This window comes from Brienomyrus brachyistius, chromosome 4, assembly GCF_023856365.1.
Source record: "Brienomyrus brachyistius isolate T26 chromosome 4, BBRACH_0.4, whole genome shotgun sequence".
NCBI classification, from domain to species: Eukaryota; Metazoa; Chordata; class Actinopteri; order Osteoglossiformes; family Mormyridae; genus Brienomyrus; species Brienomyrus brachyistius.
In genome coordinates, this window is record NC_064536.1 from 29,502,531 (window position 1) to 29,646,709 (window position 144,179).

At 47.0% G+C, this 144,179-nt stretch overlaps 1 protein-coding gene across 3 annotated transcripts; it reads right to left on the reverse strand.

Annotated features, from left to right (window-relative positions):
- Positions 1 to 572: 572 nt before the first annotated feature.
- Positions 573 to 89,918, reverse strand: LOC125740828 (RNA-binding Raly-like protein). Of its 3 annotated transcripts, none has more exons than XM_049012535.1 (9): positions 89,704 to 89,918; positions 47,661 to 47,931; positions 13,221 to 13,296; positions 11,265 to 11,312; positions 8,872 to 9,059; positions 7,532 to 7,645; positions 6,908 to 7,077; positions 5,395 to 5,432; positions 573 to 2,297 (listed from the first exon to the last, which is right to left on the reverse strand). In XM_049012535.1, the coding sequence occupies exons 2-8, from the start codon at positions 47,914 to 47,916 to the stop codon at positions 5,400 to 5,402; spliced, it is 885 nt and encodes a 294-aa protein (XP_048868492.1). In that variant the 5' UTR covers positions 47,917 to 47,931; positions 89,704 to 89,918; the 3' UTR covers positions 573 to 2,297; positions 5,395 to 5,399. The 3 variants fall into 3 exon arrangements, with proteins under 3 accessions (XP_048868492.1, XP_048868493.1, XP_048868490.1); XM_049012536.1 differs by having other exon boundaries at positions 88,983 to 89,918; XM_049012533.1 differs by lacking the exon at positions 89,704 to 89,918 and adding an exon at positions 67,160 to 67,555.
- Positions 89,919 to 144,179: the final 54,261 nt, after the last annotated feature.

Sequence of the window (144,179 nt, forward strand, 5' to 3'; positions counted from 1 at the left end):
TATAATAGAACTTTCTATAAAGTATAAATTCTGAGTCAGTGTAAGGTTCTTAACTCAACAAAGGGCAACATAAATCTGCTGTGTGCCCCTGAGGACCGTAAGGGGGACTTAAATCACCCCCAAGGGAGATTTACTCTTAATTCATACTTTTATGTGGGTAACTTTCAGTAGCATTGCGAATATCAGAGATATTATGCTTGATCTCTGTAAAAACAGCAGAATGTAAGCCCTGGTGTTGGGCATTGGATTAGCGATGCATCTAACTGCTTTAGGAAGCTTAATGTACCATTAGTGTCTTACAGCAGTTTAGCTGGATACATAAAAGAGACATATTGCGAGGTTTGTTACCCGTGTTTGTGCGAAGATTACGACCAGCAGATGACTGTAAAAAGGTGCGGCTATTCCGACAGGCATTCTTACAATAGCAATTATCATAAAACCTGCATGTGCTGCATCTTTGTCTGCATGCTTTCGTTTTCACCAGCGGTTGCAAAGCAGCAGTTAATACTTTCCGGACGTAGCGTGTAAACACAAAGCAAATAGTACAAAGGCAGAAATGAAGGGGACACAACTGTACATCCAGAGATCTTTAATTGTATTTTTTTTCCTATGCAATGGAGCCTACAGCCATACCACAGTTGCAACAATCAAATATAAATAAAATACATCTTAACAGTAAACATGCTCATCATAAAAATAGCTTTACAAAAATGTTTACATTTCTATACAACATTGTTCATATATTGAACTGAACTTTGCTTGGGCATTTTATAAATCACAGTTTTTCATCCACCTGGAAAGTCTAATTCACGTAACTGTTTTGAGTCCTACTGTAATTATGATGTATAAAAAACAAAGTGAACCGTACTGTCTGATTCCCCCAAATCAAAGGGTTTTCATTTTTGAAGTTGTCTCAGTTGCTTAGATCCGTCTTGATACATTTTTATCACAATATCTGGGAGGTACTTTTAAAATCATAATGACAAAAAAAAATCCAGTGAATATATAAGATCATTTTATCCTGGGGCTGGGGGGGGAAAGAGATATTGCCATACAAAAATAGAGAGCTCACTATCCATTAGAGTAATAGGCCTTCAGAAATAAGACTGCTGCTGTACAATGAAACAAATGGTCCGGGAAGGGAGACGGATGCCCCCCCCATCCCCCTCGCCCGCTGGTCTCTCCACCCTTGGAAGTTACAAGGAACATTCGCTGCCATTTACTTGCCATTTTACCTTCTATTCTTCATGAAACATAGAAAAGCAGATGCAACAGACACTTTGGACCGTACCATTATGCTTTTTTGAAGGGGGGCACCACATTGAAATTATGGTTTTTATTCAGTGGAGAGCCCTCCTTGAATACCGGTGACATTTACCTTCTAAGTAAATACTAAAAAGAGGAGCTGGAGAGCTGTAATGAGAAGCCAGTGGCCATGGGGGGCGAAACCCTCAACAGTAAGCGGGGGGGGGAACTACAGGGTGAGGCATCATGCCCCCTATTAGAAAGTTTTGGCACACATCAGGATGAAATAAAGTGTCACAGCAAACACGCGTGGGACGTGCCAGGTCCCGGAAGGGGGTGTCTACAGCCACAGCAGATACGTGAGGGGTGATAAAAAAAGACCCACTTTCTGAATTCCTCAGAACTACGCTCTGTATTTGTTCACTTTAGCTCCTCCTCTTTTATAAAGAATCGTTTATTTATTAATGGGCCCAAAAGTTGACTAAGCAAATTGCGCCTATTGAGATTTTATCTATCAGGGTTACGTGGGGAAAACGAACCAGCCAGGAATATTAACTGGCAGATTTCTAAGGGAGGAGATGTAGGACATTCTTCATCTTCAATTAAAAATACGGAATAAGCAATGACATTCATATAAATGGTTCGTAGAAAGCGCCGACAGGCATCGTGCATGCCTTACACGGATGTACACATTATGTGCTGAAGTGCCTCTTTATAGTCTTTCATTATTCGAACAAATATGATATTCAAACGGGTTTTTAAAGCATCCGTAGGACTGAATGGATTTTAATTACGAATAAATGACATTGATGTGCGAAGTGGACAGTGTCGGAGAAAACTAACGAACATCTTCTAAGGGTGCACACTGGTCAGACCCACGTCTCCCGTGGTCCATGAAACCTTTCTTAAGAAGCAAAAGATTCATTTTCATTTTTTTTCCGGAGAAAGTGTCTTTTCCGAAAACCGTCTATGCGTTTCCTTGGGACCGTTTCCGTACCCTCAGATGCCGCTTGCTTCCTTCTTCCTCCGGCTCTGCTTCACTCTCCTTCTCCCTAAAGAGAAAAAATGAAAGCAATTTGAAGTGAGATGGAGGAGCGGTTCATTTCCCTCCGCTGGATATGCATGCGGTGTAAATTATAACCCCAGAGCGTCTCCATCAAGGTTACGACGACCCGCGAATTAAAATTGTCGCTGCCAAGTGTCGGACTCGTTGTGTAAATCTGTCTGTCTCAATTTGTAGATGCCTGCGATTATTCTGTGTCTAAGATGAGTTCTCAGACCCAGAGAATGTCTAGATGGAAACACACGCACTCATTTTTCTTCCAATTTTCAACAGAAGCAGAATGGCAGACAGGTCTCTGGTCACCAATCCTTTTTATATATATTCATATGCATGTCTGTCTGTCTGTCTGTCTGTCTATGTCTTGTACTCTCGGATTTGCGGTTGCCTTTCTCTCTAAACGGCAGCAGGCTTTAAAGGAGAAATATGTACACAATAGCAGAAGCAGTTGCATGACATATGGCTGGTCTTACCCGTACATTTCTTACTAAGCCACAAAATTTGTCACAGTGCTTGGTGGAGATGATGGGGTGGCGGAGAGGGGGGGGGGGGGGGGGGGGCATGGACACTTTCCTGGATTCTACCTGAGGCGAGGCAGGCCACCCACGAAATTGTGTAATGAAATGCACAGACAAACTGGTGGCTGTGGGGGAAGCTAGAGTGTAGGGGATCGGGGGGGGGGGGGGGGGGGTCACAAAAACCACCAGATGCCCCATTCTCACTCAAAACCTGGAGCAGGGAGGCCAATTAAGTTACTGTGGAAACGAACACGCTCCGTTTGCCGAGCACTTAGATCCCGCGGTAAGTGGATGGGTAATTAGGAACAGCAAATTAAGGATTTCGTTAAATGAATAACCATACAATACTGCAAAATGGTCACTATTGTCAGTATTAAAATGCACCACAGCCAATAATATAATTATTGTTATTATTATTATTGTTGCTCTCTAACATTGACATGCAGACTTGCAGATAATACTGCTCGATCCCATAATTATATTTTTATAATTATACAATTTTTCCCACTCTTAATCAGGTGTGCTATAACCAGTTATATTCCACGCCACAAAGTTTCCATCTATAGGCCTACACCTTCCCCACCTAAGACCATCAGCTTCTCCATCTTCTTCTCATTTTAGTACTTTAATTTTCCTCTCTTTGCAGATGCCGTACATGTCCTCTCTTCAATCAAAATATTTCAGAAAACGTTAGGGTCACAGTAAATCGCACAGCCAGGTGTCAGTATCAGGATGTGATTTAATTAAACACCGATGCCTGTCACAGTGACGTACATGTTCAGCATATAGCTTGTGAGATTATCTTACTTAACTAGCCTACGCCACGCATCGTTCATATATCCTTACATACTGCATGGTAAGCGAATCATTCTTCAGTAAGTGAGAGCATAGCCTGCAGCTGGCGTACCGTGCAATCATAAAATCCTAGCGGGGAAGAGTTCTATTCCCCAACTGCTGCTCTCCACATAACAGCGTAGGTCCAAGGCAATGATTTTTAAGTGAGTTTGGGGGGGGGGGGGGCATTTTTGTTTTCTAGAGGCGATGTGATTGTTTCGGTGAGCGAGACCGTGGTGCAGAATGACGAAGTGGCTATATGCTGGGCTAGCGGTGCCGGGGGCTGCTGCTTTAGGGAGCCTGGGACGCCCAAAGGAGAGGACGCCAGCGAGGATGGGGACCCGCTCTGAATAGAAACACTCATCAGCTTCAGATTCAAGCTTCAGATAAAATCTGCACACGTCTAAGTCACTTCCTACAGCCTAAAGGAGACGGATGCGTTCAAGGACGCAGTAGGTTTAAAAATAATGCACCAGAAACTAAACGTGTAACAACGAACGATAACATTTTATGAGTGTTAAAGCAAGTCAGGTATGTTTTCAGCCTCTAATATTGTCCAATCACAGCCCCGACTCGATTATATAGTCCTCTGAGGGGGCGTAACCTATGAGGAGACCCCAGCACAGTCTACTGTTGGCCTACGATATCTTGCTATGAGGAATGTGGGAATAAAGACAATATTCTGTTCATCATTTTTCATTAGCTACGATTACAATCATATAAAGGCCAGATTACAATCATATACAGGCCAGATTACAATCATATACAGGCCAGATTACAATCATACAGGACTGACACGCTGTCCAGGCTGTCCCCGGCCGGCTACCCTGTGCTTCCCAGTGTGGATAGAATCCAGCCTCCTCAGCCCCCACCCCAATGTGGCTTAAAGCCATTGAAAGCAGTAGTTTCCTACATGAGAAAAACCATTACAGTAACTCCAAACACATGCTTAGCTATACAAACAGCTAGGCAGGTCTACTATAGAGTCTTACATCTTTCAGATTATCATTCGCATGAAATCCCGAACAAGCATGGGTCCGAACTTCAACGAAATCAGAAGCGGCGGGATTTTCCTTTTCCTCTGGAGTAAATCATAGCTGAGTATAGTAGAGACATGTCAGACGAAAAGGGGTTAACTCAGCCCGGGGTAGATATCACGGGGGCGTGGACCTCACGGAGGCTTTGACAGCACGACACGGGGCGATCTCATTAACCCTGACATTTCCATTGCTCTCGCGGCCACGGCGATCCTCCGTCGGTGCTCTCTGAGGGACGTATTCACCCTCTCATGCTACGCAGTCTGGAAGGTAAGGCGGGAACACTGCCAGGTGAGGACTGTCTGACTGTGCATATCAGAGAAGGCAGTGCTACCTTTTAGGAATTTAGTCTGACACTAACTAGTTTCGTGAATCTGACGATTAGGACCCTGCTTGGCCTTAAAGACATCTAACGATTAATGACTACCTGGCCAGCAGGGGGCTTGGTAGTTAAGGAACCTGATCCTCAACCTAAAGTTTGTCGTTTCTAATTCCAGGGGTGTCAGGGTGTCTCCCCCGCACTGCGTGTCTGTACGGCAGTGTCAGGTACATCTTGTCCTCACAGCTGAGTCTCGCTCTGCAGTTGACTAATGTGTGGGAGTGAGTGTGCAGAAAGCAGAGGCCTACGTGTTCAGCTTTTGCATTTATTTTAAAGTATCCCGCAGCCACAGGAGTAACGGCCAAAATGACTTAAATTTACCTTTTTCAGTTGTCTATGTCCGATACATGGTTCTCTATCTGAAACACAGAAAAAAACACAAAAAAAACAAACGACAAAAAAAAACTCATTTGATGAATTTGTTTTAAACGCTGCATGTATAATTTCATTTCCCTGCTTACGGGGTGCTGCATAAGAATTAAAGCCCCCCCCCCCTTTCTTACTAATGGTCATCCCCAGGTACAGTCTCCGTTTCCGATAGCGACATGTGTGGTACATATGATGAGAGACGCGTGTCAGATTGCCACTGACGCCCAGTTATCCATTTCCCAGAACAGTGCCATTTGTCACTGATTCCATGACATTACGTTTTACTTATTTATCAGATGCTTTTATCCAAAGCGATGCACATTCATGAGAAAGCAGGGTGAGACAGTCCTGGGGCATTTGGGGATTAAGGGCCTCGCTTAAGGACGTGCTGGTGACACCAATGACCTTCCGATCACATTCACACCGCCCAAACCCAGGGAGCGACACACCAATTCCCTGCACTCTGCTGCATGTGGCCGGTGTCCTTACCGATCGGCCCCCACGCACCATCACACTCCTGCTCCTCCTCTTCCTGCTTCCCCACCTTCCATGGTCCCCATCCACTTCCCACTGCTCCATCTTTATTTCCCCACACCACCCCCAGCCGGGACCCCAGCAGGATTGCTGGATCCTGGTGACGGTACGTGACTAATTTTGCACGACGCTTATCAGCCCCGCAGCTGAGGACAGCCTGTGCCCGTTGCCATGGGATACGGGCAGGCCTCCCGCAGAACCCCCCCCCCCCCCCCCCCCAGAAACATGCTGTCCGTTGATGGGAAGCGCTACGGCCTCAGTCTCTGCTTAATCTAGATGCCGGCGGGCATGATTTGAAATAAAAGGACACGCAGAGCCCATACCACATGCCATCACTTATTAATGTTCCTAAAAATATCTACAAAAGAGTCTTTTTGTGCCTTGGCTGGATTCTGACTCGCACTTCTGCTGACCCCGATTTTCCAGATTAGTCTCCAAATCTCTGCCTCCATCATCCTCCCACGTCCCTCAGCAGTGAATCCCCAACATTTTTGCAGGGTCTGTCTGGTCAGCATCACCAAGGATGACCAGATGCCCCCCCACCCCACATGCTCCCCTCACCAAACTCCGAAAGCAACATTAAGTTCAGCGCACAGCGGAGTGTGGACCGACTGATTCACCGGTTCCCTCTCTCTTAATGGCTGCGGTACAAGGGCAGGTTGGCGGTTCTAAATCTCACATGGGGCAGGCAAGATACGCAGCCTGCTTTACTGATGGCCTTAATTCAAGGGCGTCAGGCCAAGTGTGTCAGGGTAATGGAGGCTCAAAGGAGACTAGATTAACGCCCCCTGTGTGGTACAGAGGCATAGCTCCGGCTAATTGGATTGGAGATGGGCATCAGCCTGCTGATTAAACACCCAAACGAGGAGGGATGCCACCTGGGCCCGACCCCCTTGGAGGTGTGTGTCTCCCCGCGATCGGCTCTCCTCACCGGGTCGTTGCTGCCTTCCTCGTCATAATCATCCTCGCCCACGTCGGTCATCTCCCCGGCCTCCGTGTCCAGCGCCCCGTCCCCCACCTCCTCCGCCGAGTTCTCCGCTGTCTCTGATATGGACTCCTCTTGCAGTGACTCGCACGTGTCCTCGTACCTCCTCTGCACCTCTGGGCACGTTGGACAAAGAGAGGCGGAGTCGGTTTGGGGGAAATGCATACCGGGCTGGCTGTGAGCACCCCGATAATCGAGTACACGTTAGACATCACGTGACCACGTGGGCGATATCACATGACTATATGCAGGAAATGAAACATGACTACATGCATAAGATGTCACGCGAGTATGACGCTGTGTGTCAGTCTTGTCTGCACTTGCATGAAGTTACAGCAATAAGGAAGTTCCTCTAATACCTTTAATATGATTCAGACCCAAATCGCTCTCGGATGGGCATGACTGACCACACTGCACCCTCTGCCGCAGCGTATCCATTAATCCGGGGGCAGATCCGGGTGGCGTGAGCCTGCTGTTTGATGGACTGCCCCGGCCCTTGGGTCTCCCGTCATTGTCAGGAAGAGTAACGACCCTGTGTGGCTTTAATCACACCCCTGACGGCCCCCTCACCAGCCTCGGAGCGCTGCTGCTTCTCGATCTTCTCCAGCCGGCCCAGCAGCGAGTCGATCTTCGTTTTGATCTGTGTCAGCTCCCGCTTGATGGTCTGCAGCTGATCACTCTTCACTGTAAAAAGACACAGGGGTTATAAATCACTGGCTGCCCCCCCTCTTTTCGGAATCAGCCCCTGCCTCACACTCCCCACCAATAAAAAGGAAAAGCTAACAGATACATCAACAGTCCTTCCAGCAATTAACTTTTTTTGCTATATATCCGCTGTCAACACGAAATCCATTCGCTCTGGAGGCACATATTGCAATTTACCCGTCCGCAGGGGTTTCTCTAAAAATGCTCGGTCCCGCTGCTTTCAATTTCCAGATTTGATAACGCGGAGCTGACCCCACTGTTCTGCAACGGCACCAGACCGGCATGGCGTGGAATCACCACCCTGGACTGCCCGCATGCATCCGACAGCAATTCATCCTGGCGATATTTGGAGGTACGGCTTTTCCAGGACTGCCAGGCCGGGCCAAAATCGGGAACGCTCACTTCAGCGATCCGTTCACATGGCAGCCCCTGACCACATCCCGGAATTCCAGCTGAAAGATCCCCGTTTTTACAGAGCCAAATGTTAATATAGCAGAAGGAGTCTGAGATTGGGCCACACTGGCACGGGAGACAGGAAACCGGCCGATCAGAGGCTCCCCATCACCACGGGCCAGGCTTCCTGTTTACTCTGCCACGTCCCTGGCATTTTCAGCCATTTGAAATGGAGCCTTTCAAAGCCTCTCTGAGCGGCTGCCTCGGGGTCATGAAGCTGTCACTGTCTCCCAGGAAGCCGCTTTCATAGGATAATTCCACTGCATGCACCTTCCGTGACCCCGTACCACTGGATATCGAAAACAGAAAGCCAGTACGACCCCCCTCCCCGGTGATGCCCAAGCTGAATTCTGTGAAATTCCATTAACCTGGCGCCGTGCCGGTTTTACGTGTCTGTCCCATGTGTCCAGAAACACCCGCACGTTATTCTGCCATCGGTTCCCATTCTCCGGAGTAACCCGAGATAAGGAGCGAAGGACGGACACTAGTTTAACAGCACTCCAGGGTCTCGCGACTGCGTTCCCATTCCCAGCGGTGACTCCGGAAGGGGCGCAGATAAAAGCGTAATCCCGGAAAATCCCCGCTGGCCTGGGAAGCCTGACCCCAAAGTCGACATGAAAATGATGTCTGCCTGAGAGAGACGGACTGCTCCTGATCACTGGGGGCACGGAAGCTAAATATGCCTGCCCACCCCCAGGAGACACTGGTCACAGTCCGCGATGATCATGGGTAAAGGTGCTCGGCTGCCTTACATTTCGGTCCAGTGGAAGAGGAAGAGCCGCACGTGGTAGGTCTGGAGGAGGAAGAGGAGGAGGATGACGAGGTCTTGAGGGGGAAGGTGGACTTCCCCCGGCGCGTGGAGGGGACCACCACCCGCGAGCGCTTGATAGGGATCACGGCCCTTGGAGGGGGCGCCACTCGGCTGTGATAGTCAAAGAGCCTGGGGGGGGGAATGGGGTGCTTTTAACAGCTAAATTATAAACTAAGACAGTTCGGCCAACAGTCTGGGGTAACAACGGTCTGAGTTAATAAGTGAGTTAAAAATTTAACTCTGAGTTAACAACTGTCTAAGCTGACGGGAGTCTAAATAAACAACATTCTGACTTAACAATCGTCAAAGCTAATAATCATATAAGTTAACAACAGTCTAAGGTAACAACTGTCTAGCGTAACAGTCTGAGTTAACAACAGTCTAAGGTAACAACTGTCTAGCGTAACAGTCTGAGTTAACAACAGTCTAAGGTAACAACTGTCTAGCGTAACAGTCTGAGTTAACAACAGTCTAAGGTAACAACTGTCTAGCGTAACAGTCTGAGTTAACAACAGTCTAAGTTAACAACTATCTAAGTGAACAACAGGCAAACATAACATTAAAAGGTGCCATTAGAAGCAGACTCATTTCACTGGCATTAAGTCTGCCGTTTAAGCCCTGATTTGGGAGTCACACAGCCCATCTGTTTCCCTGTGAGTTTCCTCGTTAAGGAGCTGTAACCAGCTTCCAGCCCCCCGGAGCAGAGCAAGCAGAGAGCTTTGGCCCTGCTAAGTGCAGGGGCGTGATAAACCTCTGAAAGCAGTGACTTGCGTGACTAAGGGCGCTCCTACTCCTCATTAATCTAAAGCTTTTCATTTAAGGCCACCAACATCCAGCTTTTCTTATAAATGTTTCTTTTCTTTTTTGTTTAGAATAGGCCCCGCTTTCATGAGTCTGGCTGCTACGGAAAACTAAGTGCCAGACAAGCCAAATGTCAGGAAAGTTATGTAACGAGAATTCAGATTAGTTTGTCAGACCAGCTGGCAGTGAAATCTTCACAGAACGGTGTATAATGGCCTCCCAACCCCCGGGGGGGGCGGCCTCATGTTATTGAGTCCACCGGAGTATCAGCATCTTCCTCTGAAGCTTAAAGAAAGGCCAGCCTCCTGGGGTTTGACCCCTCTGACATTCCATCAGAGTCTCGAGAAATTGAAGGAAGGCACACAGTGTCTGTGTTTTAGGGGCTCTGCCCTTACTGCTGAGTCCAGGTATGTTTCAGAGTTGAATCACTGAGAAAAACACCGGCAGGCTTTTGAAAAAGCTCTCCTGACTTTACTTTATTCCCGGGTGACTTTCAGACCAAAACACTAAAATTACTTTCAGCCATATTGTTTCCTCTGAGGAACACAAGAGTTTTTGTAATTATACAGACCTGTGAACCTATGAACTGGACATTTATCCCTGGGGTCTGCATTCTTGTTTAGCGGCATAACTTGTCAGATTTAAAGTAGTCTGGGCTAAAGGTAAGTGAACAAAGATAATGTCCATTTACACTGGGGTACCTTAAATCCGTTATCTGTGTAAGCAAGAAATATGGCCTCATAATACAGGACCCTGGAGATTAAATTAAAATCTGACTGCAACTCATGTGATGGATGAAGACCTGAACTGTGGACTTTGAGTAAAATGACACAAAAACATAAAATCTTACGTAATATTTCACCCGCTGATGTATGTGGGATGTATGCTTGATAAATGTTGTCTGTATTGCACCGGTGTAAATTTCCCGCATTGCGCTATTTAAACTCCCACAAACCTCTGTATGTATAACACACCGTGCATCACTGCCTCTCTGTTGTGTATCTCCTGTCACGTTATGCCCTAATTCTTCGTTGTCTATTGTCATGTCGTCTGTATCAGTAGCAAACTGTGCCCAACGCTAATTTCTACTGCCGCCGGTCATGTGGGAATAATGAATCTGAATCTGATGAGACCAAAGACATGACTAGATGCGATCTGGCTGTACGCCGTATGTGTGAGAGCCTGACATGGGTGACTGGAGATTATGTGGGGGGGGAGGGGGGGTCTCCATGAGGCACTGAGGTCTGTAGTGCCCAGTGGGCCTGACTGACCTGCATTTTTCATTCAGTCTTTGTTGATAGGCTCATGCCAATCAAAGCAGAATAAAGGCAAAAACATGTCACTGGATAAAGGGAATTTGTAACAAGAGAGAGTGGATAAAAGGGGCTGGGACTGAAAGAGGCTTTTGCGGGGGATTGTTTCTGAAATAATGTGCCTTTGTTTTCAATCCACAGAATCCCCCCACCTCTAAAATCCAGCCTATAAATGCAGGGGACACGGAGACTGAGACTGGAAGGGGGGGGGGTAGCTTACCGGCTGTAGAAGTCGTCTCTGTAGTAATCGTAGTCGAACTCGTAACCACTGTGGACAGAAGCAAAGACAGGAGGTAGCGGTGAGAAAAACGTGCCTGAAGTGTCCATCACCAGCCGCCGTAGCCAGGGACCATAATGGTGAGTCACTGAATTACAGCAAGAGAAACTGGTAATACAGACACTGAACAGATAAAGCCTGCTAATATCTATTTTGCGGATGCTTTATTTTTTTGTTGAGGAAACAGTATGAGACCCAGGTGTAACTAGAGTTAAAAGCCTTGCTCAATGGCCCAATGGTGACATCATTCTGCTGAGCCTGGGATTTAAACTTGCGACCTTCTGATCATCGGCAAGGGATCCTAACCCAGGGCCTCACACCACTTCCCACCACTGACCACATCGTTTTCAATTTAGCGTTTAGTTGTTGTTAAACAGTTTGACTGACAGTGTGGGGGGATCAGTGCCCGAGTGTGTGATGATATTTTAAATAAACACTCTACAATGTCTGATGTACCTCTCTGCTACACTTCCGAGCTTTAACTCCCTGACACATTGTGGCCTGGAACCCAGGATGCCTTTGGTCCCCCAGCATCACTCTGGCATCGAAGGCACCATCCCCTGTGGACCGCCCACTCGTTACAGAGTGCCCCTCACTCACGTAGTGCTCGGGCCGTTCGCTGTAAAGGTCTCGTTAATTCATTAGAGCCCATGTGCCCCATTAGTCTGTAGGTAACTGGCCGTGTAATGCTCCTATACCGACTGCATACTGATTGCAGAGTCTCCGTGAGAGTTGCCTGGGGATTATTTAATAGGTGGGTGAAGCTAGAGATGAAGGGTTTCATTGGCTGCAATGCAAAGCACATCTATATCTTATGGTCACCTTGACAACGCCTCCGTCTGAGAATTTTTTGTGACAGAATCAGAAAATGCACTCCGGCACTTTAAGAGACAATAAAGCCCACCTTGGAACACATACAAGCCAATCAAAATCTGGGATGGTAATTAGATGTGTGATATTTAAATGCCGGTTCATAAAGTCTTTCCTTGCTCAACTAATTCCAGCAGTAGGTTATTCCTGATAGCAAAGTCACAGAATGTTCTGTAGCCTTCAACTGTGCCGACCATTTAATCTGAGGTACCACATGAAAAACAAACTCGAGCATCTTATATAAAAGAAAAAGATGGTGTAAAGCACTCGGGGGAGGTGAGGGTGTGTGTTCTAAAGCTTCTTAAAAGAATCCTGATGAGTGGACAGAGAGGCCTTCTATGGAACAGCGACGGGTTTGTCGATAACCTTGTCAGACAGGTGGAACAGAGTCCATTAACATAAACCTCTGGTCCTCATGCTGCAGGAGAGTGTGGTCGATTCTGGCCAAGCAATTTAAAATAAGAGAGGTACAGTATTGACCTTGAATATAATGTCATGTGTTCGTGTCTTTTTACATTATTTTCGTTTTGTGTTTCGTGTATTTCTGCATCATACTCATTCCATGTTTTGTGTTCTTCTGCATTGTGTAAAATTCGTGTTTTGTGTCATTCTGCATTGTTTTGTGCCTTGCGTCTTTCAGCATTACTTTTGTTTAACGTGTTGGGTCTTACTGCATCATGTTTGTTTTGTGTTCTGTGTCTTTATGCATTACTTTTGTTTAACGTGTTGGGTCTTACTGCATCATCTTTGTTTTGCGTTCTGTGTCTTTCTGCATTGTGTATATTTCGTGTTTTGAGTTATTCTGCATTGTTTGTTCCATGTCCTTCAGCACTACACTCGTTTAAAGTTTGTCTTTCTGCATTACTTCTGTTTCATGTTTTGTGTCTTCCTGCATCATGTTTCATCTATCATGTTTTTCTGCATTATGTTCGTTTCCTGCCTCCTTGCACTGTGTTCATTTTGTGTTCTGTGTCTTCCTGTATTTTGTTCGTTTTGTGTTCCTGTCTTGCTGAGCCATCCAGACCTTACCTGTAGACGGCTGATAAGGGTCGCTTGGACCCAGCTTTCGGTCTGTACGGTTTGGGCTCCCCGGCCATGTTGATATCTGCAGCAGAAACATAGGGGGGGGGGTCTGTGTTAATCAACAGCGCACACATTTTAACCTCCTCGAATTGGCTCGTGGGGCTTGTATTTATCTGACTACAAATCACTCAGCACCGTTTCCTGTCTCAGCATCCTGGTCTTGTTCCCCTGCTCTCTCCCCTTCCAGAAGAATTACCCCCCTTCTCCTGGAAAATTTGGCACATCCAGATTCCCCTGTCCCCTGGTGGCTGTCTGACTCTGACTGCAACACTGGAGTGTAAGACCATTAGGACAGTCAGTGCATGGAGTTGGTGAGGTATTATACTGATATGGTGGAACCATGTGGCCTAGAGACAGCAGAGGATTTGCCTGTGAGTATGGAGCATGGAATCCAGTTTTAAATAGATGAACAATCAGTAATGGATATTACAGTGTATATTCCCAAAATGAGGCATGGGACCAATCCTCAGTCTGGCTGCAGCTTTCATAAACCTCCCTCCCCCCAAAATACTGGGAGACGGGCATTTTAAATTGCGTAGGACAGTTAGATACAGCCGAGGGCCTCTTCCGACTGTCACACTGGCCGCAGGCCAGCATGAACTTGACACGATCACTGCATTTATGGGAATACAGTGCATGCCGCTGCATTGTGTTTAATGTGCAGTATACGGGAATACAGTGCATGCCGTTGCATCTCGTTTGATGTGCAGTATATGGAAATACAGTGCATGCTGCTGCATCGTGCATGATATGCAGTGTACAGGAATACAATGCATGCCACTGCATCGTGTTTGATGTGTGGTATATGGAAATACAGTGCATCCCATTGCATTTTGTTTGATGTGTGGTATACGGTTATTAAGTGCATGCTGCTGCATCGCGTTTGATGTGAAGGTATACGGGAATAAAGTGCATGCCTCTGCAACATGTATGATATTCAGTATACTGGAATACAGCGCATGCCACTGCATTGTGTTTGATGTTTGGTATATGGGAATACAGTGCACTCCACTGCATCATGTATGATATGTGGTATACAGGAATATAGTGCATACCACTGCATTGTGTTTGATGTGTGGTATATGGGATTACAGTCTATGCCACTGCATCACGTATGATGTGTGGTATAAGGGAATACAGTGCATGCTGCTGCATGACGTTTGAAATTGTCAGGGTCAGCTCCTGTTCCACGCCGTGTCCCTTCCTCATTTGGCCAGCAGGCGTTGCTGGTAATCCTGTCCCTTGTGTTGTCAGTCTTTGTGTTTTCCCCTGCTCCCAATCAGCTGCATGGCTCAATGCATTGAACACGCGGCTGCCTGTGATCCCCTCTGTCTTATGTTCGAATCCTACCTCCTTTGTTTTTGTAGATTTTGTTCCCTTGTGTTTCAATTGTATCAGTTTTTGAGTCCCTGTGTTTTTCATTTGTATCTGGTTTTGGTTAAATTCTTTGTGCCCATGCTTGTGTTCCTACCTGTCTGTTACTCCCCAGTGTTTCTGTTTCACTGTTGCTTTGGTTAGTTCTTAGTTTCCCTGCTCAGTTCCCAGAGTTAATTAGTTTCACCTGTTGCCCGTTCTTATGCCTGCCATTGTGTGCTTCCTGATTGCTCATTGTCCTGCACCTTCCCCTATTGGTTAATTGTCTGTTTCACTCCTGCTTGTCATTACCCTGTTCAGTTTTTGCATTTAAGTTCCTGCCTGAGTTTCAGTTCCTATTGGTTCATTGTTTGTGATTGTTTGGTGTTTGTTGCTGATCATCTCGCCACTACGATTTCTGCTATTTTTGATTCACCGCCTGTTTCCCTGTGAAGTTAGTTACCCTTTGTAGATTGTTTAGTTTTGTTAGTTGTTTTATACCCATTTACTTTTGACCCCTCGTGGTCCTTTTATTTTGTAGTGTTTTCTTGTGTTTTTTTGTTCGTTTACTAAATCCCCATTTGTCCCGTGAGCTGCCAGTGGGTCGTCCATTTCTGCTCCCCACCTGTATCATGCCACATCCTTGCTCTAAAGCCACCCGAGTCCATGACAGATATGCGGTATACAGGAATACAGTGTATGCCACTGCATCGTGTATGATATGCGGTATACAGGAATACAGTGCATTCCACTGCATCGTGTTTGATATGCGGTATACAGGAATACAGTGCATACGACTCCATGCTGCCTGTTCTTCATAGCCGGCTATGCAACAGATTAACTTGCCAATTAGCGTCATGTGGTGTTTTAAAGGGAAATTCCTTCAGCCGTCACACCTATACTTAGCACAGCGCGCGGTCGACAGTGAGCAGTGCACATTCACAGTTTAATCTGAACATGTCGGGGTTCAAAGGTGAGTTTAAGAGTGAAAAGTGTGGCCCCACGGGCTGCGTGGGATTCTGGCTAAGCAGCTGGCCATTAGCTACCTTGATTCTCTGACATTTCGCTGTCGCTAATCCCCACCCCCCTAAAACGTGACAAAGGCATCCAACCCACTCAAGACAAATTCCCAACGCCCTCAGAGCGAGGAAAAGAGAAGCATGACTTGTTTTTTTCCACCCCTTTTAAAATTCTCCGATCTGCCAGCATAAATAGGACAGCGCCCCCAGTTGTTTACAAGGCAGGCGTCTAAATCCCAGCGCTGCACTGCAGGAACAGGCCTCATTCCTCGACATGTTTTTACTCTTTATTTATTTTTAGCAGATGCTTTTATCAAAAGCAATGTACACATGTAAATCACTATGCCGACACTGGGATTTAAGCCGGCGACCTTCCGGTCCCAGTCACAGTGCCCAAACCTGCTGAGCCACACACCAGCGCCGTGATGCTTTTCCACAGGCCCACTGTAGCTCGGGCTGGTGGCCCGGCTATATGCAGCTGCTTCGCGCCGTGTGTGTGTGTGTGAGTGTGTGTGTGTGAGTGTGTGTGAGTGCCACAGCGGCTTCACAGGAGCTCTCCGAGGTCCTGAAGGCTCGCTGCAGTCATGCCTGAGAGTCCTGTCACGACCTCAGCAAGCACAGCGTCGGACCGGCGGGTGACAGACGCTGCCGGGCCCTTCCAATCACAGCGCCACTCAAATCGTGGAGTGGTTTCAGCCTCGAAAACGAGCTGAGCCTTTGATCCGTAAATAAACAAGGAGGCCAAGTTCTGGGTATCTGACAGACCCTGACTTCTCTGGATATGTGCAGTGCACAACCCCGCTCAGCAGCAAGCAAACACACACTCTTCCTCCCCCCACACGTGAAATGGCAGGCTCTTTCCCAGGAGAACCTGAAATGTCTCCCAGTCAGAATCCATGCATCAGTTTCCTTGTAGTACCCTGAAGGCACTGATCACCTCCCACATGGAATTTCAGATTTGAAAATCACTTCATTAGCCGGTTAATGATCAGTAATAATCAGAATGTGTTCCTGGTGTTTCTAACGTGGAGTGTTTTAAGCGAGGGAGCATGACAGAAAATGAGAAGAGTGGGAGAGAAAGACTGAATTTGAAGTAAGGGAGGAAAAGAGAGGGGGGAGCGTTAGAGAGAGGTGCAGAGACGGAGAGAGAGGAAGTCCAGAGGGCTGACTGTGTCCTCAAGTCCCCCCCCCCCAGCAGAAGCCCTGGGCCACACGCGATGCCCCTCCCACTGCCATCTCCATAGCTACCGGGCACCTGCCTCCGGCACAAAAGCCCTCCCTACCCCCACCCTGTGGAATCTGTGTGACTGGTGTGAATAAGTATGTGCCAGACAGTGGGCAGCAGGGCCCCCAGCCACACCTGTTACACACAGACATCGGCCCTCACAGCGCTAAGGCTCACTTTCGATTTAGAGCTCGGAATAGTGGGGGGGGCTGAAATCATAGCATAACAGGGGGAGCGTGAAGAGACAAAGGGAGGAATGTGAGACCAGGAGAGTTGGGTGCGGCCTGGAACAAAGCAGGATTAATGATGGTGGCTAACAGCCTCAAGGTTGTCGGGTTTGAGTCCCAAGGGGAAGGGCGGAGCAGAGCCAAGGAAGGCGCAGATAACAGCTCCAGAGATTTAACGACCTAATGGAGAGGGTGAACTGGCAGGGGGGGGATTGGTGTAAAGGACAGCGGTGTTAGACCAAATCGGGTTCTTCATCATTCGGCGATGATGGAAGTCGGCAGGACAGCATCATGATGGAGGCACGTACCTCGTTTCAATGTTTATTATTATTACTATTACAATCATTGTTACTCCATCCATAATATTATTATTGTTGTTATTATTATTATTGTTGCTATTGTTATTGTTGTTATTATTGTTGCTACTGTTATTATTGCTGTTGCTATTGTTATTATTGTTGTTATTATTGTTGATTTTGTTATTGTTGTTGTTGTCCCTTGCTCTCTGTTTCATATTGCCACTGTCTCTCTGCACATGGATGGTATGACACTAACTCCCCCCCCCCCCCCCCCGCCCCCCATTTCCCGCTCCCCATTTGCATTACTGCACAATACTACCGCTGTCCGTTCCCAGCAGAAACGCCATCAGACGCTAAAGCGACGTTGTACTGGACCCGGCATGAGAGCAGCGGCCCGCGGTCAGTGCGTTTGGCCCAGGCTGCCCTGCAGTCACAGAGCCACTCCTCAGATGAGGTTCCAGGTAGCCCCTGGGCTCCGACCCCTGTTTTTCAGCCACTACGGAGGCTTTGGGTTTATTTTAAGGTTTTTCATTTTCTTACTGGGGACTAGTTTTCCCGCTTGGATGTTTGACTAGAGCAGGAAAATCTCCACAAACCCCCAGAGAGAATCCTGGTCACAACAGACTGCAAACAGAGTTGATCACACGCCTTTGAGCCCCAAGAATAAACCCTCCCAGCCTTTTTCTTCCTAGCAGAGACAATGTCGCGGGGGTGGGGGAGTGGTGGCCCCTGTTTAGAATGACCACTGCCATCGCACCGATTCATCGGCGATGAATAATTAAACACATCCCTGGCACCCCCCACTGATCCACTTGGTGCTGAGGGGACCCCATTCTGTGGGGGCACCCACTGGCATGAACTTCTCTCCCCTTTGCTGTACAGCAGGAAGGATGGAGAGCAGGCCTCCACTTTTAGTGCCATGAATGTGGCACAGTCTGTACACCATCGGAGTGCCCTTCTCATAATGCAACCAGAGATCTACTCAAGACCAGTGTGCAGATACAAAATTACTAAGCGGGGGTGTTCCAGGCACATTAAGAAGCCAGAAGGCCTATGCATTGGAACCTGCCCCCAGTAGACCCCAGGGCGTTACATGGTAATGAGCTGCTGTAATGGCTGGTAATGATCCTAGCAGGAGGTCCACGGTGTGTTCTTACATGGCCAATGGGGGCAGATATGCAAAAAAAAAAAAAAAAACACCCCGATGAGGATTCCTGGGCTGAGCAGCTGAGCAGTACAGCGTGTCCTGGACCGGAATGCGGAGGCTGCCGTTTCAGAGAGAAGAGACAGGCAAAAAGTGTGCCGGTTTTAACCCGAGGACGCCTACTGTGTTATCTGGAAGAGGCAAGAGGAAGCGAACAGAGCAGGAAACTGAAGGATTATGGCAAAATCAGGGCCACAGCACCATCCAGCTTCTACAGGGAGCTTTGGCCCCCAGCTGAGCCTCTGCTTAACACCACGTGGATGGATTGAGGTGAAGGAGGGGTCTGAAATCTGCCTGTTACGGAGGCAGCTCTGAACACCCACTCGAGTATTCCAGAGTTAGCGCTCCCAGGCACAGTCACTAAATCCTCACATCACCACTCGACCCGTTTACCCTTTACACGCCGCTGGGCCACTTGGGATACAAGCGTTAACCGGGTGGGAGGAATCACAGGAGCAGGGACGTGCTGAACCAGCCAAATTACTCCTCCTTCACATGAGTGATGAGTGACAGTTTGGGGACGGTGGCGCGGGTTGCCGTTATCTCCGAAACTCCGGCCCTGCTCCTGTGTGTCAGGTTTGTCCACAGCCTCTGCGTTTCTGATATGCCGCCGGCCTAATGCTGTGAAGGCACACTGCAAGCTCCCAGGCAGGCAGCAAGGGGGCCATCAGCATCTCTGTGTCTCAAACAGAGGCGGACCATCCTGCAGTGTATCAAGATTACAGCTGTAGTGGGTAAAGATTGCAGTGCATCAAGTTCTGTGTTTACGGTTGCAGTGAATAAAGATTTGCAGTGTACATTGTAAGAAAAATACAATATAGCCTTGGTGCAGTTTTGTTCCCTAAGGTACAAACAACATCAATGTTCTCAATGGTACAAAATGTTCCTCCTTGTCCATTTCTGTATCCCAATAGGTATATTTACCTACAGCTAGGGTACAACTGGCAGACCCATCATGTTACAGCCCCACTGACAAGCAATTATACCGCCAAAGTTACAAATTGGTACTTTTTTTCTGACAGTGTATAAAGCTGCTTTGCAACGTATGAAGTTCTAAGTTAACACTTATAGTGGATAAAGATTTGCAGTGCATGCGGTTGCTCTGCAGGGCATCAAGTTCTATGTTTACAGTTGCAGTGGATAAAGATTTGCAGTGCATGAAGCCACTTTGCAGTGCATTCACAGAAGAGTCACACAGTCGGGCACATTGTGTCTCGCGGCAGCTTTCACAGTGCATCACCCACAGCGCCATGGGAGATCTGCTGGTGTCTAGAGCAGACCGCCAAACCAGAAAGCTGTGCTTTACCCAGCTTTGCCATGGCAACACGTCCCAAAATCCCCAGCTGACGGGAGTCATTCTCATCCCCTCTTCTTTTACAAGACGACTGTAATTACGCTACATTTCCTATGTTACGCTTAATGTTCAGAGTGTTCAAACGATCAAGAGCACTTCCTCTGCGAAAGAATATTATAGCCTGTTATATAGGTTTGGTTCATAACTGTGTGGAGCAGACAAAGAGAGGAATGGAAAGCGCTAGCAGAGCATCATTCTCCAAAACCAGATAAGTCACTCTGTTTTAAGTCAACTTAATTTGACATCATCATTTGACATCATCATTGAAGAGTTTCACAATGCTCCCTCAATGAGCTAGGCTGCATCTATTAAGAAAACTCAGCAGTGTGGTATTCACAGGTTAGCACTTAGCTGACTAACAGCTCTTGGGGGAAGAAAAACAGCCGCCACCCCCCCCCCCCCCCCCCCCAAATAAGTGATCATCCGAAAACACATAATGATGTACCATCTTTACTAACACCCTATTCATCACCCTGTCATCACCATCTTCAACATCATCATACGATCCTGTTTGTGAGGTCAACCTCAACTCCTATGATTCATCCATCACCAAGGTTCTGACATTACAGTAGAAATGGATCATACAATGAAATTACATTTACGGAAGGCTATTCCTATGAATACCACGCTAATACTATGTTAGGGCATTTATTGGGAGTGGATGTCTGCTCAACACCTGCAGGTTATTGGTTCGAGTCCTAGGAGGGCTCTTGCTAAAGTGCCCTTGACCAAATTACTTAAGTGAAATCAATTCAATATAACACATAGCCGTGCAAGTGGATTTAAAATGACGTGATAGACTGGACAAACGCATCAGAGAGTAAATGTTAGGGTTATTGGAACTGCATTTCATTAAAAGCTAGGATAAACACGATTTTGAACAATCAACACTTCTTGAGATAAATCGTTTTCTACATTGAACAGTCAAATTTTTACCGGTCAACCCTGTTAAATGACATAACTGACGCATGCGCACTTTCGAAGTACAAATAAATGAAATGTAGCATCTGACCCGTAAATGTGGTACAACGGAAAAGCAGCGTATATTGTGTGAGTTGGTCGCTTTCATTTTTAAATTCGACTAATTGTCTGTTGTCGCAAATTTTTTTTACAGCGATTATATTTGAGTTCAGAATTTAGCTCCGTTTCAGTCTGTCATTTCCGGACTGGATATATCTACAGACATACTGGGAAGAGCACCAAACAGGTAAGCTGCTCTTTATAGTCAGATCGTCTTCCTCTAGCTGGGAGGTGAAAATGCAAAAGTGGGAAATGACAGCTGGTGAGCAGCACGGCAGCAAACATCTGTCCTCATCTCGCTGCCTGTTTATTAGTGCAGCCTATTAATGTCCAACTGTGGGGGGACGACGGAGTGCGAATGAGCCTTAAGGTACCTGCAAACCCCCGCAGCTCCAGTCTCCAGACAGCACTTCGTGCTGATAGTAACTTACCGATATACCAATAATGAACAACCATTTCATACACGTATAATGGAAATGCATGATTAAACAGGGCAAATAACGTGCGAACTCAACAATATAAGCATTTAAAAAAATTGATTTTTACCGCAATTACAGCATTATTTAGAAGAGTGGAACTCAAGTTCTACTTCTGTGGCAAAACAAAAATGTTAACGCTTAGGAAATGCATTTACTGCAAGCAATTACACTGTATACAGCCGACGCGTAAACATAACAAATATTTGGGGTTTCGGTCCTGCATTACTTACATCTTTGATTGCGACGCTTGCCTTTATACATTGTCATCCTAAAGGAGTCCAGGATTACGGCGTTAAATGCGGAGTGGGAGGATTTGGGGGAAGACCGCTGTTACCCTATCGCTTAGCCCAGGAACAGTGACTCCGGTGACGTGAACTCCGCCGCTCCGGGAGCGCGGACTGTACCATGTCCGCTAATCAGGAGGGGGGATCTCTCCTCATTTTAAGGTCAGGCGGCTTGCATGAACTTTGATTTACAGTAGTATGGAACAGTGAGGGACATGGATTAGAATTATTATAAGAGAGAATGTACAAAACTTAAATACTTGATTTTCTAATCTGAAATCACTCCGAGTAAACAGTATCCATTCATGGGAGGGAGGACTCTGAGCTGGGTGTATGGATGGCTGCTTTATATTTTTATGTGTTTTATATGGATATGCATGTGTTTGTTTCCTCTGTCTGCACGACTGTGTAACTCCAGAATATGTACAGGCAGCGTGTTATAACTAGTTAAACTCATGAAGGTAAACACTATCTAGGAGTAATTCTGGGCAGGTATTGGAGCCGGTGATGGAAATATGCAGCTTGGTCCGAGACTGGATGAGCTTTTCTCGGCTTAGCTGCTGGGCGCAGGTGGCTGAAAGTCCAGGACAACCTCGGCTTGCAAATAGTCATTAGCAGCAATTCCATTAAAGTCGAGCACTTTAGATCATTTTATGTAATTTTCCATTTCCATGTTATAGTATATTAATCTCTTCTCACCAAGTCACATCTCCGAATATTCTGGCGCGGATAAAAGCTGGATCCCACCAAACAATAGAGTAGCCTGTATCCAAGTATCCATTAAGGGGGGCAATCTGATATATAAAATATTCCAACGGAATAGCATAGAATGCTCATGTATCAGATTATTGTAGTATAAGTAGTATTCTTTCCGTCTGAATGAACTGCGCATGCGGTGTTTGAAATTTAATAATAATAATAATAATAATAATAATAATAATAATAAGCACTGCATTTATGTTCTCTGAAAATCGCATGACATTATACGTCAGGAACATAAGTGAGACTTCTCGTCAATTTCATATTGCATAACAATATTTCATGTTATCTTTTTCCATGTGGTGATTCACCCGCGGACTTCACCCAGTCCAGCTTCGGCATTCATATGTCAATATCTGAGAATATTTACATTTTACAATAGTTTCATTTTTACTCAATGCCGTACGTGCCTGTGCAGAATGGTCGATTCACACTGAATGACCTAAGCAGATTAACCGGGTCGCCTTCCATAACGACCCAAGTTTCCTGACTGCCATCTGCGTTACGATTTCCTGTATAATCCAGACACAGATAGATCCGTCTCCCCTTCCCTGAAAACATCAGCATCCTCCCAATAGCAATGGGAGGGGGGAGGGGGGGGCTGGGTTGCTAAGGAGACGGAGGGAACAAAGAAGATACTTTGATATTGTGCTATTAATTCAGGGTTATTTTATACCTGTACGTGGGTTGAATGTTTAATGGTTTAGGGGAAATGATTGCGGGTGAAAATGCAATAAAATCCAGGTTTATTGTACAACAAAAAAATCCAGCCGGTGTTTCTTTAGCATGCAAAATGACTGATAAATCACCTCGAGTATTGCTCCCCTTCTAGTGAGAGCAAGAGTAATATCTTTCAAAATGGATGCTGGTGTCTTTACTGATTTTCCATTCTGCAATTAGCATCCTGCGCTTAATCCAGCAGGGTCAGACCATATACGTCTTCCTGTTGTTTATTTATCCTAAGACTACTAATAAAACCAATAACCCTGCTAGTCGTAACCTTAAATCGCATATATTCGTTTGGCATAAATTTCAGTTTAATCAATACTGGGCTCATGTGGAGAAGAAATTGGATATTCTGGTACAAATACTGGTTTCCTGCTAATATCTGGCATTGATTTGAAAAGTTTGGAAAGTATGCTAGTGGGCACAGCTTAAAAGAGACAAGCGACAGTAACAGGGTTCATAAATCGGCCAAAGTAATTTAAATGTCCAAATGAGCTCCTTCACTTGCATAGTTGGGTTGATTGAAATTCTGACACCGTCCACTTGTTGGGCCTATTTTGGGCTGTTCTTATTAGCCCAGCCATTAAGATTATGCAGACACGTAGCCATGGCGACAGGCTGGATTGTATGCGGTGCTGAATGGGAAACTCCAGATGCATAAATATCCGGAAAAGAAAAACAAGGCGATCCTCAAACGAAGTTAATTCATTTTACTAAATAGCCGATATTGCAATGAGTTTCTTTCGCTGGATTTTTGGGATGCATGTGCATGCACGGATACCCTATTAGATGTTTGTCATGTTTATTTCAAAAGACCTTATTTATAAATATAAAAAATACATTCCAACATATATTTAAAATAAAAATTTCACTTGTTAATGTTGCCATCTACTGGTGACACAAAATTATTATATAGATGATGGTTTCCGAGTCCAATCTGTCCTCATTTTACGTAATATATATGATATGCAGCGGGGGGGAAACATACCAGTTAAACATCCGGTACGAGTGACTGATATGGCCGGGTTTGTAGAATAGTCGGAGTGCCTGGGCTTTGTCATATTCTCGTGCCTTTTTCCGGGGACTCTGAGTATCTTTTGATGGATTCCCTGGCAGACTCGTGCATCTGATATTTGATGCCCATTTTCAGTCTCTCGTCAGTGTAACTAAGCGCCCGTATAGCCATAGACTTTATTTATCGTATGCGTACAGCATTTCCGACGATATCATAAGTAGCATCACACACCTCACACCTGCAGGGCTATGAGATCGAATCGCAGTCCGCCCTGGAGGTTGCATCTTTTAACTCGTTTGGGGTTAGTTTCCTTTCTAGCCCAGAAAGCAGACCATACAGAGGTGACAAGTGCAGGTTCAGAAAGTACAAATCCAGACCATGATTTAGTTTCAACCAAAAAGTTGAATACTTTGTGAATGTGTCTTTTAACTGCTCAACTGGTTGGTTGAAATAAAACTTTGGTCTGGATTTATACTTTCTGAACCTGGACTTGCCACATCTGGACTCTAAATTGACCGAAATGTGTGCATAACGTGTATGCCCTACGATGAACTGTATCTACCACATGAAATCAGCGGGAATCAGTATAATGGTGAATTATAAACAAAGAGGCATTACTTCATGAAACAAATATAACCGTGATATACTTTCATCACTGCCAAAGTACGTAAATATAAATGTGTAACTGCTTTGTGATGGGGGTTGGGTAGGTGTTTGGGGACGCGCCAGTGCGTTGTTTGTCAACACCTTGCAGCTACGCCTTAATATGGGAGGAAAGCAGGTGTTCGTCGGCGCCTGGGTCGTTAGAGCCATTAGCTCTGTGAGAGGAGCGACTCATTCCTGCATATTAATCACGACTGCAGAAAGGAGAAATGTGAGAAAAAAGAAAAAAAAAACAAGATGAAAGGAAATATGACACTATTGTTTTCCCTCCAAGTAATACTGATCTTGAATTTGATGGATTATCCCGCCTTGTAGGGGGGTAAATGAGGTAAGCAGGGCTAACCACATAATGCATTCTTGACCAGAGGGATTAGGGTGACCGTCTCTGTCAATTGGATATTTTTTTCTGCCTGAATGTTTTTTACTGTGTTACGGTGCGACTGCGAACTTGCAATGTCCTTCAGGATTAATAAAGCACATTACCAATCAAAAATCCGGACACACCTGCTTTTAATGCATTTGTATTTATTTAGTTATGTTATTCATCCTATATTTAAAGTCCCTAAATCGCATCTAAAAATATTTTCAAATTTTTGACTCTTCAAAAAGCGAACTTTTGCTTCGCTGGCAGCATCTATCTATCTATCTATCTATCTATCTATCTATCTATCTATCTATCTATCTATCTATCTATCTATCTATCTTTTTGCCCTCTACTTAGAAAGTAATTGAGCCGAACCCTCTGATGGAGAGCAGCAAAACAATGTAGCAGAACCAGCGAACAGGAAAAAAACAAGGGAAATGACCCAGACTGATATGAAGTCAGATCATTTGTCAAGACCTACTGCCACTGTACCTGACCATAGTTGCCTACTACTGCTACTTCGGAAAGATAACTGTACCTGGTTAATCTTACAGTGTATTTTCCTGTAGGAATTTCACTTGGCTTCAAATGGATTTCTTAAGTGGCAATGCCACTTATGTGGCCATAATATGGCCAACTCTACTGGCCCAGTATCTAAACCAATAGACCCATTCACCTGTCTTAAAGCCGTTTGAAATGAGCTTGTACGCTCCCCAGTCTAGAAACAGAATTTCCACAGGATGTATCTTTACCAAATGCTGCAGGGAACACTAATCCAAAGCAATGTATTTTGGCATGTGCAGTACTGATAGAAATACAGTTTATTATCATGACTGGCAGGGCCATAGGTTGTATATTAACAGTTCTGTTTTTATTCGTAAACTATTGCCGTTTAAATATTTAAAGTGTCTTTCCATTTTCACCGATACCCACCTTTACTAACATCACAATTTAAGTCCGGTAATGCCCCGCATTATTTATGTAGAATTTCAGGGAATTATTAAAATTATGCACAAATCGCGAGATTCTGCCACGAACGTCAGACCATTCACTCTGGGAAAATGACGCCACCTCAGGGTCCACTATGATGCCCCTGTCTCTCACAAACACATCCTAACTTTCCGAAAAGAATTATCAGCACAAACATAACACACTCAGCAGCTGAAGATCTATGTAAGTAAATTTGGGGGATTTATTGAATTTCTTACCATAAATGGGACTTTCTGATAGCAATGTTTATGAACTAAATGACTGTAAGTTTCTGGTAACCGAGTAACTTACTTTACGTTTTTGACGGGCTTCTTACTCATTCTTTTGTCCTAACATCAAACACAGTGGAATGAGAATTATGACGGACTGAAATATTACCATGGCGTTATCAGCGCTGCTATTTGTGCTGTGCTGTTAACTAACCAAGCTGGTTGCAGTCTTTCCGTCTTTAGTGTCGTTATATCCTGCTCTGATGGGGAGCGAGTGACATCTGGTGGATAGAGGTAAGCAGTGCGCGGACCTTGAAACCACATCCACAAGTCGCAGTTCACACGCCGAATTAAACCGGCAGTCAGTGTTTATGTAAAACACCAGCACTTGACCTTGCCTTGGTCTGCCTTCGCTTTATAAGGGATCTCCATTGACCCTTTAATTCTTTACTTGTCAGGGTCAGGGCTCTTTACTTCTCTGCTAAGTTTTATTATGCTCAAGTATAATCCTCCACACTTTGGCCCTAATCAAAATTCTGACACCTTTTTCGTGCTGAAATACGAAGGAATATATTACTAAAAACGGCACTATCTGACTAATAGGCTTTTCTTGAGCAACGTCAGAAATGGTCCAGCATGCATTGTCTTCATATATAAGTGCTCCCTCACCTGTCACTCACTAATTCAACACATATCATTGGCTAATCATAAGGTTTCCCCTCCCCTTCTGAATTATGCCCCCACCTTAAAAATATCCTATATTTGCCACTGGGTAAGGCAGTAAGGCCTTATGGACCGGGCTCATACTGTACTGATGGTTCCCACCTCCCTCCCAAACTGGGCAACATGAAAAAGTCACACACACAGTGTGCAACACCTACATCACTGGCCACTTTATTAGGCACACCTCTTCAACTGCTTTTTCAAGCAAATATCTAATCAGTCAGTCATATGTCAGCAGCACTAAGCATAAAACCCTACAGATACAGATCAGGAGCTTCAGTTAATGTTCATCTAAAACACCAGAATGAGGAAAAAAAGGTGATTTAAGTGACTTGATGGCATGGTTGTTGGTGTCAGATGGGCTGGTGTGAGTATTTGAGAAACTGATGATCTGCTACGACTACGATGCATCACAGTCTGTGGGATTAACTGAGAATCAGCCTAAAAACATCCAGCGAGTGGCGGTCATCTGGGCGAAAATGGCTCGTTGATGGCAGAGGTCAGAGGAGAAGGACCAGGCTGGTTCAAGCTGATGGAACGGAAACAGTAACTCAAATGGCCACTTGTTACAACCAAGGTATGCAGAAGAGCATCTCTGAACAGTTGACACATCAAACCTTGAGGCAGATGGGCTACAGCAGCAGAAGATCACGCCAGGCGCCACTCCTGTCAGCTAAGAACAGGACACTTAGGCTACATTGGGTACAGGCCCACCAGAATTGGATGACAGAAGACTGGAAAAATGTTGCCTGGTCCGGCACGGTAGAATCAGAATTTGCTGTAAACAACATGAAAACATGGATCCATCCTGTCTTGTATCAACAGTTCAGGCTAATGGTGGTGTAATGGTGTGGGGATATTTTCTTGGCACTCTTTGGGCTCCTTGGTACCAACTGAGCATCATTGAAATACGACTGCCTACCTGAGAACTGCTGCTGACCGTGTCCCTCCCTTTACGACCACAGTGTACCCAGCTTCTAATGGCTACTTCTAGCAGGATAACGCGCCGTATCATCTCGGATTGATTTCTTGAACATGACAGTGAGTTCGCTGCACTGAAATGTGCTCCACACACGCCAGATCTGAATCAAGTAAAACACCTATGGAACATGGTGGAATTGGAGATTTGCATCATGAAGATGCAGTAGACCAATCTGCAGCAAAGCTATCATGTCAAGACGGACCAAAATCTCAGAGGAATGTTTCATACACCTTTCTGAATCTATGCCATGAAGAATTTAGGCAGTTCTGAAGGCAAAAGGGGGGGTCCAACGCAATGCTAACAAGGTGTACCTAATATGGAGGCCAGTGAGCGTATATAGCTTTTATCAATGTCATAGAACAGATAATAAAAAACAGAAAAACATTAGGGCTGTGAAACGACTTAGAGGGACAAGCGCTCAATCCTCAATCGGGGATGGGGGAGGGGAGGGCACCCGACAGTAAATTTTGCTGCCTGGGGTGTGATTGTTGGTGATCAGTAAAAATTGTGGAGCAAAATTCATGGCAGGGGACCCCAAAGTCCAAGACCGATTTTTAATCCCATTCAAGCCAAAAATTTTGCGTGATCTTTGGTGTTCAGGCAAACCCCCTCCCCCCGCAAATCTCTAAAAGGCATGTGAGATGATTCTGGTTCCCTGTGGAAGTAAATAATGATGAATAATGACCTCTCTAGGATGCTTGACAAGTCCTGAAATGACATTTTGGATAAGAGAGATGGAGAAATCTTCGGCAATTGAGGAAGCTGATTGTTTATACTCCATTGCTGGCGAAATGCCTTTTATCCAGTAAAAGAGCCAATAATGAAAATGCTATTCAGCTTCCCTTGTGCCTAATGCCCGTACACTCTGCTGTCAGCTGTCTGAAATTAATGTGCCACAGAAGATAGATGAGAGATGAGCAGTCAGACTCGCAGAGATACGCGTTCAGCGAAGAATATAAGCCAGGGTGCCCGAGTTTCTTTATAGAGACACTTGAAGAGGATTTCAGATGAAATAAACAGCGAGATCAATGGCATACGGTTTTTTTGCTCTTCCAAAACTCCTCAAAGTGGCTCAATGATATGACCCCTTGACAATCTGGGTTAGTGCCTGGACCTCCCTTCCAGAAAGCTTCCTCTTACACTCACAGTTACTCTTGTTGAACGTGGTTTGTCCTTCGTGGCAGCATGCCGACATTAGCCTGGATACCGTGGCTCTCGATTGCTTAAGATTTTGTCCTATTTAAAAACTCTGATATTGTCTCCCATTATGTTCTGTGTATTGCAGTATTTTATATACAGCTGCTAACTCAACCTCCACACTCTGCTGTTACTGTTGGAACATGCAGTCAGTGAAGACTGGTCACGAGGCCGCCCATCTATAGGCGTGAAACCTCAAACACCGCAGTTTCGCTTTCATCGCCCAACCCCTGTATATCCCACCTTGTCTGCTCTTTGTCCTGACAATGTTACAAATTGAAGGTGTTAAGCGATTCAACAGCACCCCAAATAAAAAATGAGGGGCAGGACCAGACGGCAGAGTGATTTCTCGCCCTGAGTCGCAGGATAAATTAAAAGATAGACTAGCGACGAAAAGTAAAAATGGCTCGTAAGTTTATCTGTATGTTCCAGCAGGGACTGGGGGGAGGTCGCGGAGAGAAGTGAACTTGAACAGGTTCAAACTTTTCGTCTCGCTCAGTATAAACTGAGACATAAATTTTTCTTGACGGGAACATTGTCTGTTTTCCTGTCATTAAAGAGACAAAACCCGTAAAATAACTCGTATATATACGTATCGAGTCGAATCGCTCCCCAACAGCACGTCAGATACCTCAGCGACCAAATCTGAAATAGCGTGGAAATGAAATCCCAGCCCCCCCGTGAAATCAAAATGCTATTCAGGCTATTGGGCTTAATCAGATGAGCACACAGCCAGGGTCACGCTGGAGGAGTAAATCAGAGATATATCGACGTCGCGTCTGAAACGCATGGACACAGTTTCTGAGATGTAATTTGTTCACGCATTCTTCCCCAAGCCAGAGTGGGCATAAGCCAGGGGTGGCCAATCTTATCCGCAAAGGGCCGATCTGTATACGGGTTTTCGCTGCAACTCCCAAATTAGATTGTTAATTAGAGGACTGATTGGCTGAAGAGTCCTCACACCTGGGTTTGAACAGCTGACCTATAGCTCATCCCAAAAACCCGCATATACACCGGCCCTTTGCGGATAAGATTGGTCAACCCTGGCATAGGCTTATTTGTATCATCAGCCTCAAAGATTAGCCCTCTGGAGCCGTAAAGTATTAATTAATATCATGTGAACAGTGAAATCACTGAAACAAATAGCTGAAATGTTTTCCAGTTTAAACTTGACAGGTAGAAAGTCTGCGCATAATTAACACAGCTCTCGTCGCGTTTAATTACTAAGATCGCCCAGATGGAAGTGTCCTCGTCTTATTTTAACGTTGACTGACTTTTATACACCGAGTCTTACACCGCTGAGTTTCTCATTTTTACTCACGGTGAGTTTTTTTTTACTCAGAACTCAGAAAGTGGCAGGTTGACATCGCGCAGCAGGTTCCGTGCTGCATCTGCGGGTTGCTTAAATCAGCTGTATGCGCTGACAGTCGTCTTATATGGGTCGCAATGCAAGCATGATACAGAAAATCGAATAAATAACACCAGGCAGTTAGAAACTGAGCCGAGTACGCCAGTTTCTGAGAAGGGAATTGGTAGAGGTGCTGCATTTTGCATGCATCCGTGCCCACATGGAGTGGGTTTAGAAAGCAGTGTCCAGGATCGCAATCTGACACATTTTAAGTGCTGTACCGTGTGGCTGTTAGTGTTAGACAGTATATGTCTCCCCTATTTTACCGCCTTTACGTTGTTTTTGCTCACACGTTTGCACGCTTTGTCTTCAGCAAGCTGAGAGATCCGCTCCTAGGTGTACTGAACTGGTACAGGAGTGGAGCAGTAGGTACATCTGAACAGAAAATGACGACTATCCTTCAGATGAAATCATGGGACTATAATCTGGAGGACGAGGGTCTTATTTTGTGAGAAAAAAACACACTAATAAACACACGAATAAAACGGAGAAATTATATTCACCACTGGAGGGCGCTCTAATACAACACAAACAGGCACTGCTGCTGGTAAAATCCTCCGCTCTAATAATAATAAAATATAATTAATACTTAATGCGCTTCCACTTAGCATATAACCAGAAACCATCATCCTATTCCGGGCCGAAATTTCATTCGACACAGTCATTCAGTTTAAATGAAAGCCGGCTCCCCGTCTCGCGTTAATAAAGCTGTCAGGCAGATGCGACGCCCGAGATGCGCTCCACAAAGCCCGCATGCATCCTCACACATCCTTTCAGCACCTTTGTCTCAGTTTCTCTTTTTTGCTGAAAGGATGTGCGGGGCCGTATGGGGGAATGCCGATGTCAGCGCTGCTCCTGTTAGAGCCGAGCACGGAGCTAATTAAGCGCCCAAGTCCCTATCGCGACTCGGCTCCGTGTACTCGCACGCATAAACACCCCCTAATACGTTTAAATCGCACTTCCGCTGATAAATAATGGAGACATTATCTGATTGAAACACTGGGCCATTTGTCTGAAAACGCACTCCTTTTCCGATCCCGGGACGTACATTTGCACACCATTTAAATGGCATGGAGAAGGAGCGCGGCGAATAAAATCCGCATCGTGATTAATTGCCTGGGCCCCCCAGGTCCCCCCCAACACTGTTCCAGGTGCAGAAAAATGCGTAGCGTGTTCTGGGTTTGTAATCTGGCTCAGAGTGTCACTGCGTTCTTTCTCTGGGACTATGGGGTGTAAAATGCCGTGTTAAAAAAGGGGGTGCATTCTGGTGCGGAAAGTCGCTCCTAGTGCTTACTTAACCTTTCAACAGCTGAGTACACTGGCAGGTCCTCAGTTGTGTTCCGACTTGAAAAATCCGGATTAAAATTCAGAAGTCTGCCTGGCATAAGGACACACTTGCATTGCCAGAGCACTTTAAACAACAGCAGATATTAGACTGCAGTCTCTCTCTGCCAGACTCCTTCTGCTATACTCCGCAAGCAGGAGTCCCTGACAAAGTCACATGTGTCTTGCTTTTGGGTTCCCACCTTTTCAGACACCAGACAATTAAACCGATTCTTTACGAAAGCTGGGTCGCGCGTATAATGACTGTAGAGTCGGGCGAAGCTGCACGTTTGAGCTCCTGCCCTCAGTGGTGCGTCTGATTGAATGCGGCAAACAGACAAATTCAGAATGCGTGCGTTTTATATTGAGCGCATTTTAAAAATAAAATAGATTCCACACAGCTTATAGCCACTGGACATTTATTTATTATCTTAATAAATGTCCAGTAGCTATAGGCTTAAGTCTGTTAGGCTGTAACATGTTACTCAAATACATTTAATTCCAGGGCATAAAACTAAAGTGTGTGTGTGTGTGTGTGGGGGGGGGGTCCAAACGAATAATTACGAAATTTAATGGCAGCGATGCTCATGTTTACTTCTAAACTCAAGAACAAACCAAGCTCTATAGTCGTGCTGGACTTTGCATCCTGTTTTATTCCCTAAGCTACACAGCGCCCTAACCTCCACCAAGACATACCGGGACACCATGGAGACTTGCTGCTATTTGTATTCATTTATCTAACCACTCTCGTCTCCCGTGATTTAAGCCGTAAATTTAAAATTCATTAGACTTTCTATGCGTAATCTGGCCAGCATTTGTTTACGTTCTTTTCTTCGTTTCTTCTTTTGTAATTTCATAAAATATTTATTGGATAATGCCTTGCCGCAAAATGTAGATTGGGGGATATGGGGGATCTCCGAGAAAGACGTTTATTGTATGATGTAACGAGTCCTGTTTTTTTTATCATTTTCTAATTTATATAAAGAAATCTTAAGTGTTGTAATATAATCAACACTGCGTCATATCGGACCGCTGCATGAGAATGCGTCCGGGCATGACGAGTCGACAGCGACGGCATGAATAAATAGTCAGCACCGCCGGCTGATTAATACTGCCCCAGGAAATAGGTCTGGCTTCCTGTCCTATGGGCCCGCAACAGCCCCACAAGGCTGCGTGACATGGAGAAGGCACTGCCCCGTGAAAGCAAAAGGCAGGCTACTTTCTGCTGCTGTCACGACCTGTTGTTTCCATCCAGAACCGAAGCTCCCCTCCAGTTCTCTTGACAATACATGCTCAGCACCGCCTCCTGCTGACAGGGCCTGGCAATAGCAACCCTGGCCTCCGGCCTACAAGCAGCGGTAATTCAGCGCTCAGATACAAAACATAATAAAAACATTTTTAATCGTCTTTTGCGGTGAGATTTTTCTTCCTGGCACGGCGAAAACGACACCCTGGGAAATGAATCCAGTGGCAGGATGCATACTATGGGAGAATAAAGGTGTGACATTCACAGAGGGACGTCAGCGATGGTGCCACGTTTCCTCCTTCACTGGCCGTCCGCAACAAGCCGAGAAAAGGCAGCGAGATGTCTACGAGCGTCGACATCGGAAGCCGGCTATTGAATTAATTCAATTTGGGCGAGAATAACAGCGGATCCGAATCCGTTTGGCTATTTATGCGCTTACTTATTTATATTGCCACACATGTCTCCTTGCCCGACAAGTGCGATTCCTCCATTAGTTCCTGCTACGCTCTTGAGATAGCACCTTCTGTAGCCCTGTGATAACCGAGCCCATTGTGTCTCGCACAAATGCGCTTCTTTATCTCAAACAGGAGCCTGCCGGCGGGCGAGGAGTCTAAGCCCTCACCTTCCCTGCTCGGCTGTATGAGAAGAATGATATCCCCCCCTCCCGCCCCCCCATTTTTAAAAATTTCTATCCAAACTGTTTGTTTGATCAGCATATCGGACAGGGGACCCGGAGACAGAGGCGGCAGAAACGTCTTCCTTTACGGAAAACCAGCGCGACGATCCTGCAGAACGAGGGCCAGCGCGACGCCCCCACCTCCTCCCGTTTAGAACCCGCTATTCCGTCTATCCAACGTTCTGTGATGCTTTAACTATTCGCATTCAGGGGCAGAAGGCAGCTGCGATCCATCCATTCGAACTCTGGCCTATAGATTAACGTGCCCAAAAAGTAGAAGCAGTTTCACCTGGGATTCCGCAGCTGCTCCCTGATCGCACCATGTCACACCTGTCCCTTTGTACTGGAAATAGTAGCTGGGATCTGTTTATTCTATTCAGCACCGGGATACTTAAGACTGGGGGAGGGGGGGCTTTTCCAGGTGCACAGCAGCCATACGTCTGAATGAAAGGAGATGGATTGGCGGGGTGGGGGGGGGATGTTGGGGGAGGGGGTGGGGATGTTGGGGGAGGGGGTGGAGCTGACTGCTAATTCCCTGATTAAATCTCGGGGCTTGGTGCCTTGCAGCAGCTCATAAACAGACGCCGTCATCTGAGCGCACTGGCATTTTCGCAAAGTAAATCGTGTTTTCTTTCTCTTTTGCTGAGCTGCGTGATTCTCCACTGCATCCCCGAAACAGCCACTGGCTGCTGTCCAGAGACGCGCCGTCTAATGGGACACGGCTCCACTTAACAGGCCTGCTTATTCATGCCGGGTACGCGCTCTGTAGCCTTTACTTGCTGCTGCTGACCATCGGGGACGCGCGTTACTTTATGTCAGGCTGGATCGATGGCTTTTTGTGGCCGCCCGCAGCCACCCCCCAGAGGGGACAGCGATGAGTCAGATGTCCACTTTTAGTTCTGTAACTGTCCCCTTTACCCACTTCCTGTTCTTACTGGTTTATACCGGCTGGGCACATAAATGTAGCCACAAGTGTTTGATTACAGTTGGGTGCCTCACGGGACTTGAATGAGTCTGCAAACTTATGTCCCTAATCACTACGCCACCTGCTGCCTGCAGATATACAGCGCAGGTTCCAAGCGTTGCAAGACTACAAATATGGGGACAGCAACAGAGTGTTTCCAGCCCACTACTGAGGTCGCATTAACAGGATGGTTAACACCAGGCATCAACTAATCAACACTCTCCTAGTGAGGAACTGGGTTGCCCTCCTGGTGGTGTTTGGTCCCAGTGGGGCTGTCCACCTTACGGTCCATGACTGCCTTTGCTGTGCCTCTCTGTTGAATAAATCAGGGTATCCTACCTTTGTAAAACTGAGTGAAAGGGTGTGCATTTAACTCGGAGCCCTCCAACGAAAAATGTCAGGTAAGAGAAACATGAATTACAGCAAGCTTAGCTGCCCAATTCCGGGTCCCGCTGCTGGTCCTTGTGAATCGGTCTGAATTTCCAAGCGTTCAATCAGTCTGCTAATGACACTCAAACGTGCAGCAGACAGTGTTTCGAGATTTCAAGGTTAACACATCATGGCGCTCTCGAACGCACAGAGAGAGTGCGGTGGATGATGTTTCAGTATTTACTCACTTCAAATGTTAAGCTAGAGTGTCTTACAGTTTTTATGGCTTCACACTGATTTTGTATTTAAATGGGTTAAGTGGACTTCCCTGGGTTTGATGTTTTAAAGTTTAATCTTTAAATGTTTTGACTCTCCTGGTTCACATGAAGGGCGGGAAGAATGTCCAACGTAAAAAAAATCACTGAAAAACCCATCATTAGGTTCCTCACTGGCTTGTTGTCAGTCAGATCCCCATTTGTGGATCCTCTTCTGGTACTGCCTCTGCACACAAATGTCTCCAAAGTCCAAAGACGGGGATGATCAGACAGCACCACTCTGACACTCTGAAAGCCTCACGGACGTTTTCTGACCTTCTGTGCTACGGGGCACACTGCTATTAGAGCTGACCCTTGGGGTCTGGGGCATGGAGGAGGGCATTATGTGAGAGGGCAGATGGATCGTTATGCCAGGGTACCTGCAGTGGGGTGGGCCCAGGGGCATGCTGGGATGCCTGATGTCATTTTCAGCCTGTGAAAGTGTGGGCATTGATCTGCATCCACCACCTCCAAGTTGGACTGATCCCCTCCTGGCCAGTCAGAGGATGGCTGCCTTAGGGAGTATTTTTGGGGTGGGGGAAGGGGGGGTCTTACAAACATTTGCTCAGAGGAGAATGTCATGTGTCCCTAAATCGACATCCGGATCTATCCCCATGGCAACCGGCCTCAGGTGAGAACGTGCTTTTGGATGTGGCTGATAGCTCCCAAACACACCATCACATGCACTTGTGCCTTATTCATATTGTCAATTTATATATATATATATATATATATATATATTATATATATATATATATATTATATATATATATATATATATATATATTTACGGCATCACTGGCATCACCGTTTCCTTAGCGACATCACCAGTGCATACAGCCTGTCTCTGACCCCTTACTGTGGACATTCTCCATTTTCATTCATTGCATGGAAGTCGGTTGAAGTTAATTCTCTCTTCTGGGGTGTTCAGAGGCCGCAATGCACCCCCACTCCCCCCACGCCGGTAATCCCCCATGTCCCAGTGGGTAGCGGCAGCGGCGGAGTTAACACCAACGCGAGTCGCTGCCGGCGGAGGGAGATGGATATGGTACCGCTTTTGTGTTCCAGGGCAGATTAATGACCTGACCTTTCTATCCTGGGACAGGGGCAGTGGAGAGAGAGGGAGGGAAGGAGGGACGAAGGCAAGGGAGTGAAAATAGAGTCTTGTGGGCGAGGAAGTCGAATGAATTTGTTTATGAGGCCTGCAGGCTGGATGCTGGCTTGGCTTGCGGGCGCTTTAATCAACACGGTCGACCTCCTGCAGAAAAAAAGCCGCAAAGAATCAGGCAACGGCGATTGATGGCCACCGCCATCCCCCCACAATGGATTTCTGTCTGGAACCTTCCATTATTTACGAGCCCCCACCGTCCCGCGTGTCATCGCGACGCGGTGATTAGTCATTCATATCCCATTATCCCGTCTCCACGGTTACTGACGAGGGCCTGGCCCCTACGGACCCAGCAGGACCGCTGGGCTACTCCTCCTGCACTCTCATCCATACGCAGTGCCGACTTCATTTACAGTGAGGGGTGTGATTTGCAGATTTTTACAGTGAGTCAGCATTTATATGGGGAGGGGGGAGAGGTCTGGATCACATCTTAATTCACACCCCCCATCCCAGGCTGCCCAGCTGCAGTTTGGGTCAATACCCCAATCCATCTCCATAATGGTAAGTGGCAGGCAGAGCCAGACTGCAGCTGCCCTCACCAGAACTTTGGACTCGAGCAGCTCCATGCGGGGGCAAGAGCGCCCCCCACCTGCTCGCTGGGAGTCATGCGCGTCTCGGTGGACTTTGAACGGGCCGGCGATAAGAGCTTCATCAATAACGTGTGATTTTATTAAAGGAAAGCCAGTTTATGGGTGGGTTTAGCGCAGGAGCGCGGTGGGGGTGATCACAGGGCCCCCAGCAGACGGTTTTATCCGGACGTGGAGGCTCCCGCTGGGAATGAGCAGGAGGAATGAGAGGCGGTGTTTCAGAGGTGAGTCTCTCGGGAGGTCGTTAGCATGAGCCACTCCGTCTCCGTGGCGACGGGGCCCCAGTCCCGGGCCACATGTTATCTCGCCCGCCTGCGCCCGATCCGCACGCCCACAATCTCAAACTGTCAGTCACCTCCGCCCCCTTCCCCAATCCTCTGTCATCTGTCCCTGCCCCCGTCGCCTGGGGTGGCCCTCATTACCATGGCGACGAGCATGTATATGTGCATCCTTTCCTGCATACGGTCTCGCCTGGTGACACACCAAACACCGTGCCACTTACACACCTGGTCCACGGTGTCTGCTTCCGGTTCTACTTGTGCAGTTTGACTAGCAGTCAAAATCACTCCCGCCTGGCTGTAAAAGACCCCTCCTCACCAACCACATCCTCCAGAGCACCAGGCTGTGAGGACAAAGCACACCCCAGTAAATCCCCTGACTAATCCTCTCATTTTATATACAAGGACAAATTTAATTTAAGGTGCTAATACAGTGATATTGTACCTGACAGACACTTAGGCCTCTCCAACTCCCCCTAGTGGTGGTTTGTATGAATAGCGGCCGGTGGTCAAAACCTTCCAGCTGGGCTGATACTCTTACGAGGCACCTGTCCATGTCAGAATAATCAGTCTGAGCATTTAGGATACAAAACATGTCTACATCAGGAAAAAGAAAACAGCAAGACTGCAGAGCCATTAGGTAATTTATGCAGAGAAACAACATGAAGCTTTCAGCCAAAAATGTATGCAAACCGCATGAATTTACAACGAAGACTTTTAATGAATAATGGATGTTTTTTTTTGTATTTTTTTGTTTGGCTTTGCTCGCTGCCAAACATCTAGAGCTCATCAATCCCCAAACTTCATACGCCGGACCCTCTGCCAACGGGGTCTGGATGTGCTTCAGCTTCCGGACTCCACCCTCACTCGCCGTCTCCTGGGAAATAAGGGCAGGGAGACGGTCGCCTGGGTAACAACACACCACGTGGTGGAGGCCCCACCTCAGATTGTCTGTCAGCTAGAGAACATACTGCTGGTCTGCTTTACAGGATGCCTGGTTGTTTCTAAGTTTTCAAACTGTAATTACATTTTTTAATTAGTGTTTTTTTTAATTTATTTTAAACTATAAACCCATCCTGTGGATTTTTCCATGAGGAAATAACGCAATTACCACAAAGACGCCAGCACAGAAATGGCTGAAGACATTTAATTGTCTGCATCTCCTCATCAGTACATTGGCAGCGACTGGAGGGAGCAAGTGTGGTTTTATTTAGGAGGAAAACGCGACCGACATTACAGAGGGCCACAGGGACGCCTTCCCAGTGCGAGCGCTCCTGCTGTTAGCTGCGAGCTACACAATGCCTGTCTTGTGTCCGCACTGAGAAACCCTGTGCAGCTCTGGTGTTACCGGGTGCCTCTCACGCCCCCTGCTGTCACATCACCAGACCGCGATGAAGCCACGCCCCCTGCTGTCACATCACCAGACCGCGATGAAGCCACGCCCCCTGCTGTCACATCACCAGACCGCGATGAAGCCACGCCCACCTGCACATTGTTGCTGTCCAATGAAAAACAACTATCTCCAAAAATCCATTATTTCAAGAACGTGAAAAAACACGTTCTCGGAAACTACTTTGCAAAATAAACCCAGATGAGTCACCCTTAGCACCACAAATAGACATTATTTTTACACAGTCGTCGTCGTCAATGAACGGTTTAATGTTTTGAATGGACTGTTTGCAATGAGGCAAATACGTCAGTGTCGACAAGATACAAACAAATCTCACTTTATATTCACAAATAACAATGATGTTAGTTAGTTAGCTATCTAGCTATTAACGTCAAGTTGATAAATTTAGAGATTTAAAATAATCCATACAAACGACAATCACGAAAACAAATGTTAACTTGTACAAACATATCAGATAAATAGATAATATACCTAATAGATAAAATATCTTTTCATTGGTTAAATAAATGTCAAACACTACTGGTAGACAGGGAATCTATATTGAAAACATCAATGATGGTATAAAGGTCTGTGTGAGCTTCGACCAATCAGCAGGCATCTTAATCTGAGTCCAGACGTAGACAACAAAGGCCGTTTGCTTGTCACAACCTCTAAACCTGCACTGCTCACTAGAAACTTGATTTTGGCTCTCTCTGCCAGAGCGGTAGAAGGTCAAGGGGACTGAAATATAATATATAATGTATATAATATTCCTTTATAATATCATATATATTCTATGGCCCTGCATAAATGTCAATCACGGTGGTAAAATGTGCTGAATAATCTAATACGTGAGATATATTTGCCCATAAATTTTTGAACGGGCTCTATTTTCGCCAATATTTTCCTTGATGAAATCGCGTTTTCGCCAGTGCGAATGTGATGTGGAACGGTGATGGTGTGCACAACTTGTTCTAGTTTAATTTTCTCTGTACAGTCTCCCACCTTCATTTATCTATAAACAAGGCTTTTATTTCCCATTTGCAGAAGCAGAGGTGGGATTCTTCAGTTCTGGCATATTCATCGTTCTCCTTTAAAGTGACAGTGAAGATTGGCGGTCAGTCATTCGTCTGGCACCTTGGGAGCATTTTGGGGGATCTGGGGCCTTGCAGTGATGTTTTATTTCTGCTGGGGTGGGGGGATTCGAACCGGCAACCTTCTGAACATAGGTACAGAGGAAAAACTGCTTCAATCACACACCAGCCACATATCAGCTTTGAAAACGAACACTGAAGAATGATTTTTTTATTGTATGATGCTGGATAAGTGGCTGGAAGATGGATGGATGGATGGATGGATGGATGGATGGTTGGTTGGTTTAAGTTTACACATTCAGGTACTAGGATCAGGGAGATGAATTTCTATATGCAGACAGTTTTTGTTCAGTAAGTATTGTAAACACAATGGCCACAAGTACAACGATAGCAGGAACGGCTGGTTCCTTCCGCAATCCGCTGCTCTCCAGCAAACCCAGCCAGCCCGACAGACCCCAGGGTTCATTCAGAGTAGACTGAGAAGCAGCCACCGGAAATGGGAGGATTGTTCAGCCGCAGGAAGGCCCTTATATCAAGCCGCACAGACGCGCGATGACGCTTTCAACCGTGAGCAAAACACAAGCGCTATTTCGGCTGCGAGTATAAACACAGACTGCGGATACAAATCCTCCTTCCCTCACAAGTATAAACAGCAATGCACTTTCAGCCATGAGTACAGAATGCACACGATCATTTGTCCTTAAAGGGAACTCCTGTCCCTTTAAAAAAAATACTACTTCAGCTAGAATATGCTTACCAGATGCCTTAAGCGATAGATTTCTTTGACTTGTACTTCAACAATGTTTTTTAAAATGCTTCTCTGTTTCTTATTTTAATCCAATATTTGAAGGACTTTGATGTATGAAAAGTGCTATATAAACAACCACGGTTAGCGCTGCTGCCTCACTGCAAGAAGTCATGGGTTTGGGTCCCAGGTCTGGCATAGGACCTTTCTGTGTGGGGTTCGCACTCCCTATGTTCATGTAGGTTTCCATTGGCGGCTCTACTATCCTCCCACAGTGCAAAAGTGTGTGCGGTAGGTTGATTGGCATCTCTGTGTGTGTGTGCCCTGTGGTGTGTTGGCGCCTGCCCAGGGTTGGTTCCTGCCTGCACCCATTGTTCCTGGGATAGGCTCCAGTCCCCCCCCACGACCCCAGTTGGGATTGAGCAGTTGCGGTGATGGATTGATGGATGTGTTTATTACAGTATTATTCTGGATTTCTGTTCACAGCAGCCCAGTCCCTGGCTGGGGATCATGTGACCTCAGAGGTCAGTTTAGAGTCTCTTCATTGTCACGTGACCTCAGTCTATACAGCACAGTCTATTATGGCCAACCTACTTCCACGATTGGAGGCACAGGGCTATTAATCGGAAGCCCATATATTTTATCGTTCGCTGGCCTCGCTCTTCCTTCCGCCAGCTGATGGTGTCCGTGCCGTCAATCCACGCAAGTGCCGCCAGCCAGTTAATTTCCCCCCGTGCACAGAAAGTCATTGGCCGTTAGGGGACATTACCGGCAGGCCCACTGCCGTGCTGCTAAGCCGTCCACCGCCCTGACAGGCGCGTCGTAAATGACGCTCCTCTCTGTCAAGATGCTGCTCTTTCTGGGGTTTTTTTCCCGTACATTTTGTCCTGGCAACAAGGAGTGACTGGGAGGTGGAAGTTGGGGGGGGGGGCTGAATTTTAATTTACCCTCTATGAGGGATTACAAGAATACATAGCGTGGAAAAAAAAAAAAAAAAAAAAACACTAACAGAGGATTTATTGTGATGAAAGCAGGAGCTGGTGCCATCGTCATGGTGCTGCGTTATGATTGGCTGAGCGCAGATGTGTGTGTGTGCATAGACCCCACTCAGCTGTTTATCCAGTCCATAGTCACAGAGACCTTGCAGCATATCCCATGATGCACTGGGAAGAAGGCAAAGGGCTCCCTGGGTGAGACACCAGTCCATTACAGAGATATATTTGCGGGTTGCCTGTATATACATGCCGCTATAAGTCTATGTCAGTTTCTCATATAAATCATAGTCTGACAGTGTAATATCGCTTACAGTGGTGGGTGGGTCAGCCATGTTGGTTCTTTACATTAGAAGTTTCGACCCAGCCAAGAGCCTGCAGTGGGTTTCCTGTGTCACTGTATTTCACTATCCACTGCTCCTTAAGGGGACACTTTTAATGGACCTTGTTTTCGAAGCTTGTTAAGTCGCTCACGGTTTCCCCATTGAGGCCCGGCTTCTGGGGCGGCGCAAACCTGGGGCCCTGAGCTTGCCGTGGATCTCCTATCCTCCACCTCCGTTCCCATCGACGGGCAGCTCCCAGGTCATCTAATGCCTGTGGAGCTCAATTGTCTGCTCAAACCACAAACAAGGCCAAGCACTTTGTGTTTACTAAGCACATTCTTCTCCAAAGTGCCTGACATGGGATGCTGTTTACCACTACTTACACTGATGCAGACTAAAACAAGCCTCCTGATCCTATGTTTACTACCTTAACCACCCCGCCACCTACTGCTCAAGCAATGTCACTGCTACTACTGCTCAAGTAATGTCTTCGATATTATACCAGAAGGGCACAGCTTGTTAGTAAATATAGGTATGTGGGGCTTTTACTCAGCTGTACTCTGGTGCTTCAGAATGCAGCTGGGAGGGGATGTCAGGCAAAAAAATACAAGAAATTGGTCTGGAATTTTAAATGTGATCTTATGAACTTCCATTTATATTTAATTGGACGAGGGAACTTCAGCTTTTCCTTTCCTGGGCTGGGAGGAAATAATCAATAAATCATCGGCACGTCCCCCGTTACAGGCTTCACGTCATGGAGGCATGGGAAGGGGCAGGAAATTATTTACCTGCCCCAATGACCCTCCCCCGCAGCTCAGGGGGGATTAATGACTGAGGCTGCCAGGGATACTGGCACACGGATTTCGAGCCCCCAGTCTTCCCCAGGCACCCCACCCGCAGGGGAAACACTAAAAAAATCAGAGTCCATGCAGATGTGACACATTTTCAAACCTAATTTGTTTTAGTATCCTTTGGGGGTGTAGTATTCAGTGAAGACTGTTCCTTGCAGGGCTCATGGGCCATTCCATTTTGGGTCAGCAGATGGCGTAGTGGTGAAGGGCACGGCCCCGTCATCTGAATATTGCGAATTTCGAATCCCCTGAGCGACTCTGCTACTGTACGTAGGGGGACAAATGCACAGGGGTCTAAATAAGTGACTCTGGAAAGCAGCAGCTTCCTGCTATTACGGCACTTTCAGTATCTGCTGGACTCTGGGCCGTTTAGATAGACGCCACATCAACTGTTCCCATGGTCACTACAGTGCAGTTACCAGGTTGCTAATGGCGACGACGTTCAGACCTTGGGACATTACCTTAGAGCTGTGGCCTATTATTTAGACCTCCCCCGCCCCATCGTCACTCTGATCACAGCCTGATCATTCAGAATTGCTGTTCTGAGGCTCGGGGTTCAAACACCTGGAATGATTGAGGTTGCGCTAAACCAGTGTGATCCAGCCCGGTCCTTGGGGATTCACAGTCGCCCCACATTTTTAATCCCACCCAAATCCCTGCCAGGCAATCCATGTGTTTTCTCCCAGCTCCTGGAAGTGTTTGTGGATCCTGGAGGACTGGACTGGAAAACACTGCTTTAGAGTGCTGTTTCCAAGATGATGACCAGAAAAAGGAGTGACATCATTCATACCGCAGGGCCGACCTTATTACTACCCAATGATATGTTTTAATTAGGTGAGTGACAGGTGAAGGGGCCAGTCAGCTTTCGGCAAGAACCATTGCTCGTGTGACCCCGCCCCTGCATACAGCCCTAAGGACAAAAATGATCCTATTTGCCAAGAAAGCAATGATCCACAATGAAATTCAGGTTGTGTGTGAAGGAGACTGTCACCTTATCACGGCGTAGAGCTGTGGCATCTACGACGCAGTGCATCATTAACCTGTGAGGGCCAACGATTAAACCCATTTGCATATCAAAATAATTTGGCACTGTCCGTAGGCTACCCTGAAGTCCACCTGTAAAGCTAACGATCGGTTTCCTCAAATTTCCCCACATATAAACGTTACGATCCCCCCCCCCCCCGGCAATAACTCATAAAAAAAAGATATTTATTCAGCCCACATCTATTACAAATCACCGCCAGAAAAAAAAATTAATTGCCAAAGAAAGATTCATTATTCTGCGTTGCCCCGAACCCTTATTACATTCTTCGTATCAACCTCTCACTACCAATTCAATTCAGGCAATTGAGTTTCCCCCATTGTTAGCAGGCCAGAGAAATCATAAGCAAGCCCTCTACCCGAGCTGGCTCATATAAATGCTATTTGCATGGTTAAAGACCACTGCTCGCCAAAGTACAGCTTGATTTGCTGACTTCTGCACTCGTAGCACTCATACGCAAGTCTGCGGACTGTAATGAGGCTCCAGGTCTCTGCTATTGACAATCAAAAAGATATTTTCTGGAGACAATTACATCTGTCCCTCCCATCACTCAGACACAAATGTGTGTTTGCGGGGACACACCTGAAGGGGGAGCTGCATTTTGGGCCAGGCGGGTGGGATGGCTGTACCCATAAGTTTTTCAAAAACTGGAAAAAAAGGAAGGGGAGGGGGGTACTATACATTTGACATGTTTCAAGTCGAGAAAGGATTTTTCCGGAGAAGAGGTGGATTCCATTAGGAACAACCTGCATCTGTGTGTGCGGAGTGATTCTGAGCAGCCAAGTATAAAGGTGGAGAGTGAGAGAGGGAGACCAAAACAGCCTGGTCCCATCCCACCCATCGGTGCTGGAAAGAAAGGCCTTTGACGCCTTTTCGACTTCTTTTATCCCACACTGTCGGGGTCGTGAGTGTAGAGGGCATGCAATTACCCTGCACGCAGACTTCCAGAATGGCCGTGTAATGAAAGCCCATTGCCTGAACCCCGTACTCCAACGAAGAGTGGTCATTTGCATCACAAAGTCAAAAATAGTTGCTTCTTAAGAGCCTGTCCTGCGCAATGCAAAGCTGGCTGTGAACTAGAGGACTCTTTAGCCTGGTCCTGTCTCGAGCTGTGACAGTAACCCCTGTCTGGTGCCCGTACCCTAATCTCTGAGCTGTGACAGTGACCCCTGACTGGTGCCCGTACCCTAATCTCTGAGCTGTGACAGTGACCCCTGACTGGTGCCCGTACCCTAATCTCTGAGCTGTGACAGTGACCCCTGACTGGTGCCCGGACCCTAATCACTGAGCTGTGACAGTGACCCCTGACTGGTGCCAGTACCCTAATCTATGAGCTGTGACAGTGACCCCTGTCTGGTGCCAGTACCCTAATCTATGAGCTGTGACAGTGACCCCTGACTGGTGCCTGTACCCTAATCTATGAGCTATGACAGTGACCCCTGTCTGGTGCCCGTACCCTAATCTCTGAGCTGTGACAGTGACCCCTGACTGGTGCCCGTACCCTAATCTCTGAGCTGTGACAGTGACCCCTGTCTGGTGCCCGTACCCTAATCTCTGAGCTGTGACAGTGACCCCTGTCTGGTGCCCGTACCCTAATCTCTGAGCTGTGACAGTGACCCCTGACTGGTGCCCGTACCCTAATCTATGAACTGTGACAATGACCCCTGACTGGTGCCCGTACCCTAATCTCTGAGCTGTGACAGTGACCCCTGTCTGGTGCCCGTACCCTAATCTCTGAGCTGTGACAGTGACCCCTGTCTGGTGCCCGTACCCTAATCTCTGAGCTGTGACAGTGACCCCTGTCTGGTGCCCGTACCCTAATCTCTGAGCTGTGACAGTGACCCCTGTCTGGTGCCCGTACCCTAATCTCTGAGCTGTCACAGTGACCCCTGACTGGTGCCCGTACCCTAATCTCTGAGCTGTGACAGTGACCCCTGTCTGGTGCCCGTACCCTAATCTCTGAGCTGTGACAGTGACCCCTGTCTGGTGCCCGTACCCTAATCTCTGAGCTGTCACAGTGACCCCTGACTGGTGCCCGTACCCTAATCTCTGAGCTGTGACAGTGACCCCTGTCTGGTGCCCGTACCCTAATCTCTGAGCTGTGACAGTGACCCCTGTCTGGTGCCCGTACCCTAATCTCTGAGCTGTGACAGTGACCCCTGACTGGTGCCCGTACCCTAATCTCTTAGCTGTCACAGTGACGCCTGACTGGTGCCCGTACCCTAATCTCTGAGCTGTGACAGTGACCCCTGTCTGGTGCCCGTACCATAATCTCTGAGCTGTGACAGTGACCCCTGTCTGGTGCCCGTACCATAATCTCTGAGCTGTGACAGTGACCCCTGTCTGGTGCCCGTACCATAATCTCTGAGCTGTGACAGTGACCCCTGTCTGGTGCCTGTACCCTAATCTCTGAGCTGTGACAGTGACCCCTGACTGGTGCATGTACCCTAATCTTTGAGCTGTGATGGTGGCCCCTATCTGGTACCCATACCTGTATCTCTGAGCTGTGATGGTGGCCCCTATCTGGTACCCATACCTGTATCTCTGAGCTGTGATGGTGGCCCCTATCTGGTACCCATACCTGTATCTCTGAGCTGTGATGGTGGCCCCTATCTGGTACACATACCTGTATCTCTGAGCTGTGATGGTGGCCCCTGACTGGTTCCCGTACCTGTATCCCACAGGAGCAAGCTGTACCAGCCGTTGGATTCTCTAACACATTGAATTGAGCCCAGACAGGTTTACCTAATGCCACCTTGACCTCTAATAATGCGTTTTTTTGTTACAATGTCACCATGAGTACTGTGCAAAAGTCTTAGGCAGTCAATGAAAATGATGTTTAAATGACCTTCATGTTGGTGTAAATCTATGACAGTTAGCCAGCGGTAAAATTTAATGAGTACATGGAATATGGCCGGGAAGAGGTTTGGGAACTGAAGCGGTTTTCTTCAAGCCATCTAATAACACATCAGTAAGTTTTCGGAGAACAGAAGAAATAATAGCATTTTATTGTATTACTCTTTATTTGTACATGTTCTAGTGTTACATTTTCTCCGCAAAAATACTACCCAGATAAACAGTTAAAAAAAAAATTTCTTTGACTGCCTAAGACTTTTGCATAATTCTGAATGTATTAGTTTGGTGATTTTGGTGGAAGTCTAATGAATGGCCGAGAAGCATGAGAGTTTGGGGCAGTGCCATGTAGTGGCTCACAGATTTGTGTATCAGGGAGGGGGGGCAAAGGAATGTACGTTCATACATTCCAGAAAGCAGCTGGGGGGAGCTTAAAGGCCTTGCCCAAAGATTAAATCACAAAGATTTCACCAATTGGCTGACCCTGGGATTTGAACTAATGACTTTCTGATCACACCTACAGCATCTTAACCCACTGATACACACATTACCTGGTGGAGGTAGTCTAAAGAGTGGCCACTAAGTACCAAGATAGGCACCGGGATTCTCCAGGCAGCCAGCAAGTGTGAGATTTTGGCATGATAACGTGGTGTGAGGGTGGCGGGGCTCACCGAGGGGCTGGCCGGCGACGATCCGGGCGTTTTCCCCGGCCACGGCGGCACGGGCATTCCTCTCACTCATGTACTGGACGAACGCGTAGCCCTTGTGCACCGAGCAGCCCACGATCTTGCCGTATTTAGCAAAGATCACCTCGATGTCGGCCTTCTTCACGATGGCCGTGTTGAGGTTGCCGATGAAGACCCGGGAGTTGAGGGAGCGGGGGTCGTTCTTGTTGGTCACGTTGCTGGTCTGCGTCTTGCCAGTCATCCTCCACTGCAGGCCCTGAATGACAGCAGCGAGGGAGGGGGGCAGAGGTGCCTCAGAGCGGGAACGTATGGGAGCCCTGTCCAGACACACGTTATTGTGAAACACGGCAAAGGTCACGGAATGGTCACCAAGTCAACTGAGCCAATACAGACCTCTACAGAAGCACAACCCCAGAAAGTCAACCCCTCCCCCCTGAGAAAAAAGCAAGGGACACAGAGTTGGAAGCCAGGAAAACAGCCTAGTCCCACTACCTGCCATTAGGAAGCTGCTGTTAGCTAGATTCCACCAAAGCCTGGCCCTCCCCACTAACAGCAAGGCTGTTTATATGACACTGGACATCAGCACAGCAGTCATTGTGCCATAAAGCACTCTCTTCAGAGGACCTTGACGCCTTCACTGTTCGCTACCACTATTAACCCCCCCTCCCCCCCCCCCCCACCGTACACCCACGTTCTCTTTCTCACACACGTACGCTGTCCTTGTATATCACATCCTGAATACCTTGTCCTTCAGTCTTACAAAATATCACCTTAAGGGGCACATTGCCTGCAGACAATGTCTCTCAGCAGAAGTCGCAGGAAGAAGAAAAGTGCAGGAATGAGGGAGACGGAGGTCTTATTAAAGGCAGAGTAAACTCTCAAGGTGACAGAGAGCGGCAACATGTTAAGCTTTTGTCATGGGGGAGGAGAGTCAAATAAATATTTCTGTAAGAAGCTCGGAGAGAGACATCATTACCCATAATTCCCTCTTCAGCCTCCAGATGTCAGCTTAACGATTGTGATAGTGATAACAATAACAATAATAATATCAGCAATAATTACAATAATAAGTAGTGAATATTTAAGTGGATCCATTGCCCTGACGTAACCCCTCCCTTGCCGCTTCGCTCCAGAAACGCTTAATTCATCACACACCAACCACGGCGTCAGGACTCTCAGTGTCCTGCTGGTTCCCACAGAGGCGTCTGGACAAACGCTTCGGCCGCTTCGACGAGCGACGGGGGGGGGGGGGACGGCAAAATCTGACCCGTTACCTAGATAACACCCAAAGCGGTATAATGAGTATTTCAAGGTAAAAATAAGGGTATATGCTAAACACTAATGCATTTTCGTGGGTAGCAGAGATGGTCCTCTAAGGGTAAGCTTGGCTAAGAATGCTGGGTAATGGGGACCAGGAGAGGTGAACAACATATTGGCGTTCTTCACTAAAAAACCCACCGGAGCACACACGTTACGTTGTAAGACAGTCAAGTGTATATCCGTGGACATATAAATCTGTTTAATAGTACCGGCTATCTTGTGAAACTACTCTCGTGGCCATTTTGGGAGCCACAAACCCACATTTTCCACCCCAAAGCCGCCTGACGGATTCCACACTACATACGACGTAAAAATAACCATAGAAACCCAAAGCGTAACACTCCTCGCTACCCGGTACAGCATGGCAGGCTTATGGTTTTTAGCCACTCCACTGAGCTGCGGCCCCTTCTATCCAAAGACCTGCCTGCTCGAGTCGATGACACACTCTCACCAACGCCAACGACAGGCCCAGATCCCATAAGGAGGACACGGCTTGGTGACTCAGTCGGACCGTGGCCTGGAAGCTGCCGCTGTCTTTGATAGATAATAGCAGCGTGGCGACTGTCAGGGACATAATTATAATAAAAGGCTTTTACAGATGGAGTGAGAAGGACAGAAAACGTGAAACCGCTCTCGCCCCCCCCCCCCCCCCGATGTGAGGAGGGTGCCCCGCAGGAATCCGGGCCGCGGAGATGTGGGAACAGGCCTACCACCTTGCTGATGTTTATCGCTCTGTGGCCACATGAAAAACAACAATGAATGAAAAAGGCCTAAGGACAGTTATGGCCAAGGACAGGTGTTCATAAAGCGGAAATGAGCCAGTGACCCTTATTCGGGGCTCAGATGTTTGACGGGATGTGGCCGATTCCTGGGAGGCAGAGACCCCTTTTCTCACCCCTGCTGCTATTTGTTTTTCAACTGCTTTATGTGAGAAAGATGACTAAGGGGGTGGGGTGAAAGCACTCGAGGAAATGGGAGTATGCGTGAATGCCATTCGGACTCCAAGCCGCTCCAGTCCAAATGCTCACTGAAAAGCACAATGTTGAGCTCCCCCTAGCGTCTGGACTGCTCCAGTGCATGGACTCCTTTGTTCATATTCAGCAGACAAGCTGTGAGGGGTGAGCGGGTGCCACAGTCCTGTGAGAAAGTTGTTGTTCCAGTATTTTGCTGTTGTTTTTATCTTTAAGCTATAACTGAGCACCTGGGGGGGAAATACTCAAAGAATATTAATAGAAAATGGCTTTGGAGTATTTTTTGGAGTACTGAATGTTCAGGACCCTCCGTAGCACGAAGGACACAGGCGTCTATTTACGAGTTTAGAGAAAAATCATTTCAAAGATTTCCTCCCCTCTGCCAGGAAATAAAGGACATTTTTCAGCCTTAGTTACTGTTAGATATGTAGCCCAAAATAGACACAGTGCTCCTTGCCTGAGCCTTAGAGGGGGGGGGGCGGTGACAGTGAGAAAAGACAAGCTGATGAGCGGTCCCCCCCCCCTCCTCGAGCTCAAGCACAGGTTAGGGAGGGGCAACAGGTTAAGCAACACAATATGTGGCTACAGTGTTCACAGTCCAATTTTCAGAACAGGAATTACTTGACTATAATTCAATAATTCAACACTGCATACATGGGGGTGGGGGGGGGCACATTCGTGGTCAAATTCCTGTGTGATCTGCCTGCCATCTCTATGCTTCTTGGGAAATATTAAGAAAATACTGTGTCCCTCCTCAAGTTAACCTGGATTCCCCTGCCTAAGTACATGTGGACCAGCCAAACCTCTCACATACCCAGTAGCTTCCAGGAAGAAAAAGAGAAAACTAGCAGTCAGCTGACCTCACTGTGTTTGGTGGCCACTGTGCACTTACCCCCCACCTGGGAGACCGTCCCGCCTCGAGCATGGCTCATTTCACAGCTTCCTACCATCCTGTCCCTCTCACGAGAGCCGTTCACTCTGTCTCACTACCCCTGCCAGTCTGAGCTGAGTCCACAAGGGGAGGGGTACCCACAAAACGGTGGGCGTGCCTGGTGGTTCATTTTCATCACCATGATGGGGCACTCCGGGCTCACGCCAGCCTGCTTTCGCAAGACACCGACAGACAGACTTCCCATAAGCTCCTTCAGCACTCGGATTGAGTGGAAGCTCCGGTGTGATATTTGTTCTGGGAATCCCCGGGGGGGGGGGGGGGGGGGAGAGAATAGTATATTAAGCAAGAGGCCCATGAGTCAGGATTTACCGGAATAGAGAAAATGCGAGGAAATGTCACAGTGGGTCAATTTACACGGGCAGCAATCCGGAGCGGAACGGGCGTGTCGGGAGAGAGATGTGACTCACTGTCACTCTCTGAAAGGGCGCGCTGGGATCTGCAGAACGGACCTGTGGCCGGTACCGTTTGCAGTGCGGGCGAATGGCAGACCAAGCAGAGGACGACAAGAAGTCAGTTTCCGGGGTGATTTTGAACCGACTCATGCAGGTTCAGCTCCACGTTAGCAAACAAAAAAGAAAACATTCACACAGACAATAGGGCTTGAAAGAGGACAAGAGCCTATTATCGCAAGATTATCGCAATATCTGCGGACAAGCAAAATGGGATCTCTCCACTCCTCTGTTAAGCTGGCATCCATTGCTATTCGAAGTGGACCGCGAGCGGAACCTGAAATCCCTTCTTGAAGGAGTACGTGTTAGCTCTTCAAGAGCTACCTTGTATGGGATTAGGGACCGTCGACAAATGCAAAATCGATGTTTAAATGAACACACCCGATACCACATAGCAGGGTGCCTTAGGCTGCTGGACTTCACTGTGCATTTGTAAAAGTGACGGGCTATTTGTTTGTGACCTTGCCTATCTAATTCACAGATTTGCCGTTAAAATGCATGCGTGTGATTTTCAGTATCTTATTTGTTCGAAATGGGTTTGGGACTTAGAGTGCCGATTCAACGAAAACCACTGTTGAGAGCGGTGAGCCGTAGCCTGACTAACCAACTGCAGTGTTCCTCTGGAACCCATCATGAACCTGAAATAATTAGAAAAAGAATGTTCTAAATTATCAGGAACATTCTCATGTGAGAGGGTCCTGAGATGTTTTTATTCTGGAGTCTCTAGAAGATTCTCATATGGGAAGCCTAAAATCAGCCACACCACTGCTTTCACAGCTCGGTCACAGTATTCGCCGAGAAGTGAAAATAAGCCTGTTTTCATACAAAGCCATTCACAGGTTTAAATTTTCGTGCGTAGAAGCTTTCCTGTTTGCTACAGGAATTCGAGATGTAGGACGCAGCCTGCAGCTAGAAGCTGCTGGCGTTAAATTAAGATCTGTGCCCACAGCCCTCTGCTTAGAAGAAGAGGAAAACTACGTACCTGTAGCTTTGGATACATGTGACTGAGCTCAGCCCCCAGTGATGGATTAGGGGGCGGCATATTTCCAGGTGAACCATCTCAAGAACCTTGACCCAAGTGCATAACAAAGAAAACTAGTAAACAAACAAACTAGCAAGAGACCCAATTGCAATCGATACATGCAATCATTCAACCCCATTCTCATCCAAACACACAAAGAGTCTATGTGGGTCGAACAAAACTCCATCCTTAAGCTCTGATTTCTGTGCAAGGGGGGTCATCCTCCCGGTGTCAAGGGAATGGTATATCCCGTGGTTGTGATGTCATCACCTGATGCCACATCCCCCTTGGGACATCAAAAGCTGGCCTCAGTCGAAGGTAATTTGAGCCCCATTTGGAGCCCAATTTACCCGAGAGGTAAATTACATATCACCGAGTGGCAAATTATATGTTCGCCTACATTATTTAATTGGCTGACAGAAGAGGCCTTTATATAGAATGGGTAAGTCCTCCCTCAGACACCCTCATTACCCTCCCTCTGTCTTTAATTACCTTGCCTGTGTGGATATAACACAAATTGCAGCGAATAAATGCCCCTCGATATCTCGGGAAATGCAACGGAGCCTAGGATAAATGTTTTAACGATGTCTGAAGCGTGATAAGTGTGGTGGGGAAGGGCTGCACTGTTGGACAGAAGGCATCGACCAGGTGAAGGTCGTGAAAGGGGGGAATGGCGCCGTTATTACGGGAGTTTCAGTTAAACTTTCTTTCTCTGCCCTGAATCCAGAAAATGCCATTGTTTCCTGTTGTCGTTAGTGATGTGTCTAATAACGCGCAGATGGCCCAGGGATAAGTCGCTCTGGATTTACTGTCAGTGACCAGACGAACTGGACACTGGGCTATTAGCAAGGGGGAAGCTGACTGGCTGATTGATTGACCCTCGAAGCACTTGATTGGTCCAATAATAGTGATAAAAGTGCTTCGCGTCCCCAATTAGGCTGTCACTTAGTCTATTACCCTTGCCACCTCACGTAGGGTACTAGTAGTGTGGAATACATGTACGTTGGCTAGCCCCGTGCCTGCTTCCTGGCTAGCCCTGTGCCTTAATTCATACAGAGGAGACATTATCATTAGCCAATGATATGTTTTGAATTGGTGAGTGACAAGGGAGTGATCATTCCAGAGGCCAATTAGCTTTCAGCTGCGGCCAATGCCCCAATGGTCACGCCCCTGTATACACAAAGTCACAGACAGTGGCATCTCTCTGGTGTCTGCTTTTTTTCCCAGCTTTCCCACGCCTCTCTCTTTGCCTCTCTGTGAGAGAGCATGATGGGCGTAGAACACACAGGCTGTCTCTATTCTATCCCTGTGCCTCCATCGCTCTAACGGAACAAGTACCCCCCCGAATTATGCGCAATTGATCACACTGTTTTCCAGTAACATTACCACTACACTCTGAGCATCGAGTCTCCAGTCTCCTTGGTCACTGATGGGGGGAGGGGGGGGTGTTGATATAACCTTGAGAATAATAGATAATGGAGTCTTGTCCTTTTGGAGAGCTAGTGACATCAAAGGACTGCCTCAATCCATCATAAGGTCGAATGACGCAACCTGCCGTCAGGGGGCAATGGCCGACGCGGCCACACATGTCTAACTGTACCAAGGTCAACCTGAAGGTCACCCCCCCCTAAAAGAGGCAAGCAGGTGGCCCATCCCATCTTCATCTACATATGTCTGCTCAGCCTTCTCAACTGAAAGCGAACCCCTGCCCATGAAAGGTCCCAAAAGCAAAAAAAGTACATCTCCTGCATGGTTGTGTGTGAGGGGAGTAGGAGAGAGTTTGATACTGCGGGGGGGGCATTAAAATTAAAATGCAAAGATCTATTTACTGGGGGGATTTGAAAGCCAAATTAAATCTTGGAGGATACATGTCCAGTCGTCCACTCACCCCCCCCCCCCCCCACGACTCCTAAGCCCATGGGTAAGGAGCCACTAAATGGTGTGTTGTATCAGCCAGGGTAGGCGGGTGAGCCCAGGTGAGCCGAGCTTGGGGCTCGAGAGACATCTCAAGCACAGGGCTCAGGTCACAGGGGACACGATCACTTCACGCAGCAGACAGCCATGCTGCTCAAATGTCACTCACATGTTTACCTAATGTTTGTCTAACACGCTGTTTCTCGAGTGCTACAGCAGAGTGAAGCAGGCAAAACAAACTTGTACTATGTTGGTGCATTTTACTGATTTAGCCCTGGCCACCGGGCCAGGGCAACTGTTAGGGCTATCATGGCAAACTGCACTCTGGGAAATTACTGCAGTTGACCAGTGCTAGCCCACTAATGCAGCTTAGGAAATATTCATATAATGTTCCATTAAAGACGGTGGCCCCGTGATCCTCGTTAAAAGGTCGAGAGCTAGACACTGAGATGGGATGAGAGGATGGTCCAGTGGCGACCGATGGTAATCTGTGGGGGCACAATTTCACCACTGGGAAAATGAATAAATAAGCAAGTCTGTAAGACAGTGGACAGGAATCTTATTGCGACAAATCTTATTTATGCTCCTGCATTTGTGAAATGTCATATGTAGGGATGGGCTTTTTTCTATAGAGGCTCCTTTTAATTCCAGGGCTGATACGTAATAATGGTGTGGGGGGGCGCGCTTTTCAACATGAGAGCCAGACTAAAAGACGCATTTAAACAGGCACTTCAGTCCATCCCAACCGTGCTTCAGTTCCTGGAACATTCATTTGGATTTGTGCTGCTTCGTAGGCTTTTCGAGAAGAAAAATTCATTTACTTGTGATTTTTAATGCAAGGATTTATTCGCGTCACAATCAGCCTACATATATATGAATTACGAGCACTTTTTTTTTAGGGCTAGTGTGAGGCAGAGCAGTATGAGTTTGCTCATCAGCCCTGGAGCTGCAGGTAGCATAATTAATGAGCCCCAGGTGGGCCTAATGGAATTAATTGCTGTAAAGGGTTTAAATAGAGGCAGCTGGGTGGTAAGCGATAAGAGTGCGGGAGAGGAACGGGGGGTGCGGGAGAGGAACAGGGGGGCGAGCCGGTCCATGAGAGGTGATCTTTATGGTTCAGCAGGATCTGTTTCTCCTAAAAAGTAGCGCTGACCCTCTTTTATTTCGTGTATTATTATTATATTTTGGCAGTAGTATGCTTTGTTTGAACTGCCCCTGGTTTCCAAAGCCTCTGATCAGACATTGAGGTAGATCTCTACCCCACAATCTAGCACCGTGGCTGATTTCACAAACACACAAAGAAAGCCCCCTATTTAGCTTTAGTGTTTTACTGGTGTTTTTATACGAGTAATTGAACTGAGAGCGAACTGTGGGAGTGATTCTCCGGGGGCATTAATCTCATAGAGCTTGGCTCGCAGCGTCGTGGGCTGTGATTCCTGCAAAGGAATTACCCAAAATCCTTTGCGTGGCATGACTCAGCTCTTCGGGCCGGTTTCAGCACTGGGTTGAGAGCACAGCGGTGTTTTAATTGCTCGTATTTAACCCTTTGTTTTACACGGCAGGTGTCTGCAGGGTTTCAGCTGGATCTTTGTGGGGGATGTGGTCTAACTGGTCAGGGTTCTAGGCTTTGCGATGTTTACAGACTTTAAAATGCTCACTTTGTAGAAAAAGAAGCAGAGAAGTTACAAGGGTTATGTGATCAAAATGGGCATTTAAGCTAAATGATCAGCAGCAGTCTGGATTTTGAGTAGTTAGTGTTGGACAAGAACTTTGCACAACAGAACATGGGCACAGAATATCTTGGGATGCAAATCTATAACATTCTGCTGCCCCAGTCTGCTTTATCACTTTTGGTGTCCCTAAACCTGGTTATGTTTATAACCTTATTAAAAGGGGTACGGCCACTTTACTGCTGATGCTGGGGGGAACAGAGGATAAATTTAATAATATGATGCTTGTCCGTCATTCTCAGTGGCGATACGCAGGACGGTGCCCCTAGCTGTGCTTGCACTTCATCCTATAGGAGCTCGACATCTTGGGAATGTTAATGCGTAGTGTTTGATGATGCTGCGCAAAATTGCACAACTCCAATCACCCGCATTTGTCCCAAATCTGCAATATGGTGTGTGTCTGTGTGTGTGTCTGCTTTGGAATGGAATATAGATGCATCTTTGCAGGATGACAGCACCCTAACCCAGTGCTGTCAGGGGTTTGAGTCGCAGCAGAGCATTAAATTGAATACAGCCCCCCACCCCAGAAGTCTCCCTGTTAGTCTCGAAATCAGTCTGCATCGTTATAGCTATTGCTGTTAGCACAATATATCAGTTAGAATTGCATATGTATGTTCAGTCCATTGGGTCAGACTTAGTTAATATTGCTGCCTGACAATTAGATTTCAGTTGACAATCAAACAGCAGCACCGGAGTTAGACGCAACTACTAAAATGATGGATCGCATTGGATGACTATTTTCCATAGTTGTGGAAGAGGGATTCTATCGTCCATTCATAACTTCAAATTTCTACACTATAGTCTCCCAAATTGGTGCTACTTTGCTGACGTCTCACTGCCTGCATTATATGATGTGATTGCTACACGCATTCATGGGATCTTAAGAAGTAACAGTACTGACATCAGTTTCATTACAGATCTGTGGAGCTCAGAGGTATCAGTTGTCCATCTGTCCGTCCATACATTCTCCATACCTGCTTGTCTTATGCAGGGTTGGAGGGGTCTACAGCCAATCCCACAAGTTACGGGTGCAAAGCAGGGAACAACCCAAAACGGGGCAGTATGGGTAATATTAAAATGTAATATACTTATTAGTACTAGCCCCTACTTATATACGATTAGATTAACATACTAGTAATCTTTGTACCTGTTGAACCAGTATGTGTATTTTACTCCACCAGGGGACCAGGAGGTAGACACAGGGCTAGCCAAGAAGCAGTTAAGGGCCTAGCCAGGAAGAAGGCACGGGCCTAGCCAAGAAGCAGGCACGGGCCTAGCCAGGAAGCAGGCACGGGGATAGCCAGGAAGCAGGCACGGGCCTAGCCAGGAAGCAGGCACGGGGATAGCCAGGAAGCAGGCACGGGCCTAGCCAGGAAGCAGGCACGGGCCTAGCCAGGAAGCAGGCACGGGCATAGTGTGAACACTGGAGTAAGTTTGAAGCTGATCTCCAGCAATGCGTAAATAGGAGAAACTGGACCCCTCTGCAGTAAGTCAGCAGAGCAACATCGGTGTAAATACTGTCACGCGTGACAGATGTAATAAGGGAGTAAAATCCCCGTCAGGAATGAGGAGGGATAGCAACGGCCCATTTTACATGCTGACACCAACACACACGTCATGCACCGGCATGTTTACACTAGGATGTCAGCCATGTCATGCACTATGAAAACACCGATCTTTCAAACGAAAATAAAGCCCCAGTGTCAATGCGATCCCAGAGACGGCGCGGGCGCTGATGACAATGAGAGGCTCAAACACACAGATTTGCATATCTATTCACCCCCGCCGTCTCTGACGAACAGGCCAACGCGAGTGCTGTGCAAATGGGCGTCTCTTGCAAACAGCTGCTGTCTAATCTGACCAACCCAGGCAGGGTCAAAGGTTAGTGTGTCACCCAATGTGTAAGCAAGCCAGAAGGCCATGGGTTCGAATCCCAACGGTGGTTCTGCTGCTGCGGGTGGTAAGTGTCCAAACTGCATGTCTAATCATTCCGCTTTATAGGTCTAATTCATGTAAGCTGATTTGGATAAAAGATCAGGTTAAACCACAAAAATGAAATCACTTTTTTTTTCCCCACACAAGACGCATGAAATTTAATTTTGTCTTAAAATATCACATTACGCCACGCTAAATCAGGTGCCTTTCATTTTCTTCTCTTACCCCCCCATTCCCCCCTGCAAAAAAAGCACCGAGACAAATATATCACCACCTCTGTAGCTCACACCATAGTGTATGTAGTACACAAATACAACATGACCAGGTGAGAACAATCCTGCGATAAACACAATGACGTAATTTTGAGTGTCACTTAAGGATACAGACTGCCTCAGCACCAAGGGCGTACCTAGCAATTCTCTCTCCTTTCTGACCAATTTCACATATCCGAGGGCCCCTGTCAAATGCTGGGCCCCCTGTCGGGTTGCTGTCTTAGCCCCTAGCTTCTATATGTGGCTGCATGCCCGATGTAAGGGGGGGGGGGCAAACCCACCAAAAATGTGAATCTCTCCATCTCCCCTGCCAGCCACTTCTCCTCCATTCCCTCCTTTACAAAATTGTCTCACTCTTCAGCTTGTTTTGCCTCCTGCTGGGTGGTGCCTGACACTCTCCCACAATCCTTTGCTCTCATTAGGATGTAAACAATGGAGAGCGAGAGTGATGCTAATGACCACAGTCCCTCATTTCTTTGCTTTGATTTCCATGGCTGTCCCAGAAGGGGTGCAGAAAAACAATCTGTGGAACCGGTAAATTGTTACGCAGAGTGGACAGTCGGTCCGGCTGTGACAGCTGGCTCAGCAGGTACCGTAGTGCAATCAATTCAGACTCACAGGGCATTTCGTGCAATTGTTCGTTAAGCGATCGTTTTCTACTATTTAAGAAATTTATTTGTGTTAAGCTCCAAGAATTAATGGCTAATGTGTGTCCCACCACTGCTGGCAAGTTTACTGTACTGAAGCCTGCCCAGGAAAATGGGGGTGGGGAGCTCTGACCGTGCATTTAAAGCCAGCCATGCTCCACCAGGGTTGAGCGGATCTATGTTCATTATCCAGATCTCGAGGCCATTCCTGTGCACTGATTAGTTACTTATGACTGAGCTGGGGGCGGATACCTGTCCGTCAAGATCAAACGTGTGTGAGGGAAAGAGTTGCGGACATTTATGCCACTTAATTTCCCTGACACCTCTGCCAGCATAATAGCAGTCTACAACAACAACAACAATGATACATAATTAACAATAATAAACAATAACGATAAACAACATCAATAAAAATAATGATGATACTAAACAATAATCACCAACAGCAACAATAATAAATAAAAGCAGTATACTTGGACACCCGCCCCCCCCCTGCACTGTGTGTTCTATGCCAGCATGGTTCGGCAGCTAAATCCCTTCTAGGGCACTAAGCATTTCAGGAGATATTTTACACCCGAGCTAAAGGAATCCGAGTCATGGGGGCTTGGATTGGACTGTATGTGAGCTCTGAACTCACAGTAACTGAGGGCCCCCCCCCCCCCCCCCCCCCCAAATGCCCAGGGACTCTTTCCGTTGCAGTTCATAGTTCTCCACGAGGAGAAAGTATGCTGGCCCCCTTCAAGAACCGTCGACAAAGTGTGTGTGTGTGGGGCAGCGATGTTTGCAGAACAACAAAGCAAATGAACAATTTTTGAGGAACATTTAAAAGCAAGTTATACCACGTAGAAGTGCAAGAATGGGGAACGAATTCCTACACACATACAGTACAGCTTTCAGCTTCTGTGCCGTTCCAGCTTCAGCCGTCTGAAGTTACCGTACTCTGGCGGTGCAAGGCTCAGTTTTAAAGGTAACGGTAGGTACCTTAACCAGCCATCAGCCTCTGAATACTCTGCTTTTCTGCGGTTTAATGGCACTCTGTAGGTCGGGGAAATTGAAACACGCTTAATGCAGCTCCTTGGCATTGGCTTCAAACTCACGCGCCTTTTATTTTGATTGCTCCACCAAACAAATCAGCTTCGCGGTTAAACCTTTCCGGTGACCTTTCCGATGCTGGGGGCTGATGATCGATTATGGGATATAAATGGGGAAACCCAGCAACAGGGCTGCTGATTCATTGCAGTTAGACATAATCAGGTTAGATTTTTTTTTTTCTTTTTCTTACAGTGTAAACGCCAACACTGACAATAATATGCAGAGTAAGAGTATAATAGCTGATGGCCTTCGGGATGGCAAAAAGCCGTCTTACAGCGGGAACGTGAATCTCCATCGTGGGAGAACAGAAAGGGGAGGCTGCAGAATTAGTGCAATAAGCACAGCATTAGTGGAATAATCCACAGAAGTGCCTCGTTAAAAGAAGCGATGGCTGGTCTCTTTCACCGTGTGACCTTCACTGCACGCCGAAAGCAAAGAGCACTTCTTTTCATTTGCACTTTTCGACATTATTCACTCGGCTGTAAGCTTGCTCCGTTTTACCCCGGTATATGCACTCGGGCTGAATACCTGACTTCAGGGTACAACCTCGCGGGACACTGTAGAGATGACGGGGAAGCCGCATCACGGCGAGGCACCGGTGGGGCAATTAGACCACCGTCCCCATCGCAGACTGAGTGGCTGTGATGAATTCATTAATGGCAAATCTGCACTCTGCTCCATTATTAGGCGCGGAGAAAGACAAGTAATTAACGGCAGTTCCTGTCTCTCAGGCTTATTTATGAGGAGATGTTGTGCGTAACGAGCAGAGCGCAGCAGGGCCAGACAAAAGAAACTCCTTCGAAAGGTACAGTTCTGCGGTGGTATTTAAAAAACAAACAACCAAACAAACAAACAACCAAACAAACAAACAACCAAACAAACAAACAACCAAACAAACAAACGACCAAACAAACAAACGACCAAACAAACAAACGACCAAACAAACAAACAAACAACCAAACAAACAAACAACTAAACAAACAAACAAACAAAAATGCACATCCTGTTGAAACGTAAACGAGATCATGAATATACATCAGGGTTAGGCTGGAGTGCTGGACGAAGGTCAAGCCTCTACTTTACAGGTTATGTGGTATTTAACCTGAATTGTGGGTGTATAAAAGAAAAAATAAAACATAAACCGCGCAGGTCCAGTGTATGAATGGCAATGTGAGATGTAGTGACATGCTGGTACGGTAGGTGGCGCAGTAATTAAGGAGCCAGATTAATAAAAAGAATCAAGTCTGCAAAATGATGTCAACTCCAGATTGAGAGTTCAGATCGACTCTTAAATAAACAACAACGCAGTGAAAGCAAAGCAGAGAGCATTTAGATGAGGAAACGGCTTCGTGTTCCCAGGTAGTGATTCGCAATCAGCAACGCAGCCCCAGCAGGTATCTGTAGTGGGGAGATGCAGCTGGTCCCACCAACGGCTCTGAGACCCTCAAACGCTGAAGCGCGAACAGCTTGACGTGCAGGAGGATCTCCATGGCAACTGCCCCGGCTTCACACCGCGCCGCTCCACGTCCTACCTCCCAATTTGATGGCTCACATCGTTAACACATTGGCTATGGTTTATTACGCCTTTTACGGCCTCGGCCGACACACACGCTCGCCGACATCACTGTCGGCTCCCAGCCTACCTGAACATCTTCATGCAGCTTCTCACATGCAGACACGCCCAGTGTACACAGTTGGTGATATTTTTTTTTCAGATGCAAAATAGGACCCCTCTGTCACGCACGGAGGGGATCAGAATCCAGGCTGCAGTGGTCTGCTTCCTAAGCAGCGGAGGATCCTACAAATCCTCTTCTATCCCTCGAACTGAAAAAGACGCTTTAGCCGCACGGGCTTGGGTTACTCTACAGGGTCCCTGACTTTGCCAACATCCAAAGGACTTAATGCCAGCACACAAGTCTAAGAAAAGTGATCATATATTTCCTTCCCCTATAGGCAAGTTTTATCACAAGTCAGACAGAAGCATCTTGTGTCCGATAGCAAACGCAACAGCCACTTAATTTAAAAATGTAACCCTTAATGTAGATTAATCCTGTGACATCGACAACATGACATTAATTAAAGATACCACAGTCTCTATCTACATTCCTCATCATCTGCTGTTTATCTGGCTGTTGGGGTTGAAGGAGCGTCTTTAATTATCAATAATTACACGGTGGTTGGAGAGGAGGGCAGGATTACAGGCACAGCCAATCAACATCTCTAGATCACTGGGGGGGGGGGGGACTCAGGGGTCACATGGCTAAAGCCAAAGCCGGTAGAAAAGGTGATCTTATTAAGCACAGATTTAGAACAGAACACAGCAGGCAGTTCACTCTGATGCCAGCAGGGGGCAGAACTGCAGTTTGGACTTTAGAGTCAAACCAGAGAGATTCTACCTGCACCCCCTCCTGCAAAAATCTATGTTACTAGCTGAGGGATTGGGGGAGATCAGGGTCTGCGATCACAGGCTGTTATGCGATCAGTAGGCAAACATGCACTTCATTCTGATTCTGCTCACTTAGTCACAGGGACGGTTCCTGCTAGGAAGCCGGCCTGGATCCGGAGTTTCGACTTTTGCACACTGAACATGCCCTAGCCTGAGCCAATTACTTCACTCCATTTTCTGATTCAGAGCTATCAGCCAATCACACAAACCACTCTCTGCAATTATCCAGTTTAAGACTGAACCTCCCCTACAATTTTTCTGTTCCCTTGTGCTGGGGGTGTCTCTCTGGGATTCTGGGGGCCAAACAGGGGTATCCTGGGGACTTGGGACTGTGGCAATTGTGGAGTGGGTGCTGCGACTCACCAAATAGAGCCGAAAAAGCCAATTATTTATCAGAACATGCTTGGAAAACACCATTATAAACGGTACAATTATTTGCCATTCAGGAATCCTAATTTGAACGAGTATCAAAGGGTATGAATTAAATATTTGCTGCCACAGTTTTCTGACGGCAGCCCAGTACGGGAGCAGCTGGGCGGGACTTGCGTGGTGCCGTAAAAGCGTCTGTAATGGCCGGACAGGTGACCCTATGTGGGGGCAACAGCTCTCATTAGCCAGATCGACAGCGGCACAATCAAACACGCACGGCACATTTGTGGGCGTGCTGCGATAATGAAGCCGTTAGCCGTGATGCGGGGGCTTCCGCGTTCGGAAAGGCTGGAGACTCAGGCCATCGATCAGGGTGAAACGAAACAAAACAACCACGCTCCTCGCTGGCTCGCTAACGCAGTAGCTAGCCCAGTTAATTAGATTTAAACGATAACGCTTGCTGTTTAATAATGCTATTAGCGTAGCACAAATAATACCGACGTGCTCGCAAATGCGCACCATCTTGTTTTTCTGAAGACTAAAAAAGAGGCATCTAATGAAGGAATTCTGTTCCCTCGAGGAACGACGTGAATAGCTGACATCTCCCATTTTATCGTTTGTCGGCACTGTGGTATACAGAATGCTGCAACACTATTACTACGGACTAAATAATTTCTCCAATCCTGGGGATAGCGGTGGAAAAGAGAGAACAGTCTGACCATTCCAATACTCGTATGAAAACAGAAAGTGTCTTGAAGGTTTGCTTTTTAGACTGTGCTAGTGTATCCATAGTGCTGGGGTATCCATAGTGCTGGAGTATCCATAGTGCTGGGGTATCCATAGTGCTGGAGTATCCATAGTGCTGGAGTATCCATAGTGCTGGAGTAACCATAGTGCTGGAGTAACCATAGTGCTGGAGTAACCATAGTACATACCACATCACTTTATGGAAAACTCTGCAATTTTACTGCACAATAGATGGAACTGCAGTCGAGTCATAGATGGTTCTAGATCCTGTTTAGGGGGCTTCACCCCACTGTTTCTTCATCTCAACCCCCGCCTAATTAATTTTTTTCATATCTTGTCCTGTATTTTCAAAAACATTCTGTACCCCTGGTTTGGCAAACTTTGGGGCCTGCCCCTCCCCATAGAAATGTTAAGGATGGGGTGGGGTGATGGGGGTTGGTGGGGAGGGGGGTGACAGAGAGCTGGGCCCCCCTAAGGGTCACATCCTGAACCACTGACTGAAGCGATTTGCTTATATTCACTTAATAAATAAAGGGAATTTTGACTAAAAAGGTCTAAATTTGCAAGTCTCCTGAATCCATCAGGTTTTACTGCGGTTTCCGTAGACAATGAGTAATCGCTGGATAGTTAAAGTTGGGTACAAAGACTGTTTCCTTCAGGGACACGTGTTGCTCCGAAAGCTGCTTTTTTTAAAGCTAAATTTATCTTTCTGAGTTTCACGGGAGGCTTCATCTGACTGGAAGAAAGACACCAAAGAAATTCATCATCGTGTTTTTTTTTTTTTGTTTTTATACTGCAATAGAAAAAAAATCATAAATATCTAAAGTAATATTTCTGAAAGTAGGTCATTGCTGCTTTGGGTGACCCTTGCGACGTCAACTCAAAATAATGATGTACAACCCTGAGCAACCAGCTAGGTGGCGTGGTCGAGGTGGCCCCGACAACCCTCCCCTCTTTGGGCCACTTCGGGTTCCTGGAACCCCGATTCCAGCATCCAAAGGAAACTACATGTCTGGCCACGGACCGCTCTCCTCCACTATTGAAAATTCATTTGAGCTTTGCTCTCCTGACACCTAATTTAAGAGCCCCCCCCCCCCCCCCCCACCGTGTGTTATCTGCAAGTAAACAAGGCCAGCCAGGAGGAGTGATTCCCAGGGGCCTCTGATAGACACAGGAGCCGGGATTGCTGGTTTATTTATTTCTGCTTTTCACCGCCTGACCAATTAGAATTTTTCATTGGCACTTTAATTTCACAATAATCCACGGTGCACGCTCCTCTTCCCGCGGTTCCGAATCCCTTTAGCGACGGATCTGTAACGGTTCTGCCCGTCGGCAAGGCAGATCCAGTTAAATCTGTCTTGACGGCATGTCGCTTTGCGCCACCAGGGGCAGAAATTCTGCGACGTGTACGACAATGTTCTCCCCGTCGAAAAAAGAAGCAAAGGGTGTAATTCCCAGTTTTGTGAAGGAAGGGCGGGGGGGGGTAGGATTGGTTGGTGCTAGCCAAGGGTATCTATCACACGGGTATTTTGCAGCTAATTAGAAGCTGGTATGCTTTAGGAAAATAAAAAGGAAAATGACATCATCTCCCGTGGATGAGTACTGGAGCCTTTCAGCTAAAAGAACAACACACAAGCATTTGAATACCCTGAAACACATGGCTGATTTCTGCGTGGGAGCTGCCCTCGTTACTGTCATTAACGGGGCGCTTCTGGTCATTTTAACTGCTGCGGTTTTTGCTCATTACCGTGCGAAAGCATTTCCCTTGAGTCACGGTTGCTTCTCAAACCATGCGCGGTTCGTGTAAACGAACGGTGCCGTTTGTGAACCAGCTTCCGAGTCAATGTGCTTCGTTCTGTTTGCCTTTCGCTGCCTTTTTCCTTTCAACGCGGCTTAGAAAGTCATCAACAATTACACAGACAATATAGGAAACACAGATGCTACACTTCTTGTCATCTGTGGACAGAACCTGTTCCATATGCAGATCACCGGGACGGAATGGTGACTGTCACATGTCAGTCTAGTCATGTGATCTAGCCATACTTCACTCTACAAAGACCCTTTGTTACATCAAAGGTCTTTCAGATTTAAAGGACCACAACTAGAATTCAAATATTTTCCGGCATATTATAAAGATTTGATGTAAAGGTAACCATATTACCAGAACCGCATTTAATCTGAGTTCTAAGGTTCTCATTTCTATGGTTCCTTGACCATTTTTCAGTTCTGGATCATCTGCTACCGGGACATCTAATCAGTCAAAGGACCTATCAGGAGATTGAATTTTTCCATCTAGAGAAACGTTTTTTTTTTTCTCCTTTTGACAGTTAAACTAATCTAGGAAATGTATTAAGGAGATTTTTTTTTGTTTTTTTTTCTATTTAATGTTGAGAAAAGAATGAAAGTGACAGGCACTGACACACGGGGGGGCAGTGAAACAGGAGACAAGTCCCACAATGCCTCTGGAGCACTGAGAAGGGCAGCACCAGCAGGGCACGTGAAATTAGCACGAATCATCTAAATCAGACTAAAATAATGACATTTACATCCAGTAATGGATTTTTTTTCCTACTTTGCTCCAATTGTGTAAAAGATGTTTGTGTGCCATGGTATGGGGTATGGGCGTACCCCAGCCGCGTGGCCCGCCGTGGACTGTCTCGCAGCGTCGAGGGCGTACCCCAGCCACCAGACATATGCTGCCTGGAATAGGCTCCTGCCATGGTCCTGACCAGAATAAGCAGACGGATGGATGGATGGATAGATGGATGGATGGATGCAGAGGCATAGTGACAGGACAGGCAGGGCAAGCTATGGCCAGGGGCCCTGAGCTGTGAGGGGATCCGCTGAAGGCTGCCGATTACATAGTAAAATGAATGACGAATCTGCTTATTTCTGTATCCTATTTGTCACAAAAGTGAAATAAAGGACTTAAGTTTATTACATTCTTTTTGTTTATATTAGTTTGTAAATCACGCTAAAATAAATGTAATACATTTCACCATGTTGGGGGAGGCCCCCAGAGTCACCTGTAGATGGATGGATGCTTAATTGTCAACATTTCCCCAAATGCAACCTTGCAAGGTTACTTCATGTATAAACGTTTGTCTTTATCATACATTTCATTCCGAAACAGGCCTTGGAATTTACACTATTTTATTAAATTATACAGTCTCGTGCTATGAATATCAGGTCCTTCCAGCAGCCAATCTTAAGTTAACAATTACGTTTCACCTGAGATACACGGATGAGGTTCATTTATATCCGCACTGCGATTTCAGACAAATAAAGTGTGCAAGAACAAAACCCGGATTCCCCGAAGAGACCTCGCTGCCGCAGAAGATGTCATGTTACTGTCAGTTTCCCGGCCACGCACCACTCCATTAACGCCTCACCCAGCGTACATTCACCATGCCTGGGAATAAAGGCTCGCTGTCTCCCGCAAAATGCCAGGTGTCCGTCTGCCCGTCGCTGTCTCCTGAGATCACGACGGGCTTTCAGAGTGAGGTAGCCAGACGCCTGCTCTCTCACACGCGGTATAATAACTCCAGGCAGCCGGCCGCGCAGTGCCATCGCTCCCCGAGGCTGCAATTGCGGATCCAGATAACGGGAGCCGACTTACCTGACTTCCCGGCCCCGTCGGGCCGTTTATCATAAACAGGCACCGGCCAGAATAACCATCTCCGGGACGGAGGAGGGGTGAAGATAAATCTTTAAACAGCACCGGCACGGATTCAATTCGCCGGCGCTTTAATACATACGCGCGGAGCCGGGCTATAGCGACACGCTAACGGGGCTGGCTGGGCTGACATTCATTTCATCCTTGACCAGCTTCTCGGTTATGTTTCTGAATAGTATGCACCTTATCTGTCCCCATGAAAGTAAGGAAGAGTCACTCTTTGGATGCCCGCTGATTACTATGGGATGCCCCTTCTGATCCGCATTCATCCAGGCAGCATCTAGGACTCATATTCGTCTTTAATTGCTCCGCCTTCACACAAGCAACCTCTGGGGATTATTTTCATGATATTTAGTTTACCAGCATGCTAAATTCACAACAGATTACCAGGTAACAGTTAATGCAAGGAGAGTCACTACACTAATATTTTCTGGGGAGGGGGGCCTGATTTTAATGTAAATGAATAAGAAAACGTTATAAACTAATTAGTACAGTAAAATCCCGTTATAGTGGACTTGTTTATATGGGAATATCGTCTAAAACGGACGAGGCCTTTAAGAACATGCAGAAAAACCATCGGATATTAGTGGTGGGCGGATCGATTCAAGTATCGATAATGCCGATAATAATGTTGGTATTGATATTTATCAATACCAGTTTAATGAGATCGATGCTTCAGTTTCAATTTCTCTCCTGAATGCGCTACTGCTCTTGATCGCCGCTCCCGGCTGTCACATGACTCAGCGGCGCCAGGCAAGCAGGCAGGCTCACTTGCGCGCGCTCACACGCAGTATAATATTTATAATAAAGTATTGTAATAATGAGTCGCTGAGCCTTGCTCGCAATAATTAAACAGCAGAGATAGTTAGGGGTTTAATTACCAGATGACGTTTATTACACCCATACTACTACATTCCACACACTTGCACTACCCATCGTGCTCCTCTCCCCATTTACTCCTCATACACATGTTTGGCGCGCGCGCGCGCACACACACACACACACACACACACTACGTACAACGATAAACATTAACCACTATGCATGATATAACACACAGCACGTTTATAACAACACGTGGATTACTGGGAACTATTTACAAGCTAGCTATTTACAAACTTTGCCCAAATTCTGTCTTGGGTTTTAACTAATTAATTAAAAAAAAGTCACAAAAAACACTTAAAGGTAATGCAAATTAATTTAGCTTTATCAATTTGATGATGCATCCACCTTAATTATTAAAGATTATTGATATTGGCATCATATCGCTGATACTAGCCCTCTATTTACTTGATATCGGATCGATACCAAATCTTGTAGTATCGCACACCACTATGACTATCGGATATAGCGGACTCGCATATAACGGAATTTCGCTTATAACGGTTAAACGCTTTTACGGTAGTTTTGCTCACTATAATAGACATGCAGGCTCCGCTTACAAGGCGCGTGGCGTGATGGTGATATTCAGCGCCGATACGTAGTCGGGATTATTAATAGTCACGTATCTGGTCAGGTAAAGTTGGATTACTACATCTACAATATAATAATGTATACCACAAGTGTGTCTGCCGGGGTGTGGCATGAGTAAATGGTGTCCTGTAGTTGTGTTCCTGGCATAAAGCAACTCTGGATATTACGGACTTTGGATATAACGGACTGCTTTGTCAGGTCCCTTGAAGTCCGTTATAACGGGATTTTACTGTATACAGTACATTCATTTGGGGGGGGGGGGAGTCCCCTCTTAAAACAGCCCCAGTGATGCCTCTGGTTAGTGCTGGTGGGGGAAGTTGATCCCAAACCAGATGAATAGGGGTGGATAGTAAGGAAAGGAGGGATAAAAGAAGAGTGAGGAGAGGAAAAAAAGAGAAACGAGAAGAAAACTAAGGCTACAAACAGCGCAGAGTGAAAGACGAAGAAAAGCATGCGTCACGTCTGAAAAACAACAATATTCAGCATTGTTCTTTTTGGCTGCGGCTCCTGCCTCGTTGTTCGAGCCGCTAAAATTACCCTGCATTTTCCAAGACGATCAAAATAGACACACAGGGACTTAATTGTAACCCGTAGCTGGGAATTTCATATTATTTCACGTTTTTCTTTGCTCCAGATGGTCGCCAAGCACTCCCTTTTCCCCGCACTGAAAGAAAGAAAAAAAACTCCCATCTGTACTTTGTATCACATAAATAAGCAACAATTAATTTGCAGTTAACAAGCAGCTCTTATTTTATGCAGGTAATTATGGTAGTTAATATGGTAACAGCACCAAAAGCCCCTGGATTCGTCAGGTTGTGTAACCATGCACCGTGTCCTCCCCACCCCCCGGGACACAAAGAAACAGTCCTATTAAAAGTAAAACCAATTACTAGGTAATTTTAAATTGTCCAAAGAAGCTTTCTTTTCTTCATATTGGTCAATAAAAACTACTTAAATTACTGACCTAAATTTCACCAGACTTCTGCGTTACTGTGAACTGCAAAGCCTGTAGTAAGGAAACTGTCCACATCAATATACATACACTGTATCTGTTTTGTGTCATACTGCCACCGTTTCTGTGATGGTTGTACTGTTTATATACTGTAAGTATGGCTCTTCCACATGTTATATTGTGACGCACCAGGGAGGGAGACCCTCATCACAAACTGCCCTGATTGGACAACGGATGGGGGCACAATGTCCTGATTGGCTAAATGGGGGAAGCAGTACTCCGGGTGAGTGTTTGGGTCCCGACATGAAAATTTCAGTCAAACACATTGGTTCCAGTGCAGCGTGATGTTACCCCCCCCCCCCCCCCCCCCCCCCAGCTGTCATTCAAGTCACGTGATGACCGTGACCCTCAGTTAAAATGCGAAGGGGTCTCGTATCCATGAGCACATTGGCCAGTGAAGCTGGCAACTTCAGTCGGTCTGCTTATATGGAAATCGATTGTGTTATTTAGGAAGACCCTCTTTGTCTGTGGTCCATCTGTAGCTGTAGCTGGTGTGCAAAACAGTCAGTCCAAAGATGACCCTCTGCATTTCAATTCTACGGTTAATACGTTGTACGGCACTGTAATGTCACCAAAGTAGACCACTTTCTTAAGACAGAGAGGCAACTGCAGGTGAATTTTCATTTACCGGAAACTTCTATCCACTAGAATGAAGGGAAACAATTTGTGTGTGCCCCCTGGGATCTGAACCCACAACCTTTGCGATGCTGGAGCAATGCTCCAGGATTCTCAAGGTTCCGGCTTCACATCAGGGCCTGATGGACTGAAGTTTTGGACCAGAAGCATATTTTCGGCTCCACTTTTGGTAATAAAGCTTGCAATGGACATTCAAAATGCCACTGTAAATACCATAAACAAGCAACTGGTCAGTGTTTGGTTTTTTTGTCATGCAGTTGGACTGTGATGGTACTCACAGCTGAGGGTGTTACGGTCAGCCACTCAAGGGAAAGCTGGCAATAAGGCAGGCTTTCACATCTCCGAGGAGTGCCAAGGGAATCCCATCTCGCTCGCACCCACCACGGCTATCAGTATTAATTATAAGATCAGATACTGGTGGCCCCAGCAATCCGATCGCGAGGGAATCTTGTATCTTCCAGTCTGAAAACCGGAGGGATAAACCGCGGCTGGCCGTTAAGTCCCATCTCCTCGCCACTGGGAGTGAGACCTTTTCTCCATTTTGCCGTAATGAGAGGAATACTTTTCTGTGCAATTTCTCACTCTCCCCATCTCTCTCTTTTTCATACATGATGCAGCTAAATTGCAAGACTGAAATAAAGCTTGGAAAGCGGGAGGCCGTGAAAGGACAAGGCACTGGAAATGGAGTGATTTCCCATAAGAGGCAGACTTTTTCATGGGCCATGTCAGATGTGCTTTGTCCCTCGTGGAAATGATGATGGCGTGCCCTCACCTGCCTTGGAGATGATGGTGACGCTGGACCTCCTTCACCAACCTTACAGATGATGCCGGACCTCCCTCACCAGCCTTACAGATGATGCCGGATCTCCCTCACCTGCCTTACAGATGATGCTGGACCTCCTTCACCAGCCTTACAGATGATGCCGGACCTCCCTCACCAGCCTTACAGATGATGCCGGATCTCCCTCACCTGCCTTACAGATGATGCTGGACCTCCTTCACCAGCCTTACAGATGATGCTGGACCTCCCTCACCAGCCTTACAGATGATGCCGGATCTCCCTCACCTGCCTTACAGATGATGCTGGACCTCCTTCACCAGCCTTACAGATGATGCTGGACCTCCCTCACGTGCCTTACGGATGGTAATGGACCTCCCTCACCAACCTTACAGATGGTAATGGACCTCCCTCACCAGCCTTACAGATGATGCTGGACCTCCCTCACGTGCCTTACGGATGGTAATGGACCTCCCTCACCAACCTTACAGATGATGCCGGACCTCCCTCACCAGCCTTACAGATGATGCCGGATCTCCCTCACCTGCCTTACAGATGATGCTGGACCTCCCTCACGTGCCTTACGGATGGTAATGGACCTCCCTCACCAACCTTACAGATGGTAATGGACCTCCCTCACCAGCCTTACAGATGATGCCGGACCTCCCTCACCAGCCTTACAGATGATGCCGGATCTCCCTCACCTGCCTTACAGATGATGCTGGACCTCCTTCACCAGCCTTACAGATGATGCTGGACCTCCCTCACGTGCCTTACGGATGGTAATGGACCTCCCTCACCAACCTTACAGATGGTAATGGACCTCCCTCACCAGCCTTACAGATGATGCTGGACCTCCCTCACTAGCCTTACAGATGATGATGGACCTCTCACATCAGCCTTAGAGATGATGATGGACCTCCCTCACCAGCCTTACAGATGATGCTGGACCTCCCTCACCAACCTTACAGATGATGATGGACCTCCCTCACCAGCCTTACAGATGATGATGGACCTCTCACATCAGCCTTAGAGATGATGATGGACCTCCCTCACCAGCCTTACAGATGATGGAGGACCTCCCTCACCAGCCTTACAGATGATGATGGACCTCTCCACCAGCCTTACAGATGATGATGGACCTCCCTCACCAGCCATACAGATGATGATGGACCTCTCAGACCAGCCTTAGAGATGATGATGGACCTCCCTCACCAGCCTTACAGATGATGCTGGACCTCCCTCACCAACCTTACAGATGATGATGGACCTCCCTCACTAGCCTTACAGATGATGCTGGACCTCCCTCACCAGCCTTACAGATGATGATGGACCTCCCTCACCAGCCTTACAGATGATGATGGGCCTCCCTCACTAGCCTTACAGATGATGCTGGACCTCCCTCACCAACCTTACAGATGATGATGGACCTCCCTCACTAGCCTTACAGATGATGCTGGACCTCCTTCACCAGCCTTACAGATGATGATGGACCTCTCACACCAGCCTTACAGATGATGATGGACCTCTCAAACCAGCCTTACAGATGATGCTGAAGATGATGATGGACCTCCGTCACCAACCTTGGAGTTGATGATGGACCTCCCTCACCAACCTTGGAGTTGATGATGGACCTCCCTCACCAACCTTGGAGATGATGATGGACCTCCCTCACCAACCTTGGTGATGATGACAGACCTCCCTCGCCAGCCTTGGAGATGATGCTTAAGATTATGCTGGACCTCCCTGACCAGCCTTACAGATGATGTTGGACCTCCCTGACCAGCCTTACAGATGATGATGGACCTCCCTCACCTGCCTTACAGACGGTAATGGACCTCCCTCACCTGCCTTACAGATGATGTTGGACCTCTTACACCAGCCTTACAGATGGTGATCGACCTCTCTTGCCAGCCTTGGAGATGATGATAGACTTCCCTCACCAGCCTTACAGATGGTGATGGACGTCTCACACCAGCCTTACATATGATGCTGAAGATGATGATGGACCTCCCTCACCAACCTTGGAAATGATGATAGACCTCCCTCGCCAGCCTTGGAGATGATGCTTAAGATGATGCTGGACCTCCCTGACCAGTCTTACAAATGATGCTGGACCTCCCTGACCAGCCTTACAGATGGTAATGGACCTCCCTCACCAGCCTTACAGATGGTAATGGACCTCCCTCACCAGCCTTACAGATGATGCTGAAGATGATGATGGACCTCTCACACCAGTCTTACAGATGATGCTGAAGATGATGATGGATCTCCCTCACCAGCCTTGGAGATGATGATGGACTTCCCTCAGCAGCTGCACCCAGCCTCACAGTACATTAGTTGGGACCTAACTTTCTGCATGTACAGCACCTTCCCAATACAACCTGCTCCCAGTACAGCAGTGGTGGAAACATCACTCATCTAGAAAAGTCTTTAAGCTTAATAATTATGAGGAAATGATCATGATGGAGTGTAAGGGTAGCTTGGGAGCCTATCAATAAATTAGGTAACCCCATGTGTCAAGTTATCCAGTCATATGGACACTTTGGGCCTGGTCTCGCATGAGCAGAAGGCACCGTTAGAGGTTAGGGGATTTCTGCGAGGGCTTGAGGCACACTGCCATTGTACCTTAAGCCGATTAATCGGCTTCTTCCAGATAGGTAAGTGTGTAGTCGCAAATTAAAGTGTGTAAAGGACTCTGCCCAGCAAATCAATAATGCGTAAAAAAAAAATATCCAATTATTTCTTTAAAAAAAATCTTATGTCACTAATCCGAGTATGAACCAGGCTTAGTGCCAAACTGCCCCGGCTCGTCAAAAAGGCCTTTAATTAGGTGCGATAAGCTGCAGAGTTTAATGCGAGGCACAATATAAATTCTCAGACTTTCAGACTAATTAGGATGTAAGAATGGATGTTTTCCTTGGCAAAAAAAAAACAGTGAAAATCCCAGCAAAGTGTGAGGATTTGGTTATTCATACCACGCACGTCTGCTCCTCAGCCATTCTCACTTAGGAATATTTGCATGCGCGTCTAATTCCGCACACGCGCGCAAGCGCGCAATGCACACGCGCAGACCGGCACGCACAAACAGCAAGCATCAAAGCAGCACTGTCTGCGGCGGGAACAGCGGGCCAGGGGGCTTTCAGATTGCCGCAGAAATGCAATTTAATGATGATCTCACCCCGAAGGACCTTCCGTCTGTCAATCAGTCCTTTTTTTTTAATTCCCCCTGCCCTATCCTGGCATGGCACCCAACCCCAAAGCGACAGGAACGTGAAGCTGACACTCGCCGCTCACCAGTGCCTTGAAATGAGAACCGCTACATCCCGATTGGATTATTCTTTTCTTACTCTGCAGCCATGCTTTAAGGCACTAATATATGCAGGTGATAACAGCCAGACACAAAATCATCTATTCTGAGAGTCAAGGGGGTGGGGAGTTTACCGCGGTAGACTTTTTTTTTTTTTTTTTGGGGGGGGGGGGGGGGGTTTCATAATTGTACCATTTATCCCAAATTCTACCTTATATCCACCAGCCATCTGGACATTCACCAACTAGGCCGAAATACCATCTGCAGCCACCAGGGGAGCTGTTCTGTTTTGCAGCCTTAGCTTCTCCTTGGGATTTAACGTGACGAGCCGGCGGTGAAAGTCGGGGGTGGCGTTACTGGTAAGGGCGCGCTAGCAGGAGGCAAAACGGAGCCCCTCCCCTTGATGAATGGAGCTCAACTAAGAAAGGCAAGGGGGCATTTTTCAGCCTTCCTCCTGGCCCCCTTTATCATAGGTCAGCGGTGAAGGATTCAGCCCGCGCGGCTGATTAAGCACTAGGGAGAATAAGATTATTCATGCTGCTGATCGCTTACGGGCCATGCAGGTCCTGGAGGAGGGCAGGGGGAGCATAGGAGGAGGCGCAGGAGAAGCACAGATGCTGTTAATCACTGCTCCTCCACCACCCGCCACCTCCCGGAGAATTCTGGGTCCTTGGCTGATTTGTGTGACTCTGTGACCGGCCAGGATCTACTCAGCGGCTGGAAACCACGCAGAATCCCGCGTAACGACTGCCATGTGAATAATTCAGGTCCCCTGTCGATCTTGAACGTTAGGAGAGAGAAAGGAGTCTGACAGCCGGTCGAGCGTCCGTGCTCAAAATGGCTTTTTAATTTTCCAAACACAAACAGACGAGAGGGAAAAAGGAAAGCACCCCTAACTTATTTACAAACGGAAAACACAAACAACAGACAGTATTTGCACGGAGAGGGAATATAATGAGAATTAATGAGTCGGCAGCATCACGCCCCAGGCACGGACTCCACCCAAGCTGTTCCAGGCGACACCGTGATGGATAGACGACCGGAGAATAAATAAACAAAAAGCCAAGCAAACAGGGGGCAGCAGCAAGTCGTCCAAAAGCTGCGACAGCTTATTTTTTTTCCCATCATGCTTCACGCCTGCGCCACTTGTATCTAAGGTGCTTGTGGAGTTGATTTCTATTACTGTTAATAAACTGCTAAACAAGGTTTATGGTTCTGTTAAGATCAATGCTATTAAGCCGTACTTCCTTACCATGCAAATTGTGAGGGCGACAAGGCTAAATTGAAGAAGGATCCCGCAGCTAGCATATTGACAAACGAAAACGCTCTGACTCAGCACCCAGCAGCACAGAGAAGCTTAAATCCTGAGGATGATGGAGTCATGTGACCTCCGACACCTCACTCTCCTCCACACTCTCTGTTCAACACCGTCGACAAACCTTCAGGTCCCTCGAGGCTTTCAAGCACACAGACTTACATAAACTGTATCCTCGATATTTGTGGGCAGAGGTGGTGGTCAAGAAGTTTGTGTTGTGTTGAAGGAGTGTTGATTATTTGCTAACCTTTTCTTATAACACAGTCACTAACATTCATGCAGCGTGCGTATACAGTGTATGTATCAGATATATAAAATTCCACTCAACTTAACCACATTAGTTAACTGGTCTGCGGTCTGACAGATATTAATGGAACTATAAATCCTTAAATGTTACTGCGATAAGTCAGCGCTGGGGGCCGGAGCTGCAGCCAATCCGACTGGGGAGGTCCTTGCTGGAGGCTGTCCGTTCCGGGTGCCTGCATTACAGCCCTCTTCTGCGCTGTGTTTTGCAGTTGCATGCTGGGAGCCCCAATGCAATTCTCTCAGCTCAACGTTGCCTGGTTTGTTTTAGTGCTGTTTAATTATTCATGAAGTGGCCGGGCCATGATGTTCCCAGTTTAAAAACAGGGTCCAGGTGAGCTTTGGGGCCCATCAAAGAAGTCCTACAGGGAAATAAGTCTGACCCTACTTTCCAGGGGATGGGGGGGCCACACTGCCCATGATGGGAGAGTCACGAGACGCCGAGGAACATGAGTGATATACATATCCCAGACAGCGCTGAACTGAAATGGGCCAGTCACCACAGAAACGATACAGTGTTAATACATTCAGGAACCCCGTATCATATCTTCATTTTAAAATTTGCTTTGGTCAAGCCGAGGGGGGGGGGGGGTATTAGCATGCAGCCGTGTGTCTCACTGGTAAGAAGAAATGTGTGGCCCTTTTTGGAGGGAGACAGACAGAGAGGCACGCACACACCTCCAGTCCAGGGCACTTCGGGAACAGGGCTTGGTGCCATTAGCGGTGTTAGCAGCGTTAGCTTTGACACTGCAGCGGGAGCCCCTGTAGCAAGGGAAATCTCCCCCCGTTCTAGAGGTCAGAAGTAAAAGCCACCTGCTGTACCTGTGCAGATTACAAAGGAGGATTGGCAGAAAAGCTCTGGTCGGAAGGGACTCCACCCCTTCTGGCAGAATGGAACATTCCCAAATGCTGGAACCAGGACGCGGCTGGGTAACACATGTAGCTGCGAGATGATTGGACAGCCCCTCAGGAGCCAGAAGCCCCACGGGCATAACATCTAAACCTGGCTGCCTCGTGTGTCCCGATAGCCTGTGGTCACTCCATTCGCTGGTGGCATTCACAGAAAATTGCCTCCAAGCGCTTGTTTGAATTCTGTGGTCTCATGGAGTAAATTCTATTAAGGGATCTAACCATAACACCAACTGAGTAATTCTGTGCTCAACATCTAATATCACTGGAGAAACACACCTGCCCCTGTCTGGGTCTGAGCCTGTACTTTACCAGTGCCTAATGCGCCACGAGCTGCCACTCCGTGCGACACGCAGCACCGCGATCGCCTAACGCCTGTGGCGTTAACAGATACGCACGTAGGACGGCCGTTCACTTGTTGACAAAAACGGGGGCTATTTTCTACCTCGCATCCATTGCACGTGTCAAATATTTATGAGATTAAGCTCACGCAAGCAGGCATGTGGAAAGCAAAGCAAAAAAACGGCAGCCATTTAAGATGCATTACAAGGGAGCCTCCGTGGCCTTAATTGGGGACCGTCTGGTTTGCTTCCCAGCCAGTCCAAATGTTAAAACAAAGGTCCATTTGGCCTGACCTCATTATAAAAGGACAAACGGCTTCGGAGCACAGACAGCCTCGCTGACACACGGGCTAATTCTTTTGGCTGTTTTAAACCAGTGTCTAAACAGCTGCTACAATTAACTTCATTTAAATACATAATTGGCGTGCTTGATTAGTTAATTACTTGGATATTGTTGTCAAGTTGGGGGAGGGGCACTTTCGGGATCCGTCAGAGCCGAGGCCGGACGGGCTGAATCTAAATGGGTTTTTCATTCAAGGCCCTCGTTGCAAGCGAAACGGAACACTGCAAAATCCCAGTGCCCTTCTCGGCCGATCCGCTGTCCCTCCTTTCGCTCGTAATCAGACGGGCGATTAATTAGTTGCGGATAACGAGCTCTGTCGGCGCACAATCAATTCCGGGCAAGCGGACGCCTTTTGAGAGTGTGGTAGGTAGAGGGGGTGGGGGAGAAGAAGAGCAGACTGGCAGACGAGAAAGGGGGGGGGGGGGGGGCGCGGTGGAGGGTGGGAGATGCTCAGCTGGGCCGGGCGGAACCGGCGAGCATCTTGAATAAATAAAGAGACAAGTCTCCGGAGGAAAAGAAGAGAAGAGGAAAAGAGAAGAGGAAAAGAAGGAGGGGGTTTGAATGGAGGGAGGAGGGATGAAGGAAGAATGGTGGGCCATGAAGGGCTAAGAGGGTATGAAGGGATCAGGAGATTGGAGGGATAAAAATGGAAGAGGGACAGGAAGAGAGAAATGAGGTAACAATGTGCGAAATAGGGAGGAGAAGAAAGAAAAAGACATGCAGGGGGGAGGGATGGCAGTGTAAGGAGGAGGATAATCATGTTTGCCTTATCCGCCCAGTAAAACCAGTATAAGCACGGCACCGTGCTGCCAGTCACAAGCCATAAAACACACACCCCCTCTCTTCCCGTCACCAGTGAAGTGGATGTCATTTCAACGAACCGTGTAACGCTAACCTGTAATTGGAGACGTGCGGCAGCGTGGGAAAAACCCAAGAGACGACCACGATGCGCTGCCGTGGCGATAGGGATGGAGGCGATAGGGACGGAATCGCCAGGGTGGAGCCTGGAAGCTCTGTCCTGGGGCCATGGCGGAATGTTCCACAGGCCGTGGAATAAAGAGCAGGGGCAGGGGATCCCGAAAAGCCCTCTTAAAGAGGCCCTTTGAGGGCCACTGCGCTGTGATCACGTGGAGCCGTCTGCCAGGCTGCCATAATGGACTGCGGGCGACGACACAGGCGCTCTTCAGAAAGAGGCAAATCACCGTATTCATGAGGCAATCTCGCTCCCTATCTGGGCCAGGGGGCTAAGAGACGGAAATGAATCAAATCAAACAGAGACACAAACATAAGTGAGTAACAAAGGCAGAGCGATGGCCTTGGGCGCTGGCAGTGTGTGCGGCTAAGCGCCTTGATTTCCTCCAACGGGAAATCAATAGGGAGACGTTAAGGCGTTAATTAAAGGAGATTCTCGTGGCTGCGTGCTGGGACCGTTAGGGCTCATACATGAAAAACAGATAGGGAGGGCCTCACTGGAACTGCTAAGGGACGTTAGCAAGGATTAGCATCCATGCGGTACCCATGTCACCCGTGACGACGACCTCGATGACGACATCACAGCAACGGCCTTGGTGCCACTGGAAAAGACTGGACGCTACTCCGGCTGGGATCCTCAGGACCAGATGCAGTACGACTGGGTTCATTTACGTCCGTTTACATTTTGAGACACAAAATCCGTACTGAAAACTTCGGTGTTTCCGTGACGATATAAGATGTTTCCTCCTTATTATGGATGAAAGGGCACTAAATAGCATCACAATAACCCTCTATTTCCTGTACCTCTCTCTGTGTCTCCTTCCCTCTCCCTCTCTCTCGTCAGTGCAGCATTAAACGTCTAAAAGCATAATTTTCTGAATTAAGGGAAGGGGCCAAGAACGGTTTTATTCATGGAATAATAATACCCTTGTCCGATGGCAGAACTTGGAATAATTGCAGGTCTAATTATAATTATTGCTACAGATATGCTGAAATTAACAGGGACTGGTAGGCATGGAAATTGCGAGAGAGCAGATGGGCTTCACTCGTACATGCGCAAGATGTTTAAAATCCGGCTCAACCTGGTTTTTAAATGTGCTAGAGCTAGTGGTGTGATGAGAGGGCCCCCGGTCACTGACCCATGAAAGCACCAATGGGAGGCCCTGTCATCTACGCTAATAAATAATAAAAACTTGAATGGCGTTTAAAAGTCAGAAACAGACCTGAAATTGATCTTCTTTAAGAAATCAAGGATCCAGTCATACTCTGGTGATTTTAAGCCCAACACACTAGAGTAGACTCTACAGCAAGTTCAAACAGTATGCTAACCCAAGCAATTTGCTAATATGAAAAAAATGCCACCCCAGTGACACATTAATCCAAGCGATAGGGCAAGCCAATCCATAGGCTAACCGAAGCGATTTATTAATGATACACTAACCAGCAAAACACTGACCAGAGCATGACGCTAACCCAAGGAATATGCTAAGCAGAGCTATACGGCAATCCAAGCAATATGCTAACCCAAGAAATACGCTAACCAGGGCTATATGCTAATCCAAACAAACCAGAGCTACACTAGGGTGACCATATTTTGCTTTGCAAAAAGTAGACAGTGGAGATAGGGCACAAAAAGAGGCATCAACACAGACAGTATTCTGACTGCTGAAAGCAAATGTTAACATGAAACAAAGGGAAATCCTGGACATTTCAGGCAATTTAGATCACAAAAAAGAGGACAAGTCCAAGAAAAAAGGTGAAGTATGGTCACCCTTAGCTGTATACTAATCTAAGTGATACGCTAAGCCAAACAATAAGCTATCTAAACCTGTACACTAACCAGAGCGTCTTGCTAACTCAAGCAATACGCTAACCAGAGTTACACACTAACTCAAGTGATAGGCTAACTCAAGCGCTATGCTAACCTAAGCGCTAGGCTAACCCATGTACTAGGCTAACCCAAGCGCTATGCTAACCCAAAGGACAGCCTGAATATCTCCCTTTAGTCTGCTGGGTTGCACTGGGTATTTTTAGAGCAAATTCAATATCGAATTCCAGCCTTTTGCCACTCGATATCCCCTACATGTCTAGATCCTTCTACTCGCATGAAACAGACCCCCCCCATGCCAAAACATCCCACACCTCCCCCTCACCACTTTGAAGGACCGTGGTTTCTTTACACAGAGCCCGATGGGTCATTTCTCCCTCCGATTTCATGCTTATCACCTCAGTGATGCCTGGCCGTGCGCGGTTCCATGTGTGGCCCTGGCGCGCCTGCCACACAGTGAGGATCCCCCCCCCCCCCCATCGCCATGGATGCCTGCCAAATGAAAGCCACTCGAGTCAATATGACGTAACCCACCCCCCTTCCTTTCACCCTACCAACAAGCAAATATTGAGCCAGGGATGGCTGATTGCATTTAACCACCCCCTCGCCCCCATCCTGCATGAGCCTTCACCTCCCGTCACTGGAGGGGATGAATGAGAGGGAGGATGAGGGGGTGAGAGGGAGTAAGACAGGAGTGAGTAAACATGCCAGCCAGTCTGAAGGTTGGGGGGGGTGGATTGGATGTCACATCCATTCAGGCTGTGTTGGTTCTATGACTAATGATAAACAGCATATATGTATAAATGATGTCGTAATGGATCGCCACACATTCTTGCCAAGTGCCTTGGGGTGACTCCGTAATAAAAGGTGCCATATAAACATTAAACTCATAAACAGGGCATAGATCATCATCAGCAACACATCATCAGCACCTATCATGATCGTTGTCAGAGGTTAGGCTGTTGATTAGAGTGACTTGTAGTCAGTTTGGATACCTAAGTCACATTAGGATTTACACACCAAAACACTCGCTGGATATTAAAGAGGCTTGTTGCTGCCTTACTGTAATTCTCCGTGCATAATTAGCATTGCCAGTCTTGCTCGTCCTTCTCTTCTACAGAAACCTGTGGCTCCATCCTTGAATTTTAAAAAGCGGAGATGAGATTTTCTGCAGCAAATGTAACAAAATGGGGGAGGGGGGACAGTCTCATGGAAATATCTTGTCTATACCCACTGAGATAATTTTTAATTTTTTTTTCGAAAATTGCATTCAGCTGCATTTTATTTATTTTTTGTAGGGGGGAGCATCTTCTGAAACAGGCTGTGAAATTGATTCCAGGAGTGAATCATTATTTGATCGGGGCTGCTTTAGATGGCAAGGTATATGCGTTCGGAGTCAGTGGAAATAAATATGTAGGAGATGATTTACTATCAGCTGACATCTATGTATATATCTTGATATAAATCTCCCGGGCTAATGATGCATCCCTAATTACCACAGAGCCGAATGAGTGAGCGTAGGACACACAGTGTGTGATGCTGTGCGCCATTCAAAGGCTTTGACGTCTGAATGCACGTACATCACACACAGGCGCCTGTAAGAGCACTCTGACAGTGACTGTGAGTGAGGTAGGCGTGTATCAGGAGGCATCTGAACAGGGGGTGTGACCAGGCATCCGGCACACATTGTACGCAAAACAGACAGAAAGATGAGCCATCGATAACTACAGTGGGTAATGCATTCGCTGCTCTATCAGAGCACAGCCCAGGGTGTGATATACAGTTCAAGGGCCCTGAAGCAGGCTCCCCCACTCGATAAGCCTTAATGCCGCTGTCAGTGGTCCTGAAGCAGTCTCCCCTGCCACGTAAGACTCACTGCCGCTGTCAGTGGTCCTGAAGCAGTCTCCCCTGCCACGTAAGACTCAATGCCGCTGTCAGTGGTCCTGAAGCAGTCTCCACTGCCACGTAAGACTCAATGCCGCTGTCAGTGGTCCTGAAGCAGTCGCCACTGCCGCGTAAGACTCACTGCCGCTGTCAGTGGTCCTGAAGCAGTCTCCCCTGCCGCGTAAGACTCACTGCCGCTGTCAGTGGTCCTGAAGCAGTCTCCCCTGCCGCGTAAGACTCAATGCCGCTGTCAGTGGTCCTGAAGCAGTCTCCCCTGCCGCGTAAGACTCACTGCCGCTGTCAGTGGTCCTGAAGCAGTCTCCACTGCCGCGTAAGACTCAATGCCGCTGTCAGTGGTCCTGAAGCAGTCTCCCCTGCCGCGTAAGACTCAATGCCGCTGTCAGTGGTCCTGAAGCAGTCTCCCCTGCCGCGTAAGACTCAATGCCGCTGTCAGTGGTCCTGAAGCAGTCTCCACTGCCGCGTAAGACTCAATGCCGCTGTCAGTGGCCCTGAAGCAGTCTCCCCTGCCGCGTAAGACTCAATGCCGCTGTCAGTGGCCCTGAAGCAGTCTCCCCTGCCGCGTAAGACTCAATGCCGCTGTCAGTGGCCCTGAAGCAGTCTCCCCTGCCGCGTAAGACTCAATGCCGCTGTCAGTGGCCCTGAAGCAGTCTCCACTGCCGCGTAAGACTCAATGGCGCTGTCTGTGATCCTGAAACAGACTCTCCCGCTCTATAAGCCTTAACGACACTGTCCGTGGTGCTGAAGCAGGCTTCCCTACTCTATAGGTTTTAATGGTGTTTCCTATATTGCTAAATTTGCATGGGAGCAGCCTGGCCAGCTGTTTACACGAACGTAGCAGCTGAACAACCTGTAAGCACGTGTTCTACAGGAATACCTGACGCCTGGGCTCACTAAGGGGCCACATTCACCAGAAGCAGAGAAGCATGACCCCTGATCTCATTTCCCTCATGCGCTTTCAGACCTCAGCCTCGCCGCACACCACCATGGCTGACATTTGGAAATTCCCAGCAGCCAAATTCATTTCATTTTGCTGCCAACTGGCCGAGAAGCCCTACAGTCTGCTTTTAATAACCAAACACTGCGGCAATTATCTACTTAAATAAATATATACACCAAAGAAAAAGATATAGCGCAAAAATACCAATCCAGTACACACCTAATTGCCTAACACGGGCACAGAAATGCTCATTAAGTTGACGAGGAGCAATGATTAAGCCGCGAAACTTGGCGGCGGCGATTACAGACGGCTAATCTCAGTAGGACGCCACGTGTTGGCATTCGCCGAATTCCTCCGCTCTCGTCTGTGACTCATTGCTGCTTGTTAATATAGCACTAGAAAATAAAGCTGAAAATACATTTTGCTTCAATGGAATTGTTCTTAATAACGTTCCCCCTACTGGCTCGACACGTAGCGAAGCGCATTGAAATCGCAAAGGCTCTTCCGTCATACGCTTCGCTAAGTTCAACTGTAGAGGAGTTAGTGGTGGCTGGATGCATGGCCCTGGCCGCCGGCACAGCAGAAGACGACTGGGTTCACAGGGGAGGGAGACCCATGATATGGCGCCAAGCAGACCGCTGGGGTCAGTGCATCAGAGGTCCTGGTTTGAGCCGACGCCTCTTCTGGACAGTTGGGTTTTTTTTGTCGCTCAACTTCGGATGTTGTCCTGAGTTTGGCCTTTGAGGTACAAAAAGTGATGCTCTCTAAAATAAATAATTGAATACGCTTTTTCATTTTTGGAGGTGAATTTGTGTTTTTTATGCGACCTGCATGCAGTCCATGTCAGATCAGGCATTATTCTAGGCACTCTCTGGCACTTCAGGACCCCATTGAGTCTTTGGCAATCACTTCAGAGCAACACCGAGCTTTTTCTCCCTGCCGGTCACCCTTCAACCTGCTGCTCTATTGCAGGCCTGGCCTGCTCAGTGAGGACCTGCATCTTCCGGGGGACACGTTTCAGCCAATCCCAGCTTCCCCCCCAAACCTTTGTGGGCGTTTTAACTCTATCTAGGACATTCTGCCCCCCATCCCAAGGAATACAGTCTCCACCAGCTTCTTCTTTATTAATTAATTTGGTTGAGATCATGGAGTTCTGGAGAGAGGCACCTGTACTGGCCCGGCAAAGCACTGCTGGACTGGCTATGTCCTTTTAAGTTATCCGTCATGCTAATTTGCCGAGACGTGACCTTTGGGGAGAGCAGAAATTGTGGAAGGCTTGACAATTTTCTAATTATTCCACATTGGATCATTTTCCTGGGATGAAAAAGCAGGGCTTTAGAATTCCTGTCACAGGCTCAGAAGTGTTACAAAGAACGACTATGATATAAAAAAAAATATATAAAAATCACCAGATTTGAAGCTGTAGGAAAATTAGGGGGAAAATCAGAAGGACTGCTAATGAACAATTCCTGCTAAGCTCAGTAGATCTATCACATTCAGTAAAAAAAAATAACGGTTAACGGAATAAAGCAGCAACTGAGAAGAGGAGGCAGTGGCTGAAGTGTGGCTCATGAACATCACGCCCAGCCTGAACTCCATAGCTTGGACTGGCCTTGATGTCCGTGCCATTTAGGGGAGGTGGAAATATGTGTCCTCTCCCCTGCCACTTTGGGGGCGGGTACTGAGGGTGTGAGTTGGCAGATGCCTCACGGAGACTCATGAGGACTGAGAATCTGCGGGTATTATCCTCGCTTTGGCCAATTTCCCATCTCACGGAGCCGGCAGCATTTTGCAGTTCCCCCTGAGCGTATAAACAGAGCCGCTCTGGATATCACGTCATGAAATCGCTAAACTCGAGCATGCAGCTGCCACATCGATCACCTGACCGCGCCGGGCCACGCTGCGATGACACCCCCGCTGTTTCCATCGATCCGTTATGCCAAGATAATTCTGTAATTACATGTTTCGTCCACAAGATACCCCATTCAACCGCAAGCTTCACGCAGCCTACATGGTCATTAATGGGGGTCCATTTAAGTCAATTATAACTATTATTCAAACAGGTCAACATAATGTCTTGGTGTGAGCGTTTCATTGTCCAGATTATAGTCATTATGTGACAGATCGGGAAGTCGGTGGAATTACGAGCCCAGTGAAAGGTACGCAAAGCACATTAAACTGGATGTGACCTGTTTATGTTCACGTAATGATATATGAGGAAGTGCTTTAACATCTTACTTTTGATATTTCCTGTTGTGGAGTAAGCAGAGTGCGCTAGAAGCTGACCAGTGGGAGAGACCCTGTCTGAATGTGAGGTTTTATTAGGGCGGACTACACACAGAGCGGACTGTGAATAGCAAGGCTTAAGAGCAGGTGTGACATCAAGCACAAACTTGCTTCGGAATGGGGTGCGGTTCACACACATAAGGGTGGGGGGGGGGGGAGGTAGGCATCTAAGACATGCGGGGGTGATCTTAAAAAAGTTATCATGGACTTCTGATGCTGCATCGCTGCTCTGGGCTCACGACGGAAACCCTTTGCGTGAAGATTTTGCAATCAAAACACGATTAGAGGTTTTTCCATGGGGCCGCAGGAGATCAGAGGCGCGGTGGCTGCTGCTTAAAGCACAACAAATTTGCAGCCCGTCTCTTTCGGAACATTCATCGCCTTTTTATTTGTTCTGCCGCATTTTGCCCCTTGCCGCGACTAACCAAGGTAACAACAGCGCTCTTCAAAGGCCTTTGATAGAGGCTCGTTTTTTGCACACTGAGTCGAGGGGGGGGGGTGGGAAAGGGGGGGGGGGGGGGGGGAGGGGCACAGCCCAGCTCTTTACTGTGGAAGCTGGCTTCAGTGACCTTCGGAATGTAGGGAAAGGACATTCCAGAACACAAGTGGAACTTTTAAACATTCCACTGCCAATTTGTAACAGAATGCGGCTCTAGAACTTCATATCCCCATCAGCCTCCTGGGAGTTTATGAAGGTGTATGTAATTTAGACTTCTGCAGTTACGTAACGTTGCGATAGGCAAGTAAGTCTTCAGGACTCACTGTTCAAAGAGTGCGGGTGCCGTATTTATGGAAGAATCACCTGGGCACCTCCACGGATAAGCCGCCAGCGCATGAACACGATAAATACAAGCGGAGAGAGACATTTAATTTATAAGCGTCATAATCTAGTGGCTGCAGTGGAGATTCATGTCGACAGACCGCAGCTTGGTGTGGCCGGGGAAAGGGGGCCGATCACGTGATTAGCGGCATGCGGCAGAAGGGGGCGAGGGAAGCGGGCAAAAAGTGGTGCTGTTTGCGCCAACAGTTCCAGACCACCTGGGGGGGGGGGGGGGGGGTGCCGGGGGAATTTCAGTCTTATTTTGGACTCGTTATTTTCTCACTGTACCTCCCAAACATAGCAGTTACAGCATTGGCGATGGGATGTGAGGGAAGTTTATCCACTTAGCCAAAATGCACCTACCCTGACGTGCGGAGACCTGGCCACCGCAGCCTACCTGCCACAGCCGGAGGGTGGTGGTAATCTAATGAGACCTGCACCTGGATTATCCATGATGCAGGGCACGATTCTCCATATTAAGACTCTGCATTTTTCCTCAGAGGTGCTCCCCGTGGTGCTGGGGTTGTCCTGACGGTGGAATAAGCCCTGAAAGGGGGGGGCGCTGATGTATTGGGTAGGTGGTACTACCACGTGGTCCTACTCAACAACATTTCCAATTATTTTCAAACAATTAATCTAAATTTCACCCTAAAACTGTCAGGCTCTTAGATTACTTCACTTTTTTTATGCATGTCCTCTTAGAACTGGACCCTATATACTACTGTTATTGCTTAAGGGACTTTCTGAACTCTGCTTATTTCTACTGCACTGTCCACTTTGCTGCTGTAAATGCAAATTTCCCACCTGTGGGAATAATAAAGGCTCTTATCTTATCTCATCCTATCTTATCGTATCTTATTCCTCCTTGCTCCTATATGATTGCCTTTACCAGCACCATACATTTCAGGTCACTTCTCAGGGGGTGGCAGGCAGTCGAATAAACACAGGTACTATTGAATATTGCCTCTGTGGTTTTGCGAAACATTCCGAATGGAGCTCAAGAGCTGCTCCACGTTTGGAGCAATTAACACAGTATATCGGTGTCACTGATTCCAAATAGAAATAAACATGTATGAAACAGAACAGAGTAGATTTACAGGCCATGCAAGTTTTGGTAGTTCTTTCTCACACCATTTGAAAACACTTATGCTTAAAACCGTGAGTTAATTCCTAAAATCCTGGCCAGTAGCCATGGCATTGAAATGCTACTAATTATCCTCTAGCATCAAAACCTGCAAATGTTTGAAGCAAGCAATTTGACCAACGGACGATTCGGCAAAACAAACGCGAAATCCACGACTAAAAGATACAATTACACGTTTGCCATTTAATAAGGCATTCTGCTAATACCACAAACCTACAGACAACTGGAAGGGATCAAATTTTTATGACAATGGTTGCACATGAACGGCGATAATGAATAAATAAAGGATTAGTGTCATTAAGCAGAATGTGAGGTAATATGCCGGTAAGTAAATTCCAACATATGGCTGCCATGCTACAGATCAATGACAAAGTAATTAAGCCGTGACTGTTTACCTCCAGTAAACATTCACGCCGTACACAGTCTAAAGGAACTTTAAGCGACGCCACTTTCATGCCAAAACCAACAGGAAGATTGCAAGTATATGATATATAAATGTAGCTGCTTGCAGTGCTTTTTAAAAAAAACGTTTGCCTGTTTAAAAATAACTACCACAGTCTTTCAACAGTCTTTCAATCCGTATTTATATATATATATATATATATATATATATATATATATATATATATATTATATATATATATATATATATATATATATTTAGTACTGTGAGACTAAAAAACTGATCTATCGCATTAGAGCCGCACATGGGTACAGAACCACGTAAATGTCAGATTCACTGTCCATACAGGCCAGGTGGATAAAGGGAATTCGTCACACTCCGGCAATGGCATTAAACGTCGATGTGTCACTAGTAAGCGTTTAATCACCAAATTACAGCACCGGGGTCCAGTCTCCCCAGTTCAGTGGCGCACCGGCTGCCCATCGCACCCGGCGTTTCACGCGATCCTGCCCGGATCATACTTCCGTAAAAGTGTAGGCTTCTTACTCTCCACCTTCATGTCAGACGCTAGAAATAGCACAGTCGCACGATCGGGAGCCCGAACGACTATATATGCAGGGCGAGCCCCCCCACCCCCAAATACGTCTTTATTACGGATGACCAGGACACGCACTTGCAGAGGCTCCCTAATGATTCGGCAGCAGCGCATCATCTGCGATGAAGAGATGAGCGAGACGTCATTTCTCACCCTACCCGATTATCAGCATCCTGTGCCTGCTGCCATAACGATGCAAAAGTAATGGGCCACCCGGTACAGTGCGTGTGCACTGCGATACCAACAAATCCGGCCCCCGAAAGAGGTGACAACTAAAGACATTACGCACCCCCTCCCGCGCTGACAAATGCACCCACTAACGTGTGTCGTGCATATTCCCCCATTCATAAAAATAAAGCAGCCACAGATTAATATTTTGGCACTCGCTCGGTTTTATTGTAATGACATAAGTGTTGTGTTTACGCCGGTAAATTACGCGTCCTTTAAAACATATACCTGCAAAGGGAAACGTGTCGTTCATCTTCTTTGATTAGGACACCAAAAACACAACGATTTTCCCCCAAGATCACTTCTCGGCCACCGACTTGCAACAACTAATTAAAAAAAAAATGATAACATCCAAAAATATTCGATACTCAAATCTGCAAAAGTATAGTCAATAGAAAAATGAAAGGGAAAAGAAAAAACAAAAAAGAAACAACTTTTGGTGCGAATAACCCTGAAGAAAAGTTTCATGTTAAAATATCACCAGGTTTGAAAAGGATTCTCTTAAAGAAAACAAGTAAAATGAAAGCAGGGGCTCGCAAAATCACAAAACTCTGAGAAACAACACTGTAAAATACAAAGCAAAGCACAGCCACAGCAAAAGTCAGAACGACAGAAAACGCAAAAGAAAAATATGTAAAAACCCCACAAGTAGACATGCTTTAAAAATATCAAACTGCCACCCGCTTGCATAAAAACCAGTTGCATTATTCTTTACAAGGCTGCAAACGCGCGTTTTTATTTCCAGCGACGGACGCTACACCGATATCAGCACCCGCGATTCAGCATCACTGCAAGCTAAAAACTTGGAGCCTGGATTAAAAAACGCTAAAAACAACCACTTCAATGTCTCATTTTTCAACACCAGCAAAAGGGGGAGGAAAAACATAAAAAAAATATAATTAAAAAGACAAAAATGTGTGTACAAAAACGCCATCGGAAAGGTACTCACCGAGCGGGAGTAAAATGTTGCGATAAAAATGATATGGTATAAAAGAGAGTATGGCGGTGGCGGCTGGAGCGGAGCGCTTTTCTGTCAGCCTCAGCCTCCGGACGGGTCATGTGACTCGCAGCGATGCGCGCAGGGGAAGCCCAGCGAGGCCGCGCACTCCAGCCGGCGGCTGCCGCTCCACACCATTCCGCAGATCTCACTCACGGGGCTCTCTCTTTCTCTCCACCATTTTTTTTTCTTCTTCTTTTTTTTTCAATGCAGCGCCCTCCCTTTTCTGAATCTACGTAATGACCACCCCACCCACCACCGAAAATAAAATAATAATGTTATTATTAAGAATAAATAAATAAAAAAAAAACACGGAGTTCTCTTTAAATGTCCGTTTCCGCCGCTGGTTGTTTCGAGATATAGAAAAGAGCCGGAGAGTCGTGAAGGTAAAAGATTAAAGCAGACTGAGAGGTATTATTACACGCGTGACAGCAATAAACCAGGCTGCAGTGGTGTGGAACCAGGTGTGGCATGCTCATTATTATCATAATAATAATAATAATAATAATAATAATAATCATTATTATTATTATTATTATTATTATTATTATTATTATTATTATTATTATTATTAGTTCTCTTTTCGGCTTATACACAGAGCCAGTTCATACCCAAATATTTGTGTTTCGCATAAACGGCTCTGACAGACGAAGTTTCAAGTTCAACAGCAAAACCCCTTCCGTGTCGTACGAGAACTTGCAACAATCGTCTTTACCTTTAACGCGATGCTCCCATCTAATATTATTATTATTATTATTATTATTATTATTATTACTATTATTATTATTATTATTATTATTATTGTTGTTGTTGTTGTTGTTGTCGTTGTCGTTGTTGTATTATGGCCTCGTGTTATTATAATACTAAAAGGACAGCATTCTACCTCTCTATGCCATTGTTGCGCACAGTCGCACTTTCCCTGGAGTTCCGTGGACTGAGGTAGCTGCCCCAGGAGAATGCCGGTGTTTAAAGCCGCAAGCTCAAGTCCGGGGCTGCCATGAGCTGGCTGCTTCCGTGTTGGTTTTTCATCACTGGGTCGATTGTGAGGAAAGTTCTGTACGTGTGTGTGCGTGTAGAAGAGTTCCTGATATAATATTGCATTTTCAATTGCTGCCAGAGATGATGACTGCTCTCGATGTACAGTAACGAAAAACATGTTCGCTCTGTCATGGTCACTGAGGATTTAGGGGGAGAAAAATGCAAGACCTTGTAGAAGGTTAATGAAGCTGTATCTCATACCCTGCCTACCAGCCTCACTGATCGCTGCTCCTGCTCCGTCTCTGGCCCTGATTAGCTTCTCAAGTGCCGTCAGCTTCGGCCCCTTTGCTCCCGGTCACTCTTGTACAGTGGCAGGACCGAGGTGCTTGTTCCCTTGTGCTGCCACAAGGGGCAGCATCACCCATCTTTGAATCCGCGCCCCTCCGCCTCCTGAGGCCTGGCCTTTCTTAAAGCTGACAGGGTTACAAAGAGCCCCTGCTCTGATTTTATTTACATTTTATTTTTTAATGACATCAGCAGTTCGGGGTCCTCTAACTGGAAATCCATACTTGCTGTGAACTGAGCGAGTGAACTCCCACTCCTGGTCGATGCTAATCTCGCAGCAAAGCGGTGCCATTCAGGGACTTCTGATTGCATTAATTAGTGGCTGCCGAGAGCAGCACCTTAAGAATTCTGGCATGGAAATGTGGCCTTTATTAATGAGCTGTGACTCTCTTTGGAATGATGCTACAGCTTGATCCAGTGAAGCATTGGTGCCCCTCCAGGGACCCCCCCCACGTTAACCTGAAAGAGGTCTTTCCGATCTCCTTCCACCGGTCCTGGATAGACAGATGTGAAGAACATCTTAAATCATGCAGGCGCATTAAAAAAAAAAAAACTGCCTGCACGTTTTAATTCCACTCCGTTTTCCAGATTGTTTTTTATTCTGCCCTGAAATATTTAAAGGTAAATGTCCATGCATTATTTACCGTCCGTCCTGTCGACACCTGTATCTGCGGAAGGAGCAGGTCGTGCATCTCGTAGGGGGTGTGCAGGTCTTCAGATTGCACCGCTCTGCTCTCTCCATTAGGGGGAGCGCTGGGGTCTGACCTATTATTCCATGATAAGGCCGGTGGAACTGGAAACGCCACCCGTGTATTGTGCATGTCTCCGCTCGTGGCTGCGTTTACAGTCATCCCGCTTCCTGGAAAATGCTGCAGGAGATGATGACTGCTCTCCAGCCTTGCCCAGATGGGAGAGTCAGGGGGTGGGTGGTGTTCGGGCTTTTCTGGGCTCTGGGGGAACTCGCTGCTGGAAACAGGGGTACTGCACTGTAGTACACGTTCATTTGAGTGGCAAGCGACTCGCTGCTCGCCTCTGTTTACCGAGATTAAATGTCACATGCTGCTCGATGGCAGGCGCTCCGCGGGAAACGTCGTTTTGCTGGACGGCTTCTCACTGAAGCTCATTCGGCGGCATCAGGGGCCCCCTTGCCTTTGTAACAGGAATGGTAATGTTTAGCGTGAGCGGCTCGAGGCGTCTGCCGTCGCCTTAAAGGTCAGCTGTTGTTTTTCTTCCCGTAAACAGCGGGGAGACACCAGCCCGCCGAGATCGACGAGCGCGATGACTTCCTAGCCCCCCCACCCCCACGTCCTGTGCTTGGCAGAAGCCATCAGCTGGAAGATTCCACAAAGCCACTCAGTGAGATAAAGTCCCCTAGCTTTTATCTACAAGAGCCCTATCTGATTCCCAGCTGAAATGGCCGGCCGCTTTCAGTGTGGGTTTCTTACTTTTCTAAATTATTATTTTATTTTTCTGCACTAGACACACACATCTGATTGGGGGGAGGGTCACCACTGCTGACATTTCAAGCCAAATCCAGCCTTTGGGAAAAGGTTAATTCCACCACCAGGATGATGTGTGCTCTGGGGATGAGGGTGCCTGCCTTACGGAAATGGTCCGATACTTTCATTTGCGCGCTTTGGCCCCGAGGGGTGCCAGCCTTGACCCTTTTACACCACCAGGCCTGGTTTTATTGGTTTTTGTGGTACAGGGTCTTCTCACCATCAAAATGAAATCTGGTGACTCCAGTTCTGACCTGAGACTGTCATTTTCCACTCCCCCTCTCTCTGAGCAGGACCTACCAGAAGCAGAGTCTCACACAGCACTGATACACACACACTGCTTTAAATTGCCTCCCGTGTCACAATGGGTGATTTCCATTTACAAAATTCGCTTTTTTTCAAATAACAGTGGAAAAAATGTAGAATTGTTGCACAAGTGGTGTTTCACTCCATTTATGAATCAAAGGACTAAAAGGTGCTAAACTGTGACAGTGAACCGCACGTGATTGGTCACTTACCTATCCAGCCCCGCCCCTAATCCAATCATGTGACCACCAGCCCACATACAATAAAAAATGATATATATTTGTTTAGTATTTCTTTTTCAATTGATCAAATGCAATTTATCCTTAAGTCTCTGGTGCCGTATGCATTTGTCAGGTGATGTTAGTTACAGACTCATTCTCATTGGTTGACAATTGACTGTTAAGTCCTGCCTACTCTCTGGGTCATCATTCTGTCTTCCCACCGCCACCCCAAAGACAATCCCTGCCAAGCATTCACTAACCCCCCCCCCCCCCCCCCCCCCCCCCGCCACAGGAGCAGCAGACAACTATTCACAATCTTGCCAATCCTGCCTTCTCTGTGGGCTTGGGATTTTGTGATGTTGTGAGATCACCCCCCCATCACTATGGGCTCTGATCTCTTTGCCTTCGGGCATTTCTGAAACCCTTCTGCCTCTGACTCATCTACGCGGAACGCAAATGTCAAGCAGCACCTGGAATGAGTCACACGACCTGAAAAGGGCTTAGTGCCGTGTTCCCAGACACAGAACACGGGTCGCCAAGTTAACAGTCAATTGTCAACCAATGAGAATGAGTCTGAGACTGACATCACCTGAGAAATACATACGGTACTAGAGACTTAAAGAAAAATCGCATTTTATAAATTGAAAAAAAATGACTATATAAATGTATATACAGTAAAACCTTGGATTGTGAGTAACTTGGTCTGCAAGTATTTTTCAAGACGAGCAAATTTTTTTTATCAATTTTAACTTGATAAACAAGCGAGGTCCTGCAATACGAGTATTACATATACGCTTTGTCTGCCTAGCGTCACGTAATCACAACTGAGCCAATGGTTCTTCTCTCTCGCTACGGATTGTGGGTAATGGTTTCCCATGCTCAGTCTCAGTCGTCGTACCTCACACATATGTTAAAACGTACTAGAAAAGCGCCACCCAAATAAGGGCGTAGTAGTGCGAGCGATGAATCTGTTTAACAACAATGCAATGTCCACATTTCCGGGAAATCAAAAAGAGGTAAAAGTAGCTGTCATTGGATAGGTTCCGTGTTAAAGTCGCACAAAAGAAAAAGATTCCAGTGAGCCAACAGATAGCAGTGATTCTGTTAGTTATAGTGAAAATTGTCCTCCAAAATAACCCTTTTCTTCTCTTCTCTCTCGTATTCCTCACACCAACCATGATTCTTTTCAAAGGTAAAGTGCAGGTTAATTTGTTTTATGTGTTTTTACTTTATATTTTGTATTAATCATTTTTATATGCATATTTTTGGGTTGTGGAACAAATCATCTGAGTTTCCATTATTTTTAATGGGAAAATTCGCTTTGATATAGGAGTGCTTTGGATAACAAGCACGTTTCTGGAACGAATTATGCTCACAAGCCAAGGTACCACTGCATTCTTTTATTGTATGTGTGCTAGTGGTCACATGATAGTATTAGGGGCGGGGCTCTGCAGGTAAGTGACCAATCACGTGCAGTTCACTGACTGTCATATGCATCTCAGTTCAGCATGTTGTATATTTGCATTTACCTGATGCTCTTAGAGTAGAGGGAAAAGGTTATAATTTATGTGAGCTGCCTTTGGATTTGAACCATGACCCTTGCATTGTTAACACAATGGTGTGCTTTTTAGGCTACAGCTATGAGCAAGGAGGGCAGGAAAGGAAGGGAGACCTTTCAGCATCAGGACAATGGGAATCAGATGAGATGTCAGATGGCATGAGGGCATCAGCAGAGAGCTGGGTTAGGGTCATGGCCTACATGCATTTAAGAGAGAGAAAATGGGACCTCACACAGTCACTTGCGATACATCCTGACATGAGGCAGCCAGCCCCACCTCACAATCAGGGAACAAGACGTTTACGGTGCAGTTCTCCTTTGGAGAACTTATTCATATTCATCAGGCAGAGATACAGCAGAATTGCTGGTTACAGTGCAGATAGATGTTTATCTTTTCACTACGGATCCATAAAACAAATGTCAGCACTGGCCAGCACTAGCACGAGACTGAGGGAGCTCTGGCTGTCGGTGTCTAATCACCGTCAGCCGAACAGAAAACAGAAACGGGTTTGGGGGTGTGTTTGGGGACTGTCGGCTGGGAGGTTTCTTGGGAGACAGTGGAACATACGCAGTGATGGATGCATTACCTGGTAGTGTGGGACCACAAATAGGTGCCTCCCACTGTGTCTGCAGTGAAGTGAGGAGGCAGGAAAGATGTGCGGGATGGCGCCCCGCCACTGGGTCTGCAGTGAAGAGAAGAGTCAGGAAAGACGTGCGGGATGATGCCCTCACTGAGTCTGCAGTGAAGAGAGGAAACAGAGTTATTATCACACTTTTTAAATCATTTAGGCTGGATTTGTGAAATTAGCCCTTTTGGCCACAGAGTTCCAGGCCAGCTTTCAATAGGAACAAAGCTACTAGAATGTCTTTGACGTGTGCTTGGTGTTACTTCTTTTTCTACATAGAAACAGGAAGAACTAAAGGACTCCTGGATTCAGTCCCATGGTACTCTTGTACTTAAACTAACTTCAAGAAGGATTTCCAGCATTTTTACTGCCACAGTTAAAGCGGAGTTCCTCACTTCAGGTTTGAACAGCAGTGTGCTGTTGGGACCCAGTGTCCCCTTAACCACAGCGCCATCTGTTTTTTTTTTTAATTTGGCTGCTGCTTCAGAAGAGAGGAGTCAGGAAAGACGTGCGGGATGGCGCCCCGCACTGGGTCTGCAGTGAAGAGAGGAGGCAGGAAAGACGTGCGGGATGGCGCCCCGCACTGGGTCTGCAGTGAAGAGAGGAGGCAGGAAAGACATGCGGGATGGCGCTCTGCACTGGGTCTGCAGTGAAGAGAGGAGGCAGGAAAGACGTGCGGTATGGTGCCTTGCACTGGGTCTGCAGTGAAGAGAGGAGGCAGGAAATTCTGACTGCAGTGGGAGGTTCCTGAGTAAAAATACACGTTCCAGCTTAATACCCATGGCTGAGGTGAAATTCTGAAGTGTTTAATTATGTATTCAATTTGCCTTCATTCCTGCCCTACAGTTCTGTGAGAAAACCGTTAGGGTTTGGGGATCCCCAGAAAACTCAGGAGAGCCATTCCAATGTGATTCAGTGTCATGTCATATGATTCCAGCCACACTTTGTGATTGGCTATTCAGATCGCTACGCCCAGACATTTATAAAATCAGATCTCAGGCTGGCTTCCTGCCAACTGTTAACAAAGCCAACTTTCATCGGAACTGAAGTGTTAATAAGACCTGCTAACTGGACAGCTCCTTACTTCCCAGTTCATTAAGCGTCGCTTGGAGCACTTCAGATCTGGCATGAAGAATGAGCTCATCTACAGACCTTTGAACCCAGAAAGGTCACATCTCTGGAAACGTGGGCACGGGTTCCCTAATGCCAGGCTCCATTCACGCCGGTCAGGGAATGTGAAGCTGCATTACCCAATCAAGCCGCTAAATCAGGCAGAAGGGCGAATGGCGATTAGCGTATCCGTAATTGGCTTAAAGGGCCAGCAAATTCAGAGGTGTGGGAGAAGCAATAAGGAGTGTATTTCTGTAAAAGAGAGAGAGAGAGTCAGTTTGGGCCTCTGTATAAATGGGAGAATTGCACAAAAGGAGCTCTGTGCCACGTCGGTCCAGGGCTGCATGAATCGCTGCGCTTGTGTGGCTCGGAGTGGCTTGCCGTGCCCTTTGATGAATCAATAAGACTGGCCGCGTCCGTCTGCATCCTTCCATAGCGCCTGGCTGCTTACTGGGCTTCCAGAAGACCACGCACCTTTTCCATGGCGACGAGGTTTATTTACTAACCTATAATTTTATTTCCAGCACTTGTGATGCTTAGTCGACACTTGAATGTGCTTTTTTTTTCCCTCAAAGAACATTCCGGATTTGAAGTGAATGTCTAGCACATTGGCAAATGCACAGCGCGTCGCTAATGCTTTTATTTGTGGTTCTTATATTTTATTCATGGCAGTAGACCGGCATCCAACCTGGTATTGAAGGAACCTTGCTGGATTATCAATCCAATGGCCCACAGAGATGGTCAGACCAGGCCCTGCCTTAGCAGAAGAGGGCAATAAGTTTACCTGGCCATTAGAGGGCGACCTCATCCACTTCCGGTTGATATCTCTGCTGGAAAAGAGGATGGGGAAGACTAGCTCCTACAGTACCAAAATATTTACTCACCCATGGGTTAATGCCTAAACAGCAGCGTTTACCACTCAATGTTCTGGCTTCTCTTTGCAGTTGACGCATCACTTCCTGTTTTTTCTATATTTAGTCTTACGGGCTCCATGTTTCCTGTTTGGCTCCAGCCTGCATGTCCCATTTCGCACCTGCCCCCACCAGACTGACCCCTCCACCCCCCGCTGCTCTTCTGCACATCTGCCTGATACCCCGAAGTTCATTCCAGACGGACACGGAACAGACAACCATTGTGGGCTGGATGGCAGAAACCTTGCGATTGAGAGACCGTCAGACTGAGCAGGGAATCATGGGAAAGTTATGTCGGCATCCAGCTGTGACATTTAATCTGGTACAAAGAACATCTTCCCGACACTGTCATCATATACCCGGAGAGACAATATAACATTTATCCAAATCCGAATATTAACTCAAATTGTCTGGATTTCATATTCACTAAAGGTACAACTGCAGATCCCTGTGGGTCTATTGTCACCCTGCTACCTGTTTCTGTAAAGCAACGTAGCTTAAATTCTAAATCAGTAGCGGAGCTGCTGCCTTTATGTAAACGGGGTGTTTTTGTGATACAAATGTGCTGGTGCAGGAATCACAGTGCTTTGATGGCCCCCGCGGTGTAGCAGAGGGCCGGGGGGTGCCCGGATGCCATGTTACCAACCCTATTAAACTCTGGCAGAGAGCCTATTCAGCGCCATTCTCAAACGGTGACTTGAGAATCCATGAAAGGAGCCACTTTTTAAACAGCATTCATGTCCCACGGAAAAATAAACAGATCTGGACATGATGAGTGTGTTTGTTTGGGGGGGACAGGGGGCGTCTTTAGACAAGTGGATCATGAAACAAGCCTGGGAGCCTCACCACATCTATGACAATAAGGGGAGGGGGTCCTTTCAGCGTGAGGGGAGTTAACAGCAGGGGTGGAGGTGTAGAAGGGGGTATCAGCATCCATAGGGGCAATAATAGAGGGAATTACAACAGCATCATCAGGGGCAATAGCAGTAATGAGCATAGCAACAGCATCGTGGGCAATGGCAACAGTGGCTATAGCAACAGCATCAGAGCAGTAGCAACAGTGACTATAGCAACAGTGTCAGGGGCTAAAGCAGCTGTGGTAGGTGTGACAGCAGAGAAGGTACCAAAGGATGGGTGCTAATTCCCGCCCTCAGCACATGACCCACGAGGGGGCCGTGCTTGGCAAGGTGGGGCCCAATACTCGCTGACTGTGCTGCAGAGGAGGAAGTAGAGCGAGGAGAAGAGAGAGGAAGACGTGGATGAGAACCTCACAGGCCCAGGAACTGAGACAACTGAGGAGAGAGGCTATGGCAGCCTACTAAGGTGCGCAATCTCCCCGCGATCCCCCTTCCAGAATGCAGAGGGCGCTCATTATTTCCTACGTACCCATAAAAGCTGACACTGGCCCTGGAACAACCCTGAGTGGAGCTGCTCATTAGTCCCGAGAGAAAAATACGAGAGAAGGAGCGAGAGGATGGCTGAGGATAGAGAGGAAGCAGCAAGCTCGGGTCAGAGGTCAGAGGTCAGAAAAGGGAAACGTGCCCATATGGAGAATCCCAAGTCAGGTCACCTTATGCCCCTGTGTTCTGATGAGGTATGAAGTTTGCAAAAAATGACCCAAATACTCCAACACCAGAGCCGCTTGTGACAGATATTTATATCTAAAAATGCGCATTTTAAAGTGTGTCGCAAGGCACGCCTGGCAGATTCCATGATAAATGTAAGGAAGCGGTCGTATGGAGCGAGCACTGCCTTGTCTCTGAACCTGGAGGTCCTCTCTCCCATCAGCCGATGAAAGTTAATCCCCCCCTCGCCGCTTGGACACAGATAGCATCGAGAATGGGCACTCCCTCCGCCCCCACGCTGGCTCGCCGGAAATGTCACCAGATTGTGGATCTTTGTTTTCCGCTGCTAAACGCCATTCTCCGTCTGCTTCACTGGCCTTGCGGGGGCTGCACCTCTCATTTTGTCCGCTGACCTTGTCAGGTGGCACGTGTAGCGGTCGCGGCGCGGCTTAAATGGACACGCCTGGCCCCAATCTCCAACCGTGATGGCTTCATCCTTCTCCCACTGCCCAGACTTTCCTCTTTGATTTAGATTTAATTTAGGGTTTAATCTTCCAGGCTGAATCTCTAGGAGGGTCTTTTTCTATTTTTGGAAGCTTCCTATCTAGGCAGCCGAGTTAAAAAACAGAATAGCAAAGAGCGACCTTGGGTCTGAAGAGGCAGAAGGCAACACGGCATCCTTCCTGAGTGTAACTAAGCAAATGGTGTCCTTCACACACTGAACTCATGCCACCTAGTCGTTATTGTAATTCATTATCCGGCCGATGCTTTAATCCAGATTATCAGTTTAGGCATCTAGGCAATTTCTAGTGAAATTCCTTACTGAGGGGTACAAGAGCGCAACCCCACAGATGTGTGGTCTACCCAATAATGAAGTCGGGGTGGTGTGTTTCTGCCTGGTAATAAGGTGGGAGGGCGCTTCATCTCTCAGAATAGGAGAGCTGTGTCTCCAGTTTAGGGTCTCCCTGTGATGCTAATCCACTTAGGACAGCAACCAGCACCCCCCCCCACCCTCTCACCCTGGCAGGTCTGTGTTGTGACAGAGAGGAGATGTTCCGTGGCTCTATGTTCTGTATGTGTTCTGTCTATGTTCTGTCTATATTCTGTATGTGTTCTGTCTATGTTCTGTATGTGTTCTGTCTATGTTCTGTCTATGTTCTGGAAATGCTGCCTCCTGAGAATTCTCAGCATCTGTCTATCCCTTCGAGTCAGCAGTGTTTGGATATGGCTTATCTAGTCGGGGTGATCCATGGGGGTTTTGGTTTTCATGGCGACGGGGTGTGGGATTCAGTGCTGGCATTGGATGACCGGATCTGTGCTGACATGACTGGATGTGGCCAAGCTGAGCAGAGCTGATGGTCAATTTGTGCCCTTATCCCCATTGCACCTACTTAATGTCACTCAGTGTTATTGCTGTTTTATCTTGCACTGTCTTGTCCCATACTGCAGTACTGTTTGTCCCCCACTTGCACCTGACCCCTCCCCTACAACTGTGGCATAAGAATTTCACTCTCCAAACACTTGATGATAAAACGTGAAACTTGATCAGATCCATCTGGCGGAGAGAAATTTATCCAGCATGGCTTTTCACCCCAGGAGATACAGAAGGTGCCAGAAGCTTTCGGTCTGCTTCTAAATGTCGCCTGTGTCCATCAGCCAGGCAGCGCCCATCAATCCTCATTCACCCTTCGTTTGCCTCCCTGGCAGCTGTGGACCCCAAACCCCAGGGCTGCAATGTGACATTTTCTCAATGGTTGTCGCAAAAAGACTCTTCCTCTATCATAGGTATGATATGCCGGAGCTTCTAGGCATTCCGCATTCCGCTCCCACTCTCCCATTGTCTTCAATCACCGACCATGCGCTCATCCCCCATATACAAGAAGCAGACGACATTTCTATACCCATAAACCTCACCCCTTCTCAGGACTGTGAAAATTCAGCTGCATAATAAAGATATTCCTACCGCCAGAGTTCGGCGCTCAGTCAATTACCTTATTAGGTGAAAGTTGAGCAAAGGCCTCACACTCTCTACCAGATGAGGGAACACATTTTAGCCTTGTACTTATTTCTTGCATATTGTCTGTGACCGCCTGCCAAACCATATGGCTCTAAAGGTAATAAACAAACAAACAAATAAGCAATTAAGAAGTCGTTTTTTTTTCGCTCATACTCACAAACTGAGCATCAGCGGACTTGCCAACCACAAAGACAATGTGAGTTCGACGCGCTGTAATACAGTGACATCTGAGAGACTGGTGGGGGGCTGCAGGAGCATGGATATAAATTTGGGCCCCCATGACAATATGACCTTGGATCTGGGAAGTTTCAATGACCTGGAGAGGGTCTCTCAGTAGATATTGCCGAAGCCCTCGACATCAGAAACCTGCAAGCACAGAACATGACAGCAATTCTCATTGGCTGCCCATGATCCGGATGTTATTTATGAGCTGTGCTGCCTCCCCTTGGACAGTTATGACACTGCATGTCACCTCCTTCATCTCTCCCTTTCCCCCCCACATAGCTGCTGGGTCTGTTTTCACATTCATGAGCGCACCAGAAGATGTTCATCCATGATGGATGACTGGCCCCGGAATGATCCGGAAAGTGGTATGCTGGCTCCTCCGGCTGGCTGGGGCGCTCCGGTCCACCCTGTCCGGTTTATTGATTTCCTGCTGCCTTTCTGAAATGTTAAACATTGCGTTTTGTGTACCATCTCATCTATAATCTGTCCTTTCTTTTGGGTGTTTCTGTTGTCCAGAAATTGCTGTTGTCCATGTTCACTCGACATAAAAGTGGGTACTGAGGCGAGAAACGTCTTAGCCCATCTGGGAGACCGAGAATCAGATCTTTACCCTACAGGGGCTGCTGGGAACTAGGGGCCCATCACCTGCATGTGACTCGCGGGAGTCTCTGCATGCATATATCCCAGAATTCCACACTGCACAGAGACAGCCTATCAGAGACTGTGCGAATAAATGAGGGTGCACATGTGAGTCACCTTGAGCACCAACGTCTCCCAGATCCAAATGGGATGTGAATCCGGGCTGCCTTAAGGCATTGGCCCAGGACGGGCAGAGTACAGACCGTAAATAGAACTGCATTAATTCAAAGGGACAGCTTCATAGCCCTGTCTCAGACTGGGGGTTCATCCCACAGTGGCAGTGCCAACACCTGTCGCCGATGACTGGGGTCACCAGCACGTCACCTTCCACTCTTCTCATCTTGAATTTTTTCACAGATACAGAAATTCCCCAGACTTTCCTTTCCGGATCTCGTTCATGGTCAAAAGCAAACCCCACAAGCTTCATCATCCCAAAAACAAAGTCTGAGAACAGCTATGGGTGAGAAAGTAGGACGATTCGTAAGACGTTACGTTGACGATGAGAGTCACGCAAACCTTTCACTGTGACCCGATTTAACAACATAATTGCACTTTTTGAAGGTGCAAACTAAAAAAAACTATTAATTAGTAGATACATTCAGTAAAAAAAATCCTCAAACATAACAAAAGTCTTTTGTGTTCACCTGAAAGTCAAGTAATTTGCAAAACTGCAACGAAAACAGAATTTGGGAATTAGCAGATACGCAGGACACCATGATAAGGTCTTCTGGGCTACTGACTCGTGGAAAGGGCAATCCACGCTGAAGGATGACAAGTAGATCGTAACCCCATGTGATGACGAACGCCGAGTTTCAATCACAAGCATCTATCCATCCATCCATCCATTTTCCAAACCGCTTATCCTATTGGGTCGCAGGGGGTCTGGAGCCTATCCTGGAAGCAATGGGTATGAGGCAGGGAACAACCCAGGATGGGGGGCCAGCCCATCGCAGGGCACACTCACACACCATTCACTCACACATGCACACCTATGGGGAATTTAGCGACTCCAGTTAGCCTCAGCATGTTTTTGGACTGTGGGAGGAAACCGGAGTACCCGGAGGAAACCTCACGACGACATGGGGAGAACATGCAAACTCCACACACATGTGACCCAGGCGGAGACTCGAGCCCAGGTCCCAGAGGTGTGAGGCATCAGTGCTAACCACTGCACCACCATGCCGCCCCCTCACAAGCATCCATTAACAGAAATACACCCTACTTGCAATTTCATGTTGACTTCGCTTATCATTTGAGCAAAACTTTAATAGAAGCACAAGTTATTGACTTTGTGTCGGTCATGTGTTTTTTTTTTTATTCCTCATCCAGCCATTTCTCAGTACATGCAACTGGAATAATTTAAATATGTGACTGGAAAAGACATAAAACCAGTAAAGGCTACTGGTCCTCCCCTGTATCAGCATGTCTAATGTGAAAATCAACACTTTCAAATAGGAATTCCTTGTTCCTATGCCATTATTTAAACAGGCACACATGCATAATATTTACATGTATATGTCGGAACTGTCTCTCCTGTATAGGTAGATAACTATTTACCAGGAAGAAAGTAAGCATTAAGAAGTATGAATGCAGCACATTTACTATAATTAACATTGAATAGCGACAAAACGTTTCTGCAAACTCGCATTGCTGCCCTTTTCAAAGGAGGCTTGCAGAGTCAGGAAAATTTAACTCACTGCTCAGTGCTGTGGTCTTGCTCTCCTCACTGGAATCCAGATTAACTCTGGGATGCACTCAAGCTGTCATGGAAAGACAGAGGCCTTCTCCTATGATGATGCTGAGATTTCTGTGCCTGCAAATGGAGGAATTTCCTGTGTGGGAAATAGGGGGGGGGTGTTCTGACTTGGTGTCTCCAGTGATGGGCACCTCTGTTTACGTTCAGAAAGTTGCAGAATCAAAACAGAGAAACTTGCTCCCACTCATATAAAACTCAGGCTGTTGCATCAGGTCACCAGATGTGTAAGGAGCTGTGCTTTTAAGATATACATCCTCTCCACATGACTGAAACATTCCAATTGCATTTGGCAGATGACAACGTCAGTAAAATGCTCTCACTGACCCACATAAACATGTCTTTTCTTAAATAATGACACCTCACTGGATGCACAAGTGGAAATTTCCTGTTTATATGTAGGAGCCTGGAATGAGTCATTGCCTTAATAACTGTTTACCCCATCAAAATGAACGATCCGTCTCGGAGCGTAGGGGAAAAGTGGGGGGAGATGCGGTATCTCATGGACACTGATGGGACTGGAAGGCGAGATCTTCTGTGCGATGGCGCAGGTACAAATAACTCTGCTACACTTGCTGACACCTGACACCCGTCTGAAGCACCAGATGCATAAACGATGATTATCAGCATCACCCTTCAACACTGAAAGTAGGATACTGTGTTTCCAAAGCTCCCTGATGGCACACTAACTGGCGGCACTCGAGCTTGGGGGCGTGATCCCTTCCCTGGGTTACTGAGACAAGCCCATTGATGGCAGGGTGCAAGCGTCCCGGAAGGTGTCATTTTGATTCAATAGCAGGTTAGGAACTCTCTAAGATCATATCCACCTCTGCGCCACCAGACTGCCCTCACCTCCATGTGATTATCAGGGGGTTAAATCAGAATCTGAGAGGGCGGGGAGCCCTGTGAGCTATACACTATGTGTGTTTTGGGTGATATGCTATCACAGTCTTAAACATGAAGTATATTCATTCATCATCATATTGTGTTACTGCTTTGAAGCAGTATAAATTGCATGAAAAATGTTACCAAACAATTTTTTATTTTATATAGGTATTGTACTTACCTTTTGGTTTAAATCTTTGTAAATTAAATTTAAAAATGCATCAAACTAGCTTCCACTACAAGTGATGTTCTTGGTTATTCAAGATTCAGACATCAAAACATCAAGTGATTCACGGACTGCTTCTCACACTGTGCTTATTTCCTTACTTTATATCTAAATTATGCATCTTTTATTGAATTGCAGGGCATTAAGAGAAAAGGGTTAATGGTAAAGGAGCAATTTGGAGGCGAAGCTGGGGTCCGTATATATCTAAACCCTTGGGGTAATTGTTATCTTGCCTCTGTTTTGACCCTGGAAAAATACCCATGGTGCAGACAACCTGCCCCTCCTTCACAAACCAGCCCCCCTGCCCCCAGTCTAATATCAGGGGCAACAGAAAGCAGAGTGAGACCATGATTTTGTTTGGATCAGTAATTTGTTAATGGGAAAAATACTACCATCCCCAGATAACAAAGCAATACATTGCGTGTGCTTCTGTACCTAAACCAAACAAAAGACAGATATAACAGGCAAGGTGAGGTCAAAGTGGCAGCCGGGGAATGATAAGGTGTTAATCAGCCTCTCAGGAAGCACAGGTGTGGGATGTGATGTGGGCAGAGACAGAAACATATAGACACACCCACTGCCACACCCAGCAAGCAGGGCAGGACAACTCTATGGCCAAGAAATATGCCATAGAGAAATATCTCAGAAATAATAAGACTGTCATCTAAGGGGGTGCATCTGTGTGCTGTAATGAGCTTCTCCTGTATCCTATAGGATCCACGGACTTGCCTGCCCTGTAGCCACGCCCCCTCCTGTCAGCTGACACACCTTCGCCCGACAATCTCACCGCTCTTCTGGCTTTGTGACGCCACCCCCATTCCTCATTTAATTAAGAAAAGCCGAAGCCCCTTGAGCAAATACCACCCCACCCCCCTCCCCACCCTGGCCGGATGTAAGACATTAATTGCTGGGAGGCTGCAATGCGGGTCCCTTTGACAAACACCCCTAAATGTCACATTTGAATGAACTAAATAATTGGCAGCGGAGACGAAAGGTAAACAGGCGCAGAGTGGAAACCTAAACGTCACCATGGAAACGTGTCAGAAGCCAAGAAGGACCCCGTAAAGTTTGGAAGCTTCGGCTCAGGGGGCTGTAAATTTACGCTCCCTCATCACCTGCCTAATTGCCATATTGCTAGAAGAAGACCCCCCCCACTGAAATTCCCATCTTAATCTGTGCTGGAAGGCACTGTTTCAGAACACAGAGCTGCACAGGAAAAAAAAAACAAAACAAAGCTCTTGTTCAGTGTGTCTTCTCATTCCAGTAGTTTAAAATTACTAGGTTGTTCATTTAAATGTAACTTTCTTATTTATATTTCTGCTTGAACACCATTTTTAAAAAATAACACACAGGCAAAGGTTGCACTTTGCATGACTTGCATGACTTTGCATTTTCAAAACATCTCTGCAGCATTTCAACATTTTTTTCAGCGTTCTTCCTGTGTTAAATGACATAGCCGGCTACGGTGCTGTCTACGCTGCGCTTGCTAACGTACGTACATCTGCCCCTCTCTGCTACTCTAGGACAGAGCAGGAGCACCGCTCGCGCAGTTACCACTGATCTGGGATCAGTTTGACGCCATACTTTAGGTCTGGGGGCTCTCAGGAATGGGTTGAGAAACAATGCCTTGTGGTTATTACCCCATTACTGCTGCTAATTATGAATTATTAATCATTTATCATAACTAGGCCTCAACCTACATTGACTGATGGGTGTGTTTCACTCAAAGGTACAACAGCAGGCCCAAGCTGGCAGAGAAGGCCTCACACTAATGCTCCTTAAATTCAGAGAGCTGCAAAATGCACCAGCAGCACTCCAGCCTACCCCACCTCCCACAGCTCTCTGATGAGGTCGTTAATCCACATTAACACACTTTGCCGCTGCACCTTTGAAGGCTGTGATTCTTCTGCAGCCATTTATTGATTAAGCATCAGCTTTTAGCCCCTGTCCCTTAAACCTAACACGCCAGATTTATCCAGAGCCTCCAAGTCGTGGTGGATTTTCCTGCAAGCTCTTGAGTTTCCTTGCTATAGCTTACATATCATCTTTTCTCTCTCCCAGCTTCTGAACTTCTCTATCATCTCCTGAGCTGTGAGATTCTTCATGGTTTGAACACCAGATCAAACAGGCTAAACAGACTTTAGTTGTCCAATCATAGTTTCAGTACTCAGTTGATATTTACACTAATGACCAAGCCTGAACTGCTGGACGCCGGTCCTCCACTAGGGGGCAGTACTGAGCCAGTCTTTCACTCCCATACGAATGGGTCCATATGGTGCCAGGGTGCTCCCCTCTGCTTTATAGAGCCCCTCTGGTTGACGGATGCTCCGTCGAATCCCCCAGCATCTACCAGGTAGGACGAGTCTACACGCTGGCCGTTGAGTGTTTTGTTAGATCAAGGGACCGTGAAATTGTCTCAAGTGAGACAGAATGGGGATTAATTGGGTGTGGCCGAAACAATATTCTCAATTAAAACCCTCCCCATGTGTTATCATGTTAAATAGCCCCCAGTATACTGTAGTACTGATCCCAATAAGCCTTCAATTGACGATAAAGGATTAGCATGGCTAGCTCTTTCTGGCTTTCATTATGGGATGCTTTGTCTGAAGGCATCAGGCTTTCCATCTTGCCTCAGACACTGCTGTTGTACCTTAAGGAGGCTTTCTTAGATTTTATCGACCTAATAAAACTGTCTGATGGAGAAACTTCTAAGGAATATTTCGATTTTACTCGGGGTTTGAAGTTGCCAGGACGTGTTCCTTATCCTCCTGAAGGCTGTGATGTTGAAGGCGTGCTAAATGAAGATAGGATCTGCTCCCAGGTCCATCTGGGACACGTGAGTTGGCTTCTTATTACTACAACTAAGACCACAGACCAGGCCTGGGGTGACCAATCAAGAGCTTGGCTGGTTCTATGGCAACTTGGAAAAATTTGTAAGCAGGTCGTGGATTGGCTAAGGACAGAGACTCTATGGGCTGTGGATTGGCTAAGGGCACAGACTCTTTGGGTCATGGATTGCCTAAGGACACAGACTCCTCGGGCCGTGGATTGGCTAAGGACACAGACTCCTTGGCCAGTGGATTGGCTAAGGACACAGACTCCTCGGGCCGTGGATTGGCTAAGGACACAGACTCCTCGGGCCGTGGATTGGCTAAGGACACAGCTCCATTTGCAGATTTATTTATTCAGAGTTGGAGGTTAAGGTCCCAGGACAGAGTGAGACATATGAGGTCCAGGGCAGAATATCCAGAACCTTCTGAGGTCCACGGGGTTCACACTAAGTCATACTAAACTTCTCCTCGCACTCTTGCTGATGGGAAAAGCCAGGCCGCATGCATTTTTAAACTCAACCACAATTTCTCGCTTTCCCCTATTAGTGGGCCGTCAGTTACCACGGCAACGGGCCCACGAAAGAAGGTGAGGAGAAAATTAAATCATTTGATATGTTTTTTTTTTTTTTTTTGTGCGAGATTCATAGAAATGCAATTTGTGCAAGTGGCTTGACATCATCATTCTCAGGGAGTCATGTGGTGGGGAGTGGGTGGCGTAGGTTTCGTATGAGGTGGGAAAACAAGAATCAGTGAAATTGTCTTTCATATGTGAGTGGTGATGACCTCCTGTGGATGGACACACAGACAACAGACAGACAAAAACACACAGGCAGGGATGTGTAAAAACACACATGCACACACATGTACACGCACACACACGAACCACAGCGGCAGTATACTCTGTCCAGTATGTCAGGGAATTCATTCTTAGTTACCCGTCCAATCCCATTTCACAGTGACCAGTCAATAGTTCGTATTTCCAGGCACGAACAGGAAGTGGAATCCCTCTAGCCCACTGACTACTCACAGTCAGGGTGGTCAGCTGTCTCCATGCCGATACTGCACACTACTGAGCATGTGCTACGCCTACAAATGGGGAGTCACCATACAGCATCACACGATGAAGTTAATGCCGGCCATAGATGCCGTTTATACGCCATGTGCTGATGCAGTATAGCCCAACCCATCCCCCACCACCGATGCAATGCCTGCCCTGTCAATCCATTAAAATTCATGCTTCATAATTGCCCAGGGTGAGGTGCCATTCTGTTGACTAATCATGTTATATGCTTATTGATTCCATATGCATCCATATCATTTCTAAGCATGGATGCGTTACAGAAATCTGATGTTTAATTTAGGTCAGGTTTACACTTGCAAATGAGAACCTCATCTGTAGTGTTTACTTGAATGTAATTAATTATATGATCATTTCCTATATTCAGTCCGGACATATTGGCAAATTTGCAGCTGTTTATTGAAAATGTTCACTCTGTGGTTTCGGTGTCCAATTCGGTATTTCATGTTTTGCAGAATTTAGTGAATGAAACAGCTTATGTTTTTATCAGCAGGTATAAGCACTTCCCTCCAACCGCCCCCCCCCCCCCCCCCACAAAGTTCAGAGTTTAGTTCAGCCCAATTGGGCTGAAGACCTGTCCTGTCAGTGTTCCATGACATCAAAAGAGGGGGGTTTACATACCGATAATACAGCTCAGAGATACAGGGATAATGGTATTGATGGAAATGCTCAGAAACTAGATGCAGGTCAACCACATGTGGTGGTTCTCTTGCAGTCCATGGGAATTTAACCAGATTTAACCAGAAAATGAGGTATATGCAGTGGCGCAAAATGGTGTATGCAGTATATGCAGTGCATATGGGCGCACTGCCAGAGGGGAGCACCAAAACAAGGGAGGGACAAAAAATATATATATATCATTGACATCTATGTTTTAAAACTGTTCTTATGCTTTTAACTCATGACTTTGCTCTAAATATGCTGTTTAAAATATTCAAGAAATGTAAGGCCTGGCCACTGGCAGTGGGTGTTATGGGCAGCAATGTTACTGCGACGGGCACCATCTCCTTTACCTTCCACAGTGCTTCTTCACCCCAGTGGAGGGAGGAGGAGAAGGGGGGGAGAGGGGCTCCAAAAAATGCTGATGCGGGTGAAAGACGGCAACAGGTATGAACTATAATGGAAACAAATGTCACTTATGTGCAAGCTTGTGCCGAGCGTCAGGGATTAGACTATGAACTTCACAGAAAACTAGGCTATAAAGTGCTAATTGTGGTTGCATACCCCCCCCCCACAAACAGTGAGTAGTTGTGCCCCTGGGAATATGGCTCATAAGTCCTCAAGAAACAGGAGTCCAAGAGTAAGACAACCTGGCAGAAAGTTTGGTTACCTGGCAGGGCTTTCACAAGAAAAAGCTGCTTTCATCCTGACAGCTGAAGGACACCAAGAGCTGATCAGGTTCGCTGCTGATTGGTTAAGAGTGTAGACTGAGTGATGGATGGGGCAGCCAATACATTTGCAAATCATGCCAACTGGGTGCAATTATGCAAATGAGGAAGAGGACATGTGCCAATACAAAAGGACTCAATAGTAATCACAAGCATCAGCTAGAGGTCAGCAGGCCTTTGTCTTTGGCTGGGGCTGATCCACCGATCAGACTGGCTTACAACATGGCCTTGGTGTTGGTGCTTTTTAGGAATATAAATATGACAGAATTCAGTTAAATTGTGCCTCCTTTATGAGTCATTTTTCCTTCCGTTATTATATGCAAAGACATATGAATGTTTTGGCACTGTAGCAACAGACCATAATAATCCTTGTTTTGCCAGATGGAGGCACATGTACAGTGCACCACCCCATGGTCTCCGATGATTCTAGGATTTGTGAAGGCGGGGGGCAAATGAGGGGCCATAATTCATACAGAGGGACCAACCTAATCATTAGCCAATGATATGTTTGGAATCGATGAGTGACAAGGCAGAGTTCAGCTGGGGGGGCAGTGCCCTTGCGGTCCCGCCCTTGAATACACCCCAGGTGCAGCGTGACCCGTGGCATGTAAAGGAAGTCATCACCCTGTCGGCCTGCCTTTCGGCTGCAGAGGGATCACAGGGACAATGTGAAGATCAGAGAGTCGGATGGTTGAAAACCGAACTTAGCTGAGAACTGGAATAAAATATATGACAGTGAAAGACTTCATCTGGCAGATAGCGAGCAATGCCATGCCGTCAATGCCATGCTGCCCTGGCAGTTACCGAGAAATGCCATGCTGCCCTGGCAGTTACTGAGCAATGCCATGCTGCCAATGCCATGCCGTCAATGCCATGCTGCCCTGGCAGTTAGCGAGCAATGCCATGCTGCCAATGCCATGCTGCCAATGCCATGCCGTCAATGCCATGCTGCCCTGGCAGTTAGCGAGCAATGCCATGCTGCCAATGCCATGCATTTAATGCCATGCCTTTAATGCCATGCTGCCAATGCCATGCTGCCAATGCCATGCCTTTAATGCCATGCTGCCAATGCCATGCTGCCAATGCCATGCCTTTAATGCCATGCTACCAATGCCATGCTGCCCTGGCAGTTAGCGAGCAATGCCATGCTGCCAATGCCATGCCGTTAATGCCATGCTGCCAATGCAATGCCGCCAGTGCTATGCCATCAATGCCATGCTGCCAATGCCATGCCGTTAATACCATGCTGCCCTGGCAGTTAGCGAGAAATGCCATGCTGCCAATGCCATGCCGTCAATGCCATGCTGTCCTGGCAGTTAGCGAGCAATGCCATGCTGCCAATGCCATGCATTTAATGCCATGCCTTTAATGCCATGCTGCCAATGCCATGCTGCCAATGCCATGCCTTTAATGCCATGCTGCCAATGCCATGCTGCCAATGCCATGACTTTAATGCCATGCTACCAATGCCATGCTGCCCTGGCAGTTAGCGAGCAATGCCATGCTGCCAATGCCATGCCGTTAATGCCATGCTGCCAATGCAATGCCGCCAGTGCTATGCCATCAATGCCATACTGCCAATGCCATGCCGTTAATACCATGCTGCCCTGGCAGTTAGCGAGAAATGCCATGCTGCCAATGCCATGCCGTCAATGCCATGCTGCCCTGGCAGTTAGCGAGAAATGCCATGCTGCCAATGCCATGCCATTAATGCCATGCTGCCAATTCAATGCCGCCAGTGCTATGCCATCAATGCCATGCTGCCAATGCCATGCCGTCAATGCCATGCTGCCCTGGCAGTTAGCGAGAAATGCCATGCTGCCAATGCCATGCTGTTAATGCCATGCTGCCAATTCAATGCCGCCAGTGCTATGCCATCAATGCCATGCTGCCAATGCCATGCCGTTAATACCATGCTGCCCTGGCAGTTAGCGAGAAATGCCATGCTGCCAATGCCATGCCTTTAATGCCATGCTACCAATGCCATGCTGCCCTGGCAGTTAGCGAGCAATGCCATGCTGCCAATGCCATGCCGTTAATGCCATGCTGCCAATGCCATGCTGCCCTGGCAGTTAGCGAGCAAAACCATGCTGCCGATGCCATGGCACCTCCCTGTCCTCCGACAACTTCCATATGTTTTTCCCGAACATGCTGTGCCACTCCATCACCCTCTTTCCACGGCTCGGGGAATCGTTTGCTCTCTTTTCTTCGAAATGTGCTCTTTCTTTTTCATATTATCTGGAAAATCCACCGTATGGTGAAATAAAAACTCGTCGATGCGCTGATTCATTCTACGCCGCAAATGATAATAAGTTGGTTCAGGTCGGGGGATTCTGGGAAAAACAAAACGAAAAACAGAAAAGATCACAGAAGGAGCAAAGGCTTGGCGGAGGAGAGGATAGAAACCAAGTAATTAGCTGTAGGAGGATTGCGAGCTAGCGGGACCCCCGTGGGTGGGGAGAGTTAGCAGACGCTAGCAGACTTCTGAGATCAACGAAGGAACCTCCATTAGTAGCCACTGTGATATGACGATGCTATCGAGATGCACAGCAGACCCCAGGCTGTGTTTGAGGCCAGGGAAGCCTCAGGAGATCTCTACCAGGAGAGCACAAACGTGAGAGCTCAGTGTGCCTCAACTGGGAACAGAGCCGAATCAGGGTTCGCTCTACACCGAGTGAGAAGACTGATTTCCGGCAAAAAATGAACAACAAGCAGTGGAAAAAAACTCTACAGCCTTGGAGGAAAGGGCAGATATCAATCTCTCTCTCTCCCAGGATGGTGTACAAGGGCAGCCCTGAGGAACAGCTTAGTGTCTCAGCGATTCAAGAGCGCAGAGCTGCCGGCACAAGCAGCTGTGGGTTACAATAATGGAAGATATATACAGAGGATGGTCGGCCATCAAAATCCAGGCCTGAAGATGATGCGCAGCCAAAGCCTCGAGTATCCAGCCGATCAGAGTGGCGTCGCCGATTTTACTCACGTTCCCATGTCCCTTGAATGTCTTTCATTCTCTTACCACTGCAGCACCAGCTAGCCTGGTACTAGTTCATCAGGTTACTGTCAAATAACTCAGCCGGTGAGCTGGTAAACCTACATGACGGGACTAACTGAGGGTGCTGCTTTGCCACGCCCCCAGAAGGCCACCCAGTCACTATCTCGGGGATTTTCTGTCCTTTAAAAGCAATGATCCTTGTTTCTTTCAAACTTCTTAAACTGACTATTAATTTGGAAATATTCTGGAACGTTTCCTCATAAGTAATTACAGCTAAACACCAAATGAATTATTCATGGCGCAGATTCAATATAAATGTAATTATTTCACTGAAGACACCTAAGGCTTAATTTTTTTTATTAAAAAATGGGGAAAGAGGTTCCCCTGAGAAATGAAAGTGCGTGGCGAGGAGACCGTGGCAATGAGGGCTTGTGTTGAACACATTAGCTGACTGGCGTCTCGTTCTGTGACGCACTACCTGCTTGCACCCATTGCGACTGAGCTGGACACAAATTCGTATGCCGCCGTTGTCATGGCGAGGACCAGGTGGATGCTTCGAGCGTGATGCTGGGAGTCCTCCTCCATTACGGTGTGGCATATGCGGGGGGATGAATCTTGGGAAAGCAGACCAGCATTTTGGCTCAGTTCGACTGCTCCACACTCTTTTGAGATGAGTGACTCCGTTCTGTCTTACTCAGGTACGAGAGACCACTGCTTGGCTGCACTTGCCTCGTGGTCCTGGAAAAGGAATCTGGAATATTTGGGAGTAACAGACAGAAAAAAAGTGAAGTATGCCTTTTCAATCTTTCTGCCCATGTGCCAAGACCTGTCCAGGCTGGACCTGGATCCACTTTGAAATACCAGAACCTCTTCTAATTAAAATAGCATCGCTATTCCCATGCTCCTAGTGGCCGTGGTTTCAGAAATCTGTAAATGACTTTTGAGGGAAATGCAAAAATCCACCGTTTTCTTCCTCTTGAATGTGTCCAGATAAGAATTTGACAAAATAGACAGAGATGCTCCGCTCTGTCTCCTGAGGACCCAAGGACTGTCCCCAGATATGCCTGAGGACCCAAGGACTGTCCCCAGATATGCCTGACGGACGATTTGCTCCCCCAACCGCCCTCACCCTGGCACCACGGTAACCGTAGGTGAGCAGCAGCTTGTCAAGAAACCACTGGCCCCCATCCCATTCCTTAATTAACTCACCAAATAGGATTATGTTCATATGACTAATGCGGGGCTAATTAAGATTGATAGTGATTAAAGAAATCTGTTAGCAAAAAAAAATATAAGTGAAAAAGCTAACTCTTAATTACCGAGGTGAGCCAGAACATTGGCACCGCGTTACCCGGGCAAGGTGCACTAATCCATCGCAGCCAAATGGAATCAGCATTGTGTGGGATGGGTGAGTGATGTGGGATGGGTCCGCGGTGAGTGGCATTCCGGCTGGGCTGGGTGAGTGACGCGGGATGGGCCCAGTGAGCAGCATTCCGGCCGGACTGGGTGAGTGATGTGGGATGGGCCCGGTGAGCGGCATTCTGGCTGGGCTGGGTGAGTGACGCGGGATGGGCCCGGTGAGTGGTATTCCGGCTGGGTTGGGTGAGTGATGCGGGATGGGCCCGCGGTGAGCGGCATTCCGGCCGGGCTGGGTGAGTGATGCGGGATGGGCCCGGTGAGTGGTATTCCGGCTGGGTTGGGTGAGTGATGTGGGATGGGCCCGCGGTGAGCAGCATTCCGGCCGGGCTGGGTGAGTGATGCGGGATGGGCCCGCGGTGAGCGGCATTCCGGCCGGGCTGGGTGAGTGATGCGGGATGGGCCCGGTGAGCAGCATTCTGGCTGGGTTGGGTGAGTGATGCGGGATGGGCCCGGTGAGCAGCATTCTGGCTGGGCTGGGTGAGTGATGCGGGATGGGCCCGGTGAGCAGCATTCTGGCTGGGTTGGGTGAGTGACGTGGGATGGGCCCGCGGTGAGCAGCATTCCGGCTGGGTTGGGTGAGTGATGTGGGATGGGCCCGGTGAGCAGCATTCCGGCTGGGCTGGGTGAGTGATGCGGGATGGGCCCGGTGAGCAGCATTCTGGCTGGGTTGGGTGAGTGATGCGGGATGGGCCCGCGGTGAGCGGCATTCCGGCAGGGCTGGGTGAGTGATGCGGGATGGGCCCGGTGAGCAGCATTCTGGCCGGGCTGGGTGAGTGATGCGGGATGGGCCCGGTGAGCAGCATTCTGGCTGGGTTGGGTGAGTGATGTGGGATGGGCCCGCGGTGAGCAGCATTCCGGCTGGGCTGGGTGAGTGATGCGGGATGGGCCCGCGGTGAGCAGCATTCTGGCTGGGTTGGGTGAGTGATGTGGGATGGGCCCGCGGTGAGCAGCATTCCGGCCTGGCTGGGTGAGTGATGCGGGATGGGCCCGCGGTGAGCAGCATTCCGGCTGGGCTGGGTGAGTGACGCGGGATGGGCCCGCGGTGAGCAGCATTCCGGCCTGGCTGGGTGAGTGATGCGGGATGGGCCCGCGGTGAGCAGCATTCTGGCTGGGTTGGGTGAGTGATGTGGGATGGGCCCGCGGTGAGCAGCATTCCGGCTGGGCTGGGTGAGTGATGCGGGATGGGCCCGCGGTGAGCAGCATTCCGGCTGGGCTGGGTGAGTGACGCGGGATGGGCCCGGTGAGCAGCATTCCGGCCGGGCTGGGTGAGTGATGCGGGATGGGCCCACAATGTGTTTGTTCAATGCGACATTTAAGAACAGGAGGAGACAGGCTTAATTAAGCAGACTGGAGAAACCAGTGCAGAGTCTCAGGGGGGAGGGGTTGGACTGGAGGGGGGCGGCTTAACGGTGGTCGTTAATGAATACACACGATAACCCCCCCTCCCTTTTGGCACTGCATTGTGCCAGCAGCAGAAGCTTAGTATTAGTAGATTATCTTATCAAACACACACACACATACTGTACAGTCACAGTGAGGTTTAGCTTAACTAGTGAGCTAAAGCCCATACAGGTCATAGTTCATACATATTGACTTTTTATTAGTTATAAGTTTTTTTAAAAAGGGAGCCGGATCTCTTCTAATTAATGGATTCTGTGCACTGTGGATGTTCTGCACTGCTGCTCGAGAAAAAGTGCTGAAATATTTTTTGGGCCAGTTTCAATGCCTGTTCAAGGTAAAACAAGGAGAATAATTACAAAGACGACAAAGGTCGGGGGGAAACCGGGATGTTCCACGGCGGGGCCTGACACTCAGAGACACATTAGAGATGGTGTGGAAGAATCAATTAGAGTGCTTTGTTTGGCCTTGTTGGGAGCCTCGTGAGACCAGAGGTGAAGTCAATGTCTCAAAGACAATGGAGATGAAGTAGGCTTGCTGTTCTTGTTTCCTGCTGCTACACCATGTCACAGTTCTGCATCCCAGCTCAGGGAAGATTGGTTATATCTGCTTCCACCTGTGCCTATCATTTCTCCGTGGAGAAGTTCTCCGGAGAGACGGAATGTAATGTACTGCACCAAATATTTAATGGAAAGGAGGCAACACGCATCCTGTGTGTAATTGTCTTGCGGAATCCGATAAAAGCATTGCGTTACTCAATGAGGCTGCTTTTTACATAGCATAAAGTGATCCCAGTCGGGTTTGAAGAGTTTAAAGTTGAACTTTTGTAAGCTGCAACTAAAGTTAGATGTTCTGTAGCTAAGGCTTTCATGACAGAAAGATTATGGTGTAGTTAGTTGGTAGAGAGCAACCTATTGGAGGGGGATGGTGGGTGTGGCTCTAAGGAGCATCTTATTGGAAGGGCTTTGTGGGTGGGGGGAATAGGGAGCATACTATTGGAGAAGGATTGAGGATGGGGCACTAGGAAGCATCCTATTGGAGTAAGAGTGGTGGGTGGAGCAAAAAGGGGGGCTCCCTATTGGAGAGGGTTGGTGGGTGGGGGTAATAGGGCGCATCTTATTGGAGGAGAATCGTACCATGATGTGTCGGAGCTGGCAGAGCCTCTGGAACTAAACAGCCTCCATAGGGATCGATACAAGAGGTCTTTAAATTACTTTAAAATGATTTCTCATGACCCATAAATCACAGATCTTGTGTGAAATCGATGATGTTTGCTTTACAGGAAATGCGGGCCTCCCAAGTGGGTAAATAATCCCGCTGGGTATGTCTGCTTGCAGAACCCCCCCTCCTGGCACAGCCACTGTCCCTCGCAATAAGACAGATCTACTGGGGGTGCATAATGTCACGGTGCTAATACAGGAAGTGGAGAGGCTGGTGCAGGGCTATAGTTTCTAATGAAATTGCCCGAACTTGCAAAGCGGTGTGTTGTTTTCATATTCTATGCCGTTTCCTGCACATTGCCATCTGCGGACACGCCTGCGTATGTCTCACGAGAATGGCGATATTACTGAAAGCCGCGGCTGCCTTTGAACGCCCGTGTGAACAGGCGAGAGCAAAGGAAAAGAACAAAAAATAGAGAACAAAAGGAAAAGGAGTCGGAAAACTTTCTGACTGCCAAGTTCAGTCACACGCAGACCTTAAGTGTGCAGCGTCAAGCCGCGTCTCGCTCAGTTCTTTAATTGAAGTTTCGGTGAAATGAATAAATAAGTCTGTGTCTTACTGGAGATGCCAGCGGCTCGTCCCGGAATTCCAGCCGCGGGAGGCATGTAAAAATAATTCCGCCCATAGACAGCCTCTGATCTTCTCGAAGCACCAGGCGCTTTCAACGGATATCATAGGTGAGTGCTCGGTAATTAGGTGCCGGGACGATTTGAGTCAGGCGTCGCCAGAGAGAGGCGCTGTGTGCTGGGAGGCGGGTGGCAGGTGGCGGTGGTGAATATCCACTGCTGCGCATCGGCCAAATTAATTTATACCGAAGGGAACAGGCACAAAGCGATCACGAGTTTAAAGGCCTTCAATCCGTGCCTTAGAGTTGTAGATGACTCAACTTCTGCTGCATGACTGCGTGGAGAAGGCTTTCACTGCTCTGTCTGAGCCCAGAGGTCCTCCATGTTTTATCGAATCTTAAGTTTCCTTTGGTGTGGGTACACGATGCACCCTTTGTTTGGGTAGTGTTTGTGTTTTGTATCTAAGGGATGTTTCTCACAGATGTGCGTATCGATCAGGAATATTTAGACAATTCAATTCCTGGATAACGCAAAACCAACAGCTTAGATTTGGATATACTGGAGACGGTAGGGATGTGCCCCTATCGATATCATGTGAGTACCATGTATGTTTAAGGAGGTGGGGGGTTTGGTCCCGACCAGTGTTTGAACCGAACTTCTGCCCTTGTGCAAACCCGCCCTTTAACCCAACACCAGCTACCTACACCTGCAAGAACCTGGTGTGCGTGTAGCAGGTGCTGACCAGGGATGTAGTTACACAGGTGTGATTAATTACTGAGGTATTTCCCCCTAAGTGCTCAGTCATGAGCAGTTGGAATTCTCTTTCTATGCCTGTAAGTTGTGGAGAGTGTAACCTCAGCATATTAATGCTGCTTGCCGTGTTCATCTGGAGTTACCCGTCCCTTTGCTGTTTGCATGTTGTGATTCTCAATGAGGCCGGAGGATTAGGGCAATCAAAGAACTCTCTGTACCGCCAATACGGCACCAGTGCACTGAAACGGCTGGTACACGGAGCATTTGTGCGGCTGTTCTATTCCCCCTGGAAAGCTTATTTTCCAGCACAACATTTTCTAGCAAATATCAAAGCTTGTTCTGTATTTCAGGTCTAAAATATGCTTTTTTTTACCCTCATTGATATGTACAAGTTATTTGATTCCCCTACTTGGAAAAAAAATAGGAAAAATATTTCATCTTTAATCCTTTAAAAATGTTTTGGGAGATATACCCTATGACCTCCCTTTGACCCTGTCCTGGTAAGACCGCAGCCCTGATCGCCAGCTATGACGGTCATTCGCCTTTGGGGGGCGTCGCTCGCCGCTTGCAGCCTAATCGCTGCCTGTTTACTCTTCCCTTAGTTAATTACACATCGACAAAGCTCGCAAGTGAGGTTTATTGGTGAATAAAAAACAAAAACACAGGTTGTGTTAGTCAGTGTGAGCATTTTCCCAGTAGGATGACGCTGGCCCCGTAATGCATTTCTGTGGAGTGTAATGAACCTCTAATGAGTATCACAGAGGCTCGCAGCATGCAAACAGCGTACGCAGTTTAAGTTAAGAGGGGGTGCAGAGCACCTGGGCCAACAAGACCAGGCCGTTGCTGCTCCGGACGTCAAAGCAGGCAGCAACTTCATCAGAGTCACTCGTATCCGAAGGGATCACAGGCACAGGTAGCATTGCCTTGTATTCCCGGATCGTCCGGTATGGGAATGTCACTCGTGATTCCTACCCACCATCCAGCTCCTGCCCTGGGGGTGATTAGCGCACCCATTGTGGCGTTCAGGAATGCTGAATCAGCTCAGGTGGGATTTGGGGATGCTGGCTGGATGCCGCTTCTTTATCTTCTCCACACCGGGAGGAGAAGTTTAGCAATCTTCAGTTTATCTTTGTATGCCATCCTTCCCAACCAGGGTGCCCCAGAAGGACTTTTAACTTACCTTCTGTTCCTCAGATGATTATTCATCTAAAGTAAGCATTTTGCCCATCTTTTTAAGCTACATGGCGTTCTAATGCAGCTGGGGGAGGTGGCTGTGCTCCTGCTGGGTGTGAATGGGCAGCGTGTAGGTTATAAGCCTGTCCTTAAGTGCCACCTCGCCCCCCCGATTAATAATATAGCACCCAGCCTGAGCTCTGTGCACATGGGGAGGCCATTATAAATATTACAGGAATGTCAAAGCTCATTCTTTCCAGACCCCCTGTCAGTTAATTACTGAGCACCCCCTGAAACAGGCGCTGGCGCAGGAGGGAAATATCTGCATGGCTTTGACATAATTAAAAGGAGTTATAATTTTCATTAGTTGCTTTCTTTACGAAGACCCTCCCACGTGTGAAATGATCACCACGAATCACAGGATGTCCGGGAAGCCCTCGCCGCTCATGCTTTTCCAGTGACCCTCCCCAGGCTCTAAAGGAGCCCCCAGAAGACCAGGAATCCTGCAAGGGATGGGGGTGTCATGCCATGTGACCGTGTGTCTTATTTACAGAGTCTGAGTCAAACACCAGGCAGGCTTTGTAGCTCTGAGGCTAGGGATCTGTGCTGGCAGTTGGAAGGTTGCTGGTTTGAATCCCATGAACACCAGGAGTGATTCTACCCAATTGGGCCCTTGAGCGAGGCCCTTAACCTACAATTGGTTCATCCTGGGTATAAACCTACATCCAACCCTGCCAAGAGGTCCTCCAACTTGAGGGAAGATTTGGTGGTTGGTGGCAGGAATAGTACTTCGGGGTTCTGGAAAAAAACTTTGGAATTCCATTCAAGCTAGTGTAGTGCTGAAGTATCACTGGCTTAATATGCCTGAGGTGGTTTGTTGTGTGACAGGTGTGGCAATGCGCTGTATCAACAGATGGGTGTCCTGAGTTATCAGCTTCCTTTTTCTCATATTTAAAATTGAAATCTTAAAAGTTAGAATTTGGGAACACACAGCACTGGAACAAAGTTTTGAACCTCTGAAGTCAAAATATGGGAACACAGACCTGGAACAAGGCCTCAGAATGCTGAAATCGGAATGTGGGAACACACAGTCGTAGAACGAGGCTTCAAAATTCTGGAATCAGATTGTGGGAACATATAGCCCTGGAAAGCGCTTAGAACTCGGTAATTGGGATGTGGGAACACACAGTCGCGGAACGAGGCTTCAAAATTCTGGAATGTGGGAACACACCAATGGACGTGGCTACAATCTCACACACATGAAGTATGGGGAGAATATGTGTGGGGGGGGAATGTGCCGTTCATCTCCAGTGTGGTGTCACCCACACATGCTTTTGTTCTCTACTGTATGTTCTCTTCCTTATTGGAGAGGAACAACCCCAGATCACTCACTTGTGTCTTTCGGGCTCAGCTGCTATGACTTGGCCATGAAAATACATGAACTAGGCTGACTCTCTGACTCGGGGAGGCCACATCAAGCAATAAACACGTCAAGCAGTCGATGAAAGCTGACGTAGTCCGCCCGCTGCCCGAGCGTGATATCCGGATTAAACAGGAACGTAGCGGGTGGGACTGTGTGGCTTAGGGGAGGTGGGGAGTCACTGAACAGGGACTTTGATGTTTGCTGCTAGGGGCCATGTTTCTGTGTTCAGCTTGGTGCCTGTCCAAGAATGTCTTCCTTCATCATCATCATCATCATCATCACCATCATTATTATTGCCAAGTCTTTTAATAAGGTTTATAGGTTTATTCACCTATACATGACTGTTTTACCTGGGGTGGCATGGTAGTGTAGTAGTTAGCACTGTCGCCTCACACCTATGGGACCCGGGTTTGAGTCTCCGCCTGGGTTACACGTATGTGGAGTTTGCATGTTCTCCCCATGTCATTGTGGGGTTTCTTCCAGTTTCTCTGGTTTCCCCCCACAGTCCAAAGTCATGCTGAGGCTAATTGGAGTTACTAAATTGCCCGTAGGTGTGCATGTCTGAGTGAATGGTGTGTGAGTGTGCCCTGCGATGGGCTGGCCCCCCATCCTGGCTTGTTCCCTGCCTCGTGCCCATAGCTTCCGGGATAGGCTCCGGACCCCCCATGACCCAGTAGGATAAGCGGTTTGGAGGATGGATTGATGGACTCTTGTACCTGAACTAAATGTTCTACTATTTTTTTATGCCATTTAATATTATTACTTAATTTTATCTACGGTTTTCTCAATGTTATTGCTATTACTACAGCATGTGTGATAATAGGTGCAGTCTGCTACCAGGACCTGTGTCAAACCATAGGAACACGCAACCCACATTCCGATTTCGGCATGCTGCAGCCTCGTTCCATGGCTTTCCGCTCCCATATTCCAACTCTGGAGTTCCGTAATCTTGTGCATGTGCACAGCAGTGGCAATAAAATTGACAAGGTGCACTTCTTTGCGTCATTTTGCTCTCACACATCTCTTGTACACCTTGTGTTTTAACTGCAAATACATTAATCTGGCCCCCCACCTCCCCCGTTGCTCTCAGAGGACTGCTGTCAGTTTTGACATGCTTCTCACGGGCTGGATGCGAGGCGTAAGCTGCTCTCAGCAGAAATTTGTCACCGCTCACTGCAATTTACACGCCGTTACCAGTATTCAAAAGGTCGCGATAGAGACAGACACCTCTGCCTGACTCCAGTGAAGCCGCGCGCGACACCCCAGGGTGTGTACACAGAATACCCACAATGCCGTGGGCTATAGCACACCACAAAGCTTCAGTGAGCATGCAGTATGCATGCGCGGGTGTGTGTGTGAGACACCTGAATGTATCGCATGCTGGTGCAAATGTCACATTCTTTTCTGGTGGGGGGGGGGGGGGGGGCGGGAGGGTGAAGTTGGAAGTTGACAGGTTGGGAACCAGAATTTTTTCTATGGATCTGCAAGAGGTTTAATTCCTGGAGGAATACGCAGTAAATCTCTTGCAGGGAGTTATTTTAATTAGGATATAAATAAACAAAATCTGACATTTCACATGTGTGTTAATAACAGGGAACGACTGATGGAGATCATAGTGCATTGCATTTGAATAAAACTGGTAAAAGAGTCTGTGTGAATATTTTCCATCTTGGTTCTGTTTCTTGGCTCATCTCCCAGGATTTAAACAATTACCTCTCTAGGGAACAGATCCCCAAAAACGAGCCTCACATCCCTGTTATATTTCTGCTATATATTCAGGCGTGCATCCTGGGTGTGGCTCCCGTCCATCTGAAGATGAAGGGTAGAGATGTCCTGCTGAAACCGGAGCAGAACGACAGAAATTATACCTGCACACTCTGAGCGGTCATGAATGTTAGCTTGTACCAAGGGGTGTTATGGGCATCCAGCTGACCATTTCTTTGGTTCCTCTCCTCTGTTATCTTCTGCCTTCCTTCCTCCCTTCTTTAACGTCTTCCTCTTTCATTCTTGTCTTCCTTCCTTCCTCTCTTCCTTTTTGCCTTCCTTCCTCCTTCCCTTCTTTCCTTCGAATAATATGCACCATTCACCTTTGTGAAGCACCTCAGTGACTCAAATTCTTGTATCGCACTGTATTTTTCCATTGCACTGTATTTTTCTCTTGTATTTTAAAACGCTGCAATTATGCTTATTTGCTCTGTTTCTGCCCCCCCATGCGCCTGTCCACTACCCTACAACTGTGGCAAAGAATTTCCTCACACATGTGACGATAAAACGTGACACATGTTCACCTCACTTTGGTCAAGAAGATCCTCGTATAGTTTCTCAGTGGTGTGGGAAATGATTTGCACCATGGATAGACATTCTAAATGTGAACAATTCAATTAGCACATGACGATTGAATAGTTTTCTTGTTAGGTTCTTGCTTTATTTGAAACATTTGTGCATAGTTCCTGCTCCAGTATTGCATACTCTTGTACCTGAGTATTCACTGGAAGCTCAGCCTAGCTGCACTTACGCATAGTCAACGCCTCAATAGACGCATATGAATAATGTTCTGTTCGCCTCACTTGTATATCGCTTTGGACAAAAGCGCCCGCTCCATAAAGATATATGTACATATGTTAAATATGATGGGTCTGTCAGTAGTACACATCCATAGAAAAGGCCCCCAGCAGTTGGCCAAAGACAAGCCTGTGTGAAATATGACTGGACCTGGTTGTGTTGTCATATGTGTGGCTCTGCTGCCTCCTGTGATGAATGATGCCATCTCTGAGCTGACAGCACTAGAAAACGAAACAGACCTGTCACTATCTGACCCCCCCCCCCCCTTTAAAATTCTAAGACGTCTCAACTTGAGATTTACAGTCTTGACAATCCTTGTGCCTCTGGGTAATAAAGTTGTGTGTTGCCTTATGCTAACACTGGAAGAAATATCTATAGATATCTTTAGAATAGATTATTTTCATATAAATTGTTCAATTTTCTGACTTTACTAGTTTATTTTAATATTAATATTGTTTAGGATCTCCTGTTTAAGATTCACTTGTAGGACCAAACAGGAAACAGGAAGTAGGAAGTATTAGTGGGTTGGATCCATGTGGGATGCTGAGTGAATGGTTCCAGAAAGGATCTGCCCCCATCCATTGCGGATGATTTGGAAAATGCTCCCTTATCCAGTCCTACTCACCACATGCAACACAAAAGCACCAAGGGCCCCCCAGGGGACATGCATATGGCCGCAGTCACAGCTCGTAGTCCATGCATGATACTCATCTTTCTTTTAAAGATCTATCCTGTCCAGCTGAAGTCCTACCAAAGGTCATGTGTGACAGGCCATGGGCCACATGCTGATAAACAGTCTGTGAATCTAACTTAAAGGTCTGTCTCTTCCTGGGTGGGGGAGGGGGGTACAATTTTCCTCATAAAGAGAAATTCTCTGTGTTGATGGCCCCTGTATGGTTTGTTTGGGACTTCTTACGTGTCACTGAGAGAGAATTACCAACCTCAAAACACAGAATGTGTATGATCAATGAATTCTAAGGCTGAGATCGCAAAGAAAGAGAATTTTAGAACACAAAGCACGGGATAGGATTTTTTTTTTCTTTTTTTAAAATAAAAGCATTGAAATTGATTACGTAATTCAGAGAATAGTGATGAAATATGAATGACTCTGGGCAAGGGGACGTCAGGCTTTTGGGGGGCCAGGCCCAGCGGACCCAGCAGAGCGAACCTTTGTTCTGTCCATAAATCAGCAAGGATTAATGAGGCTTCTGGAGTCTCGGGCCGGTTTGAACCCGCAGCATGGCGCCAAGATTCCCAGCAGCCTAGCAAGTGCTGTTACACGGCGAGAAAGAGAAACGCCTGTGTGAAGAAAATTAACACAAGTAATGAAAGGGAAGCTGAGCATCTGGTTCCATCAGGTATCCCGGGCTCTGTTGCTACAGGGGAAAAAGTCAGTGATTATTTGGGGGGAGGGGCAGCTTTGGGGTCCCTTTGTTTTTAATTAGAGCTCATGGCTTCCCAGGCTAAAGAGCAAACAGGAGGACTGGCCGGGATGGCAAAGTAGTGTAGCATGGTAGCAGAGTAGCAGTGAGCAACATAATAGCATAGCATCATAGCAAAAACAGCAGCATAGCAGGGTAGTATCATAGCAAAGTAGCAGTGTAGCAGAATAACAGACCGGGTAGTACCGTAGATGGGTAGCAGCGTAGTAATGTAGTATGTAGCAGCATTGCAGGATAATACTATAGAGATGGGTAGCATTGTATCAAGGTAGCAATGTAGCCGGCTAGCAGCATAACAGGGTAGCAGTGTAGCAGCATAGCATGGTTAGCAGAATAGTGGGGTAGCAGCATAGCAAGTTAGCAGCATAGTGGGGTAGCAGCGTAGCTGCATAGCAGGTTAGCAGAATAACGGGGTAGCACCATAGCAGGTTAGCAGCATAGCGGGTAGCAGCGTAGCAGGTTAGCAGTGTAGCAGCATAGCGTGGTAGCAGTATACGGGGTAGCAGCATAGTAGGTTAGCAGCATAGCAGGTTAGCAGTGTAGCAGCATAGCGCGGTTGCAGAATAGCGGGGCAGCAGCATAGCAGGTTAGCAGCGTAGTGGGTTAGCAGTGTAGCAGCATAGCGGGGTAGCAGCATAGAGGAGTAGGAGCACAGCAGCATAGCGTGGTAGCAGTATAGTGGGTTAGCAGCATAGCAGTGTAGCAGCATAGCGGGGTAGCAGCATAGAGGGGTAGGAGCATAGCAGGTTAGCAGCATAGCAGGTTAGCAGCATAGTGGGTTAGCAGTGTAGCAGCATAGCTGGGTAGCAGCATAGCGGAATAGGAGCATAGCAGCATAGCAGGTTAGCAGCATAGCAGGTTAGCAGCATAGTGGGTTAGCAGTGTAGCAGCATAGCGGGGTAGGAGCATAGCGGGGTAGCAGCATAGCAGGTTAGCAGTGTAGCAGGATAGTAGCATAGATGGGTAGAAGTGTAGCAGAGTAGCAGTAGTGGGGACAGCATATGGTTCAGTGAGCTAAGTCTCTGTGCCTGTGATCACCTGCTTGTGCCCTGGCTAAACCAGAACAGTCCCATGTCCATGGGCCCTTGAGCAAGGCCCTTAACCCTCAGCTCCAGGGGTGCTGCATGTTGGCTGACCCTATGCTGTAATCCCCCCAAGCTATGGAAAGCAAAATGCTGTCAGCAAAGAATGTAGTTCTGCAAATGGAAAATAATGCATGTTTGTTTTAGTTTGTTACAGTAGCTGGATAGCAGCATAACCAGGTAGCAGTGCAGCATTGCCTCAGAGTTGCATGTCCCATGAGCCTCTTCCTCCTGCCTAAATTTCCTCCCACAGTCCAGCGACTGTCCCCTCTGTACACCCCCAGATATGATCTGATGTGTAAGGGGTTGACTCAGTTACCTCATAAGATTGTAAAGGAATCACAGCTCATTTTTACTGAAGGCCAAAGAGCCAGCTCCTGTTGACACCTGTTTAGGGGACCATGGTCATGGCAGGCAGTTAGTCATGTAAGTCCTCATCCTCTAACACGTCCAGAAACTGGAGCAACAGGGTTGTCAACCCTTATGCATCTGGCGTGACACTCACGCTTTCAGACTGTCACGCACACGCAAGAAATCTTACAACAAATATATATTATTCCATTATAAACCTAAAATTAGCTGCATCAAAAGTGTTGGGGTAGTGTGCAAACCCTACAAACTATTTACAAGGTAATACAGCTTTTACATACATGTAAATGTTTGTGCAGACTTGTCTTGAATTGAAAATCACACGTCAGTTAACTGACCAAAGTTGGACCAATCAAAAGCATGTTTCTAGTAGGAGGTGATGGTCAGCTAGCATCCAACCATGGAAAGTCAGATCTATGATCTATAAATGGTCTATAAAAGTCTTCTATGAATATGTTGCTCAACTCAAGCACAGCATGCAGTACATTAAGTACATTAAGTATCTTGTCTTAAAAGCCCAGGGCCATGTTGACGAATCTTGAAAACTGTTGTTTGATGTTCATTTTGATTCCCTGGGTTTCCGGGGAGAGCAATGAGCGAAATGTAAGATTATCCTCATTTTATTACTATGTTTTGCAAATAATGTTAAAACTTTGACAGGACTCCAGTGTATATTTATGCATTATGGTGAAGTAAAATAAAAACATTGTCAGTCCAGCTGCATCTGAAAGGGCATTTTTATGAGGAATCAAGATTTGATCTAAAACAAACTGGTCTTCTGCCAGATCAGTTATGAACTCGAACATCTCTAGAATCATGCAAGTCACTCATGTTCGGATCAATTTTTTTTCTGTATTTGGTTCTCCATACAATCTGTCTGGTCTACCGGTTCCCATTAACTTCCCTTAGTGTTGACAGCTGAATTATTGGGTGTTTTGGGTCAAATCCTCTCTGAGTTTGTCAAATTGAAACCAGCAACCAACATGCCAGTGATAGCAACAGCGAAATTCACGTTCTGCGAAGGGCAGGCCAGCTTTGAAGTCGGCTGGTCGATTTGGTCTCTTTCATCGTGTCGGGAGACACATTAAAAATAGATTTGAGGCACGACTAATGTTGGAATCCAAGGTATTTTCTTCTCTGGCGGCGAACAAGCCGAGTGTGCAAATGTCACACGGTTATCTTGTTCGTCTGAATTATTTAGACAATCACCCTTAATCAGAGTCACGGATCAATCGTCCCGTTAATGCGGGTACGTTTTAATCACGCTGCAGGTGCCGATTCAGCCTTGTGAAAAGGCCGGAATGCATCAATCTCTGTGCCGCTGTTTGTTTTGTCTAAGAGCCACGTCACATTAAAGCTGCGCTTTTCCGGACAGACGTTCCGTCTGATAAATCCGCTAATATTACATTTGCGGAGTAATCTCATTCGCTGTCAATATCTCATGGAAGAATGATAGCCTGCTCATCTCCTATCAATAGATGTCAGACATCAAAAGGACACTTTGCTGCATATGATTTTGAATTTTTTGTCCCACGTTCATTTGGTCTACACCCATCCATATGATTTTACTCATATCCTTAGGTGACTGTTGGGTTGGGTTGCCCCCTGCACATGGAGACGGGCGGGGCCTCTGTCAGTGTAGGCGTGCTCCTGTATTAGGGCTCTGCTTCCTCGAACCCATTAAAAAGCCATTTATGGAGGCCATGGGCACTTCATAGCACAGGTTAGCCTGGGATAAAGCCCGGTGGCCTCCACTAAAAAGGGGCCTCGACTAAACTTGTTTAAAGGTTAAGAAAGGCTTGTAAAAACAGCTTATAGCTATTTTTGCTTCTGATTGTAATCTTCTTGTCAGATGGTTCTTACAAAGAACCTTCTGGCTGACTTTCCAAGACTGGAAGTGAAAGTGGGTGATTTTAATTCTGATGTATTGTGTGATGGCCACCCTGTACTCCATTTTCCCTATGAAAGATGGAATGAATTTGTCCTTCGTCATGCCTGGAGCTGAGCGGCCGAGCCGGTGCCTCGCCCCGCTTTATTATTTTGCCGTTAGCGACGGCGCGCCGTCAATCATGAGGGGGACGCTGTCCCGCAGAGCCACCAAACCGCAACCCGCTAGCTCCGCAGCCGTGGAGAAAGCGATTTCCGCAGGGGAACCCAAGAATGGGGTGAGCCAGACAAACCGTTTGCTTGTGACAGGTGGATTTGAAGTGCTTGGTTTTCTGCCTGTAACAGTAAGGATGCGCTTCTGGCTGTGTCCCCAACACACTGCATTTTCATAGAAGGAATAATAATATTAAAGTCGTAGCAAAGATTTGTCAGAGGAGTACACAGAATAGCCAGACATACTTAGCATAGTACTGAAGCTGTCTGGCTGCTTCAGAAACTCATTAAAAGCAGAGCATGCCTAATCCGAAGAGCACTGACACTGACAGTTGTCGCTCTCTAGAGGACAGGAGGTCTAATAACATTTTTTTCGGTCCTGAAGTAACCCACTCTAAGATGTGCTCCAGCATAAATAGAAACATTTGGCTATGTCAAGGACTGGGGGCAGGGGGGGGGATCGCAAACGCTGTCATTTCCATTTTCCCACTAGACAAATGTCTCATCCTGAGAAACTCTTTTCGTGCTCAATGTGAAGGTTTGACCTTCACAGCCTTCATGATGGCCTGATGGTGGGCTTCACCGCACATGCAGTGATGTGGGCTTCAATAGCAGACAGCTGTGGTTTTTATCCAACACCCTCCTGACATAGTATACATCTGTGCTTGGGCAACTCTCACCATGGTTGGGACCTGGAAGAAAGTAACTGGGCCCTGATTTTACATGTAAAATGATTTTTTTTTTTTTTTTAAAGGGGTGCCATTGCTGAATTTTCCGGTCGGCAGTGAAGTTCTGCATACATTCACCACCATATCTCAGTGACCACTTTTCCATGGTTCCAATAGTGAGGGTCCTTGTACATTTAGGGCGTAGACAAGTATCTCGGCCCATCAGGAGTACCAGGAGGTTTCCCGGCGGCCTGGTCTGCCATCAGGAGTACCAGGAGGTTTCCCGGTGGCCTGCTCTGCCATCAGGAGTACCAGGAGGTTTCCCGGTGGCCTGGTCTGCCATCAGGAGTACCAGGAGTTTTCCCGGCGGCCTGGTCTGCCATCAGGAGCACCAGGAGGTTTCCCGGTGGCCTGCTCTGCCATCAGGAATACCAGGAGGTTTCCCGGTGGCCTGGTCTGCCATCAGGAGTACCAGGAGGTTTCCCGGTGGCATGGTCTGCCATCAGGAGTACCAGGAGGTTTCCCGGCGGCCTGGTCTGCCATCAGGAGTACCAGGAGGTTTCCCGGCGGCCTGGTCTGCCATCAGGAGTACCAGGAGGTTTCCCGGTGGCCTGGTCTGCCATACAGATCAGAATTTTAGATAATCAGTTGGTGAAAGAAGCTAAATGCTGTGATACAAAATGCACATGCAGTTTAGTCCCGCCCAGAACCTCTCAGTTCATGGTTTGACCTGCCTGTCATGATCCCACAGCGATATGAGAACCACGTTTCAATGTCATACTTTGGTTGCCTCTTCTTCCGCGTGTCCTTTAAATAAATAATGTCTGTTTTTATGCCAAATTTTCTGGAGGAAGTACTTTAGTTTCCCCGCTACCGGACTGATGACAATATGGCGAGACATGTTTCTACTGCGGCTGGCTGGCATATCCGTCAGCATCCTGCAGTGTCCATGAATACTTCACTGCAACCTGACGCATCATGTGCCCGGGGCGGGAGGTTTTACCATGGAGACAAATGAAAGGCAAATAGACGCGGCAGGGAAGTTAGCAAAAGGACAGGTCGATCTTCTTGTCAGCTCAATTCTGTTCAGGGGGCAGCCAGCAGGGGGAAAACTGGTTAAGGAACTAAAGTAGCAAATTCATATTACAGGGGAGGAAATTGGTTCAACACCACAGGAGTGCAGTTTAGACAAAAAAGCAGTTATATTAATAAAGAGACTGCAATCAGATGATACTTTCTGTGATTTCCCATGATTCCCTCGGTCAAATTGATCATTATTCCATTATGATTCATTCACCCCCAGCTAGACAATGTAAAGCAATCCTGACACGAATTAACAGACCTACCGGTTATTTTTAAAGAAAATATAAAACACCTGGATTATCGCATGCACATGAATTACCATAGTAATTCAGGTGTGTATGCAGGTTGTCAGCAGGTCATGCCCCGCCCCTGAATTAATTGGACCAATCACTAACAGACAGAGAGGGGATCTGACCAGTCCAGCCAGTCGCTGTGGACGATGTTATAATCGGGAGCCCGGTGTTGTTTCCAGGTGCATCCAGCTACATCACACTCTTTTCTCCCCCAGGCTGGTTTATCTAAAACTTGTCAGCTGTTAAATTCGAAGGGTTCGTGTAATCATGGTGTGTCGCCGCTGGAGCTGTAGGTGCGAGAGGCATTAGGCAGCCATCGGTGGCAGAATAAGCCATCATCGACGGAGAAGCCCGACGGCTCCCTGCAGTCTGTGGATTTCTGAGCCGGTTCTGCTGGGAGTCACCGCCTGTCATTTCTGTGTCGTTTTGGAACACTACCCAGGGGTGATCATGAACGTGGGACCCTTCCTAAGTGCTATGGTAGCACTTGCGATGTCATCATCGGAGGGAACCTGACATGGAATTAAGAACAAAATGAATACTCATGTTCTAATGGTCTTCTAGGATATTCTGCTTGGGAGAACCTTAGTTCGTAATCTTCTGAACCTGGGGAGAAACGCCCCAGAGATGCTGGTATCTGACTGACATGTCTTCTAGCTTCAGAAAGCTGAACCTGAAGCTGCATTCTTGTGTCTCCTTAATTACTGGGCTGCACTGGGCCGGCTTGGGTCTTCTCTCTAAAAGGAATGCCAAAGTTCTGCCAAGGGTGACCAATAGTAAGTAAGCTTGCTGTTTCTGAAGGTGCCACAGTGCCAGGGAAGCTTGCTGGGCGGATCCAGATGAGGGCAAGCTGAGCAAATGCCTAAGGCGGCATCTTTGGAGGGGGTGCCCTCAGGTCGAAAAGTTTCTTACAATCGGCCCACCATCATTTAACCGATATAAGCAGCTGGGAATCTCACCTGATAATTCACTGAAAAGCAGGATCGACGATTTGGAATTAATAGCTGCTAACATGCTGACATTTCAGAGCTACGGGACATTCCAGAGGATGAATAACACTTACTGCACACTTTGCACAATTTATGGATTTTGCTATCATTGTTGTGGACTGTTGTTTTTAAAAGCCACAGATTCCGAGCTGTAAAAATTTTGGGCTTTATCTAGTGGTGCATAGGTTTGCATAGGACACAGAGCAGTAAAGGAGGGGATATTTAATGAGCCAGAGGTCTTAATTACCGTCTTTGCATCTGTCGCTCCATGTGGAGCCAAAACTCCAACAGTCCGTGCTGCCATGGCTGCTGAACTCTGGGATGGTCACCAAGGAGACAACCAGATGAAAGCAGCCAAGTTTCATTCATTGGCAGAAGCGTGGGAAGGCGGCCGTAAAGTCCAAGTGTTACTTTTTTATGTTTGTGGATTAATGAGGCATTGATTTGTTGATGGGTAAGACTGCCCACTGCAAACACATCTCTCATTGGTTCGTTTATTGGGTCCCATGTTGGTGCTCATTGGATAAAAGTAAGTGATTGACAGCACGGAGTAATCCTGCCCACACTTTCAAAGCCTCTTTGCCATACTGACTGGAGGAATTCAACCTGCAGTCCCATATTAAGCATCTAATGAGTTCAGCCAATCAGAGTGCAGTTTGATGAATGGCCAGCCTCCCTCTGCCAAGCGTCCTGGGAGGGGTGCCTGACATTGCTAAGCAGGCCGAGAGGAGAGGAGGTGGGATTTTTAAGTATGATTTACCCCCTCTCCCAACGCTGTCAGGCCGCAGCAGTCATGACTCAGCTACAGCCTGAAGTGACATTTAATAAATCAAAATCCTAATGGGGCTGCTGATGGCCAGGAGAAGCAGGAGAAGCATTAGATGAAGAAGGAAAAGCAGAAGTAGGAGGTAAAGAAGGAGAAGCAGGAGAAGGCGGCAGAGAAAGAGAATAAAAGTGAGATGGAGTAGCAGGAGAATGAGGCGGAGAGGGTGAAGGAGGTGAAGAAGGAGAAGCAGAAGTAGGAGGTAAAGAAGGAGGATCAAGAGAATGAGACAGAGAAGGAGGTGAAGAAGGAGAAGCAGAAGTAAATGAAGGAGAAGAAGAGGATGAGTTAGAATAGTGCCCAATAACTTCATCATGGAGTCTTAACCAGTCATCTCAGATGTACTGAATCTCCAACCAACTGAAACCTTCATTGCAAGTTGTTGGCTGCAGATTCTGCAGTTTGATTATGAGCAGGAATTTATTGAACATTTGACATTCGTAAGATATGCACATTACACAAATAAACATTTCTTCTCTTTAATCATGACTGCCCAGCGCCCACTGTTCATATTAATGGCCATAATCTTTTTGATGAAGAAGGCATGCAAAAGGTCTCTTCTGTTTCGCCTGAGCCTGCCGGACTGGGTCAGTGTGGTAAACACATTAATATTACCATGCCTTAATCCCACTGACATATTTCCAGAAAGTACTGCTGGGTGAAAATTTCTCCTCCCGCTTCATCTTTCTAGAAATGTCTTTTTTTGCAAAAAGACGACACTCATAAACTACCCCCTCCCTCCTCGTCATGTGATCCGGCAGATGTGCCCAATTATAACACCGAGGTGCACTAAGCTAATTAGAATGTGTTTTTTGTTTTGAAAGCCATCACTGTTCATCTCGAAAAAATAGTACATTTTTAACTTTTAATAATGCTTGTAGTTTGGTTTTGCTTGTTTATCATAAATACTAACCAAAGTGTCCAGTAAAAGCATGAATTACATTTTAATATTAGAAGGGATTCACGACGCAGAAATTTGTCATTTCTGTCACTGTAATAAAAAGCGAAACCCAAAAATGCGTGTCTTCTACAGATGAATTGTAGCCTTGTTCCCTCCTACTTCCCGGTCGTGATGCGGGGGTGTCCTGTCCAGCAGCAACCCCACCTTATACAGGCCTCAGGCCTCATTTATAACTGACAGGGGGGGATTTATGGAGGATAAGACAGATGGCTTATCTGAGCATAAAAACATTCACGGGAAACTTGGGTGAGTCAGCTGAAGGTTGGCATAGTTCAGGAGTGGCCAATGTTATCTGCAAAGGGCCGGTGTGTATGCGGGTTTTTGGGGTAACCTGTAGGTCAGATGTTCAAACCCAGGTGTGAGGACTCTTCAGCCAATCGGTCCTCTAATTAGTGATCTAATTTGGGAGTTGCAGCGAAAACCCGTATACAGACCGGCCCTTTGCGGATAAGTTTGGCGACCCCTGGTATAGAGTTTACCATCTTACTGGCCCAATTTGGCAGGGTCTGACAGAACCAGGTTCCCCAGAACAGTGGAAGGGAGTTCTGCTCAGTCAAAGGGGGCCAAAAACCACTAGGGGTGAAAACAATGCGTGGGGTGGGGGGGGCGGGGGGGGTAGCTTAAAGTCCTAACACCAGAATGTACCCAGCAGCTCCCAAGCTCAGATTCTCTTCATCCACATCATACGCAATCAGGGTGGGTCAACCTAATGGTGCAAACTGGGGTTTTTGGCTCAGAAGCCATCAATATCGGCACCCTACCCAAGAGGAAGTGTTCATGCCCCATGGAATCCTGGGAAGTGTTCATGCCCCATGGAATCCTGGGAAGTGTTCAGGCTCTCTTTTTTTCTCAAGGAGAAGGAGGGGCTGCTTTGTTTATTGGAATGTTGCAGGACAGCACCAGTTCTTGCTGGCAATGTGCCATGGAGCCAGAAAGACTGAAAATAAAAGAAATAATTAAAAATTAACAAAGAATTAGAAGTAGCCCGCAGCTGAATAGAGCTGCCATTTCTCCTAAGCCGGGAGCAAGGCATTGTTAACCAGGGGGGCAGGGCGCTACCATATACCCCAAACACACCTCCTGGGGACTCAAATAACAGAGAAAAGTGTTATGAGACTTTAAGGTGGCTGCATCTCGCTGTCACATTTCAGTAAAGAATTGTGGGTATGTATACCTGTATGTATATCCTGCAGTCCATTCATGTACAGATAGAATTTTTTTTGGGAATAATTTAGGAATTAAGCATCCCATCCAAAAAGACAACAGTGACCCACCCCCCAGTTCTGACCCCGGGAAGGAACCCCATTGTTGGAGCATTTGGGTTATAGTCTCCTCCAGCTTCCCTTTGGCCTCAGGCGATGGAGATAAAGCACAGTGCTGTCAAGATGCACACTCCCCCCGCCCCTTCATCGCCCCCAGCTGTGGGGCACTCTCACTCAGGGTTCGTAGCTGGTCTGTTGCCAGTATTCCCAGCACTACTGAAGAACTCTGGAAGAACATCAGAAGTTTGTTTAGGATGAATTTATGTACAGCACATGTCCGTCCATCCATCCATCCATCCATCCTCTAACTGCTAATCCTAGGCAGGCTCACTCCAACATCATAACTTAGAGCATAGATCAGTGGAGGCTGAGCACTTAAATCACAGTAGAGAGAATATAAATGTTGAGAAGATCTGCTAATCAGGCAGGAGGATCACCACAACACCTGCATTCCACAAGCACTTCTGTCAGTCATGAAATCTCCCTGTTTGTGTGCTTAAAAGCCACATTCAGAATAGAATAGTCTACCAAGACCAACATAGAGGCTACAAACATTACAAATATGAATGTGGTCTGAAGGTTTGACAGCTGATCCGCTCCTGGGATTTGACCTCGTGCCGCCACCATGACGTCTTCCTCTGCTATGAGCCGGACATTTTAATCACCCCCCCACCACTAGTAAAAGCCAGTCTTATGGCAGGGCATGGCGCAGGCAAGAAAAAGATGATTCACTGGCAGCTCTGTGACATATGGCGTTCATTAACAAATCTGATTAAAAAAGGAAAGGGACAAAATAAAGGACCATGAAGCGTCAAAAACAAACAGGAGAAGAAATAAGGAATTACTATAACCCATAGGATAAACACAACAGAGCTAAGCAGACCAGGACCAGGCAATAGAACAGGGTAACATCTCACACAGTTACCAACTGGAGAAATGAACAAAGGCAGATATTTAAATACACTGATAATATGGACTAACGGGTGGCATGGTGGTGCAGTGGTAAGCACTGTTGCCTCACACCTCTGGGACCCGGGTTCGAGTCTCCGCCTCGGTCACATGTGTGTGGAGTTTGCATGTTCTTCCCAATCGTCGTGGGCTTTCCTCCGGGTACTCCGGTTTCCCCCCACATTCCAAAGACATGCTGAGGCTAATTAGAGTTGCTAAATTGCCCGTAGGTGTGCATGTGTGAGTGAATGGTGTGTGAGTGTGCCCTGCGATGGGCTGATCCCCATCCTGGGTTGTTCCCTGCCTCATGCCCATTGCCTCCGGGATAGGCTCCAGACCCCCTGCGACCCAGTAGGATAAGCGGTTTGGAAAATGGATGGATGGATGGAATATCAAACTAAGGATAAAACTTTAAACCAACAGGTGAGGGGGCCTTGAACCCATAATCGCAGAGTTACAGCCTCAGTGGTGCACATTCAACCCTCTGAGCAATGTAGCAGTTCATGGAGCGGGGGAACACACAAGGGTTAGACAGGGAGTGAAAAGGTGGGATGCCCAGCGACACCTGCTGGCCAAATGCGGTAGAGACGCAGAGGGCAGGGGTGAATGGGCACTGCCCCTGACAGGCAGCGGCCAACAGATATACTGTATGTGACACAGCTTGTAAGATCATTTCTATCATAAAATAATATTTGGAGCCGGCTCTCCCTTCCTCTGCCTGCTTTTAGACCATGCTAATGTTGCTAACTCTCTCTGTGCTAATTAGGTCCTTCCATGTTGAGGCCTTTTAAATTTAACATGACAAACTCTCACCGTGGTACCATTTATTTTGCCGTATTTTGTGTCAGTCAAACAAAACTTGATGTCATCTGTTAAATGTGTTTGATTCAAATTTCATTTTAAATGTGCTTGTATTCTGTCATGGCTCTTTTTGCTGTTTAATATTTAGCTTCGAGATTGAAATTGTATGAATCTGACGTTTATCTGAAGGCGCATTGCCGCAGCATTATGCATTAGCCTACTGTTTGCTAACCCCTCCCGATCGGTGTTGTTTCTGTTTCTTGTCAACATACTGGGAAGAAAACAATTCCATATGCCTTGTGTTTTATTAATGGTACTTCTGTCATGTTACCTCAGCATCAACAGGCCTGGCCGTGATTTGCAGAGCTGCAAGAGACATCAACAGTTGAAGAAAAAAATGTTTTCTTCGACAGGATGTCCCAAGTTACTTGTAAGATGTGCAAGGTGTCAGTCACAACTCTGTCCTATACAGGATTAGTCTGTCAGGGCGAAGCTGGTGTTGCATTCTCAAACTGCCTTGCGGTCTGGAAGCCCTGCATTGTAGAAAACTTACCTGTATTATAGAAGCCTGCTCTGTTTTGTACACACTTTTCCTGTATTACAGAAGTCTGATCCGCAACGTAGAAGCCTTTTCTGTATTACAGAGGCCTGCTCTGCATTCTACAAGCGTTTCCTGTATTATAGAAGCCTGCTCTGCATTCTATAAGCCTTACTTGTATTATAGAAGCCTGCTCTGCATTGTACAAGTCTTTCCTGTATGATAGAAGCCTGCTCTGCATTCTATAATCCTTACCTGTATTATAGAAGCCTGCTCTGCATTGTACAAGTCTTTCCTGTATTAAAGAAGCCTGCTCTACATTCTACAAGCCTTTCCTGTATGATAGAAGCCTGCTCTGCATTCTACAAGCGTTTCCTGTATTATAGAAGCCTGCTCTGCATTCTAAAAGCATTTCCTGCATTATAGAAACCTGCTCTGCATTCTACAAGCCTTTCCTGTATCATAGAAGCCTGCTCTGCATTTTACAATCCTTTACTGTATTATAGAAGCCTGCTCTGCATTCTACAAGCCTTTCCTGTATGATAGAAGCCTGCTCTGCATTCTACAGGCCTTTCCTGTATTATAGAAGCCTTCTCTGCATTCTACAAGCCTTACCTGTATCATAGAAGCCTGCTCTGCATTCTACAAGCGTTTCCTGTATTATAGAAGCCTGCCCTGCATTCTACAAGCCTTACCTGTATCATAGAAGCCTGCTCTGCATTCTACAAGCGTTTCCTGTATTATAGAAGCCTGCTCTGCATTCTACAAGCATTTCCTGTATTATAGAAGCCTGCTCTGCATTCTACAAGCCTTTCCTGTATCATAGAAGCCTGCTCTGCATTTTACAATCCTTTACTGTATTATAGAAGCCTGCTCTGCATTCTACAAGCCTTCCCTGTATTATAGATGCCTGCTCTGCATTCTACAAGCCTTTCCTGCATTATAGAAGCCTGCCGTGTGTTCTAGAAGCTCCCTTTGTCCTATTGCATCTTGATTTGTAATCTTCAGTCAGCAGTTCATAGGTCCTAAATTTTCCATGATAATCTACTCCAACTGAACAAAGTAAAGCATGTTGCCTAGATGATTAATGGACTTTTATGAACCTGCTGCTCTTGGCCACAGTATTGTAAACTAATAAAGGTGCGAGCAGAGAAGTAAATAGTCCCATTTGTATTTTTAAAACTTTTCTACACTTATCACATTAACACGGTGAAAATAGTGCTTCGGCCGGCAAAATGTGTGCTAAGTTCTCGTTTTAGCTGCATCAGCGACAAATGCAAAAACAGAGACAACAGACTTGTGTTCCTTTTACTGCTGTCGTTTTTTAATTCAGTGCCAGCCATTCAAGACAATCAGATGGCCTCTGAATATAGAAGAATAAAGCATCCTTCAATCTGCCAGCCTTCTGGCCTCATCAGCACCTAACAGCTTGCCGACTTATTCCCTGGACAGGGATACATATGGTTTTCTCTTTAATACAATCACTCAGAAAGTATTTGGTGGATCTTTTTCAAACTTTGCAGGCAGATTGTGTAGGTGAACTGGGGTGGGGTAATCCGATCGAATTTTGTGGTAAATTGCACAAAAACCGAAGCATCACTGCTTAGTGCAGTAAAGGGAAAGGTTACTGCAGACAACATTTGACCTTGTGAATGTATTAAGTCAAAAATCTTTGGATCTTTTTAGTACTTCACAAAGATATGATATGGAGCTCTGCACTAGATTTCATTCTGAGTAAAAAAAACTAAGCTAAGCTAAGCTAAAAATTAAGCATCAGAGCTATGTGGCAGTAAAGCAGTGGTTCTCAAACTCGGTCCTCGGGCCCCACTGCCCTGCTTGTTATCCTGCTATCCCTGCCCCACACACAAGGCCCAGCTGTCTTTCAGCTTCTGATTGACTGAACACACCTGATCCAGGTAATCAGCAGTGTGTAGGGCAGGGATAGCTGGAAAACAGGAAGGGCAGTGGGGCCTGAGGACCGACTTTGAGAACCACTGCAGTAAAGGAAGGAAAGGAAGGCCATAGACGACACTCCATCTTGCATACAAAGTAACTCACAAAGTATTTGCTAGATCTTTTTCAAACTTTGCAGACACATTGCATGGGTGATGTTCTAGATATGGGTGAATTTTAAGACAAAATTGAAACAGCTCTGCTTAGTCATATCGAGGAGAAGGGCAGCCTCAGACACTTGATCTTGTTAGCATGATAACTCAAAAATGCTTTGTCTCTTTTCCAGTCTTTGCATATACATTGTATGGGTGGAGATCTGGATGTGTTCAAATTTTGGCACAAATCACATCAACAATGAAGGAATGCTGCTTAGTGACAGCAAAGGGAAGAGAGACTGCAGACGACGCTTGACCTTGTCCCTTAGCCCTAGTCCGTGGTGAACTTGATTTCAATGAAACATGTTGGCACATGTCCCTTCCAATATTGTGGGAGTACTGTGAGTTTAGGGGGGTTCGGGGCTGATTTGATCCCTACCAGTGTTGAAACCACCCTTACATCATTGGAAACAAGTGTAGGATTACAAATTTATAAAATGTTAAATCTAGCTTCCAAAGTAATAGTATACAAACTGAACAAGTTATGTACATTGGGTTTTTCCTTTTAAGGTAAAATTGGTGACATTCTAAGAAGATCAAGTCTTGTACCCCAGGTGTCAGAGACATTAACCTTTTGTCTTTATGTACTTCCTGACCACTGGGTAGGGTCCCAAAGTCAATGGGAATGCTAATCTCAAGGCCAGGCTGTGCCTTTGTCTCTATGAGAATGTAAAGGTTTGGGTGATACTGTCAGGCTGATTAGATTAGCACCTATGCATTTGAAAGCCACTGTTATGCTGAGGAGATCAGGGCTGGGGAACTTCCGTTAGCAGGCTGACTCCTGTACTAGACCATGCTTTGTTTAGGTGGTCTCCACCTCTTTGTATCCTCCCCCTCTTGTAAAGTATAAACTCTCCAGAGCTGAGTTTTTTTAGTCAGACTTGGATGATAAAGAGTAACTTCTGCTTGAATGATATCCCAACGTCTCCTGGTCTCTGAAAAAGTTCCCAACAGTTTTGGTGCCGTGACCCGGATAGAGCTGCTCACCTGAATCCAGATTGAAACTTCAAGCTCAAAGATCTGACATCATTCCAGACTGAATCTTTTTGTACAAGCAAGGATTGGTGAGTTCCACTCTATCCAAAAGAACCTTTAAGACCAGTACAAATTTGTTATCCTCTGCGCCGTCAGGGAAGAGTTAACATACTGCTGTAGGGTTTGGTTAACTAAGGTATCCTCTAAAAGTTTCTGTTTAGAGATGGTGATCCTCTGTTCAGGCAGGGAATATTAGCATTACGTGCTAATATTTGTGTGTTATCCTCTGTTTTGCCAGGGAAGATTTAGCCTAATGTGCTAGTATTTGTGTTTTATCCTCTGTTGATCAGAGAAGTTTTAGTGTTTTTGTCTTAACAAGCGTATCAAGCCTCTGTTGATCAGAGAAGTTTTAGTGTTTTGATTGTGTGGTAACAAACAGATTCACAAAAATGTTTAAGAAGAATGCTAGACTGATCCCCACAACTAAAAAAGGTGGTCTTGCGACTCCTTCATGGTCTGATAGTGAATTCAAATCACTGTTAGGAGTGCAGATGGACCTAATAGTAACTGAGAAAGTTAGACAAGAACTAACTCAGAAGTATAAGATCCATCCTGACAAGACTTGGATGACTACAGCGACGCTCAGCGAGTTCTCAATAAAGAGTAACTTCTGCTTGAATGATATCCCAGCGTCTCCTGGTCTCAGAAAAAGTTCCCAACACAAGTCATAGAAAAGCCGGATTTTAATGAAGATTTTTTGGAGTTGTGCAATGAGTGTGTAGGGAAGGCTTGAGTGGTGTTATGGTAATATTGTCAGTAAACTATGGTATTTTGTGCAATATTTATCATGGGTGAACCCCCCTCCCTTCATATACGGTATAGTGGTAAGAAGAATTACCAAGCCTAGTGCAGGTGGGCTAGAGACCAAAGCTGGGGATGTGAGAGGTGTCCTGATTATACAAGGGAGATGGGGTGACGGTCTGTCATTTTTTTGTCAGGTTCTTTGCATTTGTATGCATGTTCATCTTAATTAGTCTAGTGTTGTTATAGATATATAGGTTTATTTGCAAAGTTAAAACTGGTTATATAACAGCCTTTGTTTGTTTGCTAGTGTTTAGTTTTCACAAGTTTGGGATCTGATACATTATTCAGACTTTATGTACATGCCACTGTACCCGTGGGCCAGCTTTTTTGCAAGTTAACTGGAGCTTGTGTGTGTGCAGTCAAAAACAATCTAGGTAGCAGTAACATTTTATCTCTGAAGAAAATCACAATGGGGTCTATTTATGTGCGTTTGACATTACATGGCAGCCACTACATTATACTGGTATGTCACAGAAAACAGCCGGTCAATGTACAACGAAAAGAATATGAATTTTTATACATACAAAGAAATATTATAACACATTTTTAAACCATGATGCTCAAAGGAATACTGTACAGGTAGCATCCGAATTGGAGAGGAAAAAAATCTGCAAATTGGCATGTAAGTGGAATGTGCAGTTTCAGAGGTAAATGTCACAACAAGGATCAGAGCATTCAGGTAAAAACACATTTATTGGCTTTCACATTTTCAGTAATTTTAGAGATTGTAGAATTTGTGGGGTATTGGAGGACTAGGGATTATATGGGAGGAGCAGGCACTGGGACCGGCTGGGGAATACACTGTTGTTGTTCCAATAGTATCTTTTCTATTTTTTTTTTAAGTTAAGAATATTACAGGTAAAAAAGTGAAAATCAGAGGACTGATGCTCTTTGATAATAAGCAGCCATTTTCCACGAAAAGGCATCAAAGCCTCCCTTCTGAGCCTGCTCTGAAATAAAAGGCGTCTCACGTCTAGCTGCCCGTCATTGCGAGGGGAGACCAAAACCAAAAAAAGCTAATAAATAAAAACCACAAACACCTTTGAAGCGGAGAGGGAGGAGGCCAGCAGAGGGGAAGTGGCATGAAAGAGGAGCAGCGTGTCTCTGATTGAACGGTTCTTGGTTCAAATCCCAGGGTCAACAGAGTGACTTCACTGTTGGGCCTTGAGAAAGACCCTTAACCCCTATTTTTGCGAGGGATGTGGACCTCCCATGACTAAGGGATGGGCTTGGCTCAGGCTGAAGCTGTTTTCTGGAACATTCCTCAAGGCAAACTCATAGGCTTGACACGGAGCATTCCTATTTGACAAGATACACATGATTCGGCCAGTACCAGTTGCCAGTACGCCAGCCATTTCCAAATATCATACTGCTCTTGGATGTTGGTATTAGGATTTTACAATCAGGGGCATATACAGGGGTGGGGCCACAATTGATAGGTAACCCCAGCTGAAAGCTGATTGGTCCCCAGAGTGCCCGTTCCCCTGTCACTCATTAATTCAAAACATACCATTGGTTAATGATAAGGTTGTACCCTCCACATGAAATATGCCCCCTCTTCTACCTTAAAAAAAATCTTAAAATGGCCCCTAACGACTGTGGATGAATTTGGGAAAGGTTAACCCCCTCCCCCAACACTGCAAAGCCACAACCACCCCAATCACAAAAGGCCCAGGTCTGACTTATACGTTTGCTGTTGAGCTGCCAGTACTGGTCAGAGTGGACGAGCATGTTAAATGGGAGAGTGACCCCCTCCCTCCAAAGCTCCCCGGCGCCTCCTTGTCCGACTCCATCCCGATCGATGAGCCGCGATCGAAGTCTGTCCTCATCTCCTCAGAGCCCGGGGACGAACGTCGATTACTCATCAGGGACGCGACTGAGCGATGCCCAGTCATTTCCAGAAGGCCAGTAGCATCGGTGGAGGAGGTGGGCAGGAGCACGGGTTGTCGGTCACTGTCAGAACAATCACCATGGGGGGGTCAGGCATCTTCTCTGAATTGCCGAAGCATATGTTTATACGGCGTGCTCAAACATAATGCGGGCACGGTAATCCACCAGCAAGGACTACAGTGTTACCCATAATCCTCCACTCTTTTCCAGATCGCCGGGATGCAGAACGGCAGCAGGGCAGTGACCATGTGCCGGCACTCCAGTTGCTTCTGTGGGGCTGGCCAGTCCCGGTTAATGAAGCACAAAGGCTAATCAGTGACCTAAATGAGGAAATACTGCCTCGTTAAGCACCCCCATTGTCGCTTGCCACTATGGACGGAAACAAGCCATAAACGGGTGGAAGAAATGAGCAAGCCCATCTGCAGTGCATGATGGGATATTCTAACACAAGGGCTGAGTTTCCAGGCATTTTCCAAGTCACAAATCCTAAACCCTTCTAAATCAACTATGTTTTGTCCCTTGCCTCCATTTCCTGAGTCAGTGTTTCCTTGGTGGTCCAATCCAGTACATCAGCGAGGGCTTGTGTCCCCCAGTGACGAATTGTTAATTACGTTTGAATCTACACTACCATTAGCTGTAGTGTGCAGAAACTGAAGCAGGAAACTCTGTGCTGCTTTCTTCCTGCCTTCCTGCTTGGACATATCCATCCATCCATCCATCCATTGTCTGTACCCACTTGTCCTATTCAGGGTTGCGAGTGTCTGGAGCCTATCCTATGGGTACAAATCAGAGAATAACCCAGGATGGGGTGCCAACCCATCACAGGGCACACTCACACACCATTCCCTCACACATGCACACTTATGGACAATTCACCCTAACCCTAACATTTGGACATTTTTTTATATTAGCATTAAGATGTTTTTTGGACTTACCCAGTGGAAACCCCAGTTTTTGGCACTAGTAATATTATCCATATAATTGCTTGTGCCTGGAGGACTGGCTTCCTGATGGATTTTAACCATGAGCAGTTTATACCTCGCTTTTATTAAAGCAGCCTCGTTTTCCTTGTATCCTATAAAGCTAGTACATTTGGCGGGGGTGGGGGGGGTGCGCAGCCAGTCGACCCCCAAAGGTGTTTTTTCTCCTCACTAGATAGTTTTTGTTTCCTCTCCTCTGTTGTTTTCTAACAGTTTTTTTTCCCCACGATATTTTGTGTAAATGATGTAATAATGGATTGCCAAGCATTCTGTTATGAAAGGTGCTATATTAAAAAAAATCAACTGGATTGAACATCGATACCTTAGTCCAGATCCTGCCGTGGGCACACTCCCACATCCCATAACAAACAACTAACAGCTGATATTCCAATATATACCAGATACCCTTCATGGACCAGTACAGAGGCTCGCTGCCCAGTGACTTTTCAGCACTCAAACTGGAATCAGGATGGCCTCCCCAGTGCTTAGTGGGTTTGGCCATTGGAACTGAATCAGAATTACATTGAACCGGCTGTGAGCAGAAATGACGGTATGTTTATCATCATAAAAGTATAATGTAATAC

What these genes read in the sequence shown, in the direction of transcription:
- LOC125740828 (XM_049012533.1), bottom strand. Translation starts at nt 67,192, where the DNA reads ATGATAAACGGCCCGACGGGGCCGGGAAGTCAG. An exon ending in CCCTTATCAGCCGTCTACAG is followed by an intron (nt 11,313 to 13,220) that starts GTAAGGTCTGGA and finishes TTCTGTCCACAG; the next exon opens with TGGTTACGAGTTCGACTACG. An exon ending in GCAGCAGCGCTCCGAGGCTG is followed by an intron (nt 7,078 to 7,531) that starts GTGAGGGGGCCG and finishes CAACGTGCCCAG; the next exon opens with AGGTGCAGAGGAGGTACGAG.